General features: G+C 50.6%; 1 protein-coding gene across 1 annotated transcript; it reads right to left on the bottom strand.

Annotated features, from left to right (window-relative positions):
* Positions 1 to 5,119: 5,119 nt before the first annotated feature.
* LOC309535444 (maestro heat-like repeat family member 5) lies at positions 5,120 to 73,219 on the bottom strand. The gene is made up of 20 exons (XM_082228514.1): positions 73,145 to 73,219; positions 69,893 to 70,035; positions 66,559 to 66,675; positions 65,117 to 65,227; positions 62,609 to 62,749; positions 61,506 to 61,625; positions 60,796 to 60,869; positions 60,568 to 60,703; positions 59,740 to 59,835; positions 58,821 to 58,925; positions 46,335 to 46,470; positions 45,344 to 45,399; positions 44,126 to 44,275; positions 18,655 to 18,809; positions 18,295 to 18,442; positions 17,814 to 17,995; positions 16,864 to 17,001; positions 16,446 to 16,560; positions 6,090 to 6,160; positions 5,120 to 5,804 (listed from the first exon to the last, which is right to left on the bottom strand). Exons 2-19 carry the CDS (start codon positions 70,001 to 70,003, stop codon positions 6,122 to 6,124), a joined length of 2,130 nt encoding a protein of 709 aa, XP_082084640.1. The 5' UTR covers positions 70,004 to 70,035; positions 73,145 to 73,219; the 3' UTR covers positions 5,120 to 5,804; positions 6,090 to 6,121.
* Between the last annotated feature and the right edge of the window lie 53,418 nt (positions 73,220 to 126,637).

The following is a 126,637-nucleotide window of genomic DNA, read 5'->3' as shown; positions in this document are numbered from 1 at the left end:
CGGTCTCACGGGCCGGGCGGCGGCGGCAGCACGGGCAGTCTCACAGGCTGAGCTGTCTCACGGGCAGGGCGGCGGCAGGGCGGCCGGTTTCACGGGCAGGGTGGCGGCTGGGCAGGCGGTCTCAAGGGCTGAGCGGCGGCGGCAGTGCGGGTGGTCTCACGGGCCGAGCGGCGGTGGCAGCACGGGCGGTCTCACAGGCCGAGCGGTCTCACGGGCCGAGCGGCGGCAGGGCGGGCGGTCTCAAGGGCATGGCGGCGGCGGCAGGGCGGGCAGTTTCACGGGCCGAGCGGCGGCAGCAGCAGCACGGGCGGTCTCACGGGCCGGGCAGTGGCAGGGCAGGCGGTCTCACGGGCCGAGCGGCGGCGGCAGCACGGGCGGTCTCACAGGCCGACCGGTCTCACGGGCAGGGCGGCGGCAGGGCGGGCGATCTCAAGGGCAGGGCGGCGGCGGCAGGGCGGCCGGTCTCACAGGCCGAGCGGCGGCGGCAGGGCGGCCGGTCTCACGGGCCGAGAGGCGGCAGCGGCAGCACGGGCGGTCTCACAGGCCGGGCGGCGGCAGGGCAGGCGGTCTCACGGGCCGAGCGGCGGCGGCAGGGGGGCGGGCGGTCTCATGGGCCGAGCGGTCACACGGGCAGGGCAGTGGCGGCAGGGCGGTCGGTCTCACGGGCCGAGCTGCGGCGGCGGCAGCACGAGCGTTCTCACAGGCTGAGCGGTCTCACGGGGAGGGCGGTGGCGGCAGGGCGGGCGGTCTCACGGGCCGGGCAGCGGCGGCGGCAGCACGGGCGGTCTCACAGGCCGAGCGGTCTCACGGGCAGGGCGGCGGTGGCGGCAGGGCGGACGGTCTCAAGGGCAGGGCGGTGGCAGGGCAGGCGGTCTCACGGGCCAAGCGGCGGTGGCGGCAGGGCGGGCGGTCTCACGGGCTGAGCGGCGGCGGTGGCTGCTCAGACGGTCTCACGGTCCGAGTGGTGGCGGCGGCAGCACGGGCGGTCTCACGGGCCGAGCGGTCTCATGGGCAGGGCGTCGGTGGCGGCAGGGCGGCCGGTCTCAAGGGCAGGGCGGTGGCAGGGCAGGCGGTCTCACGGGCTGAGCGGCGGTGGCGGCAGGGCGGGCGGTCTCACGGGCCAAGCGGCGGCGGCGGCAGGGCAGGCGGTCTCATGGGCCGAGCGGCGGCGGCAGCTCGGACGGTCTCACTGTCCGAGCGGTGGCGGCGGCAGCACGGGCGGTCTCACGGGCCGAGCGGCGGCAGCGGCTGCTCGGGCGGTCTCACAGGCCGACCGGTCTCATGGGCAGGGCGGCGGCAGGGTGGCCGGTCTCAAGGGCAGGGCGGCGGCAGGGCGGCCGGTTTCACGGGCAGGGTGGCGGCTGGGCAGGCGGTCTCAAGGGCCGAGCGGCGGCGGCAGGGCGGGTTTTCTCACGGGCCGAGCGGCGGCGGCAGCACGGGCGGTCTCACAGGCCGAGCGGTCTCACGGGCCGAGCGGCGGCAGGGCGGGCGGTCTCAAGGGCATGGCGGCGGCATGGCGGGCGGTTTCACGGGCCGAGCGGCGGCGGCAGCAGCATGGGCGGTCTCACGGGCCGGGCGGTGGCAGGGCAGGTTTTCTCACGGGCCGAGCGGCGGTGGCAGCACGGGCGGTCTCACAGGCCGAGCGGTCTCACGGGCAGGGCGGCGGCAGGGCGGGCGATCTCAAGGGCAGGGCGGCGGCTGCAGGGCGGCCGGTCTCACAGGCCGAGCGGCGGCGGCAGGGCGGCCGGTCTCACGGGCCGAGAGGTGGCGGCGGAAGCACGAGCGTTCTCACGGGCCGAGCGGTCTCACGGGCACGCGGTGGCAGCAGGGCGGGCGGTCTCACGGTCCGAGCTGCGGCAGCGGCAGCACGGGCGCTCTCACAGGCCGAGCGGTCTCACGGGCCGAGCGGCGGCAGAGCGGGCGGTCTCAAGGGCATGGCGGCGGCGGCAGGGCGGGCGGTCTCAAGGGCAGGGCGGCAGCAGTGCAGGCGGTCTCACAGGCCGAGCGGCGGCGGCGGCAGGGCGGCCGGTCTCACGGGCCGAGCGGCGGCGGCAGCAGGGCGGGCAGTCTCACGGGCCGAGCGGCGGTGGCGGCAGCACGGGCGGTCTCACAGGCCAAGCAGTCTCACGGGCAGGGCGGTGGCGACAGGGCGGGTGGTCTCACGGGCCGGGCGGCCGCGGCGGCAGCGTGGGCAGTCTCACGGGCCGGGCGGCGGCAGGGCAGGCGGTCTCACGGGCTGAGCGGTCTCACGGGCACGGCGGTGGCGGCAGGGCGGGCGGTCTCACGGTCCGAGCTGCGGCAGCACGGGCGTTCTCACAGGCCAAGCGGTCTCACGGGCAGGGCGGTGGCGGCAGGGTGGGCGGTCTCACGGGCTGGGCGGCGGCAGCGGCAGGGCGGCCGGTCTCAAGGGCAGGGCGGCGGCAGGGCAGGTGGTCTCACAGGCCGAGCGGCGGCGGCGGCAGGGCGGCCGGTCTCACGGGCCGAGCGGCGGCGGCGGCAGGGCGGGCGGTCTCACGGGCCGAGCGGCGGGGGCGGCAGGGCGGGCGGTCTCACGGGCCGGGCGGCGGCGGCAGCACGGGCAGTCTCACAGGCTGAGCTGTCTCACGGGCAGGGCGGCGGCAGGGCGGCCGGTTTCACGAGCAGGGTGGCGGCTGGGCAGGCGGTCTCAAGGGCCGAGCGGCGGCGGCAGTGCGGGTGGTCTCACGGGCCGAGCGGCGGTGGCAGCACGGGCGGTCTCACAGGCCGAGCGGTCTCACGGGCCGAGCGGCGGCAGGGCGGGCGGTCTCAAGGGCATGGTGGCGGCGGCGGCAGTGCGGGCGGTTTCACGGGCCGAGCGGCGGCAGCAGCAGCACGGGCGGTCTCACGGGCCGGGCGGTGGCAGGGCAGGCGGTCTCACGGGCCGAGTGGCGGCGGCGGCAGCACGGGCGGTCTCACAGGCCGACCGGTCTCACGGGCAGGGCGGCGGCAGGGCGGGCGATCTCAACCGCAGGGCGGCGGCGGCAGGGCGGGCGGTTTCACGGGCCGAGCGGCGGCAGCAGCAGCACGGGCGGTCTCACGGGCCGGGCGGTGGCAGGGCAGGCGGTCTCACGGGCCGAGCGGCGGCGGCGGCAGCACGGGCGGTCTCACAGGCCGACCGGTCTCACGGGCAGGGCGGCGGCAGGGCGGGCGATCTCAAGGGCAGGGCGGCGGCGGCAGGGCGGCCGGTCTCACAGGCCGAGCGGCGGCGGCAGGGCGGCCGGTCTCACGGGCCGAGAGGCGGCGGCGGCAGCGCGGGCGGTCTCACGGGCCGGGCGGCGGCAGGGCAGGCGGTCTCACGGGCCGAGCGGCGGCGGCGGCCGGGCAGGCGGGCGGTCTCACGGGCCGAGCGGTCACACGGGCAGGGCAGTGGCGGCAGGGCAGTCGGTCTCACGGGCCGAGCTGCGGCGGCGGCAGCACGAGCGTTCTCACAGGCCGAGCGGTCTCACGGGGAGGGCGGTGGCGGCAGGGCGGGCGGTCTCACGGGCCGGGCAGCGGCGGCGGCAGCACGGGCGGTCTCACAGGCCGAGCGGTCTCACGGGCAGGGCGGCGGTGGCGGCAGGGCGGCCGGTCTCAAGGGCAGGGCGGTGGCAGGGCAGGCGGTCTCACGGGCTGAGCGGCGGTGGCGGCAGGGCGGGCGGTCTCACGGGCCGAGCGGCGGCGGCGGCAGGGCAGGCGGTCTCATGGGCCAAGCGGCGGCAGCAGCTCGGACGGTCTCACTGTCTGAGCGGCGGCGGTGGCAGCACGGGCGGTCTCACGGGCCGAGCGGCGGCAGCGGCAGCTCGGGCGGTCTCACGGGCCGAGCGGCGGCGGCGGCAGCTCGGGTGGTCTCACGGGCCGAGCGGCGGTGGCAGCACGGGCGGTCTCACAGGCCGAGCGGTCTCACGGGCCGAGCGGCGGCAGGGCGGGCTGTCTCAAGGGCATGGTGGCGGCGGCGGCAGGGCGGCCGGTCTCACAGGCCGAGAGGCGGCGGCGGCAGCGCGGGCGGTCTCACGGGCCGGGCGGCGGCAGGGCAGGCGGTCTCACGGGCCGAGCGGCAGCGGCGGCCGGGCGGGCGGGCGGTCTCACGGGCCGAGCGGTCACACGGGCAGGGCAGTGGCGGCAGGGCGGTCGGTCTCACGGGCCGAGCTGCGGCGGCGGCAGCACGAGCGTTCTCACAGGCCGAGCGGTCTCACGGGGAGGGCGGTGGCGGCAGGGCGGGCGGTCTCACGGGCCGGGCAGCGGCAGGGCAGGCGGTCTCACGGGCCGAGCGGCAGCGGCGGCCGGGCGGGCGGGCGGTCTCACGGGCCGAGCGGTCACACGGGCAGGGCAGTGGCGGCAGGGCGGTCGGTCTCACGGGCCGAGCTGCGGCGGCGGCAGCACGAGCGTTCTCACAGGCCGAGCGGTCTCACGGGGAAGGCGGTGGCAGCAGGGCGGGCGGTCTCACGGGCCGGGCAGCGGCGGCGGCAGCACGGGCGGTCTCACAGGCCGAGCGGTCTCACGGGCAGGGCGGCGGTGGCGGCAGGGCGGCCGGTCTCAAGGGCAGGGCGGCGGCAGGGCAGGCGGTCTCACGGGCCAAGCGGCGGTGGCGGCAGGGCGGGCGGTCTCACGGGCTGAGCGGCGGCGGTGGCTGCTCGGACGGTCTCATGGTCCGAGTGGTGGCGGCGGCAGCACGGGCGGTCTCACGGGCCGAGCGGCGGCGGCAGCACGGGCGGTCTCACGGGCCGAGCGGTCTCACGGGCAGGGCGGCGGTGGCGGCAGGGCGGCCGGTCTCAAGGGCAGGGCGGTGGCAGGGCAGGCGGTCTCACGGGCTGAGCGGCGGTGGCGGCAGGGCGGGCGGTCTCACGGGCCGAGCGGCGGCGGCGGCAGGGCAGGCGGTCTCATGGGCCGAGCGGCGGCGGCAGCTCGGACGGTCTCACTGTCTGAGCGGCGGCGGCGGCAGCACGGGCGGTCTCACGGGCCGAGCGGCGGCAGCGGCAGCTCGGGCGGTCTCACGGGCCGAGCGGCGGCGGCGGCAGCTCGGGCGGTCTCATGGGCCGAGCGGCGGCGGCGGCAGCTCGGGCGGTCTCACGGGCCGAGCGGCGGCGGCGGCAGCACGGGCGGTCTCACGGGCCGAATGGCGGCGGCAGCATGGGCGGTCTAACAGGCAGAGCCTAAGTGACACCAGATAAAGTCGAGCAACATTTATGGACTCAAGCCTGATATTTACCTGAGAAGGTGGTGCCTTGTTTTGAACCCCAGGCTTTTTGTGACCCATGGAAGTTATAGAGCTGCCTCCCCCCCTTATCAGACAACAAATATCACGTATTTCATAAGCATATAATGTCATGGTTTTACAGTTAGGCTGTGAGCTCAGTTTCTAAAAAGCACCTCTTGAACGGGTTATTTTGGGATTGATTCAGGTTGGCCCCCAAAGCAGCTCACTTCAATTCAATGATCTCCATCAAGAAGCACCCAGCCACGCATGACCCATCCTGCCCCTTCTCATCCCAATCTGGCCACAGCAGAAGCTAGGCTGGTGCTTCCATTTGGAACTATGGAGTTCTCCGCTGGTTTCTGGTGGGCCTGGACTCCGCATTCCAACCTCTAGGGCTGGGCATGGCCCTCCCAATCTAATTCGCCTCTGCTCTCACAGTCAGGTACATTTTGGTGGGAAAGGGAAGGAAGGAGAATGAGCTGGTTGGAATCATGCTGAACCAAACACATCCTAAACTGGGTCTGAACTGCAGGAGGGTTTGGACTTGGCTCATGAAGAGCATGAGATGAGGCTTGAAACTGGAGAAATCTCTTCCGTTCAAAGACTTAGTGGCCTCAATAAATAAATGAAAACAGCTTATTTGGATGAGCAAAGGATTATTATTATTATTATTATTATTATTAGTCTCCCCACCCCGATACATAGCGGAACAAAGAGAAAAGAAGATATATAATAAACCAGCAGACACACAAAAATCAATCTTTAAAGCGGGCAAAAATAAATACATATGAACTTATACCAGCTTTAAGGTGTTTCCAATAGTACATATAAAAATGTAATTTTAAGAAAAATCTTAGCCTTCCAAAGGTGAAGACTTGTCCATCCATTAACAGAATACCTGTATGATTGCTGCCTGCAGTAACTTGCGCACTAGGTCATGGAAGTGTCCGTATCGGAGTCAGACATCCCCTAAGTTGGAGCAAAGCCACTGTAAGTGCATCTTTTATTATGTATGCATTCATCTTCTATCAAAAAACATTGTCCATATATATTAGACATGATAGCAGTGAATGCAGCTGAAGTTGTACAATTAAATAAAAAATGTGTAAATGCTAAAGAACATTTGACAGTTAAATTGCGAGGAATAAAGAAACCATAAGAAACATTAGAAATAATTGCTTTTTATATCGGTCCTCGAGGTTTTGCTGAACACGATTAGAAGGGACCAGCTGGTTAAAGGGGTACAGGTCGGAGTTAAACATTACAAACTGAGAGCATTCGCAGATGACTTGGTACTTACATTACAAGAGCCAGACACTAGTACTAAAAGAGTCTTAGAATTAATTCAAGAGTTTGGTCAAGTCGCAGGATTTAAACTGAATAAATTAAAGACTAAGGTATTAGAGAAAGATTTAACAGTTACTGAAAGGGAGAGGTTCCAGAATGAAACGGGTTTAACTGTGGTTAAGAAAGTGAAATACTTGGGGATTAACATGACAGCTAAAAATGTGAATTTATTTAAAGACAATTATGAGAAATGCTGGACGGAAGTAAAAAAGGATCTAGAAATATGGTCAAATTTGAAGCTTTCACTGTTGGGCCATATTGCTGTGATCAAAATGAATGTATTGCCTAGAATGTTGTTTTTGTTTCAAACATTGCAAATTGTGGACAAGATGGATTGTTTCAAGAAGTGGCAGAAAGATATCTCGAAATTTGTCTGGCAGGGAAAGAAACCCAGAATAAAACTTAAGATTTTAACTGATGCAAAAGAAAGAGGGGGATTTGCCCTGCCGGACTTTAAACTTTACTATGAATCAGCAGCTTTCTGCTGGTTGAAAGACTGGCTGCTTCTTGAGAACACAGACATTTTGGATTTAGAAGGTTTTAACAATATTTTTGGGTGGCATGCATATTTATGGTATGACAAGGTTAAAGCTCACAAAGCTTTTAAAAATCATATTGTCAGGAAAGCATTATATAATGTCTGGATTAGATATAAAGACCTGTTGGAAAATAAAACCCCAAGGTGGTTGTCGCCAATGGAAGCTAAGGCTGTGAAAAAACTCAATATGGATGCCAAAAGGCCCGAAATATTGGAAAATTTTGGAACAAGAGGGGGATAAATTTAAATTGCAGAGTTTTGAGAAATTAAAAGACAAAGTGAGAGACTGGCTCCATTATTACCAAATAATGGAGGTTTTTAAGTTGGACAGGAAAATTGGCTTCCAGGTGGAAAAATCAAGATTAGAAACAGAACTGATAGAACCCAATACTAAGAACTTGTCAGGAATGTATAACTTGCTGTTGAAATGGAATACACAAGATGAAACAGTGAAATCAGCTATGATAAAGTGGGCACAGGATATTGGTCATAACATTATGTTTGCTGACTGGGAATAGTTGTGGAACACCGGTATGAAATTTATGGCATGTAATGCCTTAAAGGAAAATATTATGAAAATGATTTATAGGTGGTACATGACCCCAGTCAAGCTTGCAAAAAATTACCACTTGCCTGATAATAAATGTTGGAAATGTAAAGAAACTAAAGGTACTTTTTTCACCTTTGGTGGACGTGCCCAAGGATTAAGGCTTTCTGGGAAATGATATATAATGAAATGAAAAAGGTATTTAAATATACCTTCCTTAAGAAACCAGAGGCCTTTCTCCTGGGCATTGTTGGTGTTAACGGAAAAATCTGAGGGCTCCCTTGGACAAAAACAAAGACACCAACCAGGATAACTTGGAGCAAAACAGCAGCCTGTAGGCTTGGCCTTTATTGAACTGTTGCAACAGGGTGTTTCCCTCACTAGCGAGAGAGAGGAAAGACCCCGAACAATGGGCTGCAAGACCTTATAAAAACTATTGAAATTCCCCTCGGTTCTCCTGCAGAGGTGAGGAGGGAGATAGAGGGGATCAGGCGCCACTGGGCAACCTTAGCCCAGAGATCCTTCTTCCTCTCCCTGCCTCCTCTTTGTGGGCGGTAATCAATCGTCACCAAAAGCTCAACCAGGGGAGCAAAGGCGAGGTCAAGCCGGCTAAAAAGAAAAGGATCCTGAGATCTGCGGGGGGACATCTTCGAACGTGAGTATGGTTTGAAGTAAATACATTGGGAGGGGGGTGGAAAAGTAACGTCCCCACGACAGCCAGACTTTCCTTCTTTCATTTCTGACGTTACCCTTCGGAGTCGGCCGGGTACGTTCTCTCTCTCTCCTTTTCTCCCCCGATTCTCCCCCTCGGAGGGTGGCCAGGGAAATCGCGGAACTTTTCTGTCTGACGTTATCTCTCGGGGTCGTCTAGGAACGTCAAAACCTTTCCCTTTCTCTCCCCACAAATTCTTACGCGGTGCTGGGCCGGGGAAATTGTGGTACCTTTTGCTGTTTTCCGACGTTCCCCCCGGGGTTGTCCAGGAACGTCTTAATCTCTCTATCTCTTTTCTCCCCCGTTTTCCGTCTTGGAATTGAGTCCGGGAAAGCGTGGCTCTTTTACTGTTTCTCTGACATCCCTCTCTCGGAGTCGTCCAGAGGAGTCTTTCAAGTATTCTCTTACTCTCCACCTACCCTAACTCTGCAAATGAAGCTGCCCCTCCTGCCTGGTGACCTTTGTTAGGGATGACCCGGGTATGTGAGAACGCAAGGTCGTTTGCTCCCCTTTCAAAACTTTGTTTTCTCGGACCCCCAATCTGGCACTGCACAGCGCAGGCGTCCAGTAGGGAGCCCAAACTTAGTCTCAAAGGCTAGGCAGGAGGCTGTTGTGGAGGGTAGAAGGGGCGGTTCACGAAGTGGGGCCCCACACTAGGATTAGTCTTGTGAAGCAGCGCTGAGGAAAAGGAATTTTAGTTTTGTGGCTGAAGGTTTCTCGGGCAAGGAGTCCCGTGGCTGAAGTTTTCTCGGGCAAGGAGTCCCGTGGCTGAAGTTTTCTCGGGCAAGGAGTCCCGTGGCTGGAGTTTTCTCGGGCAAGGAGTCCCGTGGCTGAAGTTTTCTCGGGCAAGGAGTCCCGTGGCTGGAGTTTGAGTTCATGTATAAGATTTCTTGAAATGAGTTTGTAGCTTGTAGATATGTAGGAATTGTGTTAGTCAAGGGTACTTTGAGTACTGAAAGGATATTTTTTTTCTGTCCCCCCTTTCTTTCCCATTGCCTTTCCTCCCTTGTGTGTGTGTTTCCACTCTTTCTGTCTTTAGTGTACTTCATTAACGGAAAAAAAAGCCCAATAATAACATATGAGAGAATGGGAGCTCACTAAACACCCTAGCTGGACTCCTCCTGGCAACAAAGCTTCCATGAAGCCTTTTTGCCCCAGAGAGGATTCTAATATGCCCCTCCAGCTTGTCATCTCCAATTGGGAAAGATAAAATAAAATAAAGGGGCAAAATGGTCTTTCCAAGTACAAAGTACGAGACCGCTGTAACTTTTAGTGGGTGGCTTAGGCCCACCACCTAGAACCCAGGGCACAGTGGCCACCTCAGGGATCCTTCAACAAAATCAGGGTGTGAACTCTTAGGGAGAGCTGAACACATCAAATTTGTGTTGTTAAACTATAACCTAAAGCTAGAACATGAAACTGTAAACTTAATGGTGCTCAGAGGCAAAAAAAAAAAAAATGAATAAGAGATGTACTCAAAGATTTAGAAATATTTCAAGGGTTTGTATTTACATTGGCCTCGGCATCCACAGACTGTTCTTAAATGCACATAGTTTTAAATTGCAAGCTTGCTTCAAAAATCTCAAATCTAAGGAAGCCATGTTGCGCCTTATCAATCTTAAAACAAAACAAAATGGAGAATGGAGTGTGCAAATGTTTGTTATTTGAGAGAGGCTCTAAAAGAGAGTTTCCCTCCCAAGTGGTGAAATCCTGTATACGTGCTACTTGTGTTCTGAAAGGGGGATTACCCCACTCCTTCCTCTAGTTTAAGTGAGGAGGGCGATTTTAAGTGTAATGGTAAATGATGTTGTGTTGTAACTTTTGAGTTTGCTCCAGTCTATTTTGGAAGGAGAATCATAGAATCATAGAATCATAGAGTTGGAAGAGACCACAAGGGCCATCGAGTCCAACCCCCTGCCAAGCAGGAAACACCATCAGAGCACTCCTGACATATGGTTGTCAAGCCTCTGCTTAAAGACCTCCAAAGTAGGAGACTCCACCACACTCCTTGGCAGCAAATTCCACTGTCGAACAGCTTTTACTGTCAGGAAGTTCTTCCTAATGTTTAGGTGGAATCTTCTTTCTTGTAAGTTAACCTAATGTTTCTGCTACAAAAGCCTAGTTGAGCACAACTGCTCTCTCAAGCTAAAATGCAGTGTATGTATTTCATTAAGCATATGCCTATAAAAGTATGGTGTTCATTCTAAGAAAAAACATTTGAGTCCAGTTTTAACTTTGATTTGGTTGGACAGAAGAGTTATTGTAAGGCTCCTGATATCAGTCTCTATAAGACTTCATGGCCTCTTTTGTTAGAAAATGCCCCCCCTCCCCCTTGTTTCACTCTGCCTCTTTCAGTTGTTTTCTCCCTTCTTACTTCTGTGCCAGGTAAATTTACTCCCGAGTAAGCTTCCTTTAAAGGAAACTGCAAAGAGGGGAGGGGGCAACACTTGTGTATTCCCTAAAAAAAATCAAATCTAGGGCTGCTTTAACTGTGCTTTATAAGAGATCCTCTCAGGAGTATAGATGTTTCCTTTCCCAGCTGTAAATCTGTACTTAAATGTGTATGCCTCTTTGGTAGTACAAATCTTGCTGCGAAATCTTGCTGTGAACCCTATATTTTGGAGGGTTGGACTAGATGACCCCAGGGTCCCTTTCAACTCTCCCAATTTGTGGCTGTGTGGAAGACCATGTGTCTGCAAGCATTGGAGGGTAATTCTTAAATTCTGGTGTGGTAATGGAGTTGAAATTCAGCCTAGCTTTGCTCTTTAGTTTTAAAAGGTGAGAGGTGAAGCCCAACTGGTAATATCAAGCATTTGAGTGATTACAGTGTTTATCATTTTGTCTACTATTTAAAAATCAGACTTAAAAGTCTACTCAAAGTTTAAGCACATACAAATGAATAATCAAGTAGAATTAGCCTTGACCATTCCTGTAAATAAAGGGCAGGAAATAATAATATTAATAATAATAATAATATTTTTTTGTCTGCAAATGGTAAGGCTGAAATGGCTGAGAATGTTAAAAAAAAAAAATCCTATGAATTCTAACTCTGGCCATTTTTACTCATAAATAAGAGAGCGGTTGATTGTTCCGCGAATGGCCAGAGGGATATTAGCCCTTTCCTGTACATAAAGGAAGCAGTCTCAGTTTGCTTGGGCTGAAATTGCTAGCTTTGGTGAATACTTAAATTGCTGAGTTTCTCTTTTTTGTTTAAAATCAAACCCTGTTTTCAAAATCTACTCCTTACCCTTCCCTTCCCTTATTCAAATGGTAATTTAGCCAAAGGATGCAACATTTTCAATAGTATAAAAGGTTTGCTGAGACATGAACTCTTCAACTGTAAGGGGGGAGAGGAGGTTTCTTCCAAATGTAAAAGAAAACTTGGAACCATTGAGGAACCATTGAGGGAAATCACCCTTAATCTGTCTTTGCTCCAGGGGCTACTTAAGACAAAAGGCTAAAAAAACAAAAACAAAAAAAACCACAAAAACAAAAAACAAAAACAAAAACTAGCCCATCAAAAGTCAAGAGCTTTCCAGGTTCCAAATCTTAACATGCCAAATTCTTTTCACAGGTAAATATCAGAGCATTCCCCCCCTCAATGGGAATTTTAGGAACAGCATTTCCTGACAGGCTTCTCACATGAAATAATTTTCCCTTTTAACAGGATATGTGAACCCCGATAACAAAGTGTTTGTCCCTTTTTCCTCCCACAGCAACTTTCTTTCTGTTCTGTGAAACAAGTCTGAATCCCTGCTACAGTTTGACTTCCATCTCTTTGTGGCTTTGACACTTTTTTTTTAAAGTTACAAATAATCTGTTTTTCATTTATTTAATCTGTCTCTCCATGATGTCTATGAAGTTAATCGAAGCACAACCAAACATTGTTTGTGGAATGGTATTTGTTTACCTTTTTGCCTGAGCATTTCTTATTAATTCTGTCATCTTGGCTAGTGCAAGGTACTTGCACAACTTTAAATTGCCATTCATTTTTTTCCTTGGTATTAAGTCATTTTCCAGTATTGTCCTATAGCCGATGTTGTCACTTCAAGAAACACTCTTTTATTTTCATTGTTACTTCAGATTTCTTAAAATTGTGTGTCTTAGCATTTATTTATTTTTCGTTCCTCATAAGTCATTGTGTGTGTTTCATTATTATTTTAACCTTGTATTTTTTACAGTTCTCTTTCTCTCCAAAGTGAAGGAAAGCAAACGAACTTGGCAGATAATAACAGTAGTTATAGGAAAATGTGATAATAATATTGGAATGAATGAAACGCTTAATGTGCTAAGATTTTTTATTATTTGCAGCTTCCCATGAAAACTGGAGGACATCCTTCTTGTCTAACTGTGTTTTTAAGTCGCCCCAAAACCCTGCCCCTTACAGGATATCACTTCTACAGATGTGCAATGATGAAAAGCAGCAACAACCCCTTCGCCATCACAAGACCTGCAACGCCAGAGTTTTCAAAGTGCCCACAGCTATCTCTTTCAAAGGATATAGACTGATGGGGAGTGGGGCTGACAAAGGGGGGAGGAGTTGAATTGCAAGGACATTTTCCCACTTTTGAACCTTAAGACTGTGCTCCAGGATTCAAAAGATACATACGTAAAAGATCACAATTGTGTCAAGATATGCAACTGATATTTAATTAGTCTGTTTTGTATTAAGTGTTATTATGTAGGAATGTTGAAATGTGTCTGACAGTGTTATTTGTGGGGGGGGGGGCTATTTTGCGTGTAATTGTTTTTATGTTTAATGTCTTATTCCTTACACCCCAGTGGAAGATTCTCATACATTTTATGCTTTTAATAGGTCAGGCTATTATGTAGTCCAATGTTTAGAATTAGATAAATTTATAACCACATTTCGTTGTTCCACCTGGCACTCTGCCAACTTCCCTACCCATTTTAAAATGTGCTAAAACTCGCTTTACCAAAGAGAAGCTGATAAGATACATGAAGGTGCATATGCTTTGGTTTAGCAGGAATGATCCCTTATAGAGTTAAATTGTCTTATTTGGACAAAGTGCCCTTTTAAGAACGGTTTTCCTTTAACAGACTGGTTTGAAAGGTTGAGAACCATGGGCACATAAATTCAAATTGGACTCAGTTTGAATTGGGCAAGTGTATCCAGGCTGCAATTAGCTTTTTGGTCCTTAAAGTGCAAGTGAGCAACTTCCATGGGTGCGAGACCACAGCCTATAATAAAATCCCATAGCTAAAGGCCAAGGAGAAGACCTCTCCCTCACGAGATGCCCAAACCTGTGCCAGCTATGGTGAATGCCAGGCAACATGGTTAATTGAAAGCCCTGAGGGGATTCAACAGACAGGATGTGTTGCTGTAGCACTGTCGGTGTGAGACCACAAAACAGCTAGCTTGACACCTGAGAACACAAAAATGGCGGGGGGGGGGGAAGCAAACTGCACTTTTCAGTCATTAGTGGACCTTCCTGCCTAAATGTAAAGCATAGATCACTATTGAGAAAATATTTCTTCCAAGGTGCTAGAATACCACAAGTAACTGAACAGTGCACTGTTACACCATTATATTTCCATGCAAATATCCTTAAAGTAGCATGATATCCAAGTCCCTTTCAGGTTCACATGGACACACACATCTGGGACGGAGAATACCAGGTTATTATTTACCACCTTAAATTGTGCGGAGAAAAGGATTGCAAAGTAGCCACCTTTGCAATCTTACCTCCGAAGGGGGGAACTGTAGCAGGAACCCCCCCACCCCAATCATTCTGTTTGCACAAACTTCACACACACACACACTCACACACTACATACGCCACATTTCTGTTATAAATTCATAGAAAATCAACCATACATCGGATTTGCACTGTTCCATTTTTTACTCCATGTGACAAGGACTATCAAAGGGGGGTGCTTGGTTTCTGGTCAGCAATAATCCCTTCACCATCCCAGCACATCCACAGGAGCCCTGCCCAGTTGCTATGTCAACCCTGATAATCCCAGACAGAAGACAATCAAAATCACAAAGAACAGTGGATTCACCACAGGCTGAAACAAAGGACAATGATCAGATCTTCCCTCTGGGGGCAGGAAACTGCAAACTCCTCTTTGTCACCTGGAAAGTACTCATGGGGAGGGGGAAAGGAGGAACCAGCTGGGTGACAGGACACTCAGGTTACCACCACAACTCCTCCCTCAACCCCTCCTTTCTGTAATGTATGCATGATGTCAACCCTTTCTGTAACGTATGCATGATGTCAACCCCTCCTTTCTGAAATGTATGCATGATGTTTCTGGGGGTGGGCTTGGGCTAGAGGAGGGGAATTTCAATAGTTTTTATAAGGTCTTGCAGCCCATTGTTCGGGGTCTTTCTCTCGCTAGTGAGGGAAACACCCTGTTGCAACAGTTCAATAAAGGCCAAGCCTACAGGCTGCTGTTTTGCTCCAAGTTATCCTGGTTGGTGTCTTTGTTTTTGTCCAAGGGAGCCCTCAGATTTTTCCGTTAACAGTGGCCAATTGGTGCCAAAGAAAGATAGAACATTCTTTATGTATGCTACAACAGCAGCAAGAATACTCATCGCAAAGTATTGGAAGACCCAAGATCTACCCACCTTGGAAGAATGGCAGATGAAGGTGATTGACTATATGGGACTAGCAGAAATGACTGGCAGAATCCGGGACCAGGGGAAAGAGACGGCGGAAGAAGATTGGAAGAAATTTAAGAACTATCTTAAGAAACATTGTAAAATTAATGAGTGCTAGAATGATGTGGTTTTAGAAATTAAATGGAGTACAGCTGTAAAGATTAAGTTAAAAGAAAAGAAAGGTCGACAATTAGATAAAATTAAGGGTGAGGATTTGCTGAACTAAATATTTGAAATAGGAATGCAGAAAGGGGAGGTATGAGGAGGTCGGTGAAGTAAGTTTTAAGAAAATAAGGTTTTGAAATTATACTTGTAGTAAAGTTATAACTGTTAGAAAAATCATTCCTTGGTCAAGTAAAAGACTGTGGCCTTGTGGGTACTTTATCAGCCGCAAGGACCCTGGGAAAAGGAGCTGTGTATCTTTAAACCCCAGACTTTTTGGCTCCTTGCCATGAGAGGTTTATGGGAGGAAAGGGGTCCTTGATTAATGGAAGATTTGACACCTGGGCTGGTGGTAAGAATCTCTTCCTCCTTCCCGGAGGTTGTTTGTTTTCAAATTGCTGAGAATTGGGGATCTGGTTAATTTCCACAGGTGGGAGGAAGATTCTTTGATTAAGGGTTCAAACCTAAACTGACCCAGCTGCAAAAGAATGAGCTGATCAAACTAAGACTCTTGATTGGCCAAAAGTTACGATGCAAAGTCAGAATTGTAGATAAAAGATCAAGGGATGTTTTGTTCGATGCTCTATGCCATTGCTCTGCAACTTGCAAAGATGCCCGGCTGTAACTTCCATCGTTAGCAGTCGTTACGTCCTTTTGAAATGGAAATCCTCAAACAGCTCCATTACGCAACAGCTTGAAAGGACTCTCTCTACTCTAAGTGTGTTCCTTTGTGAGTATGCAAAAGCTAGTTATAATGTACAGCGTTGTTATTTTGATGTTTGTAAGACTCCTAAGATGTGCCTGTTGTTTTTCAACATGTTTTCGGTTATTCTTTTAAAATAAACTTTTATAGTAGAGCCTGTTGGTATTTGTGCCTTTTCCGGGGGAATAGCTAAATTCAAGCCTTCTGCTTAGTCACGCTCTACCGAGTGAACTTCTGCCTGCAAGCCTGTGGATGCAGCTTGTAAGGGGAGGGAATTGCCAGGTTAATTGGACACACTCTTCTCCCTGGATTGTGTCTCTGAGTTCCCCTGAACTAAAGGGAGTGGTGGCAGCCTTACCGGTGTAATTTCGGCCTGTGTTTGTGAAAAGTAACTCCCTCGCCAACCTGCTCAAGAAACCTGGACTGGCCGGAGAGCAAAGTCGGGTGATGGAGGGGTAGCGTGGGCGAGTGGAACGTTACTACAATACTTGTTCTTTTTTTGTGTTTGTGTGTATTGTTTTGTTTGATATAATTTGTAAAATCTTAATAGATATTTATATATATATATATATATAAAAGAGACATTAGGACAGGCATTCCCTGTTTCCAGTTCCTACCTCAAAGTAAAAGGCCATGCCGATGGCCCTCTTTTTATCGTTTGGACAGCACATATATTCACGTGCCAAATGGGAAATCCTCTTGTATTCTTTGGGCGAGGAGGTGAATAAGGTCCTGAAACAGAAGAGTAAGAGCAAAGGATTCACAAGCCTGAAGCTGGCAGGAAGAACCGCTCAGTGTTCCTGCACAACAACCACCACCACCAGGTTACTTGAACGCTGAGCAGAGCCTCCCACCTGCATTCGCTCCATAAGACGCACACACATTTCCCCTTACTTTTTAGGAGGGGAAAATTGCGTCTTATAGAGTGAACAATATGGTACATTTTCTGAAATAAATAAGAAGTTTATCCCCATTTCCCCAGAAAGCAGGCCTTGTTCTTCATGCCTCACCTGCCAGTTCTTTTCACCTTCTTACCTTGCCAGAAGACGAATGCCTTTGAAAAAGCTTTCTGGACTTGACAGCATATCCCAGCAGCTTTGCAACCCCAAAGCCTCAGAATCATCAAGGTATTCAAGATGCCCAATCAGTTGTTTCAGGGCCTGCACAGCGATCCTGAGTCAAGTGAAGGAATTAAGAAGATTATAGTTTTAAAATTTGTATACTGCCCTTCACCTGTAGATCTCCGAGCAGTTCACAACATAAAAATGCAAGTTAAAAAGCACAAAATACAGAATAAAAACAAGAACCAAAGCAAACCAATAACTCCTCTCCCTCCAACAAACACAGTAGAAAGGGCATAGGAGGTTAATCAGCCAATGGCCTGATTGAAGAGGACCATTTTTGCCTGGCATCTAAAGGCACCAGGCAAGCCCCTCTGGGGAGAGCAACCCACTAATGGGGAGCCACCACAGAAAAGGCCCCTTGTGTGGAGGAGGCACACGTGAAGAGGGGCTTCCGATGATGAGCACAAGGTCTGGGTATGTTCATCTGGGGAGTTTTAGGTCCTTGACATCTTGCAGTCCAACCCCAACCATCACCCCCTGCAGCCTCCCCCATGTTTCCAGCACAAGCGGCAACCTTTTGGCTGTGATGGAGACTTAAGGTTTCATGACACGTGAGTCCCACCACACCCAAATCAGCCCATCGTGCGGGAGAGCCTCCAGCATCCTCTCCCATCCTAGTGTCCTTCAGATGTTTTGGGCTACAACTCCCATCTTCAGCCCAGTTATGCTGGCTGGGGCTGGTGGCAGTTGTGGTCCAAAGCGACTGAAGAGCACAGGGGTTGGGGAAGCCTGGGTCTCCTAGCTATCTAACCTAAGCAGAACCTCCATGTCCAAATGAAGCCTATCTCTTGGGGGAGGGCTGAGCCTATGGGTCAGAGAGAGAAGGGAGGGCCCCCCCAAATACATTAGCAGGTCCCTCACGTCAGCGGATCGAGATGCGAAGAGGGCTCCGGGATTAGACTTGTCGCCCTCGAACCTCTTCTTCTCGCCTCATGGACAAAACAGATGTGAGTGCTAAGTGCAAACAGCAGGTGGTGGAACTTGCTCTTCAGGATACCTGCAGCCTCAGGGAACGACAGGATATGACACAGAGCGTTGGTAGCCTGGAGGGACAAGGAGAGGAGAACGGCATTCAGCAGAGGTCATTGTCAGATCAAGATCTCAGACTCAGACGCGACTCAGAGCCTCGGTCCATCTCACTCAGTGTTGTCTACACTGACTAGCAGTGGCTGTCCAGGGTTTCAGGCGAGGGACTCCCCGACATGGAGATGCTGGGGCCCTTCTGCATACAAAGCAGGTGCTCACAGGATGGACCACTTATGAAGATGCACCCCCCTCCCAGCAAGAAGCTCCCAGCCCCATCCAGCTCCCATTCAAAACAATCCAGGAGAGAGAAACTGACCGCCATTGGCATTTGAGAAGTGCTGCGTCGCCTGGAAGTGACTTCCGCTTTGGGGTCTTCATCCTGCAGCCTTTTCAGTAGGGGTCTCAGCAGCTTGCTGCTCGTATACAGATTGGCAACCAACGCCTTCCAGATCTCTGCGGCACTTCTGCAATTTTTCAAAACAGAATTTTTCATTTTTCCTTTTCTTAAAAAAAGTCAGGCCTTTGATATTTTATTTATATTGCACATACATTAGCAAAGAAAGAAACCACAACTTGGAGCACAATTTTTTGCAAGTACGAAATTCAATATAAATAAATATAAATTAAGAAACCCCTTAAATCTAGCCCTCCCCATTTTCACATCACAAAAACTTACTCATCACACTCCATCGAGCAGTCCAACAGGCTGTCTACGACCGGCTGCAGGCGCTTGGTGGCTAGGCTGACAATAGCCGAAAGCGTCTGATCCTTAGTGTGGGTGTCGAGGATCTGATGGAGATGGTTGTAAATCTCATTCACAACCATAGGCAGCTGGAAGAAGATAAAAGAAGACCAGGATGAGAAAGTGTGGTGAACCTGTTTCTATTTTGCTTAATGTATGTAGGGTTTGGTGTCAGCGTTACTCGTGCCGGTTCTCTGCTGTTCACTTGTGTTTTTTTATAATAATTTTTATTGATTTACAACACAGATATACAATTTTATCCAATTTTTAACAAATAAATTCTCTCTTTTTGGACTTCCTTCAGCTTCTCTGACAATCATCCATCATTACCTCTTAATTACGCATTCCTTCTCCTTAGTATTGTCTTTAGTCTTCCCTCCCACTTCTATTATTTTTTATAACAATACATCTCAAATTTCACAGTGCTTCTTGAAATACAGTGGTGCCTCGCAAGACGAAATTAATCCGTTCCGCGAGTCTCTTCGTCTTGCGGTTTTTTTGTCTTGCGAAGCACGGCTATTAGCGGCTGTCAAAGCTGCTTCCAGATCCTAGCTCACAGAGGATCACGCTAGCCAGCGATCATTAAGTAAAAGTCTTTATTGAGTTACAGTTTCCATTCTCAAGCTGCTGCGTGCAACTCTACGTCTAATGGCTAGATCGGCGAAGTCCCGTCTGAGTCTCCGCCCCTTGTGCACCAACTTAATATCCTAGCCCTGCTCCACCTTTTCCGCCTGACTGTTCTCCTCTGGGTCCCTCTGCCCCCCGGGGTCTCTTCCTTCCTGGATTCTTCTGACGCCGACCCCCCGGACTCTCCTGTCTCCTTGCGCCGGGCTTTAGGACCTGGCTCTCTTTCAGGGCTGCCTACTGCGTCACTTCCCTGTGCATTTGAACTTGGCGCGCGCGCCCAACCTTCCACTTTCCGTCTGACCGTTTCTTCGCTCCCCGATGGAGGTGTGGCCAATCCTGACTCATGCCCTCCCCCCTGTTGTGAGCTGCCAGCGCTTGATCCCTGGCTCTCTTCCTTTTCCCTGCTCTCTGGCGGTGACGCTGGTCCCGATTTCCAACTGCTCTCCTCTGAGTCCCCTCTGGCTCTATCTCCCTGGGGTGTCCCCCTAGGCTCCCCCCTTGCCCTGGCCACTGGTGCTCCTTTCTGTGAATCTTCTGATTCACTGGAAAGACTCGGAGATCTCGGGTCGTCGTCATCACTCATCTTTTCCTCTGCCTCCTCCCCCTCGCTCTCTGTTTCCTCCCTTGCCCTTGCCTCTGCTCCTGAACCCCTGACATCCATCCCCCCCTCGAAGCCCCCCGTTCCCCCCTCCCCTCCTTCCGGTGCGGGAGCTGGGTGCTGCTGCGGCAGAGGGACGAACGTCGGATACTGTTCGCTTCCCGTGGTGGGCCTCCATTTGAAGCCTCCCGGTTCTTCCTCCCTGCTCTCGTCGACGACGGTCACCTCCGCTTCCATCTCTGTGCCGCCGTGCTCGAAACCAAGGTCGTCCCCGAAAACGTCCATGTCCGTCTCTCCCTCACTGCCTCCTGGCGGCGTTGCTCGTCCGGGACCTTCCAGCCACCTCTTGCGCCACTGCTCCTCTGGTCTATCGTCCCACCAATACGAGGGTTCTGAGGCAGATCCCGAGGGTGACCCCTCCGGGGAACGGGCATTTCGTATCGGGTCCTCGTCCGAGTCGAACCCCCGGAACGTGCTTGCAGAAAGTGTGGGAGTGAAAAGCCAGTCGTCGAAAAGGTCTGCTGGCATTGGTCTATGGGGGAAGAGGGCATGAAACTCGTCCTTGAGCAGAGGTTCGTCCAAGGCGTAGCCCGGCACCCAGCTGTTCGCACTGGCCGGGGTGCCCTGCTTGGCGAGAAGGTATTCTACCCCCTCTTCCCCCCACCTGGAGTCCAAAATTTCCGTGACTTCGTTGATGCGCTCCTCCTGTGCCACCCCCGCGTGCCCGGGTCTTTCCCTGAGCGGACTCGGCGCCGTTCCGGGTTCCTGAAACCTGTGCGGTGCCTTGTAGGGAGTGAGCACCGATCTGTGGAACACCGGATGCATTCTGGAACCCTCCGGAAGCGCCAGCCTGAAAGCCACCGGGTTGACCTGCTCTTCGACTTGGTAGGGCCCCAGTTGCTTATGCCCTAGTTTCTTCTTGGCCAACGACCTGGCCGGCACTGCGTGGGCTGCTAACCAGACACAGTCTCCCACATGGATCTCTTCGCCAACCCTTCTGTGTTTGTCCGCCTGCACCTTGTATGCGTGTTTGGCCAGCTCCAGGTGCCGCTGCAGCTGATCGTGGACCTCCTGCAACTCCGACGCGAACGCATCTGCTGTCTGCGGCTCCCCCTCCACCATTCTTTCCAGTCCCGGGAAGGTTCTGGGGTGCCTCCCGTTGTTGGCGAAGAACGGCGTGACCCCCGTGGACACGTGCTTCGTGTTGTTGTAGGCGAACTCGGCGAGCGGCAGGTAATCCACCCACGTCGCAGGCTGTTGATTCGCATAGCATCTCAGGTACTGCTGCATGATGGCATTGACCCGCTCCGCTTGCCCGTTGGTCTGCGGGTGTCTCGCCGACGCCAGGTTGATCTTGACATTTAGGAAGCCCATCAGCTTCTGCCAGAAATTCGAGATGAACTGCCGCCCGCGGTCGGACAGAATGGACCGTGGCAGACCGTGAACCTTGAACACGTGGTCTATGAACAGTTTGGCGGTTTGTTCCGCCGTGGCCACCTTCGCACACGGGATGAAATGTGCCATCTTGGAGAACAAGTCCACCACCACCAGCACGGCCGTCTTGCCCCTCGAGCTGGGCAGATCCGTGACAAAGTCCAGGGCCACTCTCTCCCATGGTTCGACCGGAGTTTGCAGCGGTTCCAACAGTCCGGCCGGCGGTCTGTGCACTGGTTTGGCCCTCTGGCAGGTGTCGCACCTCGCCACGTAGTCCGCGACCTCCCCTCTCATTCCGGGCCACCAGAAATCCCTGGCGACTAATTCTACCGTCTTCTCCTTGCCAAAGTGCCTGGCAGTGGGCGCGTCATGCAGCTGATGCAGTACCTTGGCGCGAAGTTCGTCTCCCGGCACGTAGATGGCCCCTTTACGGATGAGCAATCCATCTCTCAGCTGGAACCCGTCGGTCGCTGCCGTGCCCCTTTGCACCTCTGCCATCTTTGCTTGCGCGAAGGAGTCATTCTGCAACGCTCGTCGCACCGCCTCCAGGTCCACTGTCGCCGCAGCGCATGCCCACACTGTTGGTGCGAAGATGTGCATGGCGGCCGCTGGCGTGGCGTCCTCCAGATACTGTGGCTTACGGGAGAGCGCGTCCGCCATGATGTTGGTGTCCCCCGGGACATACTCTATTCGGAAGTCGAAGTTCGCAAAGAACTCAGCCCAACGTATCTGCCTCTGATTCAGGAACTGTGCAGTGCGCCAGTGCTCCAGATTCTTGTGGTCCGTGCAGACCTGCACCGTGTGCTTGGCGCCGATCAGGAAGTGCCTCCACGCTTTGAATGCTGCATGAATGGCCAGCAACTCCCTGTCCCAGATGGTGTAGTTCTGTTCGGACTTGCTGAACTTCCTGGAGTAAAACGCCCCCGGCCGCCAAACCCCCTGCGGGTCTCTCTGCAGCAGGACTGCTCCCACGGCTCTGTCCGAGGCATCTGTCTCGACCCTCATCAGCCTGCTGGGGTCGACATGCAGCAGCTGCTCTTCCGACGCGAAGAGACGTTTGAGTGCCTGAAAGGACCGCTCCGCCTGCTCCGTCCAGATGAACTTCTTTTTCTTGGAGCTAAGCGTGTCCGTGATGGCCGCTGTCTGCATAGCGAAGCCTTTGATGAACTTGCGATAGAAATTCGCGAAGCCGACAAATCGTTGGACCTCCTTCCGGTTGCGCGGGCTTTTCCAATCCAACACCGCTCGAACCTTGGCGCTGTCCATGGTGAGCCCCTTGTCAGACAACTTGTAGCCCAGAAAATCCACCTCCGTCACGTCGAATTGGCACTTCTCCAGCTTGGCGTAGAGCCTATGCTGCTGCAGCCTGCTCAGCACTTCCTTGACGTGTCTGTCATGCTCCTGCTGCGATTCCGAAAAGATCAGGATGTCATCTAAGAAACAGACGCACGTCTTGTAGAGGAGCCCCGCCAACACGTGATGCATGAACGCTTGAAAAACGTGGGAGCCATTTTGCAATCCAAAAGGCATAACTCTATACTCGTAGGTGCCCAGTGGCGTGAACATGGCTGTCTTCCACTCATCTCCCTCCCGCATGCGAATGAGGTTGTACGCCCCCCGCAGGTCTAACTTGGTGAACACGCTGCCCTTCCGTACCTTTGCGAGGAGGTCGTCGATTCGGGGCATGGGGAAGTCCGATGGCTTGGTCACACTGTTTAGGATGTGATAGTCCACGACCAGCCTTTTTTGGGGCGTGTCCCGCTTCTTAACAAAGAATACAGGACTGCCCCCCGCTGCCTTGGACTCCCGGATGAAACCGCGCTCCAAATTATGATCTACGAACTCTTTGAGTTCCTGCAGTTCGTCCTCAGACATGGAATACAGCTTCCCTTTAGGCAGCGCTGCCCCCGGCAGCAGGTCAATTTTGCAGTCATATGGTCTGTGGGGGGGTAGCTTGTCTGCCTCCTCGCAGAAAACCTCCAAAAATTCTGCGTACTTGTGGGGAATCGCTTGCAGCGTGCCTAGCAGCAGCTGTGACTCCTCTTGCTCCCCTTCCTGCTGGGGCATGATGCAGTGTTCAGCACAAAAGGAAGAGCCGAAGGTCAGCTGCCTCTGGTACCAAGCCAGCGTCGGGCTGTGCTTGTCCAGCCAACTCATGCCCAATACAATAGGCGTGTCCGAGAGTTGAGTGACGTTGAAGCTGATGATTTCCCTGTGATTTCCAAGCCGCAGCACCATAGGTGGCGTCTGCTTCACCACTTGCCCCCCTAGCAGCTCCCTGCCATCCACCGTGACAACCTGCAGGGGCAGCGTGGCAGGCAGCAACTGTATAGCGTGCCGGTCGACAAAGTCCTGCCCTATGAAGTCTGCATTGCTTCCCGAGTCGACGGTGATTGGCACATCCATGGTGATTCCATTGGGTAGCTGGAGCGATGCGGTGAGCCTCACTACTGGTTTGGGCGGGAGGGGGTCCATGGGCGGTAAAATCCCTGGGGACTGCTTCACTGACACATCTGGCTGGGCCCCAGTGCCTCTTCCTCCAGCCAGACATCGTCGTTTCCCTGCTGCGGTTCTCCGTGCTGCGTTGCTGCAGTCACCATTGCTGAGGCTGCAGTGTGCTTGTGGAGCCTCCGGGGACACTCTTTCGCCATATGCCCTGGATCCTCGCAGATATAACACTTCCTGTTCCCTCTAGGAGGCTTCGCTTTCACTGTTGCCGGTGCTAGGGCTCTGGCTGCTGACTGAGCCCTTGCACTCCCAACCTCCATCGGTTCCACCCCTCCCCCTGTTGGAGGCGTGGATTGCGCACGCGCTGCTTCTCTGGGAAGGAAGGAGGAGCCCCTGGCTGGTTCGCGCCCGCTACGCCCTTCGTCCCTGCTCCACGGACGTTCTTCCAGCCGCACCCCCACCGCCAGCGCCCTCTGAACGATCTCCTGCGTGGTCCGGGGTCTCTCCCCCCTCGCAATTTCATCTTTAACCGAGCTGTGCAATCCCTCCCAAAACAGGTCTCTGACAGGAGCCGAATCTCTGTCCCATTCCAGGTCACTGACCAAGGCGAAAAAGCGTGCATGATACTGCCTTACGCTGGCCCTCCCTTGTTTCAATCCATGTATCTGCTGTCGAGCAAGATCCACGTCAATACTTGATAAGAAACATCCATCCATCGCTTTAATAAAGGCATCCGCATTTTGGAGCGCCGGATCCCCATCCCTCCACAAATTGCGCAGCCGTGCTTTAGCATCTCCATGCAAATGAGACATGATGAATCCCACTTTCTCTTGCTCATCTCTAAAGTCTCTTTTCAGCAGTTGCAGTGCACACATTACATCTGCTCTAAAGTTGGGGTACTGTTGCAGATTCCCATCGAAGTGAGAGACCAGACCGCCTGTTCGTCTCGCCAACCCAATTCCCTCCTGTTTGGGTGTCAGTTGCCCTTGCTTAGTAAGCACTTCCAACCTGATCTGGAGATCCCTGCAGGCGGCAGCTGCCTCCTCCTCTCTCTTCCTGGATGCGAGAGCCTCTGCATTCAGTTGTGACACTGCTTCTCTGAGTTCCGCTATCTGCTGCTCAGCCGTCATGTCGTCTGCCGTTCGTGAGCTCGCTAGTAGGCACCCGCTTTTCTCCTCTCCTCGAGGCCGTGGATGCCCACAATTAATGAGACGGGACTTACTGTCAGAGCTGCTTCCAGATCCTAGCTCACAGAGGATCACGCTAGCCAGCGATCGTTAAATAAAAGTCTTTATTGAGTTACAGTTTCCATTCTCAAGCTGCTGCGTGCAACTCTACGTCTAATGGCTAGATCGGCGAAGTCCCGTCTGAGTCTCCGCCCCTTGCGCACCAACTTAATATCCTAGCCCTGCTCCACCTTTTCCGCCTGACTGTTCTCCTCTGGGTCCCTCTGCCCCCCGGGGTCTCTTCCTTCCTGGATTCTTCTGACGCCAACCCCCCGGACTCTCCTGTCTCCTTGCGCCGGGCTTTAGGACCTGGCTCCCTTTCCGGGCTGCCTACTGCGCCACCTTCCTGTGCATTTGAACTTGGCGCGCGCGCCCAACCTTCCACTTTCCGTCTAACCGTCACTTCGCTCCCCGATGAAGGTGTGGCCACTCCTGACTCGTGCCCTCCCTCCTGTTGCGAGCTGCCAGCGCTTGCTCCCTGGCGCTCTTCCTCTTTCCTACTCTCTGGCGGTGACATTGGTCCCGATCTCCAACTGCTCCCCTCTGAGTCCCCTCTGGCTCTTTCTTCCTGGGGTGTCCCCCTAGTCTCCCCCCTTGCCCTGGCCACTGGTGCTCCTTTTTGTGAATCTTCTGATTCACTGGAAAGACTCGGAGATCTCGGGTCGTCGTCATCACTCATCCTTTCTTCTGCCTCCTCCCTCTCGCTCTCTGTTTCCTCCCTTGCCCTCGCCTCTGCTCCTGAACCCCTGACAACACCAAACTGGGAGGGGTGGCTAACACCCCAGAGGACAGGATCACACTTCAAAACGACCGTGACAGATTAGAGAACTGGGCCAAAACAAACAAGATGAATTTTAACAGGGAGAAATGTAAATTATTGCACTTGGGCAAAAAAAATGAGAGGCACAAATACAAGATGGGTGACACCTGGCTTGAGAGCAGTACATGTGAAAAGGATCTAGGAGTCTTGGTTGACCACAAACTTGACATGAGCCAACAGTGTGACGCGGCAGCTAAAACAGCCAATGCAATTCTGGGCTGCATCAATAGGAGTATAGCATCTAGATCAAGGGAAGTAATAGTGCCACTGTATTCTGCTCTGGTCAGACCTCACCTGGAGTACTGTGTCCAGTTCTGGGCACCACAGTTCAAGAAGGACACTGACAAACTGGAACGTGTCCAGAGGAGGGCAACCAAAATGGTCAAAGGCCTGGAAACGATGCCTTATGAGGAACGGCTAAGGGAGCTGGGCATGTTTAGCCTGGAGAAGAGGAGGTTAAGGGGTGATATGATAGCCATGTTCAAATATATAAAAGGATGTCACATAGAGGAGGGAGAAAGGTTGTTTTCTGCTGCTCCAGACAAGCGTACACAGAGCAATGGATCCAAACTACAAGAAAGAAGATTCCACCTAAACATTAGGAAGAACTTCCTGACAGTAAGAGCTGTTCGACAGTGGAATTTGCTGCCCAGGAGTGTGGTGGAGTCTCCTACTTTGGAGGTCTTTAAGCAGAGGCTTGACAACCATATGTCAGGAGTGCTCTGATGGTGTTTCCTGCTTGGCAGGGGGTTGGACCCGATGGCCCTTGTGGTCTCTTCCAACTCTATGATTCTATGATTCTATGATTCTCTGACTGTAAACTCTTCCAATATGCAGTTACAGCTGCAAGGATTTTACTGGCCCAGAAATGGAAACAAGAGGAAATGCTGACGATTGAAGACTGGAGACTGAAACTGACAGACCATGCAGAATTGGACAAGCTAACTGGGGAAATTAGATATCTTAAGGACCAAAAGTTCATCGAAGACTGGGGAAAATTTGTAGAATATCTGAAAAATACATGTGATGTGCAAACAACGTTAGTGATACAGTGGTGCCCCGCAAGACGAATGCCTCGCAAGACGAAAAACTCGCTAGATGAAAGATTTTTCCGTTTTTTGAGTCGTTCCGCAAGACGAATTTCCCTATAGGCTTGCTTTGCAAGACGAAACGTCTTGCGAGTTCTTGCGAGTTTGTTTCCTTTTTCTTAAAGCCGCTAAGCCGCTAATAGCCGCTGTCAGGGGTTCAGGAGCAGAGGCAAGGGCAAGGGAGGAAACAGAGAGCGAGGGGGAGGAGGCAGAGGAAAAGATGAGTGATGACGACGACCCGAGATCTCCGAGTCTTTCCAGTGAATCAGAAGATTCACAGAAAGGAGCACCAGTGGCCAGGGCAAGGGGGGAGCCTAGGGGGACACCCCAGGGAGATAGAGCCAGAGGGGACTCAGAGGGGAGCAGTTGGAGATCGGGACCAACGTCACCGCCAGAGAGTAGGAAAGAGGAAGAGCGCCAGGGAGCAAGCGCTGGCAGCTCGCAACAGGAGGGAGGGCACGAGTCAGGAGTGGCCACACCTTCATCGGGGAGCGAAGTGACGGTTAGACGGAAAGTGGAAGGTTGGGCGCGCGCGCCAAGTTCAAATGCACAGGAAGGTGGCGCAGTAGGCAGCCCGGAAAGGGAGCCAGGTCCTAAAGCCCGGCGCAAGGAGACAGGAGAGTCAGGGGGGTCAGCGTCAGAAGAATCCCGGAAGGAAGAGACCCAGGGGGGCAGAGGGACCCAGAGGAGAACTGTCAGGCGGAAAAGGTGGAGCAGGGCTAGGATATTAAGTTGGTGCGCAAGGGGCGGAGACTCAGACGGAGCTTCGCCGATCTAAGCATAAGACGTAGGGTTGCACGCAGCAGCTCGAGAATGGAGACTGTAACTCAATAAAGACTTTTATTTAACGATCGCTGGCTAGCGTGATCCTCTGTGAGCTAGGATCTGGAAGTAACCCTGACAGGTGTCATCTGCAAATTTGATCAGGATGCCCTTGAGTCCATCATCCAAGTCATTGATAAAGATGTTGAATAAGACCGGGCCCAAGACAGAACCCTGTGGCACCCCACTAGTCACTCTTCACCCGCGCTCTACGTGGGGCTACCTTTGAAGGTGACTCGGAAACTACAACTAATCCAGAATGCGGCAGCTAGACTGGTGACTGGGGGCGGCCGCCGAGACCACATAACACCGGTCTTGAAAGACCTACATTGGCTCCCAGTACGTTTCCGAGCACAATTCAAAGTGTTGGTGTTGACCTTTAAAGCCCTAAACGGCTTCGGCCCAGTATACCTGAAGGAGCGTCTCCACCCCCATCGTTCTGCCCGGACACTGAGGTCCAGCGCCGAGGGCCTTCTGGCGGTTCCCTCATTGCGAGAAGCGAAGCTACAGGGAACCAGGCAGAGGGCCTTTTCGGTGGTGGCGCCCGCCCTGTGGAATGCCCTCCCATCGGATGTCAAGGTGATGGAAAACTACCTGACATTCAGAAAACATCTTAAGGCGGCCCTATTCAGGGAAGCTTTTAATGTATGATATTTTAATGTTTTTTTGGTTTCTGTGGAAGCCGCCCAGAGTGGCTGGGGAAACCCAGCCAGATGGGCGGGGTACAAATAATAAATTATTATTATTATTATTATTCTCCAGGATGAAGAGGAACCATTGATGAGCACCCTTTGGGTTCGGTCAGTCAGCCAGTTACAAATCCACTGAGTGGTAGCATAGTCAAGACCGCATTTTACCAGCTTGTTTACAAGAATATCATGGGGCACCTTGTCAAATGCCTTGCTGAAATCAAGGTAGGCTACATCCACTGCGTTCCCTTCATCTACCAGGCTTGTAATTCTGTCAAAAAACGAGATCAGGTTAGTCTGACATGACTTATTTTTCAGAAATCCATGCTGACTATTGGTGATCACAGCATTCCTTTCTAGGTGCTCACAGACTGTTTGCTTAATGATCTGCTCCAGAATCTTCCCTGGTATTGATGTCAGACTGACTGGGCGGTAATTATTTGGGTCCTCTCTTTTCCTCTTTTTGAAAATAGGGACAACATTTGCCCTCCTCCAGTCTGCCGGGACTTCACCTGTTCTCCAGGAATTCTCAAAGATGACTGCCAGTGGTTCTGAGATCACATCTGCCAGTCCTTTTAATACTCTTGGATGCAGTTCATCTGGCCCTGGAGACTTGAATACATCTAAACTAGCCAAGTATTCTTGTACTATCTCCTTAGTTATTCTGGGCTGTGTTTCCTCTGCTGAATCATTTGCTCCAAATTCTTCAGGTCGGGCATTGTTTTCTTTATCGGAGAAGACTGAGGCAAAGAAGGCATTGAGGAGTTCAGCCCTTTCTGTGTCCCCTGTTTGCATTTCACCATCTTCTCCTCTGAGTGACCCCACTGTTTCTTTGTTCTTCCTTTTGCTACGAACATACCCATAAAAGCCTTTTTTGTTGCTTTTAACCTCTCTAGCAAGCCTGAGTTCATTCTGTGCTTTAGCTTTTCTGACTTTGTGTCTACACGTGCTGGCTATTTGTATGAATTCCTCTTTGGTGGTTTCCCCCCTTTTCCATTTTTTGTACACATCCTTTTTTAATCTTAACTCTGTTAAAAGTTCTTTAGATAGCCACCCTGGCTTCTTTAAGCACCTTCCATGTTTCCGTCTCACTGGTATTGCCTGACGTTGTGCTTTTACTATCTCCCTCTTAACAAACTCCCAGCCATCATGAACTCCCTTTCCTTTTAGTATTGCTGTCCATGGGATCTCACCCAGCACTTCCCTAAGTTTTAGGAAGTCGGCTTTCTTAAAGTCAAGAAATTGAGTCCTAGTATGCTTGGCTGCTCCTTTCTGCTGTATAGTAAACTTCAGAAGAGCATGATCACTCGTGCCTAATGATCCTTCCACTTCTACCCCACTAACCAGGTCATCAACATTGGTTAGGACCAGATCTAAAATGGCTGTTCCTCTTGTTGCTTCTCCCACTTTCTGGACAATGAAGTTGTCTGCAAGGCCAGTGAGGAATCTGTTTGACCTTATGCTCTTGGCTGAGTTTGACATCCAACAAATATCCGGGTAATTGAAGTCCCCCATTACTACTATCTCCCTTCCTTTTGCATGCTTGGCCATCTGTTCCAGGAAGGCATCATCTATGTCCTCCGTTTGGCTTGGGGATCTATAGTAAACTCCCACAATGAGGTCTCTGTTATTCTTCTCTCCCTTAATTTTGACCCAAATGCTCTCACTTTGGCTTTGAGGATCTAAATCTTGGATCTCTTCACAGGTATACACATCCCTGACATATAACGCCACTCCTCCTCCTTTCTTGTCTGGTCTGTTTCTCTGAAATAGATTGTATCCCCCCATTATTACATTCCAATCGTGGGACTTATCCCACCAGGTTTCAGTGATGCCTATTATGTCATATTTAGTTTGCTGTACCAAGAGCTCAAGCTCATCTTGTTTATTTCCCATGCTTTGCGCATTAGTGTACAGACAATGAAGTCCATTAATCATTCCCCCGTGTCTCTTATTTAAGGATTTTTTCCTCCCATCACTAGGTCTGCGTGCTGTTTGCTCCATTTGGTCTATGACATTTGGATGATCATCTTCATCAATTGATAGACTCCTACCTTCAGGAGCACTGTCTCCCTCCCCCACATTAGTCAGTTTAAAGCCCTCCTGATGAGGTTTCTGAGATTTTTGGCAAAAACATTTCTCCCAACCGTTGTGAGGTGCAGCCCATCGCTTGCCAGAAGTCCATCTTCAAGAAACTGCAGTCCGTGATCTAAGAATCCAAACTGTTCCTGTTTACACCATTTGCGAAGCCAGCTGTTCACTTCCACTATTTTCCCCTCTCTCCCTGGGCCACGTCGTTCAACTGGGAGGACAGATGAGATGACAATTTGTGCATTTAGTTGCTTCAATTTCCTGCCGAGAGCCTCGTAGCCTCTTTTGATCTTCTGGAGGCTATTGCTTGCAGTGTCATTGGTTCCCACATGAACCAAGAGGAAGGGGTATTTGTCAGTCTTTTCTTCTTATCTCGTTTCCTGTAATCCCTAAAAGAAAAGCCTCTGGTTTCTTTACAAAACGTATATTTTAACATCTTTTTCAATTCATTATATATACTCTCCCAGAAACTTTTCACTTTCTTACAATCCCAACACATATGATAAAACGTTCCTTCTTTTTCTTTACATTTCCAACACTTATTACACGTCTTAAACATTTTTGCCAATTTTACTGGTGTTATATACCATCTATAAAACATTTTAATCACATTTTCCTTTAACGCCGTGCATGCAGTAAATTTTAAGTTTTCTTTCCATAGTTTTTCCCAATCATCAAATTGTATATTATAACCGAAATCTCTGGCCCATTGTATCATTACCGATTTCACTTTTTCATCTTTCGTATGCCATTCCAAAAATATCTTATACATTTTTGACAGAATTTTACAATCATTGTTTATTATGTCGATTTGAAACTTAGAATCTTTTTCTGCATAACCACTTTCTTTAAAATCTTTTTTAAACATTTCATTCAACCTGAAAATAATGCAACCAATCATAATCATATTCTTTAACTTGTTCATATGGTTTTAATTTCCATTTTCCTCCTTCTTTAATTATCAGTTCACCATATGTAATCCATTTACCTCTCATATTAATTTTCTTTACACTCATAACTTCTAACGGAGATAACCAGTGTGGAACTCTTGGTTCTAATAGGTTTTTATACCTATCCCATATTTCTATTAACGCACTCCGGAAGATGTGGTTCCCAAAGCCTTTGTGAATTTTCTTCTTCCCACACCATAAGTACGCGTGCCATCCAAATCTGTTATCAAAGCCTTCTAAGTCCAGTAACTCTTTATTTTCTAATTTTATCCATTCTTTCAACCAGCAAAGACATGCTGCTTCATAATATAACTTCAGGTCTGGCAGGGCAAAGCCTCCTCTTTCCTTCGCATCTGTTAGTAGCTTAAATTTAATTCTCGGCTTTTTGCCCTGCCAGATATACCTTGAGATCACTCTTTGCCACTCTTTAAAAATCGTTACCCCCTTTATTATGGGGATAGTCTGAAACAAAAATAACATCTTTGGAAGGACGCTCATCTTTATCGCAGAAATTCTGCCCCCAAAAGATAGTTTCATTCTACCCCACACCTCCAGATCTTTCCTTATTCCGTTCCAAACCGGTATGTAATTGTTCTGATACAAATCAATGTTTTTAGGAGTTAACCAAATTCCTAAATAGAATCATAGAATCATAGAGTTGGAAGAGACCACAAGGGCCATCGAGTCCAACCCATCGAGTCCAATATTTTACCTTTTTCACACCTCTATCTCTGTTTGTTGTTGCATTATTTCTTTTTTTTTTTAAAAAAAATATTTATTACTTTTCCAACAATTTAAACACTACAAAAACAATACAATACAATACAAAAACACTACCTAACATTGACACATTAAACACATTGAACTAACAAAACAAAACAAAAACAGTAAAATAAATCAAACAATTTCATTATCCCATCTTTCATTCACTTTTTTCCACGACGTCCTCACACCTCCCTTTTTGTATTCCACTTCTGTTAATTGCAATTCCTTTCCATCTTCCTCGGTTTTCTATCCTATAATTATCTTAACACATTCTAACCTTATTTTTTCCTTTAATACTCTATTAATCTATTTATACTTAATTCCTTATATCATTTCTACTAAAGCCATATAACTTCATTCCAACATTTTTCTAACATTCATTAATTTTACAGTATTTCTGTAAATAGTCTTTAAACTTTTTCCAATCTTCTTCCACCAACTCTTCTCCCTGGTCTCGGATTCTGCCAGTCATTTCCGCCAATTCCATATACCGTATTTTTCGCTCTATAACACGCACCTGACCATAACACGCACATCGTTTTTAGAGGAGGAAAACAAGGGAAAAAATATTCTGAATGAAACAGTGGACGTATCATTTTTGTGCTTCATGCTGTGGCCACAGACATGTGATCTGATGGTGAATTTGGGGTGACCCAATGCAAAAATCCTGAGAATCCCTGTGGATCCATGCTTTGTAACCACGTTTTTGCACCATTGCAGCCCCAGGCAACAGTGGGTGCGTGATTTTTTTTTGGGGGGGGCAGGCTGTAGCCATGGACATGCTATGTGATCTGATGGTGAATTTTGGCTGACCCAATGCAAAGTTCCTGAGGATCCATGTGTACCCATACTTTTTAACCACGTTTTTGCACCATTGCAGCCCCAGGCAACAGTGGGTGCGTGATTTTTTTGGGGGGGGGGACAGGCTGTAGCCATGGACATGCTATGTGCTCTGATGGTGAATTTTGGCTGACCCAATGCAAAGATTCTGAGGATCCATGTGGATCCATGCTTTGTAACCACATTTTAAGTGGGGAGGGAAGGAAAAACACAGAAGGCTAAGAATGCAGGAGAGGGCTATAACGTGAGGAAAGGAAGGCAAAGTTTCCCCCCACCCACCCACACAAGCCAGCCACTGTTTAAGGATTTCATCCTTTTAAATGGAAGAAAGCATATTTGAATGCTGTGTGTCTCCAAAAACAAAAAGCAGGAAGTCAAATCAGAATTTTAAGCCGAACCTGTAATCTCTCTTCCCTTCACAAACATTGTTCCCTCCGGAGCAGGGACAGGATAGAGCGACGCTCTGCTTTCCTCTCTACTTGCCTGGAGGGGAGGGGCTTCCCCTGCTCTTTGTTCCGTTTGAGCAAACACAGCAACGAAACAGAGAGGGCGGGCAGTATGACCCTGAGGCAGAATGCAGGAAAGCAGCAACTTCCTGTCTCACGGAGCTCCCTTCTCCCTGAAGCGCGGTTTGATTTTTGCCTTATTTTTCGGCTCCAGAGACCACACATTCGCTGCATAACACGCACAGACATTTCCCCTTCCTTTTTAGGAGAAAAAATCTGCGTGTTATAGAGCGAAAAATACGGTAATCCATCAACTTCATCTGCCATTCTTCCCAGGTGGGTAAATCTTGTGTCTTCCAATACTTCGCGATTGTTGTTGCATTATTTCTATCATACTTTGCTCCATATTTTTTGCAATTATTTTAGTTTTCTTATTTAATTTGAACCCTGCCACTTTCCCAAATTGTTCAATCTCCTCTAATAGTTCTTTTACACTTTCTATTGGTTCTTCAATCGTTATTACCAGATCGTTATTACCAATCGTTATTACCAGTTAAAGCAAAGGCTTTAACTTTATATTCATTCTGGCCAACTGTTATCCCTTTTATTAATTTGTTTTGTCTAACTGCATTAAGAAAGACCTCCAGGACCATTATAAACAGCAATGGCAAAAGCAGACATCCTTGCCTAGTTCCTTTAGATATTTTAATATCTTCCGTAGTCACATTATTTACAATGAATTTAGCTCTCTGTTCTGTATATATTGCCTTTATCCCATTGAAAAACTCTTTTCCCACCTCCACATACTCCAGATTTTTCAACATAAAGTCCCATGCTATGTTGTCAAAGGCCTTTTCTGCATCCACAAACATAAGTATAGCTTGTTTCTCATTCCTGGCAGTCAGATATTCCAAAATATTAATTATGTTCCTTACATTATCCTTCATCTGTCTACCTGGAAGGAAACCTGCTTGATCCTTATGAATAGTTTCTAATAATATCTTTTTCATTCTTCTTGCTAAGATCCCTGCAAAAATTTTGTAGTCTGTATTCAGCAATGAAATAGGCCTATAGTTTTTAACTTGGGTTAAATCCGAGTCCTGTTTTGGGATAAGTGTAATGAATGCTTCTTTCCACGTTTCCAGGATGTCTCTTTCCTTTAAAATATTATTCATAACTTCTTTTAAAGGTATCATCAGAACATCTTTTAACTCTTTATAATAACCTGATGTAAATCCATCTGGCCCTGGGGCCTTTCCCCTCTATTAGGGCATTCAGTTGGTCTTTTTTATCTGCCGGGATCCTTTGCACCTTTTCCCCTTTTAAAAATCTCTCAATTTTCCTCATATTATTCCTTTCTTTATTTTTATATGATTGTCTGTAAAAGTCCAAGAATCCTTTTCTAATTTCTTTCGGATTATCTATCTCTTCGCCATTCACAATGATTCTGTTAATTGTGTTCTGCTCCTTTCTTTTTTTATTTGCCACGCAAGCCATTTGCCTGATTTGTTAGCGAATTCAAAGTTTCTCTGTCTTAACTTTTTAATATTCCATTCCACTTCTTTGTTTATTATCATTGCAAATTGTGATTGCAAGGTCTTAATTTCTTGTTTTATTTTGGAGTTATTCGGTTTTCTAATAAATTTTTGTTCATTGTCCATTATCTGCTTTAAAATTTCCTTCCCCCCCTTTTCTCTGTTTTTATTCTTCAATGAATTCTGCTGGATAAAAAAGCCTCGCATCACAGCCTTGCTTGCGTCCCATACTACGCTCATCTTTGTACCCTTGTTGCAATTCTCAACAAAGTATTCAGTTAGTTTCTTTTGTGCTTTTCCTACAATTTTCTGGTCATCCAAAAGATAACCCTTAATTTTCCATCTAAATGTTCTTTCTCCAAAGCCTTTTAGTTCCAATTTTATTGGATTATGATCTGAGATTACTTTAGATTGTATTTCAACTTGTAGTATTCTTGGAGTCAGTTCATTCGAAACCCATATTTGATCTATTCTTGACATTGACTGGTTCGATTCAGAAAACTATGTAAATTGTTTCTCCACTTGTGTTCCTTTGGTGGTGAGAGAGGTTGGGGTTGGCCTAGGGTGTAGTTGTTTGTTTGTGATTGGCTGTGGTGATCTTTGTTTTCGTGTGAGAGTGGGGTGGGTGGGTGTTTTGGATCAGGTTAGCCATATTGATTTGCATGCTGTTGGTGGATTATTGTCATTGTCTTGTTGGGCTGTGTATGTGATAAAGGGGAGCCATACCGGGGTGAAGGCGTCTTCTTCTGTTTGTCCCTGTGTCAGTTTCAGTTTATTGGTTAATTTTTCTAGTAGGGCTGTTTCCCATACTATTTGGTACCATTGGTCCAGGCTTACTTCTGTCAAGTCTCTCCAGTGTCTGGTTATGGTGTTTCTGGCTGCTGAAAGTAGGTGGGTGTCAGGGGTTCAGGGACAGAGGCACAGGTGAGGGGGGAGACGGAGAGCGATGGGGAAGAATCCCAGGACAGTGAGGAAGAGGATGACAATGACTTGAGGTCTTCCATGAGTCTCTCAAGTGAATCGGAGGATTCCCAGAAGGGGGCGCCCCTGGTCAGGCCAAGGGGGGTCACAGGGGGGACTTGCCAGGAGCAGGGAAGCAGCAGGGAAACCCCGAGTGGGAGTGGGAGAGCGGGGCCGGCTTCCCAGCAGGAACGGAGTGAAGAGGGTGGAGTTCCCAGTGTGACACACGGAGCAGAGCAGGAAGGAGACAGGGGAAGGAGATCGGGGCAGGACGTCCTGCCGGAAGGGGCGGAGAGTAGTACAGGGAGTAGTGTGAGTGTCAAGAGGAAGGTCAGGGGTAGCGAACGCGCGCCAAGTTCAAATGTGGAGGCGCGCGGAAATGCAGAGAGCCCGGAGGAGGAGCCTGGTCCCAAAGCACGAAGGAGGGAGGAGCAGGCATCTGAGGAATCCGCTTCAGGGGAAAGCAGGAGGGAAGGAACCCAGGGGGGCAGAAAGACCCTGTGGAAAAGGAAAGACAGGAAGAGGTGGACCAGCACAAGCCTCTTAAACTGGTGTAGGGGCAGGACCGATTCAGAGGGGACTTCAAATGTCTAAGGCTAAGAGACGCGGGGCTGCACGCCTCGGTTGTGGAACCAATAATGAACTGCAATAAACATCCTTGTATATAAGAAGATCTTGGCGTTGGTCTTTTGTGAGCTGAGACCTGAGGCAGCCCCTGACAGTAAGTCCCCTCCCTAAAGTACGCAAAAATTTTTTTTGCAAAGCTCACGAAGTTTGGCAGCCATGAGTATGGAGGAGCAGATAGCTGATCTACGCAACACAGTCTCCCAGCTTACCACTGCGGTAGTGGTCTCCCAGAAGAAGGGGGAAGAGGCGGAGAAGCGGTGCCAAGATCTGCAAGCCAGGTGGGATCATGCATGCCAAGTGGGGTTCCCGGGAACCAAATCTGCTGGAGTAGCCCTGGGCAGAAGGGGTGGCAGCTTGGTAGCCCACTTCGATGGGAACCTGAAGCAATACCCCAGTTTTCGATCAGACGTAGAATATGTGTTGCATTTGCTTCGCGACGACTTTAAAGATGAGGAGGAGAAAGTGGGTTTCATTGTGTCCCACTTGCATGGGGAAGCGAGGGCTTGGCTGCGCAATCTGTGGCGCGAGGATTGCCCTGCTAGAAGGGACTCCGATGAATTTATCAAATGCATGGACGCTTGTTTCCAATCTACCATGGATGTGGATGTAGCACGCCAAGAGATGCATGGTTTAAGGCAAGGCAAGGCTACAGTACGTCAGTACCATGCTCGCTTTTTCGCCTTGCTGAATGTGCTGAGATGGGAGAAAGACTCTCTGGAAGTCAGAGACTTGTTTTGGGAGGGGCTCTCTGGCCCTGTGAAAGACGAACTGGCAAGGGGGGACAGACCTAAAACCCTGGCAGAAGTGGTGCAGCGGGCGCTCGCCATTGGAGTACGCCACGAAGAACGCCCTTGGTGCAATGAGGGGGGTAGCCAGCTTCACGCACCGTCTAGAGTGCCTCCTTTCCTTCCCAGAGATCCAGGACGTACGCGTCCCTCACCTCAGCTGCTGGCAGGGGAGGAACCAATGGAACTGGGAAGTGCAAAGGCTCTGTCAGCTGCCGGAGCCCCAGCATCCGGAACAGTCAAGAAGAAGCCTCCTAGAGGGAACAGGAAGTGTTACATCTGTGACAGTGGGATGCACATGGCCAAAGAGTGTCCCCAGAGGCTCCACAAGCACACTGCAGCCTTAGCAACAGTAACTGCAGCAGCACAACAAGAAGAGCAGTTTCAGGGAAACGGCAATGCCTGGCTGGAAGCAGAGATGCTGGGGCACAGCCAGGCGAGTCAGTAGGGCAGTCCCCAGCGCTTTTGCAGCCCACAGACCCCCTGCCACCCAAGCCAGTGGTGCAGCTCACTGCAACTCTCCAGCTACCTAATGGACGCACCCTGGAAGTCCCCATTACCATTGACAGTGGGAGCAACGCAGACTTCGTGGGGGTGCAATTCGTCAAGCAGCATCGCATAGAGCTCCTACCAGCCACGCTGCCTTTGAACGTCGTCACGGTGGATGGCAGGAAGTTGCTGGGTGGGCAGGTGGTACAACAGACGCCACCCATGGTGATGCAGATTGGCAATCACCGAGAAGTCATCAGTTTCAACGTCACCCGCCTGTCAGACACGCCTATAGTGTTAGGCATGAGTTGGCTGGATAGGCACAGCCCAACCATGGCGTGGTACCAGCGGCAGCTCACCTTCGGCTCGTCCTACTGCGCGCAGCATTGCATCCAGACCGGTCAAGAGGAGGAGGGCCAAGAGGAAGGGCAGCAGCTGAGGCTCAGCATGGCGCAAGCAGTACCCCTCAAGTACAAGGGGTTTTTGGAGGTCTTCTGCGAGAAGGAGGCTGACCAGTTGCCACCCCACCGGCCCTACGACTGCGCAATTGACCTCTTGCCAGGGACAATGCTACCGACTGCGAAGCTGTATTCCATGTCCGAGGATGAGATGCAGGAGCTCAGGGAGTTCATAGATCACAACCTGCAGCGGGGATTCATCCGAGAATCAAAGGCAGTAGGGGGCAGTCCTGTGTTTTTCGTGAAGAAGAAGGACACGCCCCAAAAAAGGCTGATCGTAGACTATCGCTTCATAAACTCGAAGACAAAGCCTGCAGCCTTTCCCATGCCCAAGATTGACGACCTGCTCGGGACGGTGAGGAAAGGGAAGATCTTCACCAAGTTGGATCTCCGTGGCGCATACAATCTCATACGCGTGCGAGAGGGTGATGAGTGGAAGACGGCCATGTTCACGCCGTTGGGCACCTACGAATACAGAGTTATGCCGTTTGGTCTCCAAAATGGCTCCCACTTTTTCCAAGCTTTTATGCACCACGTGCTAGCGGGACTCCTCTACAAGAAGTGCGTATGTTTCCTCGACGACATTCTGATCTTCTCGGAATCGCCGGAGGCGCACGAGAGTGACGTTAAGGAGGTCCTGCAGAGGCTACGGGAGCACAGGCTCTACGCCAAGCTGGAGAAGTGCCAATTCGACGTGACGGAGGTGGATTTTCTGGGCTATAGGCTGTCCGACAGGGGACTAGCCATGGACAGCACCAAGGTCCACGCGGTGTTGGACTGGAAGAGCCCGCGAACTCAGAAGGAGGTCCAGAGGTTCGTCGGCTTCGCCAACTTTTACTGCAAGTTCATCAGGGGTTTCACCAGGGAGACGGCAGCTATCACGGACACTCTCAGCTCCAAGAAGAAGTTGTTCACCTGGACGGACCAGGCGGAGCAGTCCTTCAGGAGACTTAAGAGTCTCTTCGCGTCCGAAGAACAGCTGTTACACGTGAATCCCGGCAGGCCCATGCGGGTGGAAACTGATGCATCTGACAGAGCGGTGGGGGCCGTCCTCTTACAGGAAGACCCGCAGGGGAACTGGAGGCCCTGCGCTTTCTACTCCCGGAAGCTCAGCAAGTCGGAACAGAACTACACCATCTGGGACAGGGAGTTGCTGGCCATCCACGCAGCTTTCAAGGCATGGAGGCACTTCCTCATCGGAGCCAAGCACACCGTGCAGGTCCGCACGGACCACAAGAACCCAGAGTACTGGCGCACGGCGAAGCTACAGAGCCAGAGGCACATACGCTGGGCGGAGTTCTTTGCGGATTTTGATTTCAGGATAGAGTACATCCCAGGCGACAACAATGTCATAGCAGATGCGCTCTCCAGGAAACCGCAGTATCTCGAGGAGGCGGCACCGGTGGCAGCCAGGCACATTTTTGCACCGCAGGCGTGGGCGTGCGCTTCAGCCGCCGTGGACCTGGAGGCGGTGCGTCGCGCGTTGCAGGCGGATCCGTTCGCACAGTCCAAGATGGAAGAGGTGCGGAGAGGCACAGCGAAGGACGACGAGTTCCAAATACGCGACGGCCTGCTGACCCGTAAAGGCGCTCTCTATGTTCCGGGAGACGATCTCCGCGCGAAGGTTCTGCAGCAGTTGCACGACGCACCCAGCGCTGGCCACTTCGGCAAGGAAAAGACAACGGAATTAGTGGCCAGAGACTTTTGGTGGCCCCAGATGCGAGGGGAGGTCGCGGATTACATCGCCAGGTGTGACACGTGCCAAAGGTCCAAGCCAGTGCACCAGAAGCCAGCGGGACTGCTGGAACCGTTGGAGACGCCACTGCAACCGTGGGAGAGGGTGGCGCTGGACTTTGTCACTGATCTGCCCAGTTCGCGAGGCAAGACGGCGGTACTTGTGGTTGTAGACCTGTTCACCAAGATGGCGCATTTTATTCCTTGCGCGAAGGTGGCGACAGCGGAGCAGACAGCCAAACTATTCATCGACCACGTGTTCAAGGTGCATGGGTTGCCACGGTCCATTCTGTCCGACAGGGGGCGCCAGTTTGTTTCCAGTTTCTGGCAGAAGCTCCTAGGGATCCTGCACGTCAAAATCAACCTGTCGTCGGCGAGACATCCGCAGACCAACGGCCAAGCAGAGAGGGTCAACGCGATCATGCAGCAGTACCTGAGATGTTACGCCAATCAGCGACCCGCGGCTTGGGTGGATTACCTGCCGATGGCTGAGTTTGCCTACAACAACACGAAGCACGCGTCTACGGGGGTGACGCCGTTCTTCGCTAACAATGGAAGGCATCCCAGAACCTTCCCGGGGCTCGTAACAATGGGGGAGGGGGCACCACAGGAGGCCGACCATTTCGCAGCAGAATTGCAAGAGGTGCACGACGAGCTACGGAGACATTTGGAGCTAGCTAAACAAGCCTATAAGGTGCAGGCGGACAAACACAGGAGGGAGGGGGAAGACATCCAGGTGGGAGACTGGGTATGGTTAGCGGCCCAAGCAGTGCCGGCCAAGTCGTTAGCTAAAAAGAAGCTAGGACACAGGCAACTAGGGCCGTACCAAGTTGAGGCCAGGATCAATCCCGTAGCGTTTCGACTGGCCCTCCCCGAAGGTTCCAGAATGCACCCGGTCTTTCATAGGTCGTTGCTCACCCCCTACAGGGCCCCACACAGATTTCAGGAGTCAGGGACGGCACCAGAACCAAACGGAGAGTCGCCCAAGAGGGGGAGGTCACCTAGGGCCGAACCAATCAACGAGGTCACAGAGATTCTGGACTCGAGATGGGGGGAAGAGGGAGTAGAATATTTTCTCGCCAGAGAGGGCGCTCCGGCCAGCGCCAACAGTTGGGTGCCGGACTACGCTTTGGACGAATCCCTCCTCAAGGACGAGTTCCATGCCCTTTTCCCACACAGGCCCATGCCAGCACAGTTTTTCGACGATTGGCTTTTCACGCCCACACTTTCCGCCAGCACCTTCCGAGGGTTCTCCTCCGCAGAGGAGACGACGCCAGAGTCGAGCCCTCCAAGGGGATCGTGTTCGGGGGTGGACACTGACCCTTCTTACTGGTGGGACGACCTACCAGAAGAGGACTGGCGCACGAGGTGGCGGATGGGGCCTTGGCAAGCAGACCCCACCCAGGCAACAGGGGGAGAGGAGGACGTGAACATGTTGGGAGAGGACCATGGGTTCGAGCACACATACAATGAAATGGAAGCAGAGGAGATCGACGTCGACGACCTGTGTCCGGCAATGTGTCTCCGCAATGACGGAGCCCCCAGAACCTGCGCCCGAGCAGCGGGAGGGGGGAAGGGGGGACTTCGAGGGGGGGATGGATGCCAGGGGTTCAGGGACAGAGGCGCAGGTGAGGGGGGAGATGGAGAGCGATGGGGAAGAATCCCAGGACAGTGAGGAAGAGGATGACAATGACTTGAGGTCTTCCATGAGTCTCTCAAGTGAATCGGAGGATTCCCAGAAGGGGGCGCCCCTGGTCAGGCCAAGGGGGGTCACAGGGGGGACTTGCCAGGAGCAGGGAAGCAGCAGGGAAACCCCGAGTGGGAGTGGGAGATCAGGGCCGGCTTCCCAGCAGGAACGGAGTGAAGAGGGTGGAGTTCCCAGTGTGACACACGGAGCAGAGCAGGAAGGAGACAGGGGAAGGAGATCGGGGCAGGACATCCTGCCAGAAGGGGCGGAGAGTAGTACAGGGAGTAGTGTGAGTGTCAAGAGGAAGGTCAGGGGTAGCGAACGCGCGCCAAGTTCAAATGTGGAGGCGCGCGGAAATGCAGAGAGCCCGGAGGAGGAGCCTGGTCCCAAAGCACGAAGGAGGGGGGAGCAGGCATCTGAGGAATCCGCTTCAGGGGAAAGCAGGAGGGAAGGAACCCAGGGGGGCAGAAAGACCCTGCGGAAAAGGAAAGACAGGAAGAGGTGGACCAGCACAAGCCTCTTAAACTGGTGTAGGGGCGGGACCGATTCAGAGGGGACTTCAAACGTCTAAGGCTAAGAGACGCGGGGCTGCGCGCCTCGGTTGTGGAACCAATAATGAACTGCAATAAACATCCTTGTATATAAGAAGATCTTGGCGTTGGTCTTTTGTGAGTTGAGACCTGAGGCAGCCCCTGACAGTGGGTTATGAGTTCTTTGTCGTGTAAGTGGGCATTGTTGTCTTGGAAGATGTTTAGTAGGGCCAGTTCTGGGGTGATGTCTAATACTTGCTTACTTATTTTACATATTTCTCGTATGGCTGTTGTCCAGAATAGTTGGATTTGGGGGCACTCCCACCACATGTGGAGGTATGTGCCTGTGGAGGTGCACCCTCTCCAGCATTTTGGTGAGGTTCCTGGGCATATTAGCGCTAGTTTTCTTGGTCTTAGGTACCACCTGTAGGTGAGTTTCAGAGTGAGTTCTTTTCGTTGATGTGGATTTAAAGGGGGGGTTTAGACCACATTCTGATCCATTGAGTGGGGTTAATCTCATAGCCTATGTCATTCTCCCATTGTTTTTTTATTCCGTCTAGGGGGTTTGTGGGATTTTGGAGTAGTATTTTGTATATTGCGGATACCATCCCTTTACCGTTTCCCTTTGTTGCTAGGAGGAGGTTTTCAAAGGTTATCAGGGGCCTAGTTGCTGCTGATTTTATTGTTGGATTGTTTAAGAGGGCATGTAATTGGGGATGTGTTAACCAGGGCATTTGGGTGTCTTCTAGTTTGTCTTGTATTTCTTGTGTTGACAAAGGTTTGTTATTTTTACAGAAGTCTATTAGGCGATATAAGCCTTTGGTTTGCCAGGTTTTTATCTGGAGGTTTTGTGCTGCATGGTGGAATAATGGGTGGTAGGGCAGGGGGATTAGTGGGGATGGGGTTGGTATTTTCAATTATGTCCCTCTCTAGGTGTACCCATTGTTTTGTCTCATCTTCTAGTATATATGGGATTATATGGAGTATTTGGCTGGCAATGTAATATGCTTCTATGTTGGGGATTCCCCATCCTCCTTCTGAGGTGGGGAGGTCAGGTATTTGGGGCTTATTTTTGTTTTTTTATGTGAGAAGATAAAAGAGTGTAGTTTTCTCTGCCCTCTGCGGAGTTGTGTTGGGGGAATCCAGATTGGGAGGGTTTGGAATAGGTAGGTTAGTTTTGGGAGGGTATCATTTTGATCATAGCAAAGTTTTATTAATTGACCTCAGTGTTGCCCATATTGTGTTTCCTTTGCACTGAAATGAACAGGGTGGAATAATGTAATTAAAATACTGCCAAAGCAGACAGCGAGATGAAAAACAGGGTGTTTGATTTTTGGATGCCGAACTGCAGCAGGATGGAAACAGAGGCGCGAGCCACAGACACGGAAATTGAAGAAGAAGAAGAATTTGGATTTGATATCCCGCTTTATCACTACCCGAAGGAGTCTCAAAGTGGCTAACAATCTCCTTTCCCTTCCTCCCCCACAACAAACACTCTGTGAGGTGAGTGGGGCTGAGAGACTTCAGAGAAGTGTGACTGGCCCAAGGTCACCCAGCAGCTGCATGTGGAGGAGCGGGGAAGCGAACCCGGTTCCCCAGATTACGAGACTACCGCTCTTAACCACTACACCACACTGGCTCTTCTTACTTCCCACACAATGCCTTCTTACTTCCCAGAAAGAAGCTAATTCTAAGTCCGAAGAGAATGTTTAATTTAGAAGAAACCCGCTCCCCCTGCCTCCGTTTTGAGCCTTACGCTTTCCATTTCCATTCCACATTCCTCAAGGAAGGACCTTAGGAGCTTTCCTGCAGCCTGAGAGACGGCTCTGTCTTCCACTGTCAGGTTGTCAATCGCCTTCAACACGACTTCGTTGATCTGGCTGGGTGTGAGGTGCTCCCCAAAAGCCTGGCACAGAGAAGAAAGAAGAGGGAGTTTTCTTCTGCTCCACACTCTGACCACGTTTCAGTAGTCCAAGGGTGCCTTCACAAACCAAGTGAAAGACATCTCCACTCTGCCTTGAGAGGGTTGAACTAAGTGACCCCCGCGTCCCTTCCAACTCTACAATTCAGTGATTCTATTTATGTGTTTATTTAAGTAGCTGAAAGATTTTACAACAAACAAAACTAAAAGTCAGGTGACGCCTTGCTATTTTCGATCCACATCTTAAATTGGTTATGACATTGGAACATGAAGAGGTTCAATCTAAAATCAGACTAGAAAATTTAAAAAAAATTCTCGCAGGAACAGAGAGGGTGAATAATAGTGGCTATCCGTTATATAACCAATGCCAAACAGACTGGGTGGGAACCTGCCGGCTGTGTGCTTAGTTCTTAATATACAACAAAAACACCCACCACAAGGTTGGCATAGTTCACTGGCTTGGCCGTGCCTCGTGAAAGATGCACCGAATGAGTCAACTTTCCCTATTCTTTTTCCGCCCTGAGGAGCCCATGCATGGTTCTCTCTCCTCCCCGTTTTAGTCTCACGAGGCAGGTTAGACTGAGAGACTGTGACTGACTTGTGAGTTTCAGGGCTGAGTGGGGATCTGAACCCCAGGTCTCCCAGCACCTGGCAGAATGTCAAGAAGTAGAATTCTGCATGCAGTTCAGGCTACCGGGCACTTGTCTTTGAGCAATTGATTCTAATACAATGCATTTCTGAATGTTATTTACACTAATAGCTCGCGCATGTATTTTTTTACACACTGTTTGGCATTGCGAAATTCAAGGACATGTGAATTTCAAAGGCGGGTTGTGTTTCAGTTCTCCTATTGTTTCTGAAAGCCTTGATTTGATAGTTTGGCTTCCAGTGTGAACTGCTCTGAATCTCTCCCTCATCCCTAGAAGGTGTGGGCTGCCTGAGGGCAGGCTGAAGTTGGTGGGGCAGGGCCCCATTGGCCCGAATGAGCAAAATCTTTGCTAACTGGGAGTGGCTGTGGTCTTAGCAATAAAGAGTACAAAAAGCCACCCCTACCTTGGCCACTTTTGCGATGTTGTAGTGGAAGAGGGAGGGCCCAGGGATGAAGAAGTCTTCTCGGACCCATCTGACCATGTTGCCTTTCTTATTTTTATTCCCCCTCTTTGCCAGTTCTTTACCTAAGCAGGGTCGGGTTTTGGAATATGCATGCAAAAGAAACCAGCATTAGTGCTCCCTGCTCAAAACCTCCAGTTTTCCCACTGGGACCAACAAAAACAATTATTGATTTCACCTCAAAAATTATAATTCAGAACTGGGGAAAAGGTTCAGAAGGGGGCAACCAAAAGGACTGGGGTGCTTGTGGAGCTGGTTGCAGCATTTGGGGGGGGGGTTCCGTTTAGAAAAACGGCGAGGAAGAGGAGACACAATGTATGGCATGGAGAAAGTGGAGAGAGAAAGCTTTCTCTCTCACCGTCAGAACATGAGAACAACTGGACCTCCAATGAAACTGAAGTTTCAGGATGGTCCTTCTTCTTGCAGTGCACAGCTAAACTCTGGAACTCCCTGCCACAGGAGGCACTGATGGCCACGGACCAAGATGGCTTTCAAAGAAGATGAGGCAAATTCATGGAAGAGAAGGCTACCCATGGCTATTAGCCAGGATGGCTATGCTCTGCCTCCATGGTCAGAGGCAGCAAAGTACAGGAGTAGAAAGAGCTTGAATTCTGCTTGCTGGATTCCCACAGGCATCTGGTCAACCCCTGTGGGAACAGGATGCTGGACTGGGCTGGGCCAGAAGGCTTTTCTGATGTTCTTCAGCAGTGAATCCCTCCCCCAAGACTGCCCTCTCGTCTCTGGCCAACAGGGTGTTGGCGTTAGGCCAGTGCTGGCACGAATTCTGGCCCTCCTGAACTCCCTGATCAACCCCAGCAGCAGCCAGCATGGGCAACACTCAGGGATGATGGGAGTTGGAGCAGCCTCTGGAGGGCTACAGACCTCCCACCCTGCGGCTTACAAGAAACAAGCCATTTCCCAGCATCGCCCTCACCCATTTTGGCTATCATGATGTAATGGAGATGGTACAAGGCCTCCGCTGACTGCAGGCCAATCTCCTTCACGTTGTCTGTGAGGTGAAGGGACAAGAGCGCCACCAGCCGCCCAAGAAGGGGGAAATCCTGGGATACCTAGGAGGTGGAGAGAGAGAGATGCACAGTCAGCCCTCGTCCCACAGAGCCCAGCAAGAGAAAACCATCTGGCATGCTTTCAGTCGGCAAAGGTGGCAGAGGGGCGCAGGGCAAGAGAGCTGTGCTTAGGTGGCCCACCCTAGGCTTGCCCCAGGGCTTTTTCCCCAGCCAGAACTCACTGGAACTCAGTTCTGGCTGTTGAAGGGTTGAATGTTGAATGGCTGTGTCAGCATTTGGGTGTAGTATATAAGGAGCAGCACCTAGCTCTCCCATTACCCTGGGGGATGGGTTGGTGGTTGGGTCTGGTTTGTTGTTGATCTGTCCTGGAGTGTCAACACAAGGGGGCTTGTGAAGAAGGCGCAGCAGAGACGGTACTTTTTGAGAATTCTAAGGAAAAACCATCTTCCGCAGAAACTGCTGCTTGCCTTCTATCACTGTGCCATTGAGAGCGTGCTCACTTATGGCTTATGTGTGTGGTACGGAAGCTGTACTACCCAGGACAGGTTGGGGTTGTGCAGAGTTGTTAAGGCAGCAGAGAGCATTGTTGGCTGCCCACTCTCCACCTTAGAGCAGATTTATGCCACAAGGTGCCATAGGAAGGCACTGGACATAGTAAAAGATCCATCGCATCCTGGTCACTGTCTCTTCAAGCTCCTGCCGTCGGGATGGAGATACAGGACGATGAAGACAAGAACGAGCCGTCTTAAGAACAGCTTCTTCTCCAGAGCGATCTCGGCCCTGAATGGGAAGCCTGGACTTTGAAAGTCATCTAATCTTCCTTGCTGTATTATACTGTATTGTTTTAATTAGTGTTTTTATAGTTGTTTTGATTTTGTGTGGAGTGCCCTACCTGGGTGGATGGAGCAGCCAAGTAATTTCGTTGTCCCCGAGAGGGGGCAATGACAATAAAGATGTTGTTGTTGTTGTTGTTGTTGTTGTTGTTGTTGTTGTTGTTGTGTGATGATGATGATGTATTTAGTGTATAAGGAGTTTTTGTTTTTGTTATTAAAACCTTGTTTAAGTTATTTTTGAGTCCCTTTTTAATGCATGGTCTCCCCAGCAAGCTCTCTGCAGTGCTACTATACTGCAAATAGCTAACATCTTTGGTTATGGGCCCAGCTGCTGAGTGGATGACTGCATATTTTTGGACTCTGAGAAAGGTTTGAAAACTCCTTCTCCTGTTAGTGTAGTTTCTGTGGGTCTGGAAGAGTTCCAGAATGGTTGACCAGGTTCCAGAAGCCGAGAAGGCTCTGGTGTTCCCACAGCTAACAGATGAGAACTATAGTTTATGGTCTTTTCGGGTGGAGGCGCTTTTGACCTCTAGAGAAGTATGGACCTATGGACTTCCGGGTTAGCGCAATCGGCTAATGGCGGATTCCCTCCGAGCTCCGGAGGGAATCTGCTCGACAGGGGCTGGGTCTTGCCGCGCCGGCGACGCGGGGACCCTTAAAAACCACGGGCGCGGATGCCCGTGGACATGGTGACTCGGCGGGCACCGTTAGCGCCCTCCCAACCCGCGAAGGAGCCTTTTTAAAGGCTACGGAACGGGGGACGGGGAGTGGCGCGGTGCTGTGAGTCTACTGCTTCCCCTGCCGAGCGAAGCCGCATGCCATTTGTCGGAGAGCGCTGACATCTTCCTTTAAAAAAATTTGGACTCAAAATCAAGAACAACAACCCGTGAGTAATTTGGAAATTGGACTAAAATTATTCTTTTTTTGTGGATCTGGCACGAGCGGGGGAGGTGCAAAGAGGAAGTCCGTCTCCCCCCCCCCATTGTAAACAGTTTAAAGCAAGGATTTGCCAACTAAGGTTGAGAGAAGAGCTGTTTTTTCCCCTGATTGGATAAAAGTTATTAATTTCCACGGATTTAAAAGTCTAAGTTACTGTGCTGGAGGACAAGAGTTTATTTGCTTTGATTAAGTGCCACTTTTCCCGAGACCGGGAGTAACCCGTGAAAGGAGCCTGCTGAGGGTTTACAGAAGATTTTGACAGCTGTCAAATTAGCTGTCAAAGTCGAAAAAAACTGAAAGTTTTGGTTTAGCCGGTCATATCATTACAAGGTATTGAAAGTAAAGAACGATTGATACAAATAAATTTGACTCTTGGATTGGAAGTGAAAGGAATACTAAGTAACCAGAATCCCTCTAGAGGGGATTCACGGACATTACAAGAATGGAAATAGGTCGGAAAATTCTGGCAGATCTGGATGAGGTCGTCTTTCTCATGGGAAAGCTGCGAAAGATGTATGAGCAAGGCCATGTTTTGTCTACAAGTCCTACAAAACCGAAGTCAACAGTAAATATACCTTCTGAGCTGGAAAAAGACTTGATGTTCAAAACACAGGCAGCTGGACAAGAAAAGAAACCAAAGACTGAAGGGGAGGAAAAGATACTTGCTGAACAGGAGGAGCAGAAAGGAGGGGCGGCCGAAACGTCACAGAAGGTAAACGATAGCCGGAGGCCTGTCAAGATGGTTTCAAGCTCGACCAAGGTGGAAGCTGGAGTCTTTGGGACACATGGATTTAAGAAACAGAGCTTGAGCTCCACCTTTAAACAAGTAGGCTTGGCTGGAAGGATCATGGACATTATAGAGAGTGCCCCTTCGAGTTTGGGTGTCAATCATAAGGGACTTTCAAAGAAGCCGGGTGAAAGGGACTGAGAGAGATTTGAGAGCCTCGGACGTAAGGTCACCAGGCTAAATAGATGGACTAAATGGACTACGGTTTGGGATTGAAACCGGGGAGAGAAGGGTGGGGTTTGGAAATCCAAAGGGGGCCTGATCTTTTTTATGCTGTGTCAAATTTCATGTTGTTTATCATTATAAGAATGGGGAATTCGTGGAAGGGAAATAGGGTCAACCTTAGAAAAAGTTTTTTACATATTGTCAGAGCTGCTTGAAGATCCTAGCTCACAGAGGATCACGCTAGCCAGCGATCATTAAGTAAAAGTCTTTATTGAATTACAGTTTCCATTCTCACGCTGCTGCGCGCAACTCTACGTCTAGTAGCTAGATCGACGAAGCTCCGTCTGAGTCTCCGCCCCGTGCGCACCAACTTAATATCCTAGCCCTGCTCCACCTTTTCCGCCTGACTGTCCTCCTCTGGGTCCCTCTACCCCCCGGGGCTTCTTCCTTCCGGGATTCTTCTGACGCTGACCCGGACCCTCCTGCCTCCTTGCGCCGGGCTTTAGGACCTGGCTCCCTTTCCGGGCTGCTTACTGCGCCGCCTTCCTCTGCATTTGAACTTGGCGCGCGCGCCCAACCTTCCACTTTCCTCTTAACCGTTTCTTCGCTCCCCGATGGAGGTGTGGCCACTCCTGACTCATGCCCTCCCTCCTGTGGTGAGCTGCCAGCGCTTGCCCCCTGGCTCCCTTCCTCTTCCCTGCTCTCTGGCGGTGACGCTGGTCCCGATTTCCAACTGCTCTCCTCTGAGTCCCCTCTGGCTCTATCTTCCTGGGGTGCCCCCCTAGACTCCCCCCTTGCCCTGGCCACTGGTGCTCCTTTCTGTGAATCCTCTGATTCACTGGAAAGACTCGGAGATCTCGGGTCGTCGTCATCACTCATCTTTTCTTCTGCCTCCTCCCCTTCGCTCTCTGTTTCCTCCCTTGCCCTTGCCTCTGCTCCTAAACCCCTGACATCCATCCCCCCCTCGAAGCCCCCCATTCCCCCCTCCCCTCCTTCCGGTGCTGGAGCTGGGGTCTGCTGTTGCAAAGGGACGAACGTCGGATATCGGTCGCTTCCCGTGGCGGGCCTCCATCTGAAGTCTCGCGGGTCTCCCTCCCTGCTCTCGTCGACGACGGTCACCTCCGCTTCCATCTCTGTGCCGCCGTGCTCGAAACCAGGGTCGTCCCCGAAAACGTCCATGTCCGTCTCTCCCTCACTTCCTCCTGGCGGCGTTGCTCGTCCTGGGCCTTCCAGCCACCTTCTGCGGAACTGCTCCTCTGGTCTATCGTCCCACCAATACGAGGGTTCTGATGCAGATCCCGAGGGTGACCCCTCCGGGGAACGGACGTCTTGTGTCGGGTCCTCGTCCGAGTCGAACCCCCGGAAAGTGCTGGCCGAAAGCGTGGGCGTGAAAAGCCAGTCGTCGAAAAAGTCTGCTGGCATAGGTCTATGTGGGAAGAGGGCATGAAACTCGTCTTTGAGTAGAGGTTCGTCCAAGGCGTAGCCCGGCACCCAGCTGTTCGCACTGGCCGGGGTGCCCTCCTTGGCGAGAAAGTATTCTACCCCCTCTTCCCCCCATCTGGAGTCCAAAATCTCCGTGACGTCATTGATGCGCTCCTTCTGTGCCACTCCCGCGTGCCCCGTTCTGTCTCTGACCGGACTCGGCGCCGTTCCGGGTTCCTGGAACCTGTGCGGTGCCTTGTAGGGAGTGAGCACCGATCTGTGGAACACCGGATGCATTCTGGAACCCTCCGGAAGTGCCAGTCTGAAAGCTACCGGGTTGACCTGCTCTTCGACTTGGTAGGGCCCCAGTTGTTTATGCCCTAGTTTCTTCTTGGCCAACGACCTGGCCGGCACTGCGTGGGCTGCTAACCAGACCCAGTCTCCCACGTGGAGCTCTTCGCCAACCCTTCTGTGCCTGTCCGCTTGTACCTTGTATGCGTGTTTGGCCAGCTCCAGGTGGCGCCTCAGCTGATCATGGACTTCCTGCAGCTCCGACGCGAACGCATCTGCTGACTGCGGCTCCCCCTCCCCCATTCTTTCCAGTCCCGGGAAGGTTCTGGGGTGCCTCCCGTTGTTGGCGAAGAACGGCGTGACCCCCGTGGACACGTGCTTCGTGTTGTTGTAGGCGAACTCGGCAAGCGGCAGGTAATCCACCCACGTCGCAGGCTGTTGATTCGCATAGCATCTCAGGTACTGCTGCATGATGGCATTGACCCGCTCCGCTTGCCCGTTGGTCTGCGGGTGTCTCGCCGACGCCAGGTTGATCTTGACGTTTAGGAAGCCCATCAGCTTCTGCCAGAAATTCGAGATGAACTGCCGCCCGCGGTCGGACAGAATAGACCGCGGCAGACCGTGAACCTTGAACACGTGGTCTATGAACAGTTTGGCGGTTTGCTCCGCCGTGGCCACCTTCGCACACGGAATGAAATGTGCCATCTTGGAAAACAGGTCCACCACCACCAGCACTGCTGTCTTGCCCCTCGAGCTGGCAGATCTGTGACAAAGTCCAGAGCCACCCTTTCCCAAGGTTCGACCGGAGTTTGCAGCGGTTCCAACAGTCCTGCCGGCGGTCTGTGCACTGGTTTGGCCCTCTGGCAGGTGTCACACCTCGCCACGTAGTCTGCGACCTCCCCTCTCATTCCAGGCCACCAGAAGTCTCTGGCGACTAATTCCACCGTCTTCTCCTTGCCAAAGTGCCCGGCCGTGGGCGCGTCGTGCAGCTGCTGCAGCACCTTGGCGCGAAGGTCGTCTCCCGGTACGTAGATGGCCCCTTTACGGATGAGCAATCCATCTCGTAGCTGGAAACCGTCGGCCTCAGCCTTGCCCCTTTGCACCTCTGCCATCTTTGCTTGCGCGAAGGAGTCATCCTGCAACGCTCGCCGCACCGCCTCCAGGTCCACGGTGGCCGCGGCGCACGCCCATACTGTTGGTGCGAAGATGTGCATGGCGGCCGCTGGCGTTGCGTCCTCCAGATACTGTGGCTTACGGGAGAGGGCGTCCGCCATGATGTTAGTGTCCCCCGGGACATACTCTATGCGGAAGTCGAAGTTCGCAAAAAACTCAGCCCAACGTATCTGCCTCTGGTTTAGGAACTGTGCCGTGCGCCAGTGCTCCAGATTCTTGTGGTCCGTGCAAACCTGCACCGTGTGCTTGGCGCCGATCAGGAAGTGCCTCCACGCTTTGAACGCTGCATGAATGGCCAGCAACTCCCTGTCCCAGATGGTGTAGTTCTGCTCGGACTTGCTGAGCTTCCTGGAGTAAAACGCTCCCGGCCGCCACACCCCCTGCTGGTCCTTTTGCAGCAGGACCGCCCCCACGGCTCTGTCCGAGGCGTCTGTCTCCACCCTCATCGGCCTGCTGGGGTTGACGTGAAGCAGCTGCTCTTCCGACGCGAAGAGACGCTTGAGTGCCTGAAAGGACTGCTCCGCCTCCTCTGTCCAAACGAACTTCTTTTTCTTGGAGCTAAGCGTGTCTGTGATGGCCGCTGTCTGCATAGCGAAGCCCTTGATAAACTTGCGATAGAAGTTCGCAAAGCCGACAAACCTTTGGACCTCTTTCCGGTTGCGTGGACTCTTCCAATCCAATACCGCTCGAACCTTGGCGCTGTCCATGGCGAGCCCCTTGTCAGACAACTTGTAGCCCAGAAAATCCACCTCCGTCACGTCAAATTGGCACTTCTCCAGCTTGGCGTAGAGCCTATGTTGCTTTAGTCTGGTCAGCACTTCCTTGACGTGTCTGTCATGCTCCTGCTGCGATTCCGAAAAGATCAGGATGTCATCTAAGAAACAGACGCACGTCTTGTAGAGAAGTCCCGCCAACACGTGATGCATGAAAGCTTGAAAAACGTGGGAGCCATTTTGCAATCCAAAAGGCATAACTCTATATTCGTAGGTACCCAGGGGCGTGAACATGGCCGTCTTCCACTCATCTCCCTCCCGCATGCGAATGAGGTTGTACGCCCCTCGCAGGTCTAACTTGGTGAACACTTTTCCCTTCCGCACCTTCGCCAGGAGGTCGTCTATTCGGGGCATGGGGAAGTCCGACGGCTTGGTCCCATTGTTTAAAATGCGATAGTCCACGACCAGTCTTTTTTGGGGCGTGTCTCGCTTTTTAACAAAGAATACAGGACTGCCCCCCGCTGCCTTGGACTCTCGGATGAAACCGCGCTCCAAATTATGATCTAGGAACTCTTTGAGTTCCTGCAGCTCGTCCTCTGACATGGAATACAGTTTCCCTTTAGGCAGCGCTGCCCCCGGAAGCAGGTCAATTTTGCAGTCATATGGTCTGTGAGGGGGTAGCCTGTCCGCCTCCTTCTCGCAGAAAACTTCCAAAAATTCTGCATACTTGTGGGGAATCGCTTGCAGCGTGCCTAGCAGCAGCTGTGACTCCTCTTCCTCTCCTTCCTGCCGGGGCGCGATGCAGTGTTCAGCACAAAAGGAAGAACCGAAGGTCAGCTGCCTCTGGTACCAAGCCAGCGTTGGGCTGTGCTTGTCCAGCCAACTCATTCCCAATACAATGGGCGTATCTGATAGTTGAGTGACATTGAAGCTGATGATTTCTTTGTGATTCCCAAGTCGCATCGCCATTGGCGGCGTCTGCTTCACCACTTGCCCCCCTAGCAACTCCCTGCCATCCACCGTGACAACCTGCAGGGGCAGTGTGGCCGGCAGCAACTGTATAGCGTGCTTGTCGACAAACTCCTGCCCTATAAAGTCCGCGTTGCTGCCCGAGTCGATAGTAATTGGCACGTCCATGGTGATTCCATTGGGCAGCTGGAGAGATGCGGTGAGCCTCACCACTGGTTTGGGCGGGAGGGGGTTCACGGGCTGTAAAATCTCTGGGGACTGCGTCACTAACACGTCTGGCTGGGCCCCAGGGCCTCTTCCTCCAGCCAGACTGCTTCGTTTCCCTGCTGTGGTCCTCCTTGCTGCGTTGCTGCAGTCACCATTGCTGAGGCTGCAGTGAGCTTGTGGAGCCTCTGGGGACACTCTTTCGCCATATGCCCTGGCTCCTCACAGACGTAACACTTCCTGTTCCCTCTAGGAGGCTTCGCTTTCACTGCTGCCGGTGCTAGGGCTCTGGTTGCTGACTGAGCCCTTGCACCTCCAACCTCCATAGGTTCGGCTCCTCCTCCTGGCGGAGGCGTGGATTGCGCCCGCGCTGCTTCTCTGGGAAGGAAGGAGGGGCCCCTGGCTGGTTCGCGCCCTCCACGCCCTTCGTCCCTGCTCCACGGACGTTCTTCCAGCCTCACCCCCACTGCCAGTGCCCTCTGAACGACCTCCTGGGTGGTTCGGGGTCTCTCCCCCCTCGCGATCTCATCTTTAATCGAGCTGTGCAGCCCCTCCCAAAAGAGGTCTCTTACCGGGGCCGAATCTCTGTCCCATTCCAGGGCACTGACCAAGGCGAAAAAGCGGGCATGGTACTGTCTGACGCTGGCCCTCCCTTGTCTTAGTCCATGCACCTCCTTCCGGGCAAGATCCACGTCAATACTTGATAAAAAACACCCATCCATCGCTTTAATAAAGGCATCTGCATTCTGGAGCGCCGGATCCTTATCTCTCCATAAATTGCGTAGCCATGCTTTAGCATCCCCATGCAAATGGGACATGATGAATCCCACTCTCTCTTGCTCATCTCTAAAGTCTTTATGCAGCAGTTGCAGTGCGCACAGTACGTCTGCTCTAAAGTTGGGATACTGTTGCAGGTTCCCATCGAAGTGAGAGACCAGCCCGCCTGTTCGTCTCGCCAACCCAATTCCCTCCTGCCGGGGTGTCTGCTTCGTCAGCACGTCTAACCTGACCTGGAGATCCCTGCAGGCGGCAGCTGCCTCCTCCTCTCTCTTCCTGGATGCGAGAGCCTCGGCATTCAGTTGTGCCACTGCTTTTCTGAGTTCCTCTATCTGCTGCTCAGCCGTCATGTCGTCTGCTGTTCGTGAGCTCACTAGTAGGCACCTGTTTCTCTCCCCTCCTCGGGGCTGTAGATGCCCACAATTTGGAGACGGAGCTTACTGTCAGAGCTGCTTGAAGATCCTAGCTCACAGAGGATCACGCTAGCCAGCGATCATTAAGTAAAAGTCTTTATTGAATTACAGTTTCCATTCTCACGCTGCTGCGCGCAACTCTACGTCTAGTAGCTAGATCGACGAAGCTCCGTCTGAGTCTCCGCCCCGTGCGCACCAACTTAATATCCTAGCCCTGCTCCACCTTTTCCGCCTGACTGTCCTCCTCTGGGTCCCTCTACCCCCCGGGGCTTCTTCCTTCCGGGATTCTTCTGACGCTGACCCGGACCCTCCTGCCTCCTTGCGCCGGGCTTTAGGACCTGGCTCCCTTTCCGGGCTGCTTACTGCGCCGCCTTCCTCTGCATTTGAACTTGGCGCGCGCGCCCAACCTTCCACTTTCCTCTTAACCGTTTCTTCGCTCCCCGATGGAGGTGTGGCCACTCCTGACTCATGCCCTCCCTCCTGTGGTGAGCTGCCAGCGCTTGCCCCCTGGCTCCCTTCCTCTTCCCTGCTCTCTGGCGGTGACGCTGGTCCCGATTTCCAACTGCTCTCCTCTGAGTCCCCTCTGGCTCTATCTTCCTGGGGTGCCCCCCTAGACTCCCCCCTTGCCCTGGCCACTGGTGCTCCTTTCTGTGAATCCTCTGATTCACTGGAAAGACTCGGAGATCTCGGGTCGTCGTCATCACTCATCTTTTCTTCTGCCTCCTCCCCTTCGCTCTCTGTTTCCTCCCTTGCCCTTGCCTCTGCTCCTAAACCCCTGACACATATGATTAAGGTATATAAATTAAAAGTTGATTTATAAACTGAACTAAATATAATAATGAATTAAGGGTTAAAATCTAATACAAATAAACACACTAACAAATTAAGGTTAAGACATTAGGGATAAAAACTTATTGAACAAATAATTGGATCTGGAATACAAGAAGGGGAGGTGAGGGGAAGTTGTGAAAAGAAGTTATTGAAAATGAGATTTTAAAGGTGGAATTTTCTGTGTTTTTCTTTGTCTTTTTGTTTTGTTTTTTGTACCTTTTGAAACTTTAATAAATATTACTTTTTTAAAAAAAGAGAAGTATGGACCTATGTAACTGATGGCCCTCCTGACCCTGTAACTAATGCTTGGTTGAAAGGAGATGCAAAAGCCAGGGCAATAATTAATTTGGCAGTTAGCAACCAGCAAGTAGTCTATATAAGAAATAAGAAAACTGCCAAAGAAATGTGGGACAGTCTTGCAGCAGTGCATATTAGAAAAGAGTCAGCGTCTGCATTGATGTTTTTCAAGCAGCTGTACCAGACCAAGTTGCAGCCTGGTGGTGATTTGGCAGCACACCTGAGATGTCTGGAGGCAATACGCTGCAAATTAATTCAAAGGGACATGGAGATACCTGATATTCAGTATGTTTTTATCATTCTTTGTTCCCTTAATGAGGACTTTGATGGTGTAGCTAGCCAGATATCTGCCGTTCCACCAGCACAATTAACTGTGGAAGGGGTAACGGCAAGATTAATGGGCGAGTTGGATAGAAGGGAGGCTTGTGCCATAAGCACTCCTGTTTCCAGAAACAATGAGAAACGCCATATGCAAACTTGTGGTGATACGGCTGCATTTAAAGCTGCAAAGTGTTATTGGTTCTGCAATAAGCAGGGACATTTTGCAAAAGGACTGCACATCCATTGCAGATGAACATTTAAATACTGTGTATGCCAATAAGGCGGTTTTTGAGCCAAAAAGCTACAATGATGTTCAGAATTTACCTAAGCACCAAGTTGTAAATTGGTATAAAGCTATCAACTCTGAGATAGCTTCTTTAAAAGAGCATAACACCTGGTCTCTTGTACCACAAACCCCAGATATGAGACTTATTGATTCAAAATGGGTTTAAGAAAATGCAAATGGGAAGGATACGCCTATGGTGTGTGGTTTCACCTTTACAGGTGAAGATAAGCCATTTCCTAACAAAACTTTGTATCGTTCTGCTATAGGCAAGCTAAATTTCATTCAAAGAATCTCAAGGCCAGATATAACTTATGCCTTTCACTTTCTGGCAAAATTTGTGGAAAAGCCCACTACGCAATGTTTCTCTGCTCTTAAGAGAGTGGTAATGTACCTTAAACATACCAAACATTATAGGTTGCAGTTTACATCATGTATTGACAAAGGTTTTGAAATTTTCTGCGATGCATCTCATGCAGTGGAACAAAATAATTGCAGGGGTGTGTCTGGTATGGTGTTTTGTTATAATGGTTGTCCATTTGAATGGAAGTCCCAGACACAAACCATTATTTGTCTCTCCACAACAGAGAGTGAATTATGTGCATGCGTTCAGGCCACTCGTGATGTAGAATGGTATCTGCAAGTATTCGCAGACCTACAGATGCAAGTAACACTACCAGTAAAAGTTTACCTTGATTCCCAGAGTGGACTCGCTATCCTATGTTCAGAGACCAATACGCAGCGCACTAGAGTCTTAAGATTACTGTCAGGGGTTCAGGAGCAGAGGAGAACAGTCAGGCGGAAAAGGTGGAGCAGGGCTAGGATATTAAGTTGGTGCACAAGGGGCGGAGACTCAGACGGAGCTTCGCCGATCTAGACATAAGACGTAGAGTTGCACGCAGCAGCTTGAGAATGGAAACTGTAACTCAATAAAGACTTTACTTAATGATCGCTGGCTAGCGTGATCCTCTGTGAGCTAGGATCGGGGAGCAACTCTGACAATTACGTTTAGAATTTGTAAAGAAACTAATTGTTGATGAAATGGTTGTATTTCAATATGTTCCAGGTGACAATCAAATTGCAGACATTTTTACTAAAGCACTTCCAAAGGTTACTCATGAAAGACATGTACAAAATATGCTTTACGATTTTGTTCCACAATGATGAACCGCAGGGGAAATGTTGAATGGTTTCTTTAAATGTAAAGTAGTAGATAGGTAGCCGTGTTGGTCTGCCATAGTCAAAATAAAAAAATTCCTTCCAGTAGCACCTTAAAGACCAACTAAGTTAGTTCTTGGTATGAGCTTTCGTGTGCATGCACACTTCTTCAGAAGTGTGCATGCACACGAAAGCTCATACCAAGAACTAACTTAGTTGGTCTTTAAGGTGCTACTGGAAGGAATTTTTTTATTTTAAATGTAAAGGTTCATCATTGTTCCACCAGTTGTGTATGTCTTTAAGGGGCCAGAGCAAGGGCCAGAGCAAAATAACGAGACCCAGCTTTACAGCTGTGAAACATAGCAGGTGCTGAGTTGTATTGATTAAGCTGTGTCAGCATTTGGGTGTCGTATATAAGGAGCAGCACCTAGCTCTTCCGTTACCCTGGGGGATGGGTTGGTGGTTGGGTCTGGTTTGTTGTTGGTGTATTTAGGAGTTTTTGTTTTTGTTATTAAAACCTTGTTTAAGTTATTTGTGAGTCCCTCTTTAATGCATGGTCTCCCCAGCAAGCTCTCTGCCGTGCTACTAGACTGCAAATAGCTAACACTGCCACCTCTCAGGTGGGCACTCTTGCCATTATAAGAGAAGGAGGGAGGTGAGTTCATGGTGAGTCCTGGCACCTCTTTTTCTAGAAAAATAGCACTGGCTGGCACCTTTCCCTGGGATGGCCATGCCATACAGCTTTCATCTAGTTCACACCTGAACTTTCCAACGCAATATGATTTGAAATTGCAGCATTAAGCCTTGGTCACTCACATCAAAGTCCAAATGCTCGGAGGCATATTTTATGAGTACGTTGGTGGTCTTGACTGCTCTTTGCCTCTCACTGATTTTTGTGGAGTCAATCCAGCCATTTGTGTGCTGTGAGAGAGAAATCATCGTCATCACATGGAAGGACAACCCTTAATCCAGGTTTGCAAATTCACAAAGCTTCATAGAGGGGACAAATTGCAAAAAGGGGTTGTTTTGTAAAGGAGAAAGTTTGCTGCAATTTGTTTATTATTATTATTATTAATAATAATAATACCCCACCTCTTTCCCAGACAGGGACTCGAGGCAGCTTACAAACAAAACAAGAACAACTAAAGACACAGAAAAAAGAAGCCGTTTAAAAAAAAGCATTAGTAGAATTAGATATTAATTGGCTCTTGGGTTGCTTTTGTTTTATTATGCATTTTCTGTTCTGATTTTGTATTTTTATGTTGTGAACCGCCCTGCAATCTGTCATTTGTGTGTTTGTGTGTGTGATAATTGCAACAATACAACATACACCTCACCACAGCCATAGCAATGGAATGCAGGAAGCATCCTTAGACTAAGCCCAGCCATTGATCCACAGGTAATGAGGACTGGCAGTTGGCCCTTTGGGCTTTCAGGCAGAGAGCCTTTTCCCAGCCCCACCTGGAGATGCTGAGGACTGAACCGGGGACCTTGGGCATGCAAGACAGATGCTCTGTCCCGAGCCACGGCCCTTCCCCATACGCCATCAGCAGAGGACATATCTTGTGTGCCTTGCACAAGCATTGCTAGCAGAACAGAGGCCCACTTGACCATCAGCACCCACAACCAGCGAGTTGGCCACAGATGCCCCCCGTGCAATCATTTCAAGAGGGTCTGTCCTCCGGCATGGGAGCTGCTGCTTCCCCCTGCTCTGACACCTTGGGGGCTCCCTTACCACTAATATCTCCTGCAGCGTCTTCAGAGAGGGGGCCTCTGACAGCAAGCTGGTGAGCATGTTGAGCCAGATGTACACAGTTTGTTGATAACAGTCCTGGAAGGAGAGAAGCAAAAGCACTTAGAAGCTGAAGACCCCCATGGAAATCCCATATGCTCTGGAGCCTTCTAGCCCAAATTTGTAACAAAGCTTATGCAGGGGTTCAAGCACGGCACACAGAGAGTCATAAACATCAAACGTTTCTTGATGTATGTAAGGTTACAGGTCATGCGATATAAAGATACAGGACTCCACACTGGGCTCAACTTCCTTGGGGTGTTCCAAGGCAGAGGGCCGCCTTGGTGGTGGGGCCCACCCCGTGGAACACCCTCCTATCAGATGTCAGAGAGATACATCATTATACTTCCGTCTGAAGACATCTGAAGGCAGCCCTGCATAGGGAAGTTTTAAATATTTGACATCTGGCTGTGTTTTAATTTGTTGGAAGCCGCCCAGAGTGGCTAGAGTAACCCAGTCAGATGGGCAGCATATAAACAAACAAGCAAACAAATTAAATTAAATGCAGCGTAGGAGGGAGGCATGAGAGTCACAAAATGCAGGCATGCAGGAATCATACGTGGATGCATTCTAGCAAAGGTGAAATGCAATAAATATGGAAACATGATTAAAATAAAAAATATACACCCCAAGTCTCTGGCTGTTACATCATTGTGATGGGTCAAGTGTCTCAGGCAGCATTCTTTGCGGCTTACACGGCTCAGACTCTTTGCCCTCAAATCCTTTAACCTGGCAACCCCATTTTCCTCCAGAAGCAGAAGGTCCAGTCACCTGGCTCTGCGTTGGTGGCACAGAGCTCCCAGCTTTGATCTTCGTAACCTGAAAGGATGGCAATTTGAAGACCTTCCGGATGGTGTTTTTGATCAGCTGAGCCCGGAGCAGGGGGCCCATGCATGGTCTCAAGGCACTGAGAAGAGAAAGAAGGGGAGAGGAAAGGATCAGCACCCAGCAGTCCATAAACCTGGTGAAGAAATATGTACTGTGCCTGGCCGTACTTACGTCAGGCGAGTGATGTTTTCCATTGCCTGGTGCAGGATGGTGAGTGATGCCACTGGCTCCTCTTTGATAACCTCCTGTGGTGGGGAAGCACACAGCATGTCAGGGACCTGGAGGCGCCATCCCTGCCGCCACCACCACACCAAGCCCTGAGGTGTGCTCTCTATCCAGCCCACTTGACAACTTCTTTGCAATTGGCAAGTGGGTCCTCCTAGAGGAGAAGAGTGGGCTTCCTGGATCTGGGAATAAGACCCCTTTTTCTCCTGGGCAGAGCTCTACCCCATAAGAAGAGCAGAAGACCAGCCTTCGGGACCAGGCCAAGGGCCCATCTAGTCCAGGGAGCAGACCATGAGCCCAAGAGCCCTCTCCCCGCCTGCGGCTTCCAGCAACTATATGCAGAAACATGGCTTCCTTCCTCTGTGGAGGTCGAACATAGCAATCATGGCTGGGAGCCCTCGACAGCCCTCTCCTCCGGGGAGAACCTAGCCTCTTTTCCTTAGGCGCTGCTGAGGTTGCCACAATGGAGGGCTGCCTTTCAAGAGGGTTTGGAAACTTCAGCTGGAGCAGAAGGTGACCACCCAGAAATGGTTTGGGGCCAGATGGTCAGAACATGCAACCCAGAGCTAGACCTACACAGCTATTTCTAAGAAAAAATGCTCTGAAAAGAAACCCCAGGAGATTCCCCCTCTTTTTTTCTTTTTCTTTCTACTCACTATGATGCAGAAGGTGAGCTCCTCTTTGTGGGGGAAGGTGACATGTCCCACAGTCGATTGCACAAGCGCCTGGGTTATTAGAGTTGCTGCCTTCATAAAGCTCTTCTTCAAATCCTCGTTCTGAAAGGAGAAGGGATTTTATAAAATTGAGTTTGAATCAAAATCACAAGGAAACATAAAGCCACACTGACCCTAACCCTAATTCTAATCCTTACCCTAACCCTAACCCAGAAATGGTCTTGTTAGATAGTTAAATTCATGTTGAATTGCTGTTTTAGGGTTTCTTTTAAAAAAGTCTGGAAAGAATTAATCCATTTTGCATTACTTTCTATGGGAAAGCGTGCCTTGGTTTGGAACACTTTGGTTTCAGAATGGATCAAGTTTGAGAACCAAGGTACCACTGTAATGCCCCATCTGGTCCTAAGGGTGGAGCCAGTATACACCCCAGTCTACCAGCCTTCGGTGGATGAAGCCAAAGACCCTGCCCTAGGGCACAGTCTGAAGGCAATGTGGTGCAAGGTCTGCTCAGTGCCTGGATGGTGACCACGGGGGAAATGGTTGCACACCTCCTGGAGTAATATGACAGGAGAAAGGCAGGATGTACCGTATTTTTTCATGTATAAGACACCCCCTATTAGGGGGGACTCCCAATTAAGAAAATGGGGGGGGGATTGCCCAGAGTTGCTGAGCTTTTGGAAGGGAGGATTACCCACAGTTGTTCAGCTATTTGGGTGGAGGGGATTCCAAAAATTGCTCACCCGCTGGACCTATGCTGCCACTTACACACGTCACAAAACCCACCTATTGTCTGTCCCTCGCCGGCAGAAACTGCCAATCGCCTTCCCAATTTCCGCAGCGACAGCCAGTCAATACCACCCCTTGCCGCAGCCACCAATAACACGCACAATAGCCACTGACTATCTCCGGCTTGCAGCGGCAACCAAACCCATGTCCCCCCTATGCACTATCTGTGTATAAGATGACCCTCATTTTTAAACATCATTTTTTAATAATAATAAAAAACACCTTGTCTTATACACGGAAAAGTATGGTATAGCTGAGAGAACAAACAACAGGAGTCCGTGTGATAATCAGAGCCATACCTTCCTGCTGTTCTGGAATTGGAAGAGGAGCTCCTGTGTTATTAGGTCTATGAAAAGGGGGAGCTCATCCTGCCGTGCCCCAAATGCCATTTGCCCGCAGCAAAGGATGGCGGTGATACTGGCATTGGTCTCGCTAGTATTCTGGAGGGAAAGAATGGGGAAAGTGAGTTTGGGAACCTTAAGTGCAATTGGAGACAAATCACCATTTAGTTGGGACCTTTTAGCAGCTGGGAAAATATTAGTAGTCAGTAAGTTGTTGTGCGAAAGGTGGAGGGCACAAGGAGAAGGGGACGGCAGAGGACGAGATGGCTGGACAGTGTTCTCGAAGCTACCAGCATGAGGGAGGCAGTGGAAGACAGGAGTGCCTGGCGTGCTCTGGTCCAGGGGGTCACGAAGAGTCGGACACGACTAAACGACTAAGCAACAACAACAAGTTGTTGTGCAGACTTACAAATTTTGTATTTTTTTTTCCTCCAGGAAACTCAAACTGCTGGCAAGCCAGGGCTCCCCCATCCTATATATGTGCATCGGGTTCTTCCTGCCTAAATGTAGAGCCTGACATTTGACCCTACTGAATTTCATTTTGTTAGTTTGGGCCCAGTTCTCCAATCTGTTAAGGTTATCTTGAATCCCGATTCTGTCTTCTGTGGCATTGGCTACCCTTCCCAGTTTGGTGTCATCTGCAAATTTGATGAGCATCCCCTCAATTCCTTCATCCAAGTCATTTATTTTAAAAAAAAACGTGGAACAACAACGGGCCCAGGACAGAACCCTGTGACACCCCACTGGTCAATTTTTCCCAGGATGACGAGGAACCATGAAGGTGTTCTCTTTGGGTTTGGTCAGTCAACCAGGGAGAAAGTACAGGACAGTGTAGGGTAGACTGACCACTGGTGCTCTTTTCCATGGGAGCTGCTTTTTTAAAATTAAAATGAACTGGGTGGATCTGCTCATCTTCTCCATAGTGAGGGTTGGGAAATTTCCTTGGTCATTTCCCAACTCACAGCAAAAATCCAGGGGTACCACACTCCTGGGTTTCATTTCTCTTGGATGGCAGAGCACAAGAGAGTTCAGAGGGCATCAACATAGGTTGGCCTCTAGCTCCCATCAGCCTCAGCCAGCATGGCCAGTGGTCAGGAGGGATGGGAGTTGCAGTCTGTAGCATCTGAAGGGCACCATTTTGGTTACCTCTGTGATAAACTATGGTTTATTATTGTGTGAATGAGCCTTGGACTCATCGGCTCCTGCTCCCTTCTCCTCTAGCACAGTTGCAAAAAGGAGACCGGAAGCTTGAGGGAAGTTAACTGAAAGTGGAAGGAAAAGGTTCTGATCCCCTTCCAGCTGGGTTGGAGAATTGGAGAGTCGGGGGCACATGACCCCAAGGCCCCCTCAGGTTATGGAACTGTTAGATCCGCACGCAGTTACTATGCCTTTGTAATAATTTGCTTAATTGACAAATATATGGAGGTGAACACAGAGAGTGACACTCAACTATGCTTTGCTTCAAGTAGACCTGTTGAAATGAATGGGCCTAACTTAGTCATCTTCATTAAATTCAATGGGTCTACTCTAGAACATAGTTGAATGGGGCCAGCAGGCACTCCCGTAAGCAGAAGAACCCTTGCACGAGAGCAAATTTGGCAGCTGCCCTGCCCCGGGATGCAGCTGAAACCTCTCCCCTCTTTCTCTCTGCCTCTCCCAGCCTGCCGACTGCCTTCTCTCTTGGTTTCTGCTCCCTCCCCTCAGTTGGAGTGGTGTCCCCTCTTCCAAACTCTAAGAGGTTCTTCATTCAAAGCTTTCTGACAGCACAACACTCTCCCTTGGGAGGTTGTGGACTCTCCGTTGGAGGTTGGATGGCCATCTCTCAGGGATGCTTGAGCTGAGATTCCTGCATTGGAGGGGTTTGGACTAGATGACCCTTGGGGTCCCCCATTAGCTTCCACTATTGAGGAAATGCCAACCAACCATCTGACAACCAACCTAAAAACATGGGCCAGTGTACTTTTGTATTGCATGTACTCTGGGGATGACCAATGGTTTCTAACGATTCCGTTTGACTGACTGACTGAGCCAAGGGATCAGATCAGATCTAGGATCTGGAGCCACAGAGACAGGACTGCTGGAGCCCACTTCAGAAGGATGACTGAGACATACCCACAGAGGAAGTTGTCTGGCTTCCATACTGAGAGGATGAGCAGATCTAATTGCCTTTTTGGAATGGTAAGGATCCCATCCCTTGAAAAAGAGCATATTTGGAAATGGGGCAGGATTTGTTCTTCTCCAACACAGCTCTGTTTTCCTAGATCAGAGGAACCCAGAGGCTGCTTCACATGCTTTGGTGTGGATGTAAATAGCTGCTAAGGATCCAATTTGCCAGGACCTTCGTCTAACCATTGGCCATGCTGTCAGGGGCTGATGGGAGTTCCAATTCAAAACAGACGGATGGGGAAGGGGCACCAGGCTGGGGATGGCTGACCTACACTCTTGCTATGCTCCTTCCTCACTTACCTCAGACGTCTCAGTCTTCCTTGCAATGGCCGCGCGGCCAAAATCCCGCACTGCCCTCAGCACCTGGGAAATATGGGTGCTTGAAGCCACACCAATAGCCTCAGAAATTCCCTAGAGAGAATGAGGCACGTCAAACATGTCGTTTTCTTGATTGCAATTAGTGATAATAATAATAAATTTTATTTATATCCCACCCTCCCCAGCCAAAGCCGGGCTCAGGGCGGCTAACAACAATAAAATAGTACAACATTCTAAAAACATTTCATTATAAAAATTAATTAAAATCAATTAAAATGAAATTGATGGCAACCATTAAGCTAAGCTGATCATGAGGGATGGAGGATCAATGTGATTCTGTAAGCAGATTGCTGCAAAATGTGGGGAACCAAATTTGAGAGTGGGGAAATGAGACACTTAGAGAACCAATTTGAACAGATTCTTTCATCCTGGATAATAATAGGGGTGGTTTGAAGAACGATATTTCTGTGGATTCTGATGTGAACTGACCAGACCACACCTCCCAGACTCATGTGCAGCTTGCAATGCAAGGATGCCTTGCATTCTGACATTTTCGAATCTTGTGATACAGTTCTTGGCTTCATTAAACACCCAACTACATTAAAATGCATCATTTATACACTGGAAGTATTTGTAATCCACCCCTCACCCAAAGGCGCCAGAGCAGGAATATGCACCATCTAAACCAGGGTGCTCCAATTTCTCATACCAAGTGGGCCACAAGAGTAGTTCAGCACAGAACCTGTGGGGTGCACACTGACTTGTCATGTGGGAGAGGGGAGCAAGGCCAACATTTGACACACACGCCCCGGCCTGCATGCTGCCTTCCCAAAGGTAGGCAGGTGAGGCGCTGGGTTTTGGGAAGGAGGCATGAGGTTCTGGTGGGACCTAGCGCCTTCCCACCTTCTTGCCAAAGGTGGGAAAGAGCTAACTGAGGACTCTAGGACCCTGACAGATCACACCTGCCTCCTTCCCCAAGCCCAGCACCTCCTTACCCAGCTTTGGGAAGGCGGTGCAAGGCCTACAGGTGTGTAGGGGTGCCTCCAAGGTTGCTGAGGGCTGCCAAGAAAGGCATTGAGGGCCACTTGTTGGCTGCTCTGATCGAACCCAAAACTAAACAAATCTGCCCCAGATATGTTGAATGCTGAAAAACTGTTCCTCCTTTGAGGGGGTGACCGGGTGGGCACGAGCAGAGACCAATCCGGAAATCAGGACAGAGGGCTGGTGGGGTCTGTGGGGTAATGTCAGGGACTGGCTGGATGAGTAAGAGTGGGGGACCCTGGATTGTGGTGGTGGGACACTGGGGAGCAGCCTGGGGAGGCGCTTGAAGCAGGAGGGTTCAGAAGGAGGAGGCTCTTCCAGGACACTGCTGGAGGTGGAGAGTCTCCGTGTGAGCGCAGTCCCAGTCCCACACATTCACTCACCTCTCTGTCTGCTTCCTCTTCGAGAGCCAACCTCAGGAGTAAGTGCAGGTACTGGTGGACTGTCTCTGCGCTCCTGGATTCCCGCAGCTTGAGTCCATAATATCTATAGAGGGCATTCTAAGGGTCGGGGAAGGTTTGGGTGAGTCACAGGGAGGAGACCCCACCAGCTACATCAACTGCTTTTGGAAAACCAAAGAATTTCAATTTTAGCGTCTGAAAATGTCGGGTAATACTAAATAATAATAATAGATTGCAAGTACTAGGCAATTGTTTTAATGATTTGTATGCAATTTTACACATCTTCTGAATTCCCAAGTCATGTTACAACTCTTTAAAGGTAAAGGTAAAGGGACCCCTGACAATTAAGTCCAGTCGCAAATGACTCTGGGCTTAAAGCTCATCTCGCTTTTGTAGCAGGAACCCCCCACCCCAATCATTCTGTTTGCACAAACTTCACACACACTCACACTCACACACTACATACGCCATATTTCTGTTATAAATTCATAGAAAATCAACCATACATCGGATTTGCACTGTTCCATTTTTTTTACTCCATGTGACAAGGACTATCAAAGGGGGGTGGCTTGGTTTCTGGTCAGCCATAATCCCTTCACCATCCCAGCACATCCACAGGAGCCCTGCCCAGTTGCTATGTCAACCCTGATAATCCCAGACAGAAGAGAATCAAAATCACAAAGAACAGTGGATTCACCACAGACTGAAACAAAGGACAATGATCAGATCTTCCCTCTGGGGGCAGGAAACTGCAAACTCCCCATTGTCACCTGGAAAGTACTCATGGGGAGGGGGAAAGGAGGAACCAGCCGGGTGACAGGACACTCAGGTTACCACCACAACTCCTCCCTCAGCCCCTCCTTTCTGTAATGTATGCATGATGTCAACCCCTTCTGTAATGTATGCATGATGTCAACCCCTCCTTTCTGTAATGTATGCATGATGTTTCTGGGGGTGGGCTTGAGCTAGAGGAGGGGAATTTCAAAAGTTTTTATAAGGTCTTGCAGCCCATTGTTCTGGGTCTTTCCTCTCTCTTGCAAGTGAAGGGAATACCCTGTTGCAACAGTTCAATAAAGGCCAAGCCTACAGGCTGCTGTTTTGCTCCAAGTTATCCTGGTTGGTGTCTTTGTTTTGTCCAAGGGAGCCCGCGGATTTTTCCGTTAACACTTTAAGGCCGAGGGAGCCGGCATTTGTCCGCTTCTGCAGACAGTTTTTCCAGGTCATGTGGCCAGCATGACTAAGTCGCTTCTGGTGAAACCAGAGCAGCACACGGAAATGCCGTTTACCTTCCAGCCGGAGCAGTACTGGCTTCGGCTGGGGAGGGATTGCATATAAATATATTATTATTATTATTATTATTATTATTATTTATTTATTTATTTATTTATTTATTTATTTACTTGCACTATGTGCTTTTGAACTGCTAGGTGGGCAGGAGCTTGGACCGAACAACGGGAGCTCACCCCATCGCAGGGATTCGAACCGCCAACCTTCCGATCGGCAAGCCCAAGCAGCACAGTGGTTTAACCCACAGCGCCATCCGCGTCCCTATTACAACTCTTTAGTATTCCTCATTTGGGGAATTTGAAAGTTGACAAGTTCAGCATGTCCTAATTGCTCTTCCTCCACTGTTGGAGGCAGGAATGCTTCTGAATAAAGAAAAAAACATGCAACATTTCCTGGGGTCCAAGTCACCCCACCAAATCAAGTTCATGGATTGGTTCTTCTTCCGGTCTACAGATCCTGCACTGATCGTCTTCTCTGCTTCCCCAAGTTTGCCTGGTCCTCTTTTCAAGCCCCCCCAGACTGGCGGTTACCACTCCTTCTCACCAGCGGAAAGTCGTCTCCTGCATGTGCAAATAGGACCTTCCTCCAAGCTGGGCTCCCAATAGTTCAGGCCTAGGCAAACACAGCCCTCCAGCTGTTTGGGGACTCCAATGCCCATCACCCCTGACCTGCTGGTCCTGTTAGCTAGGGATGATGGGAGCTGTAGTCCCAAAGCAGCTGGAGGGCCAAGTTTGCCTTTGTCTGTGATAGTTAATGGCAGTTCCCCTCAACCTGAACCCTTCTACATGCTCCCACCAGCCCCAGGCAGCATATGGTCCAGAACATTTAGAGGGCACCAGGTTGGGAAATCCTGGTTCACGCTGCGCAACATCAGACCAGGGTGGATAAAAATCAATGACCCATTATTTTTTTTAATGGATTTCTTTGATTTAAATCACATTTTTTTAAAAAAATAAATTGGATTTCTAAAATAAAATGCTTTTAGAGGAAAAATCTTTCGGAATATATTTTTCTATTTAAGTTGCATTATAGTCCAGAGGCTATTCACTGGGAAGTAAGGATTTATTTTAAGTTTTTCATATATGCTAAAATTTAGTCTAAGAATATTTTTAAAAAATGTTTAACTACATCATGGATATATAAGCTATAATGTTATTGTTTTAGTTAAATAAATTGTTTAAATTCTTATTAAGGAAATGATTATTTTTCTCCTTCCAATAAGGTACAGCAGAAAAGTTGTCCAAATATACAATGGTACCTCAGGTTAAGAACTTAATTCGTCCCGGAGATCTGCTCTTAACCTGAAACTGTTCTTAACCTGAAGCACCACTGTTAGAGGTATCGGTTGGTTGCTTGAGAGCAATCAGGCAAGATGGCTCAAGAGTCTGTTTTCAAGCTTTCTTCTTAGTGATCAAAACTTTTAGAATGCAGAGCGCCTCTATTCCGTGTCTTGCTCATTCACGGGCAGAATCTGAGAGTGGGCGGCCCTTCAACCTTCCCCAGCAATTTCTTGGCGCCCAGTCTGCGCCTCCCCTCTCTGCGCGGAAGCCTACTGCACAAGGAAGGCTTGGGTAATGGGGGACCCCCCTCCTCCCCGCTTTGCTCAGGCAAGGTGTCCAGGCACCGCCTTGCCTCCTCCGACCCCTGCATCTCCTCTCCTTCCTCCGCTGAGGAACTGCTGCTTCCCACCATCTTTGGGGGCTCTCTGTAATCCACCCGGCTTTTCCCCTCTCGCCCCTGAGCCGATGGCAGTTCTTAACCCGAGGTACTATTTCTGGGTTAGCGGAGTCGGTAACCTGAAGCGTCTGTACACAGTTAACTTATTATACCCCACAATAATTTCATAATTATCTGTCTATGCATTTCTAACAGTATAACCAAATCAGTAGTAAAAACTACTCTGGAAATTTATTATTCCCAAAATGAAACCTTCATCTGGTTGTAAATATTAAGATTATACAAGCAAGAATGTAAAAATATGTTTTAAATTGATTTGATTTCAATCAAATCCACCCTGCATCACACACACCTGGGGAGATGTCTGGAGGTGTTGGAGGATGGTGTCCAAAATCTCCTTTTCATCCATCCTCTCCATAGCTTCTGGGATTGTTCTTCCTCCCCCCAGCATTTTCTTACCCATCCACAGGAACTTGAAGTTTTCATCAGAGAGTTCTTCAGAAAGAAAGAGAGAGAGGGGTGAGTAAATGAGGCGGATGAGAGGGAAAGGTACCGTATTTTTCCATGTATAACACGCCCCCATAGATAAGATGCTCCATATTTTTGGGCACTCAAAATTTGGAAATGGGGGCAGATTGCCAAGACTTGTTAAACTTTTTTGGGGAGGGGTTGCCCAGAGTGGTTGAGTTTTATTTGGGGGGAGGGAGCCATTAATCAAATTGCACAGTTGCAGGCATCAACCACCAAGTCACCTATCGTCTGCCAGTCGACAACAGCCCTTTCCACAGCAAAGAAATCACGGCTGGGAATCTGCTCCTGGCAGCTACAACCAAGCGCCCGTCCCCCCTCAGCACTCCCCCTGTAGAAGAGGAGCCCCAATTTGACACTTGATTTGGGGGGTAAAAAACCTCGTCTTATACGCGAGAAAAGACGGCAAGTTCTTTCTCAGGGGGCTTCTCGCCTGTTGCAATGAGCGGGTGCATGCCATATCTGAACAGGGATCATAGAACTGTAGCGTCTGAAGGGACCTGCGGGGTCACCTAGTCCAACCCCCAGCAATGCAGAACAGGGGCAGCCACCCGGAAGTCCCTGCTCCATGTTACACGCCTCATAACAAGGAGGGGTGGGGTGGGGGGGACTTGCACCCAGACATCAAGGAAACCAAGAGAGACCCCAGCCTTGTATCATAATAATAATAATTTATTATTATTATTATTTATACCCCGCCCATCTGGCTGAATTTCCCCAGCCACTCTGGGCGGCTCCCAATCAAGTATTAAAAACAATACAGCGTTAAATGTTAAAAACTTCCCTAAACAGGGCTGCCTTCAGATGTCTTTTAAAGATAGGATAGCTACTTATTTCCTGCACATCTGAAGGGAGGGTATTCCACAGGGTGGGCACCACTACCGAGAAGGCCCTCTGTCTGGTTCCCTGTAACCTTACTTCTCGCAATGAGGGAACCGCCAGAAGGCCCTCGGAGCTGGACCTCAGTGTCTGGGCTGAACGATGGGAGTGGAGACGCTCCTTCAGGTATACAGGACCGAGGCTGTTTGGGGCTTTAACACTTTGAATCATGCTCGGAAACATACTGGGAGCCAATGCAGATCTCTCAGAACCAGTGTTATGTGGTCCCGGCGGCCGCTCCCAGTCACCAGCCTAGCTGCCACATTCTGGATTAATTGCAGTTTCTGGGTCACCGTCAAACGTAGCCCCACGTAGAGCACGTTGCAGTAGTCCAAGCGGGAGATGACTAGAGCATGCACCACTCTGGTGAGACAGTCCGCAGGCAGGTAGGGTCTCAGCCTGCGTACCAGGTGGAGCTGGTAGACAGCTGCCCAGGATACAGAATTAACCTGCACCTCCATGGACAGCTGTGAGTCCAAAGTGACTCCCAGGCTGTGCACCTGGACCTTCAGGGGCACAGCTACCCCGTTCAGGACCAGGGAATCCCCTACACCCACCCGCTCCCTGTCCCCAAAAAACAGTACTTCTGTCTTGTCAGGATTCAACCTCAATCTGTTAGCCGCCATCCATCCTCCAACCGCCTCCAGGCACTCACACAGGACCTTCACCGCCTTCACTGGTTCTGATTTAAAGGAGAGGTAGAGCTGGGTGTCATCTGCATACTGATGAACACCCAGCCCAAACCCCCTGATGATCTCTCCCAGCGGCTTCATATAGATATTAAAAAGCATGGGGGAGAGGACAGAACCCTGAGGCACCCCATAAGTGAGAGCCCAGGGGTCTGAACACTCATCCCCCCCCCACTTTCTGAACACGGCCCAGGAGGAAGGAGCAGAACCACTGTATGACAGTGCCCCCAGCTCCCAGCCCCTCTAGACGGTGCAGAAGGATGTTATGGTCGATGGTGTCAAAGGCCGCTGAGAGATCCAGCAGAACTAGGAAACAGCTCTCACCTTTGTCCCTAGCCCGCCGGAGATCATCAACCAGCGCAACCAAGGCAGTTTCAGTCCCATGGTGAGGCCTGAATCCCGATTGGAAGGGATCCAAATGGTCTGCATCCTCCAGGCATGCTTGGAGTTGTCTGGCAACCACCCGCTCAATCACCTTGCCCAAGAATGGCAGATTTGAGACTGGGCGATAGTTGGCCAAATTGGCCGGGTCTAAAGATTTTTTTTTTAAGAAGCGGTTTAATGACCGCCTCTTTCAGTGGGTCTGGGAAGGCTCCCTCACAGAGAGAAGCATTCACCACCCCATGAAGCCCATCGCCCAGCCCTTCCCAGCTCGCTTTTATTAGCCAGGATGGGCAAGGATCCAGGAGACAGGTGGTTGGTTTCACTCATCCAAGCAGCCTGTCCACATCCTCGGAGGTAACAGATTGGAATTGATCCCATGTAACAGGACTAGACAGAACTCTAGCACTCTCCCGCCCTGGCCCTGCTCCCACGGTGGAGTCTACCTCCTTCTGAATCTGAGCGATATTATCTGCAAAAAACTTTGCAAAAGCATTGCAGGAGATCTTGGGGTCCCTACCAGGCCCCGGTGGTACAGGTGGTTCCGATAGATTGCGAACCACCTGAAAAAGTCTCCTGCTGCTGTTTTGTGCAGATGCAATGGAGGCAGCGAAGAAGGCCCTCTTTGCTGTCGCCATTGCCACTTGGTAGGCTCGACGTTGAGCTCTAGCCCGTGTCCAGTCTGATTCAGAGTGAGTTTTCCGCCACCGGCGCTCTAGCCGTCTCAACGATTGTTTCATCACCCTCAGCTCCGGGAAAAACCACAGGGCTGTCCGGGCTCCATGCAATCGGAGAGGGCGCTTCGGAGCCAGACAGTCAATAGCCCTGGTTAACTCCGCATTCCAAGGGGCCACCAGGGAATCAGCCGAGAGGCCATCAACTTGGGATAAAACATCCCCTACCACTCTCTGGAAACCAGTTGGATGCATTAAGTAGCGGGGTCGGACCATCCGAATCGGTCCCACCTCCCTGCAGAGGGGAAGGGTCGCGGAGAAGTCCAGTTGTGCCAGGAAGTGATCTGACCATGGCACTTCTTTTGTTAGTGTCAGATCACCAACATCCGTAGAGGTAAACACCAAGTCTAAGGCCAAGGGGAACCCAAAAGGGATCTGGTTCTGCCTACTCACCTGGGAACGCTGGCCCAGAGTCCGCAAGGCTCTTCTTTTTTGAGGGCCGCTGCTGGCTTGGGTCTTGCTTGCTGGGCAGGGACAAGGGCCGCTGCTGTCTTGAGTCTTCCCTGCTTGGGTCTTGCCTGCTGTCTTGCCTGCTTGCCTGCTGAAAAGTGCTGGTCTGGGGCTGCCCCAGCCCTGGCAAGACTAGGGGTCTGGCCTCTGCCGCCCTGGCCTCTGCCGCTGATGGTGTAGGCTTCGCCAATGGCGGCAGTAGGGCATCGGCCTCTTCCTCAAGTGAGGGGTAGATCTTGTTTTTGGGTGCAACTTGATTTTTCCTCCTGCCCTCTGCCGCTGATGTTGAAGGCTTCGCCAATGGCGGCAGTAGGGCATCGGCCTCTTCCTCAAGTGAGGGGTAGATCTTGTTTTTGGGTGCAACTTGATTTTTCCTCCTGCCCTCTGTGGCTGATGTTGAAGGCTTCGCCAATGGCGGCAGTAGGGCATCGGCCTCTTCCTCAAGTGAGGGGTAGATCTTGTTTTTGGGTGCAACTTGATTTTTCCTCCTGCCCTCTGTGGCTGATGTTGAAGGCTTCGCCAATGGCGGCAGTAGGGCATCGGCCTCTTCCTCAAGTGAGGGATAGATCTTGTTTTTTTTTTTTCTTTTTAGAAAAAAAGGCATCCTGCAAGATGCAAAAAGATTAGGAATTATTGGGAAATGATATATATATAATGAATTGAAAAAACTGTGTAAAAAGACTTTTGTTAAGAAACCAGAAGCATTCCTTCTAGGAATTTTAGACCAAGATGTAAAAAAAGAAAACTGGGAATTATTTATGTATGCAACAACAGCGGCAAGAATTTTATTAGCACAAACTTGGAAGACAGAAGAAATACCCACGAAAGAACAATGGCAAGGGAAACTTATGGAATATGCAGAACTGGCAAAACTAACAGAAAAATTACATGAAAAGGACAACAAAGACTTTAAAAGAGAATGGGAACCATTTACAACATATATGAAGAGGCAACATAAAGAAATGGACTCATTGGCAGGGTTTGAGTGAACAATCACAACTGTCTACAACAAAAAATAAGACTATATGTATTGAGGAAATTTTGGGGAAACATCAAATACGCAAGGTGAACAATAGGGAAATAAAACAAATGTGAGTATGAGGGAAGTCCAGGGGAGGAGGGTCGAAATATGAAAAATTGTTAAAGATATAGTGTTAGAAGTAGAATCCATGGAAAAATCAATAAAAAATTATTTTAAAAAAATAAATAGAATCTCTGGATAAGAAATTGTCATTTTTAGGTAATCTGTTAAGACTGGAATATGATATTCCAGTTTTGATTGCTGGAAATTTAGCAATTGGGAAATATTACCCTGGATATTGATTCTGGGAATGATTCAAAGTATTTGGTATGGTATTTTTATTTGTAAACATTGAAATGAGGAAGTCTTTTTACTCAGAGTGAGAAGGATGACCAAATATTTGGCAGACCTGGAAATAGCAAGCTCATGTAGATCCAAGGGGGGAGGAAGTGCCGTGGAAGAATATTGTAAAATTTGTGGAGGAAAATGATCTGACATGATCTACTATTGCAGCCTGGTTATCTCTTCCTAATTCTGGGTGCTGTGTTTTATTATCTTCAATATCTCTTGTGAAAAGGTCTTTTAATGTACGGTCAGTAAAAGCCTGGATGTAAGGCCTGCCTTTTGTGTGAATAGTTTTGTTTTAGTTTTCTCATTATGGGTGGATCCCAGGACAGACTAGGTCTGGCTGAAGGTCTGCCCTGAAACCTTGCTGGAAGGATCTCCCCTTGCTGGGCCACTTTGCAGGAGTCGACTCCTGCAGGCGGCTTGTCTTGTGTGCGGGTGGAGGTGCGCTGCCTGCAGAAGTGGACCCTGGGACTAGCTACCTGGGAAACCTCTGTGCCTGAGGACGCCACAACTCCTGCAGCCTTTTCAGGCTTTGCCCTCGGGTGGGAAGAGCACTGCACCCGAGAGAGGGAAAGGGGAGCCAAACAGGCACTCAAGGGATAATGTCAGAGAAAAAGCTTTATTTCTACCATCCGGGATTGGTAGAAGGAGCTAGAGTGATAACTTCACAAACAAGCACGAGTTCACAGCCATTTGCACAGAGCATATATTCCCCCCCCTCAGTTCCCTCCCCCTTCTCCCCCTCCTCAGGAGTCTTGCCTCACGAGTTTCCCTGAGCATGAACAGAAAGCTCTTTTTTAAAAAAAATAATAATAATATTTATTGCTTTTCCAACAATTTAAACACTACAAAAAAGGAAAAAAAATGGACAATACAATACAACACAAAAACGCGACATAACACTAATACATAACTAATACATAACATTAACACATTAAACTAACAAAACAAAACAAAAACAGTTTAAAACACATCACATTTCAATATCTTATCTTTCATTCACTTATTTCCACGACGTCCTCACACCTCCCTTTTTGTATTCCACTTCTATTAATTGTTTCAGCAATTCCTTTCCATCTTCCTCTGTTTTCTATCCTATAATTATCTTAACACATTCTAACCTTATTTTTTCCTTTAACACTCTATTATCTATTTATACTTAATTCCTTATAACATTTCTACTAAAGCCATATAACTTCATTCCAACATTTTTCTAACATTCATTAGAAAAATGGAGTGTGCCAAGGAGTGTGGTGGAGTCTCCTTCTTTGGAGGTCTTTAAGCAGAGGCTTGACAACCATATGTCAGGAGTGCTCTGATGGTGTTTCCTGCTTGGCAGGGGGTTGGACTCGATGGCCCTTGTGGTCTCTTCCAACTCTAGGATTTTAGGATTCTATGATTAATTTTACAGTATTTCTGTAAATAGTCTTTAAACTTTTTCCAGTCTTCTTCCACCGACTCTTCTCTCTGGTCTCGGATTCTGCCAGTCATTTCCGCCAGTTCCATCAACTTCATCTGCCATTCTTCCCGGGTGGGTAAATCTTGTGTCTTCCAATACTTCGCGATGAGTATCCTTGCTGCTGTTGTAGCATACATAAAAAAAGTTCTATCCTTCTTTGGCACCAATTGGCCGACCATGCCCAGGAGAAAGGCCTCTGGTTTCTTAAGGAAGGTATATTTAAATACCTTTTTCATTTCATTATAGATCATCTCCCAGAATGTCTTAATCCTTGGGCATGTCCACCAAAGGTGAAAGAATGTACCTTCAGTCTCATTACATTTCCAACATTTATTATCGGGCAAATGGTAAATTTTTGCAAGCTTGACTGCTGTCATGTACCACCTATAAATCATTTTCATTAAATTTTCTCTTAGGGCATTACATGCTGTGAATTTCATACCTGTGGTCCATAACTGTTCCCAGTCAGCCATCATTATGTTATGTCCAACATCTTGTGCCCATTTAATCATAGCTGATTTCACCGTTTCATCCTGAGTGTTCCATTTCAACAGCAAGTTATACATTCTTGACAGATTCTTGATTTTTGGCTCTAACATTTCTGTTTCCAATTTTGATTCTTCCACCTGGAAGCCAATTTTTTTGTCCAAGTTATATGCCTCCATTATCTGGTAATAATGAAGCCAATCTCACACTTTATTTTTCTATTTTTCAAAGCTCTGCAATTTTATACTGTCTCCATCTTGTTCCAGAATTTCCCAATATTTCGGCCATTTGCCCTCCATATTGAGTTTTTCCTGTGCCTTCGCTTCCATTGGTGACAACCATCTTGGGGTTTTCTTTTCTAACAAATCCTTATATCTTATCCAAACATTAAACAATGCTTTTCTGTCAGGGAACTGCCATCAGAGGCACGGGAGAAGGAGAGGGTCTCTGATTCTGCAGGAGAAGGTCCCAGCGCTAGGGGGACTCAGCTGGGAAAAAGGGGAAGAGAATGAGTGTAACACCAGGGATCCAGGAGAGCAACGGGACAGGGAGGTGCAGGGGCTCCAGGACTCTTCGTTGGAAGTTAGTGAGGAGAGCCCAAGCACCCCGCTGCCCACGCCCACCCTGCGCAGGAGACTCCCGCGCAGTGAGAGGCGGAGACGATTGGGCGTCAAACAACTCTTATGTTGGCAACGCTTTAAGAAACGCCCACAGACAGATTCTACGAGTGACTAAGGGCAGCCACGCTACTATGGGCTGCGTAGTCCGGAGGGTTTAACCAGGCAATCTAATGCTCAAACGGAGCAGGATTACGCACGAGTAACTCCCAACCATTATATTTTCTAACAATATGATTTTTAAACGCTTTATGTGCTTTGACCTTATCGTACCACAAATATGCATGCCAGCCAAATGCATTATTAAAACAACTTCTTGAAACAATCCATCTTATCCAAAATTTGCAATGTTTGAAATAAAAACAACATCCTTGGCAATACATTCAATTTTATCACAGCAATTCGGCCTAACAATGATAACTTCAAATTTGTCCATATTTCTAAATCCTTTTTCACTTCAATCCAACATTTATTTATAAATTCACATTTTTGGCAGTCATGTTAACCCCTGAGTATTTCACTTTCTTAACCAATGTTAGTCCTGTCTCCTCCTGAAACTTTTCTCTCTCGTTCACAGTTAAATTTTTCTCTAAAACCTTAGTTTTCATCTTGTTCAACTTAAAACCTGCTACCTGTCCAAATTCTTGGATCAGTTCCAATACCCTTTTAGTACTAGATTCTGGCTTCTGTAAAGTCAATACTAAGTCATTGTAAAGTCAATACTAAGACATCAGCAAATGCTTTCAGTTTGTACTGTTTAGCTCCCACTTGTATACCTTTAACCTTTTTGTCCTTTCTAATCATATTTAACAACACCTCAAGGACCGATATAAAAAGCAATGGAGAAATTGGGCAACCTTGTCATGTCCCTTTCTCAATCTTAAACTCTTCTGTCACTACATTGTTCACAATTAATTTTGCCTTTTGTTCTGAATAAATTGCATCTATACCGTTTTCAAAACCTTGACCTACCCCCATCCCCTGTAGATTCTTCTTCATAAAACTCCAAGAGATGTTGTCAAAGGCTTTCTCTGCATCCACAAATATCAAAACTGCCTTAGTATTGATATTCACTTGTAGTTTTTCTAGAATATTAATCATATTCCTCATATTGTCAGACAAGTGTCTGCCCGGGAGAAAGCCCGCTTGGTCTTTATGAATTTCTTCTACTAACACCTTTTTTAATCTTTTAGCCAAAATATCTGCAAAAATTTTGTAATCCACATTAAGCAACGATATGGGGCGGTAGTTCTTGAGCTGTGTCTTTTCAGTCTCTGTTTTTGGTATAAGTGTTATGTAAGCTTCCTTCCACGACTCTGGTGCCTTTCTCCCTTCCAATATTTCATTGCAGACTTCCTTCAATGGTTGTATTAACCATTCTTTCAAAGATCTGTAATATCTTGAAGTCAAACCATCTGGTCCTGGAGATTTACCTAATTGCATGTTCTGAATGGCCCCTTCCACCTCCTGATCCGTTATTTTGTAGTTCAACATTAGCTGTTTTTCCTGAGAGATTTTATGTAGTCCATTTATTTTCAAAAATCGATCAATGTCCGTTTCTTTCTGCTTCTCCTGTGTATAAAGTTGTTTAAAATACCTCTGAAAACACTTCCTGATCTCCACTGGGTTCTGTATATTCTTTCCTTCCACTTCCAAGTTCGTAATAGTATTGAGTTTTTGTCTTTTTTTCATTTGCCAGGCCAACAATTTTCCACACTTATTTGCCGATTCAAATGTCTTTTGCCTCATTTGTTTAATCTTCCATTCTATTTCCTGATTCATCAGCTTCTTATATTGTACCTGGTATAACTTTATCTCTTTCAAGATCTCCTGTGACTTTGGTTTTGCTCTCAGTTTCTTCTCTCCTTCCTTTATTTTCCTCAGGATTTTATCCTTTTTTTCATTCTGAGTTCTCTTCTTAATTGCATTCTATTGTATTAAGAATCCTCTCATAACCACTTTGCTTGCGTCCCAAATCACTCTTTTTTCCACTGTAGTATTCATAGAATCATAGAATCATAGAATCATAGAGTTGGAAGAGACCACAAGGGCCATCGAGTCCAACCCCCTGCCAAGCAGGAAACACCATCAGAGCACTCCTGACATATGGTTGTCAAGCCTCTGCTTAAAGACCTCCAAAGCAGGAGACTCCACCACACTCCTGGGCAGCAAATTCCACTGTCAAACAGCTCTTACTGTCAGGAAGTACTTCCTAATGTTTAGGTGGAATCTTCTTTCTTGTAGTTTGGATCGTGTCCGCTTCTCTGGAGCAGCAGAAAACAACCTTTCTCCCTCCTCTATGTGACATCCTTTTATATATTTGAACATGGCTATCATATCACCCCTTAACCTCCTCTTCTCCAGGCTAAACATGCCCAGCTCCCTTAGCCGTTCCTCATAAGGCATCGTTTCCAGGCCTTGGACCATATTGGTTGCCCTCCTCTGGACACGTTCCAGTTTGTCAGTGTCCTTCTTGAATTGTGGTGCCAAGAACTGGACACAGTACTCCAGGTGAGGTCTGACCAGAGCAGAATACAGTGGCACTATTACTTCCCTTGATCTAGATGCTATACTCCTATTGATGCAGCCCAGAATTGCATTGGCTTTTTTAGCTGCCGCGTCACACTGTTGGCTCATGTCAAGTTTATGGTCAACCAAGACTCCTAGATCCTTTTCACATGTACTGCTCTCAAGCCAGGTGTCACCCATCTTGTATTTGTGCCTCTCATTTTTTTTGCCCAAGTGCAATACTTTACATTTCTCCCTGTTAAAATTCATCTTGTTTGTTTTGGCCCAGTTCTCTAATCTGTCACGGTCGTTTTGAAGTGTGATCCTGTCCTCTGGGGTGTTAGCCACCCCTCCCAGTTTGGTGTTGTCAGGGTTGCTTCCAGATCCTAGCTCACAGAGGATCACGCCAGCCAGCGATCATTAAATAAAAGTCTTTATTGAGTTACAGTCTCCATTCTCAAGCTGCTGCGCGCAACTCTACGTCTTATGCTTAGATCGGCGAAGCTCCGTCTGAGTCTCCGCCCCTTGTGCACCAACTTAATATCCTAGCCCTGCTCCACCTTTTCCGCCTGACAGTTCTCCTCTGGGTCCCTCTGCCCCCCGGGGTCTCTTCCTTCCGGGATTCTTCTGACGCTGACCCCCCGGACCCTTCTGTCTCCTTGCGCCGGGCTTTAGGACCTGGCTCCCTTTCCGGGCTGCCTACTGCGCCACCTTCCTGTGCATTTGAACTTGGCGCGCGCGCCCAACCTTCCACCTTCCGTCTAACCATCTCTTCGCTCCCCGATGGAGGTGTGGCCACTCCTGACTCGTGCCCTCCCTCCTGTTGTGAGCTGCCAGCGCTTGATCCCTGGCGCCCTTCCTCATCCCTGCTCTCTGGCGGTGACGCTGGTCCCGATTTCCAACTGCTCCCCTCTGAGTCCCCTCTGGCTCTATCTTCCTGGGGTGTCCCCCTAGTCTCCCCCCTTGCCCTGGCCACTGGTGCTTCTTTTTGTGAATCTTCTGATTCACTGGAAAGACTCGGAGATCTCGGGTCGTCGTCATCACTCATCTTTTCTTCTGCCTCCTCCCCCTCGCTCACTGTTTCCTCCCTTTCCCTCGCCTCTGCTCCTGAACCCCTGACATCCATCCCCCCCTCGAAGCCCCCTCTTCCCCCCTCCCCGCCTTCCGGTGCTGGAGCTGGGTGCTTCCGTGTCAAGGGAACGAATGTCGGGTACAGTTCGCTTCCCGTGGCGGGTCTCCATCTGAAGTCTTCCGGTTCTTCCTCCCTGCTCTCGTCGACGACGGTCACCTCTGCTTCCATCTCTGTGCCGCCGTGCTCGAAACCCTGGTCGTCCCCGAAAACGTCCATGTCCGTCTCTCCCTTGCTTCCTTCTGGAGGCGTTGCTCGTCCTGGACCCTCCAGCCACTTCCTGCGCCACTGCTCCTCTGGTCGATCATCCCACCAATACGAGGGTTCTGAAGCAGATCCCGAGGGCGACCCCTCTGGGGAACTGGCGTCTCGTGTCGGTTCCTCATCCGAGTCGAACCCCCGGAACGTGCTGGCTGAAAGCGTGGGCGTGAAAAGCCAGTCGTCGAAAAAGTCCACTGGCATTGGCCTATGCGGGAAGAGGGCATGAAACTCTTCCTTGAGCAGAGGTTCGTCTAAAGCGTAGCCCGGCACCCAGCTGTTGGCACTGGCCGGGGTGCCCTCCTTAGCGAGAAGGTATTCTACCCCCTCTTCCCCCCATCTGGAGTCCAAAATCTCCGTGACTTCATTGATGCGCACCTCCTGTGCCACTCCCCGTTGCCCGGTTCCCTCTCGGAGCGGACTCGGCGCCGTTCCTGGTTCCTGAAATCTGTGAGGTGCCTTGTAGGGAGTGAGCACCGATCTGTGGAACACCGGATGCATCCTGGAACCCTCCGGAAGCGCCAGCCTGAAAGCCACCGGGTTGACCTGCTCTTCGACTTGGTAGGGCCCCAGTTGCTTATGCCCTAGTTTCTTCTTGGCCAACGACCTGGCCGGCACTGCGTGGGCTGCTAACCAGACCCAGTCTCCCACATGGATCTCTTCGCCAACCCTTCTGTGTTTGTCTGCCTGCACCTTGTATGCGTGTTTGGCCAGCTCCAGGTGCCGCCGCAGCTGATCGTGAACCTCCTGCAACTCCGACGCGAACGCATCTGCTGTCTGCGGCTCCCCCTCCACCAGTCTTTCCAGTCCCGGGAAGGTTCTGGGGTGCCTCCCATTGTTGGCGAAGAACGGCGTGACCCCCGTGGACACGTGCTTCGTGTTGTTGTAGGCGAACTCGGCGAGCGGCAGGTAATCCACCCACGTCGCAGGCTGTTGATTCGCATAGCATCTCAGGTACTGCTGCATGATGGCATTGACCCGCTCCGCTTGCCCGTTGGTCTGCGGGTGTCTCGCCGACGCCAAGTTGATCTTGACGTTTAGGAAGCCCATCAGCTTCTGCCAGAAATTCGAGATGAACTGCCGCCCGCGGTCGGACAGAATAGACCGTGGCAGACCGTGAACCTTGAACACGTGGTCTATGAACAGTTTGGCGGTTTGTTCCGCCGTGGCCACCTTTGCACACGGGACGAAATGTGCCATCTTGGAGAACAGGTCCACCACCACCAGCACAGCCGTCTTGCCCCTCGAGCTGGGCAGATCCGTGACGAAATCCAGGGCGACTCTCTCCCATGGTTCGACCGGAGTTTGCAGCGGTTCCAACAGTCCGGCCGGCGGTCTGTGCACTGGTTTGGCCCTCTGGCAGGTGTCGCACCTCGCCACGTAGTCCGCGACCTCCCCTCTCATTCCGGGCCACCAGAAATCCCTGGCGACTAATTCCACCGTCTTCTCCTTGCCAAAGTGCCCGGCAGTGGGCGCGTCGTGCAGCTGATGCAGTACCTTGGCACGAAGTTCGTCTCCCGGCACGTAGATGGCCCCTTTACGGATGAGCAATCCATCTCTCAGCTGGAACCCATCGGTCGCCGCCGTGCCCCTTTGCATCTCTGCCATCTTAGCTTGCGCGAAGGAGTCATTCTGCAACGCTCGTCGCACCGCCTCCAGGTCCACTATCGCCGCAGCGCACGCCCACACTGTTGGTGTGAAGATGTGCATGGCGGCCGCTGGCGTGGCGTCCTCCAGATACTGTGGCTTACGGGAGAGCGCGTCCGCCATGATGTTGGTGTCCCCCGGGACATACTCTATTCGGAAGTCGAAGTTCGCAAAGAACTCAGCCCAACGTATCTGCCTCTGGTTCAGGAACTGTGCCGTGCGCCAGTGCTCCAGATTCTTGTGGTCCGTGCATACCTGCACCGTGTGCTTGGCGCCGATCAGGAAGTGCCTCCACGCTTTGAATGCTGCATGAATGGCCAGCAACTCCCTGTCCCAGATGGTGTAGTTCTGTTCGGACTTGCTGAGCTTCCTGGAGTAAAACGCTCCCGGCCTCCAAACCCCCTGCGGGTCCTTCTGCAGCAGGACGGCTCCGACGGCCCTATCTGAGGCGTCGGTTTCAACCCTCATCGGCCTGCTGGGGTTGACATGAAGCAGCTGTTCTTCCGACGCGAAGAGACGCTTGAGTGCCTGAAAGGACTGCTCCGCCTGCGCTGTCCAGATGAACTTCTTTTTCTTGGAGCTGAGCGTGTCCGTGATGGCCGCTGTCTGCATAGCAAAGCCTTTGATAAACTTGCGATAGAAGTTCGCGAAGCCGACAAACCGTTGGACCTCCTTCCGGTTGCGTGGGCTTTTCCAATCCAACACCGCTCGAACCTTGGTGCTGTCCATGGCGAGCCCCTTGTCAGACAACTTGTAGCCCAGGAAATCCACCTCCGTTACGTCGAATTGGCACTTCTCCAGCTTGGCGTACAGCCTATGTTGCTGCAGCCTGCTCAGCACTTCCCTGACGTGTCTGTCATGCTCCTGCTGCGATTCCGAAAAGATCAGGATGTCATCCAAGAAACAGACGCACGTCTTGTAGAGGAGCCCCGCCAACACGTGATGCATGAAAGCTTGAAAAACGTGGGAGCCATTTTGTAATCCAAAAGGCATAACTCTATATTCGTAGGTGCCCAGGGGCGTGAACATGGCTGTCTTCCACTCATCTCCTTCCCGCATGCGAATGAGGTTGTACGCCCCTCGCAGGTCCAACTTGGTGAACACGCTGCCCTTGCGTACTTTTGCGAGGAGGTCGTCGATTCGGGGCATGGGGAAGTCCGATGGCTTGGTGACACTGTTCAAAATGCGGTAGTCCACCACGAGTCTTTTTTGGGGCGTGTCTCGCTTCTTAACAAAGAATACCGGACTGCCCCCCGCTGCCCTGGACTCTCGGATGAAACCGCGCTCCAAATTATGATCTATGAACTCTTTGAGTTCCTGCAGTTCGTCCTCAGACATGGAATACAGCTTCCCTTTGGGCAGCGCCGCCCCCGGCAGCAGGTCAATCTTGCAGTCATATGGTCTGTGGGGGGGCAGCCTGTCTGCCTCCTTCTCGCAGAAAACCTCCAAAATTTCTGCGTACTTGTGGGGAATCGCTTGCAGCGTGCCTAGCAGCAGCTGTGACTCCTCTTGCTCCCCTTCCTGCCGGGGCATGATGCAGTGTTCAGCACAAAAGGAAGAGCCGAAGGTCAGCTGCCTCTGGTACCAAGCCAGCGCCGGGCTGTGCTTGTCCAGCCAACTCATGCCCAATACAATAGGCGTGTCCGACAGTTGAGTGACGTTGAAGCTGATGATTTCCTTGTGATTTCCAAGCCGCAGCACCATAGGTGGCGTCTGCTTCACCACTTGCCCCCCTAGCAGCTCCCTGCCATCCACCGTGACAACCTGCAGGGGCAGCGTGGCAGGCAGCAACTGTATAGCGTGCCGGTCGACAAAGTCCTGCCCTATGAAGTCTGCATTGCTTCCCGAGTCGACGGTGATTGGCACGTCCATGGTGATTCCATTGGGTAGCTGGAGCGATGCGGTGAGCCTCACTACTGGCTTGGGCGGGAGGGGGTCCATGGGCGGTAAATTCCCTGGGGACTGCTTCACTGACACGTCTGGCTGGGCCCCAGTGCCTCTTCCTCCAGCCAGACATCGTCGTTTCCCTGCTGCGGTTCTCCTTGCTGCGTTGCTGCAGTCACCATTGCCGAAGCTGCAGTGTGCTTGTGGAGCCTCCGGGGACACTCTTTCGCCATATGCCCTGGATCCTCGCAGATATAACACTTCCTGTTCCCTCTAGGAGGCTTCGCTTTCACTACTGCCGGTGCTAGGGCTCTGGCTGCTGACTGAGCCCTTGCACTCCCAACCTCCATCGGTTCCACCCCTCCCCCTGTTGGAGGCGTGGATTGCGCACGCGCTGCTTCTCTGGGAAGGAAGGAGGAGCCCCTGGCTGGTTCGCGCCCGCTACGCCCTTCTTCCCTGCTCCACGGACGTTCTTCCAGCCGCACCCCCACCGCCAGCGCCCTCTGAACGACCTCCTGCGTGGTCCGGGGTCTCTCCCCCCTCGCAATCTCATCTTTAACCGAGCTGTGCAAGCCCTCCCAAAAAAGGTCTCTGACAGGAGCCGAATCTCTGTCCCATTCCAGGGCACTGACCAAAGCGAAAAAGCGGGCATGGTACTGCCTTACGCTGGCTCTCCCGTGCCTTAGTCCATGCACCTCCTTCCGGGCAAGATCCACGTCAATGCTTGATAAAAAACACCCATCCATCGCTTTAATAAAGGCGTCCGCATTTTGGAGCGCAGGATCCTTATCTCTCCACAAATTGCGCAGCCATGCTTTTGCGTCCCCATGCAAATGGGACATGATGAACCCCACTTTCTCTTGTTCATTTCTAAAGTCTTTGTGCAGTAGTTGCAGTGCACACATTACGTCTGCTCTAAAGTTGGGGTACTGTTGCAAATTCCCATCGAAGTGAGAGACCAGACCGCCTGTGCGTCTCCCCAACCCAATCCCCTCTGATTTGGGTGTCTGTTGCCCTTGCTTCGTAAGCACGTCCAACCTGACCTGGAGATCCCTGTAGGCGGCAGCTGCGTCCTCCTCTCTCTTCCTGGATGCCAGCGCCTCGGCATTCAGTCGTGACACTGCTTCTCTCAGTTCCGCTATTTGCTGTTCGGCCGTCATAGCGTCTGCCATTCGTGAGCTCTCTAGTAGGCACCCGCTTTCTCTCCTCTCCGCGAGGCCGTGGATGCCCACAATTTGAAGAGACGGAGCTTACTGTCAGGGTTGCTTCCAGATCCTAGCTCACAGAGGATCACGCCAGCCAGCGATCATTAAATAAAAGTCTTTATTGAGTTACAGTCTCCATTCTCAAGCTGCTGCGCGCAACTCTACGTCTTATGCTTAGATCGGCGAAGCTCCGTCTGAGTCTCCGCCCCTTGTGCACCAACTTAATATCCTAGCCCTGCTCCACCTTTTCCGCCTGACAGTTCTCTTCTGGGTCCCTCTGCCCCCCGGGGTCTCTTCCTTCCGGGATTCCCTGGCGCCCTTCCTCATCCCTGCTCTCTGGCGGTGACGCTGGTCCCGATTTCCAACTGCTCCCCTCTGAGTCCCCTCTGGCTCTATCTTCCTGGGGTGTCCCCCTAGTCTCCCCCCTTGCCCTGGCCACTGGTGCTCCTTTTTGTGAATCTTCTGATTCACTGGAAAGACTCGGAGATCTCGGGTCGTCGTCATCACTCATCTTTTCTTCTGCCTCCTCCCCCTCGCTCTCTGTTTCCTCCCTTTCCCTCGCCTCTGCTCCTGAATCCCTGACAGGTGTCATCTGAAAATTTGATCAGGATGAAGAGGAACCATTGATGAGCACCCTTTGGGTTTTTTAGCTCTGTTGGCTCATGTCAAGTTTGTGGTCAACCAAGACTCCTAGATCCTTTTCACATGTACTGCTCTCAAGCCAGGTGTCACCCATCTTGTATTTGTGCCTCTCATTTTTTTTGCCCAAGTGCAATACTTTACAATCCCCTGGTTACCCAGATTTGGTCAATTCTTGTCCATGTCATTTTAGCCTCAGAGAAGAAAGTTCCCTCTCTTCCCAGAGGGTTCTTCATTCTCCAAATGTCAACTAAATCCATATTTTCAGTCATGTCGAAAAAGGTTTTTGGTACTCTGCCATCTTTGGGGACTACCTGTCTCTGTGCCTTGTCCATATTTGTAGACACCACTCCATTCATGTCTCCCATCAAAATCATATTGTAGTCCATGTAGTCCATCAGAGTCTCGTGTAGCTTCTTATAGAACTCCGATTTTCCTTCATTTGGTGCATAAATACCTACGATCAGAAATTTCTCTCCTTGTGATTGAATTTCAATTGCAACAAATCTTCCTTGGTCATCTTTGAATATGAATTTCGGTGATAGGCTCTCCTTTGCATAAAGGACCACTCCTCTTTTTTTAACTTTGATGAGATATATTCTTGGCCCAGTCTTTTATTACTTAATATTTTCCTGTGTAGCCTTATCACATGTGTTTCTTGTAAACAAATCAAGTCCAAATGTTCTTTTTTCAATAAATGACATTGTCAGGGGTTCAGGAGCAGAGGCGAGGGCAAGGGAGGAAACAGAGAGCGAGGGGGAGGAGGCAGAAGAAAGGATGAGTGATGACGACGACCCGAGATCTCCGAGTCTTTCCAGTGAATCAGAAGATTCACAAAAAGGAGCACCAGTGGCCAGGGCAAGGGGGGAGACTAGGGGGACACCCCAGGAAGAAAGAGCCAGAGGGGACTCAGAGGGGAGCAGTTGGAGATCGGGACCAACGTCACCGCCAGAGAGTAGGAAAGAGGAAGAGTGCCAGGGAGCAAGCGCTGGCAGCTCGCAACAGGAGGGAGGGCACGAGTCAGGAGTGGCCACACCTTCATCGGGGAGCGAAGTGACGGTTAGACGGAAAGTCGAAGGTTGGGCGCGCGCGCCAAGTTCAAATGCACAGGAAGGTGGCGCAGTAGGCAGCCCGGAAAGGGAGCCAGGTCCTAAAGCCCGGCGCAAGGAGACAGGAGAGTCAGGGGGGTCAGCGTCAGAAGAATCCCGGAAGGAAGAGACCCAGGGGGGCAGAGGGACCCAGAGGAGAACTGTCAGGCGGAAAAGGTGGAGCAGGGCTAGGATATTAAGTTGGTGCGCAAGGGGCGGAGACTCAGACGGAGCTTCGCCGATCTAAGCATAAGACGTAGGGTTGCACGCAGCAGCTTGAGAATGGAGACTGTAACTCAATAAAGACTTTTATTTAACGATCGCTGGCTAGCGTGATCCTCTGTGAGCTAGGATCTGGAAGTAACCCTGACAGTAAGCTCTGTCTGAGTCAAATTGTGGGCATCCACGGCCTCGCGGAGAGGAGGGAAAGCGGGTGCCTACAAGAGAGCTCACGAACGGCAGACAATATGACGGCCGAACAGCAAATAACGGAACTCAGAGAAGCAGTTTCACGACTGAATGCCGAGGCGCTGGCGTCCTGGAAGAGAGAGGAGGAAGCAGCTGCCGCCTACAGGGATCTCCAGGTCAGGTTGGACGTGCTTACGAAGCAAGGGCAACAGACACCCAAATCAGAGGGGATTGGGTTGGGGAGACGCACAGGCGGTCTGGTCTCGCACTTCGATGGGAATTTGCAACAGTACCCCAACTTTAGAGCAGACGTAATGTGTGCACTGCAACTACTGCACAAAGACTTTAGAGATGAACAAGAGAAAGTGGGGTTCATCATGTCCCATTTGCATGGAGACGCAAAAGCATGGCTGCGCAATTTGTGGAGAGATAAGGATCCTGCGCTCCAAAATGCGGACGCCTTTATTAAAGCGATGGATGGCTGTTTTTTATCAAGCATTGACGTGGATCTTGCCCGAAAGGAGGTGCATGGACTAAGGCAAGGGAGGGCCAGCGTAAGGCAGTATCATGCCCGCTTTTTCGCTTTGGTCAGTGCCCTGGAATGGGACAGAGATTCGGCTCCTGTCAGAGACCTTTTTTGGGAGGGCTTGCACAACTCGGTTAAAGATGAGATTGCGAGGGGGGAGAGACCCCGGACCACGCAGGAGATCGTTCAGAGGGCGCTGGCGGTGGGGGTGCGGCTGGAAGAACGTCCGTGGAGCAGGGACGAAGGGCGCAGCGGGCGCGAACCAGCCAGGGGCTCCTCCTTCCTTCCCAGAGAAGCAGCGCGTGCGCAATCCACGCCTCCAACAGGGGGAGGGGTGGAACCGATGGAGGTTGGGAGTGCAAGGGCTCAGTCAGCAGCCAGAGCCCTAGCACCGGCAGCAGTGAAAGCGAAGCCTCCTAGAGGGAACAGGAAGTGTTATATCTGCGAGGATCCAGGGCATATGGCGAAAGAGTGTCCCCGGAGGCTCCACAAGCACACTGCAGCCTCAGCAATGGTGACTGCAGCAACGCAGCACGGAGAACCACAGCAGGGAAACGACGATGTCTGGCTGGAGGAAGAGGCACTGGGGCCCAGCCAGACGAGTCAGTGAAGCAGTCCCCAGAGATTTTACCGCCCATGGACCCCCTCCCGCCCAAGCCAGTAGTGAGGCTCACCGCATCGCTCCAGCTACCCAATGGAATCACCATGGACGTGCCAATCACCGTCGACTCGGGAAGCAATGCAGACTTCATAGGGCAGGACTTTGTCGACCGGCACGCTATACAGTTGCTGCCTGCCACGCTGCCCCTGCAGGTTGTCACGGTGGATGGCAGGGAGCTGCTAGGGGGGCAAGTGGTGAAGCAGACGCCACCTATGGTGCTGCGGCTTGGAAATCACAGGGAAATCATCAGCTTCAACGTCACTCAACTCTCGGACACGCCTATTGTATTGGGCATGAGTTGGCTGGACAAGCACAGCCCGATGCTGGCTTGGTACCAGAGGCAGCTGACCTTCGGCTCTTCCTTTTGTGCTGAACACTGCATCATGCCCCAGCAGGAAGGGGAGCAAGAGGAGTCACAGCTGCTGCTAGGCACGCTGCAAGCGATTCCCCACAAGTACGCAGAATTTTTGGAGGTTTTCTGCGAGAAGGAGGCAGACAAGCTACCCCCCCCACAGACCATATGACTGCAAAATTGACCTGCTGCCGGGGGCGGCGCTGCCCAAAGGGAAGCTGTATTCCATGTCTGAAGACGAACTGCAGGAACTCAAAGAGTTCATAGATCATAATTTGAAGCGCGGTTTCATCCGAGAGTCCCAGGCAGCGGGGGGCAGTCCTGTATTCTTTGTGAAGAAGCGAGACACGCCCCAAAAAAGACTCGTGGTGGACTACCGCATTTTGAACAGTGTCACCAAGCCATCGGACTTCCTCATGCCCCGAATCGACGACCTCCTCGCAAAAGTACGCAAGGGCAGCGTGTTCACCAAGTTGGACCTGCGAGGGGCGTACAACCTCATTCGCATGCGGGAAGGAGATGAGTGGAAGACAGCCATGTTCACGCCCCTGGGCACCTACGAATATAGAGTTATGCCTTTTGGATTGCAAAATGGCTCCCACGTTTTTCAAGCTTTCATGCATCACGTGTTGGCGGGGCTCCTCTACAAGACGTGCGTCTGTTTCTTGGATGACATCCTGATCTTTTCGGAATCGCAGCAGGAGCATGACACACACGTCAGGGAAGTGCTGAGCAGGCTCCAGCAACATAGGCTTTACGCCAAGCTGGAGAAGTGCCAATTCGACGTGACGGAGGTGGATTTCCTGGGCTACAAGTTGTCTGACAAGGGGCTCGCCATGGACAGCGCCAAGGTTCGAGCGGTGTTGGATTGGAAAAGCCCACGCAACCGGAAGGAGGTCCAACGGTTTGTCGGCTTCGCGAACTTCTATCGCAAGTTCATCAAAGGCTTCGCTATGCAGACAGCGGCCATCACGGACACGCTCAGTTCCAAGAAAAAGAAGTTCATCTGGACAGCGCAGGCGGAGCAGTCCTTTCAGGCACTCAAGCGTCTTTTCGCGTCGGAGGAACAGCTGCTTCATGTCGACCCCAGCAGGCCGATGAGAGTTGAAACAGACGCCTCGGACAGGGCCGTCGGAGCAGTCCTGCTGCAGAAGGACCCGCAGGGGGTTTGGAGGCCCGGAGCGTTTTACTCCAGGAAGCTCAGCAAGTCCGAACAGAACTACACCATCTGGGACAGGGAGTTGCTGGCTATTCATGCAGCGTTCAAAGCATGGAGGCACTTCCTGATTGGAGCCAAGCACACGGTGCAGGTCTGCACGGACCACAAGAATCTGGAGCACTGGCGCACGGCACAGTTCCTGAACCAGAGGCAGATACGTTGGGCTGAGTTCTTTGCGAACTTCGACTTCCGAATAGAGTATGTCCCGGGGGACACCAACATCATGGCGGACGCGCTCTCCCGTAAGCCACAGTATCTGGAGGACGCCACGCCAGCGGCCGCCATGCACATCTTCGCGCCAACAGTGTGGGCGTGCGCGGCGGCGACAGTGGACCTGGAGGCGGTGCGACGAGCGTTGCAGAATGACTCCTTCGCGCAAGCAAAGATGGCAGAGATGCAAAGGGGCACGGCAGCGACCGACGGGTTCCAGCTGAGAGATGGATTGCTCATCCGCAAAGGGGCCATCTACGTGCCGGGAGACGAACTTCGCGCCAAGGTACTGCATCAGCTGCACGACGCGCCCACTGCCGGGCACTTTGGCAAGGAGAAGACGGTGGAATTAGTCGCCAGGGATTTCTGGTGGCCCGGAATGAGAGGGGAGGTCGCGGACTACGTGGCGAGGTGCGACACCTGCCAGAGGGCCAAACCAGTGCACAGACCGCCGGCCGGACTGTTGGAACCGCTGCAAACTCCGGTCGAGCCATGGGAGAGAGTCGCCCTGGACTTCGTCACGGATCTGCCCAGCTCGAGGGGCAAGACGGCCGTGCTGGTGGTGGTGGACTTGTTCTCCAAGATGGCACATTTCATCCCGTGTGCGAAGGTGGCCACGGCGGAACAAACCGCCAAACTGTTCATAGACCACGTGTTCAAGGTTCACGGTCTGCCACGGTCTATTCTGTCCGACCGAGGGCGGCAGTTCATCTCGAATTTCTGGCAGAAGCTGATGGGCTTCCTAAACGTCAAGATCAACCTGGCGTCGGCGAGACACCCGCAGACCAACGGGCAAGCGGAGCGGGTCAATGCCATCATGCAGCAGTACCTGAGATGCTATGCGAATCAACAGCCTGCGACGTGGGTGGATTACCTGCCGCTCGCCGAGTTCGCCTACTACAACAGTCGCCCGGGACTGGAAAGACTGGTGGAGGGGGAGCCGCAGACAGCAGATGCGTTCGCGTCGGAGTTGCAGGAGGTCCACGATCAGCTGCGGCGGCACCTGGAGCTGGCCAAACACGCATACAAGGTGCAGGCAGACAAACACAGAAGGGTTGGCGAAGAGATCCATGTGGGAGACTGGGTCTGGTTAGCAGCCCACGCAGTGCCGGCCAGGTCGTTGGCCAAGAAGAAACTAGGGCATAAGCAACTGGGGCCCTACCAAGTCGAAGAGCAGGTCAAGAGCGCTTCCGGAGGGTTCCAGAATGCATCCGGTGTTCCACAGATCGGTGCTCACTCCCTACAAGGCACCGCACAGGTTTCAGGAACCCGGAACGGCGCCGAGTCCGCTCCGAGAGGGAACCAGGCAACGGGCAGTGGCACAGGAGGTGCGCCTCAATGAAGTCACGGAGATTTTGGACTCCAGATGGGGAGAAGAGGGGGTAGAATACCTTCTCGCTAAGGAGGGCACCCCGGCCAGTGCCAGCAGCTGGGTGCCGGGCTACGCTTTAGATGAACCTCTGCTCAAGGAAGAGTTTCATGCCCTCTTCCCCCATAGGCCAATGCCAGCAGACTTTTTCGACGACTGGCTTTTCACGCCCACGCTTTCAGCCAGCACGTTCCGGGGGTTCGACTCGGATGAGGAACCGACACGAGACGCCCGTTCCCCGGAGGGGTCGCCCTCGGGATCTGCTTCAGAACCCTCGTATTGGTGGGATGATCGACCAGAGGAGCAGTGGCGCAGGAAGTGGCTGGAGGGTCCAGGACGAGCAACGCCTCCAGAAGGAAGCGAGGGAGAGACGGACATGGACGTTTTCGGGGACGACCAGGGTCTCGAGCACGGCGGCACAGAGATGGAAGCAGAGGTGACCGTCGTCGGCGAGAGCAGGGAGGAAGAACCGGAAGACTTCGGATGGAGGCCCGCCATGGGAAGCGAACTGTACCCGACATTCGTCCCCTTGACACTGCAGCACCCAGTTCCCGCACCGGAAGGTGGGGAGGGGGAAGAGGGGGCTTCGAGGGGGGGATGGATGTCAGGGGTTCAGGAGCAGAGGCGAGGGCAAGGGAGGAAACAGAGAGCGAGGGGGAGGAGGCAGAAGAAAGGATGAGTGATGACGACGACCCGAGATCTCCGAGTCTTTCCAGTGAATCAGAAGATTCACAAAAAGGAGCACCAGTGGCCAGGGCAAGGGGGGAGACTAGGGGGACACCCCAGGAAGAAAGAGCCAGAGGGGACTCAGAGGGGAGCAGTTGGAGATCGGGACCAACGTCACCGCCAGAGAGTAGGAAAGAGGAAGAGCGCCAGGGAGCAAGCGCTGGCAGCTCGCAACAGGAGGGAGGGCACGAGTCAGGAGTGGCCACACCTTCATCGGGGAGCGAAGTGACGGTTAGACGGAAAGTGGAAGGTTGGGCGCGCGCGCCAAGTTCAAATGCACAGGAAGGTGGCGCAGTAGGCAGCCCGGAAAGGGAGCCAGGTCCTAAAGCCCGGCGCAAGGAGACAGGAGAGTCAGGGGGGTCGGCGTCAGAAGAATCCCGGAAGGAAGAGACCCAGGGGGGCAGAGGGACCCAGAGGAGAACTGTCAGGCGGAAAAGGTGGAGCAGGGCTAGGATATTAAGTTGGTGCGCAAGGGGCGGAGACTCAGACGGAGCTTCGCCGATCTAAGCATAAGACGTAGGGTTGCACGCAGCAGCTTGAGAATGGAGACTGTAACTCAATAAAGACTTTTATTTAATGATCGCTGGCTAGCGTGATCCTCTGTGAGCTAGGATCTGGAAGTAACCCTGACAGACATACTCTCCGCCTTTTTTCTGGAGAGTTCAGTCCATTCACATTCCAGCTCGGAACCTGCAACGCCATCGTGTAATTACTTTGATATTCCTCCAACAGCACCCAATGCTTGCTCTTCTTTTGTTGGTGGTGGTGGTGACACGTTCACTGGGAGATCCAGTCCAAAGGATAATGCTGATATATCCAATATTCCCCTGTTTGGTGATCTTCTATCTGATGCTCCTTGCTCTAGTCCTCTATCTGGTGATCTTCTATCCAATGCTCTTGGCTCTTTTCCAAGTTCCTTCTGCAGATCTTCTTCGTATTTATACAAAAACTTTACTTTCTCTTCTACTGATCTTATTTTTATTTTCCTTCCTTTGAAATCGAACGATAGACCTTGGGGAAACTCCCACCTAAAGATGATTTTATTCCTTCTCAGCAGGGCAACAATATCTCCGTAGTTAGGCCTAAGATCCAAAAGATGTTTGGAGACGTCTTAAAAAATTTCCACTCTTGACTGTTGTACTTCTAAGTTCTTCTGGTAGTGCCAGCTCAAGATTCTATCTCTCTCTTCTTTAGTTCGAAGGGTGATCAAGCAGTCTCTTATTCTATTCTTCTCTTTTTTCCCTCCTGTCAGGGGTTCAGGAGCAGAGGCAAGGGCAAGGGAGGAAACAGAGAGCGAGGGGGAGGAGGCAGAAGAAAGGATGAGTGATGACGACGACCCGAGATCTCCGAGTCTTTCCAGTGAATCGGAAGATTCACAGAAAGGAGCACCAGTGGCCAGGGCAAGGGGGGAGCCTAGGGGGACACCCCTGGAGGAAAGGGCCAGAGGGAGCTCAGAGGGGAGCAGTTGGAAATCGGGACCAGCGTCACCAACAGAGAGCAGGGGAGAGGAAGGGAGTCAGGTATCAAGCGCTGGCAGCTCACAACAGGAGGGAGGGCACGAGTCAGGAGTGGCCACACCTCCATCAGGGAGCGAAGAAACGGTCAGACGGAAAGTGGAAGGTTGGGCACGCGCGCCAAGTTCAAATGCACAGGAAGGTGGCGCAGTAAGCAGCCCGGAAAGGGAGCCAGGTCCTAAAGCCCGGCGCAAGGAGACAGAAGGGTCCGGGGGGTCAGCGTCAGAAGAGTCCCGGAAGGAAGAGACCCCGGGGGGCAGAGGGACCCAGAGAAGAACAGTCAGGCGGAAAAGGTGGAGTAAGGCTAGGATATTAAGTTGGTGTACAGGAGGCGGGGACCCAGACAGAGCTTCGCCGATCTAACCATAAGACGTAGAGTTGCACGCAGCAGCTTGAGAATGGGAACTGTAACTCAATAAAGACTTTTACTAAATGATCGCTGGCTAGCGTGATCCTCTGTGAGCTAGGATCGGGGAGCAACTCTGACACCTCCTCTTCCAAGTCTGAAGGCCCTCACAATTCTAAACTCTTCTTGACCCAAGTCCAAGTCCCAAAGGTCAGCAAATTCCTGTGTGAGAAAGTCTGTCAAACTTTCCTTCTCCAATTCGGGTAGGGCTCTAATCCTCAGATTCATCTGTTTTTCTTTAAGTTCAATCATAGCAAGCGTCAACTTATGTTCATCAAGTTGCCTCTGTGGGGCTGGGACCCTCTCTCTCTCCAGTTGTGTTACTTTACATTCAGCAGCAATGGCTTTCTCGCTAGCTTCCTCCGCAGTCTGCCGTATCAAAGTAGATTCCTGTATCAGTTTCTGGATGGTTTCTATATTGGTGTTCACCTTTTGTCCCAAGTTATTTATACTTTCTGTATTTAAGTCGATTTTAATAGTTGCAGCATCCACTTTCACATTTGTCGCATCCGCTTTCTTATTAAGCTGTTCCAATGAATCATTTATCTTATTTCATGCAACCACTAAGGCCTCTTCTGTCGACATTCCTCTTGGTTTTGATTGTACTGGTGCAGAAGCAGCAGCAGAAGAAGAAGCAGGGAGGCTTGGTGTTGAGCCTCTCCTGGGTTGCTGCCAAGTTCTCCCAGACCTTAATGTTTTTTTCAGCAGTTAACTGGTCTGTTTTTTCCTTTCCATTTGCCATAACACTTAAAAGATTCAAGGTCAGTCCCAGAGTCTCAGAGTTTTTATCTTGCAGCTGGAAATTCCCCTAGCCCAGCTCTTGTAAAGTCACCAGTTCAAAGGCTTCCACTAGGGGGAAACAGTTTCTATTTATATTAGTCAGTAATGTCCTCTTTTAAACACAGTTCAAACAATCCAAAGTTAGTTTCAGTTTTCAGTTACTTTTACTCCTTTTTTAAAAGCAGCCGGAGACAGTATTTCTCTTGTTTAGCTAGCTGTCAATGAATGTTCTAAACACTGTCAATGAACATTCCAAAAGACGTCAGTCCTGCTAGCAGCCCGTTCCCAGGGTCAGAGCGGCGGTATTTTAGCTCTCTTCACTCTCTCCTGCAGGCATACTCAGTCCACAACTCCCCCCCCTTCTCCTGCCTCCAAGGGGGGGCTTAATGTTCTTTACCGATGGAAATTTAGTCCTTTACAAAAGGCTTTCCAAGACTTCAGCTTGCAGCCTCATTGCTTCAGTCTATTTACAAAAGGGGAAGATGGACTTCCTGTATTGAACCTCCCCATTACAATACCAAATTAAACGTTTAAAAATCCAATTCTCCCGCTTCAGCTTTACTCATGGGTAATTACTTTGAAGTCAAATTGTCCACAGGAAAAAGTCAGCGCTCTCTGGCAACAGCTATGCGGCTTCGCTCCGTGGAAGGAGCAGACGATTCGAAGCACCTCGCCACTCACCCCACGTTGCTCCGGACCCCCGAAACCGGGTTTCCCCATGAGTAGGGGAGGCGCAAAGGGTGCCCGCCGAATCCCACATTCACAGGCTTCTCCCACCTGTGATTTTTTGCGGGTCTCCGCCTTCGCCGTGGCGGCCAGACCCAGATTCCCACGGGGCAAATTCCTCCCGATCAGAGGAATTCCGCCATTACCGGAGGCACCAACCCGGAAGTCTCATGAACAGAAAGCTCCTGTCCTGGGACTCTTGGGTCTCTTGGCGCCCTTCCCAGGAAAGGGGGATGAGAAGCCAAGGGGGTTGAGAAGCCTTGCGTTCAGCGTGTCCAAGATGTGTTGCAACTGGATGAGATAAGACTCAGTTCCCAGACCTGCTTATTCCTGGCATTGACAGAGCCTATTCATTAGCTTTTTGAAGCCTTCTTGTACTGATAAAAAATAACCTTTTGCTTATGCAGCAGCATCTTGTGAGAAAGCAGAGAAGAGCAGAGAAAAGCTGTTGTAGACGAGAGAAAGGGGAAATTTGGTTTTGAGGCCTGGGGTGACTTCGGGCCTAGGGGGGGTCACCTGTCCTCACCTCCTTCACTCCCTGGCTTCTCCCCCCCCCCCGGAGAAAGGGGAAGGCATGTACCACAGACAGTCGCTTCAGGACACCGATCCGCTCTAAAGAAGCCTGCGCATGGGAAGAGCCACACCCCATCAGCTGCAAGCAGTACCTGTTCTGCCTCCAAATAATCATTTGGGCTTCTGTGTATATTCCCAGGTTGTACTTTCAGTTAGTTGGAAAAGGGGAGGGCGGTTCTCTAGGAGATGCAGGAGTGAAACACCATCCCTTTTGTTGTGTTGAAAACAACAACTCATCTGTGGGAGCCTCAGCTTCTGATCCTAAGGATGAGGCTAATGCTTCTGGTCCTATCACTGAAGTTCTTTTATAGGTACTGAAGATTGACTGGATATTCTGTTTATTGGTTTGGTAATGCTGTGTGTCATTTAGAATGTGGTTGAACAACTCACACCGCTCATATGATGGCTCTCTGGGAAGTCAGCCCAAATCACGGCCTGCACCGCATCCCAGAGAAAAAGGGTATGTGAGCCTTAAAAGCCCTTTTGGATCTCTATCCCAACAGAACAGCTGCATTATTTCTATGGGAAGGTTTTAGTTTAGGTTTTAGGATCCCAGTTGCTTTCCCCCCAAATCAGGTGACCCACCAAATCAGAAATCAGTTAGAGAGATGCCCGAAGTGGCGCGCAAGAAAATACTTAAAGAAATTAAGGCAGGGAGGGTAGCCGGCCCCTTTTCTGTCCCTCCCATAGAGGGTTTGCATATATCCCCATGAGGCATCGTCACCAAAAAGGCACCTGGTGAGTTTTGCATGATTCACAACCTATTCTACCCAAAGGGAGGGTCCATCAATGATGCGATACCTCAGGAACTTTGCTCTGTGAGGTATGCCTCCTTTGACCAAGCAGTTAAACTTATTCGCAAATTTGGAAAAGGCGCGTTGCTGGCGAAATGTGATATAGAGTCTGCTTTCTGACTCCTGCCAGTCCACCCGGAAGATTTCCAGTGGCTGGGTTTTAAATTTGACAGGGCATACTTTGTAGACATGGGACGCGGGTGGCGCTGTGGGTAAAACCTCAGCGCCTAGGCCTGCCGATCGTATGGTCAGCAGTTCGAATCCCCGCGGCGGGGTGAGCTCCCGCCGTTCGGTCCCAGCTCCTGCCCACCTAGCAGTTCGAAAGCACTCTTAAGTGCAAGTAAGTAAATAGGTACCGCTTTATAGCGGGAAGGTAAACGGCGTTTCCGTGTGCTGCGCTGGTGCTGGCTCACCAGAGCAGCTTCGTCACGCTGGCCACATGACCCGGACAGCGCTGGCCCCCAGCCTCTTTAGCGAGATGGGCGCGCAACCCCAGAGTCAGACACGACTGGCCCGTACGGGCAGGGGTACCTTTACCTTTACTTACTTTGTAGATAAAGCAATGCCTATGGGTTGCTCAGTGGCCTGTGCAGCCTTTGAGGCATTTAGTACCTTTTTGGACTGGGCGCTTCGTTTTAGAACAGGGTCTGAGGGTATGTTGCGCTACTTGGACGGCTTTATTCTCGTAGCTGATAGTAGGCATAAGTGCTCGGCCCTTCTGGAAGCCTTCACATCTTTAGCAGGAGAGCTGGGAGTACCTTTGGCTGCAGATAAAATGGAGGGCCCAGCTACAACTATGGTTTACCTAGGCATTGAGCTGGACACAGTCGCCCAAACCTCAAAACTTCCTAGTGAAAAAATGGTTGCGCTTAGGGACCTCATTCAGCAACTTCTCCCTCTAAGAAAAGTTACGCTCAGGCAGATTCAGTCATTGTTAGGCCATTTGAACTTTGCTTGCTGAGTGGTTTCCCCAGGCCGCCCATTTTGCAGCCGCCTCGCGAGGTTGTCAGCAGGCTTGCGGTCACCCCATCACAGGGTTCGCCTATCTAAAGAGGTAAAATCCGATCTGGAAGTCTGGCTGAAGTTCTTGGAAAGGTATAATGGTGAAGAAGCAACCGTTGGAACGCAAAGGCAAAGCGGCCAGTACCAAATGCAAAGGGGTAGCGACAAAGACGTGTCCTTTTAAGCCTCCCTCCTTTTGCTCCACCAAGCCCCCCACAAACGTTAAAGGTGCCCCACCACCCTGCAAATGCGGCTAGAAATAAGAACCCCCAATCTAACCTGATCCGTCAGGCGAGCTGTGCGCTTCCGAGTAAAAGGACTAAACAGCGATGGGCTGGCGCTGAACGTGCCACCCGCGTTCCGCAAAGCTCCGCTGCAGAGAAGCCACCCAGAGAGAAGGGAACACTCGGTCGATGGGGTTTTCCAGCGCGGTTTCAGCCCTGCTGTTCCGGAGCTAAATGGCTCTGGCTGCCGAAGCGGCTGCCTGGAACACGGGTGGGCAATCCAATGGGAGGCACAACACCGATGCGCGGGTAAATCCAAGTGAAAATTGATCACCGAAGGAATTGAGATACACAGCCTAAAGAAAAGGTAAGAGACAAAACAACCTTAATACAAACCAAAGCGGGATGGCTGGCGAGGCGAAAAGAGGGCGAGCCCCGGCCACGCCGGCCCTAAATAGGGCAGGCTACGCCCCCCAGCCACCCAACTGGCTGGCTGGGTTGACGACGCGGCCGGGATTCCCTCGGTCTCACGGGGGCTGGAAGCAGCCCCCGAGCACATGGAGTGGGCGTGAAGCCCGCAACCCCAACCTCTCGCCAGGTTCGGAAGTGGCTTTGTTGTGTTGAAAACAACAACTCTCACCTGTGGGAGCCTTAGCTTCTGATCCTAAGACTGAGGCTAATGCTTCTGGTCCTATCCCTGAAGTTCTTTTATAGGGACAGTGGTACCCCACAAGACGAATGCCTCGCAAGACGGAAAACCCGCAAGACGAAAGGGTTTTCTGTTTTGGAGGCGCTTCACAAGACGAATTTCCCTATGGGCTTGCATCGCAAGACGAAAGCCCATAGGGAAATGCTGGCGGTCGGGAGCAAAGACTTTCGCCCACAGCCGGCCTTCAGAAGAGGACCTCTTCTGAAGGCCGGTGGGGGGCAAAAGTCTTTGCTCCCCCCCCGCCTGCCTTCCCCCCGCCTGCCCTGGGCGATCTTAAAATGCTGGCGGGCGGGAGCGAAGCGTTCGCTGCCGACCCCCAGCATTTTAAAATCTCAAAGGGACAGCAGAGAAGTCTCTGTCCCGGGGAGATTTTAAAATGCTGGGGGTCGGGAGCGAAGCGCTGCCGACCCCCAGCATTTTAAAATCTCCCCGTGTCCCGGGGAGGTTTTAAAATGCTGGGGATTGGCAGCGCTTCGCTCCTGACCCCCAGCATTTTAGAACGCTGTTCCGAAGGGGGGGCGGGGACACCTGCCCCAGCCGCCCCACTTCGGAAAGCTGTTCCGAAGGGGGGAGGGTGGCGGGGTCACCTGCCCCAGCCGCCCCAATTCGGAAAGCTGTTCCGAAGTGGGGAGGGGGGGCGGGGACACCTGCCCCAGCCGCCCCACTTCGGAAAGCTGTTCCGAAGTGGGGAGGGGGGCGGGGACACCTGCCCCAGCCGCCCCACTTCGGAAAGCTGTTCCGAAGTGGGGAGGGGTCACTTGCCCCAGCCGCCCCACTTCGGAAAGCTGTTCCGAAGTGGGGCGGGGGGCGGGGACACCTGCCCCAGCCGCCCCACTTCGGAAAGCTGTTCCGAAGTGGGGAGGGGGGGCGGGGACACCTGCCCCAGCCGCCCCACTTCGGAAAGCTGTTCCGAAGTGGGGAGGGGGGGCGGGGACACCTGCCCCAGCCGCCCCACTTCGGAAAGCTGTTCCGAAGTGGGGAGGGGTCACTTGCCCCAGCCGCCCCACTTCGGAAAGCTGTTCCGAAGTGGGGCGGGGGGCGGGGACACCTGCCCCAGCCGCCCCACTTCAGAAAGCTGTTCCCAAGTGGGGAGGGGGGCGGGGACACCTTCTGAAGGCAGGCAGGGGGCGAAAGTCTTTGTCCCCCCTGCCTGCCTTCCCAGGGGCTTTTAAATCGCCCCGGACAGCGGAGAAGTCCTCCGCTGTCCGGGGCCATTTTAAAATGCCGCCCGCCAGCATTTTAAGATCGCCCCGGACAGCGGAGAAGTCCTCCGCTGTCCCAGGGTTTTTTAAAATGCTGGGGGTGGGAAGAAAAGCCCTTGTCCCCCCCCCAGCCTTCAGAAGAGGTCCGGGGACAGACTGTCCCCGGACCTGGTCTGAAGGCGGTTTCCCTAGGAACGCATTAATTGATTTTCAATGCATTCCTATGGGAAACCGTGCATCGCAAGACGAAAAAACCTCAAGACGAAGAGACTTGCGGAACGAATTAATTTCGTCTTGCGAGGCACCACTGTACTGAAGATTGACTGGATATTCTGTTTATTGGTTTGGTAATGCTGTATGTCATTTAGAATGCGGTTGAAAAACTCACACCGCTCATGTGATGGTGTGATAGGCGCACGTACATAGATCAGCACAGGAAGACCGACCCGAAGCCATTTTGATTCCTAAACTGAGCAAATGTTTTCTCTGCAAGGTCAAACTGGAAAAGCCTCCCCATTGTCTTTTCCTTCACAAATCCTGTCTTAAGGGTATGTCTGTGTTTGAATAGGGTGTGAGCCTGTGACCTGGCCCAGGAACTACCGAATTTATCATTACAAAAGACTGGCCAGGCTCCCCAGGCAATCCAATCAAGTAACCTGCCAGACAGGAGATAAACAAGGACAAAAACAACATTAAATTTCTGTTTAGACCGCCTTGTCTGTGATGTAGGTGTGATGTATCTGCTTCTCAATATTCTCTGGTTGGCCTCTGTTATCTTCTCCTACCAATAGGGAACCTATGTAAGGACTCTATATGGGCTCTTGGATACCCCATAAGGGAAAAGGGCAATTTTTATTTACAACAGAGGCTCTCTGGGAAGTCAGCCCAAATCACGGCCTGCACCGCATCCCAGAGAAAAAGGGAACGTGAGCCTAAAACGTACAGGGGAGGGAACCAAGCAAGCTGTTAGGGGCCAATTCTCATTCACTGCACCCTCATGGTAAGACCTTGGGGAAATGCCACCTTTTCCCAGACATGGGCTATATAGAGCATGGATATTCCTCTTGTGAAATCAGGGAGACATTTAATTAGTAAGGAATTCCATGGGTTGTAATGACACCACCACAAATAGCTCTGAACAGGCCTCTGTCTCCAATTTCTCCATTTTACCCTGGCCAGCTCCTGAAAGAGCTGAATGGTTCTGGCTTTGGAACAAAATTCTGCCTAAAAGGTCCTTCCTGGGGTTTTTTTATGATGTTAGCCGCTCTGAGCCCGGCCTCAGCCGGGGAGGGCAGGATACAAATAAAAAATTCTTATTCTTATTCTTATTCTTATTCTTATTCTTATTCTTATTAAAAGGGAACACAAATGCCAAATTAAAACTAAATATACCACACTGACTTTGGGGAGAAAAAGAAAACACACTCACTCTTTCAAACGGTTGCTGTGTACCAGCGTTGCTAACGGCCGCCAAGCCCCTGGAGACATGAGGTCACAGCATTATGACAACATGATGGAATGATGATGTCAGTGGAAAGGAGACCTCTTAGATACATAGAATCATAGAATCCTAGAGTTGGAAGAGACCCCAAGGGCCATCGAGTCCAACCCCCTGCCAAGCAGGAAACACCATCAGAGCACTCCTGACATATGGTTGTCAAGCCTCTGCTTAAAGACCTCCAAAGGAGGAGACTCCACCACACTCCTGGGCAGCAAATTCCACTGTCAAACAGCTCTTACTGTCAGGAAGTTCTTCCTAATGTTTAGGTGGAATCTTCTTTCTTGTAGTTTGGATCCATTGCTCCGTGTCCGCTTCTCTGGAGCAGCAGAAAACAACCTTTCTCCCTCCTCTATGTGACATCCTTTTATATATTTGAACATGGCTATCATATCACCCCTTAACCTCCTCTTCTCCAGGCTAAACATGCCCAGCTCCCTTAGCCGTTCCTCATAAGGCATCGTTTCCAGGCCTTTGACCATTTTGGTTGCCCTCCTCTGGACACGTTCCAGTTTGTCAGTGTCCTTCTTGAATTGTGGTGCCCAGAACTGGACACAGTACTCCAGGTGAGGTCTGACCAGAGCAGAATACAGTGGCACTATTACTTCCCTTGATCTAGATGCTATACTCCTATTGATGCAGCCCAGAATTGCATTGGCTTTTTTAGCTGCCGCGTCACACTGTTGGCTCATGTCAAGTTTGTGGTCAACCAAGACTCCTAGATCCTTTTCACATGTACTGCTCTCAAGCCAGGTGTCACCCATCTTGTATTTGTGCCTCTCATTTTTTTTGCCCAAGTGCAATACTTTACATTTCTTCCTGTTAAAATTCATCTTGTTTGTTTTGGCCCAGTTCTCTAATCTGTCAAGGTCGTTTTGAAGTGTGATCCTGTCCTCTGGGGTGTTAGCCACCCCTCCCAGTTTGGTGTCATCTGCAAATTTGATCAGGATGCCCTTGAGTCCATCATCCAAGCCATTGATAAAGATGTTGAATAAGACTGGGACCAAGACAGAACCCTGTGGCACCCCACTAGTCACTCTTCTCCAGGATGAAGAGGAACCATTGATGAGCACCCTTTGGGTTCGGTCAGTCAGCCAGTTACAAATCCACTGAGTGATAGCATAGTCAAGACCGCATTTTACCAGCTTCTTTACAAGAATATCATGGGGCACCTTGTCAAATGCCTTGCTGAAATCAAGGTAGGCTACATCCACTGCGTTCACTTCATCTACCAGGCTTGTAATTCTGTCAAAAAACGAGATCAGGTTAGTCTGACATGACTTATTTTTCAGAAATCCATGCTGACTATTGGTGATCACAGCATTCCTTTCTAGGTGCTCACAGACTGTTTGCTTAATGATCTGTTCCAGAATCTTCCCTGCTATTGATGTCAGACTGACTGGGCGATAATTATTCGGGTCCTCTCTTTTCCCCTTTTTGAAAATAGGGACAACATTTGCCCTCCTCCAGTCTGCCGGGACTTCGCCTGTTCTCCAGGAATTCTCAAAGATGACTGCCAGTGGTTCTGAGATCACATCTGCCAGTTCTTTTAATACTCTTGGATGCAGTTCATCTGGCCCTGGAGACTTGAATGTTTATCTCGAAACAGTCTCTTAGAGTTTTTTTGGGCCTTTTTGGTCACCTCTTCATTCCTGAACAAACTATCGTTCATCCTCCATCTAAAGGAACCAATTGGCATCAATTTCATTTCCATCTTCACGGCATTATGGTCAGAACAAGTTTTGGGACAAATCTCCACTTTGCTGATCTTCGGAGCCAATCCCCTGGTTACCCAGATTTGGTCAATTCTTGTCCATGTCATTTTAGCCTCAGAGAAGAAAGTTCCCTCTCTTCCCAGAGGGTTCTTCATTCTCCAAATGTCAACTAAATCCATATTTTCAGTCATGTCGAAAAAGGTTTTTGGTAGTCTGCCATCTTTGGGAACTACCTGTCTCTGTGCCTTGTCCATATTTGTAGACACCACTCCATTCATGTCTCCCATCAAAATCATATTGTAGTCCATGTAGTCCATCAGAGTCTCGTGTAGCTTCTTATAGAACTCCGATTTTCCTTCATTTGGTGCATAAATACCTACGATCAGAAATTTCTCTCCTTGTGATTGAATTTCAATTGCAACAAATCTTCCTTGGTCATCTTTGAATATGAATTTCGGTGATAGGCTCTCCTTTGCATAAAGGACCACTCCTCTTTTTTTAACTTTGATGAGATAAATTCTTGGCCCAGTCTTTTATTACTTAATATTTTCCTGTGTAGCCTTATCACATGTGTTTCTTGTAAACAAATCAAGTCCAAATGTTCTTTTTTCAATAAATGACATACTCTCCGCCTTTTTTCTGGAGAGTTCAGTCCATTCACATTCCAGCTCGGAACCTGCAACGCCATCGTGTAATTACTTTGATATTCCTCCAACAGCACCCAATGCTTGCTCTTCTTTTGTTGGTGGTGGTGGTGACACGTTCACTGGGAGATCCAGTCCAAAGGATAATGCTGATATATCCAATATTCCCCTGTTTGGTGATCTTCTATCTGATGCTCCTTGCTCTAGTCCTCTATCTGGTGATCTTCTATCCAATGCTCTTGGCTCTTTTCCAAGTTCCTTCTGCAGATCTTCTTCGTATTTATACAAAAACTTTACTTTCTCTTCTACTGATCTTATTTTTATTTTCCTTCCTTTGAAATCGAACGATAGACCTTGGGGAAACTCCCACCTAAAGATGATTTTATTCCTTCTCAGCAGGGCAACAATATCTCCGTAGTTAGGCCTAAGATCCAAAAGATGTTTGGAGACGTCTTAAAAAATTTCCACTCTTGACTGTTGTACTTCTAAGTTCTTCTGGTAGTGCCAGCTCAAGATTCTATCTCTCTCTTCTTTAGTTCGAAGGGTGATCAAGCAGTCTCTTATTCTATTCTTCTCTTTTTTCCCTCCTCTTCCAAGTCTGAAGGCCCTCACAATTCTAAACTCTTCTTGACCCAAGTCCAAGTCCCAAAGGTCAGCAAATTCCTGTGTGAGAAAGTCTGTCAAACTTTCCTTCTCCAATTCGGGTAGGGCTCTAATCCTCAGATTCATCTGTTTTTCTTTAAGTTCAATCATAGCAAGCGTCAACTTATGTTCATCAAGTTGCCTCTGTGGGGCTGGGACTCTCTCTCTCTCCAGTTGTGTTACTTTACATTCAGCAGCAATGGCTTTCTCGCTAGCTTCCTCCGCAGTCTGCCGTATCAAAGTAGATTCCTGTATCAGTTTCTGGATGGTTTCTATATTGGTGTTCACCTTTTGTCCCAAGTTATTTATACTTTCTGTATTTAAGTCGATTTTAATAGTTGCAGCATCCACTTTCACATTTGTCGCATCCGCTTTCTTATTAAGCTGTTCCAATGAATCATTTATCTTATTTCATGCAACCGCTAAGGCCTCTTCTGTCGACATTCCTCTTGGTTTTGATTGTACTGGTGCAGAAGCAGCAGCAGAAGAAGAAGCAGGGAGGCCTGGTGTTGAGCCTCTCCTGGGTTGCTGCCAAGTTCTCCCAGACCTTAATGTTTTTTTCAGCAGTTAACTGGTCTGTTTTTTCCTTTCCATTTGCCATAACACTTAAAAGATTCAAGGTCAGTCCCAGAGTCTCAGAGTTTTTATCTTGCAGCTGGAAATTCCCCTAGCCCAGCTCTTGTAAAGTCACCAGTTCAAAGGCTTCCACTAGGGGGAAACAGTTTCTATTTATATTAGTCAGTAATGTCCTCTTTTAAACACAGTTCAAACAATCCAAAGTTAGTTTCAGTTTTCAGTTACTTTTACTCCTTTTTTAAAAGCAGCCGGAGACAGTATTTCTCTTGTTTAGCTAGCTGTCAATGAACGTTCTAAACACTGTCAATGAACATTCCAAAAGACGTCAGTCCTGCTAGCAGCCTGTTCCCAGGGTCAGAGCGGCGGTATTTTAGCTCTCTTCACTCTCTCCTGCAGGCATACTCAGTCCACAACTCCCCCCCCTTCTCCTGCCTCCAAGGGGGGGCTTAATGTTCTTTACCGATGGAAATTTAGTCCTTTACAAAAGGCTTTCCAAGACTTCAGCTTGCAGCCTCATTGCTTCAGTCTATTTACAAAAGGGGAAGATGGACTTCCTGTATTGAACCTCCCCATTACAATACCAAATTAAACGTTTAAAAATCCAATTCTCCCGCTTCAGCTTTACTCATGGGTAATTACTTTGAAGTCAAATTGTCCACAGGAAAAAGTCAGCGCTCTCTGGCAACAGCTATGCGGCTTCGCTCCGTGGAAGGAGCAGACGATTCGAAGCACCTCGCCACTCACCCCACGTTGCTCCGGACCCCCGAAACCGGGTTTCCCCATGAGTAGGGGAGGCGCAAAGGGTGCCCGCCGAATCCCACATTCACAGGCTTCTCCCGCCTGTGATTTTTTGCGGGTCTCCGCCTTCGCCGTGGCGGCCAGACCCAGATTCCCACGGGGCAAATTCCTCCCGATCAGAGGAATTCCGCCATTACCGGAGGCACCAACCCGGAAGTCTCATGAACAGAAAGCTCCTGTCCTGGGACTCTTGGGTCTCTTGGCGCCCTTCCCAGGAAAGGGGGATGAGAAGCCAAGGGGGTTGAGAAGCCTTGCGTTCAGCGTGTCCAAGATGTGTTGCAACTGGATGAGATAAGACTCAGTTCCCAGACCTGCTTATTCCTGGCATTGACAGAGCCTATTCATTAGCTTTTTGAAGCCTTCTTGTACTGATAAAAAATAACCTTTTGCTTATGCAGCAGCATCTTGTGAGAAAGCAGAGAAGAGCAGAGAAAAGCTGTTGTAGACGAGAGAAAGGGGAAATTTGGTTTTGAGGCCTGGGGTGACTTCGGGCCTAGGGGGGGTCACCTGTCCTCACCTCCTTCACTCCCTGGCTTCTCCCCCCCCCCCCGGAGAAAGGGGAAGGCATGTACCACAGACAGTCGCTTCAGGACACCGATCCGCTCTAAAGAAGCCTGCGCATGGGAAGAGCCACACCCCATCAGCTGCAAGCAGTACCTGTTCTGCCTCCAAATAATCATTTGGGCTTCTGTGTATATTCCCAGGTTGTACTTTCAGTTAGTTGGAAAAGGGGAGGGCGGTTCTCTAGCAGATGCAGGAGTGAAACACCATCCCTTTTGTTGTGTTGAAAACAACAACTCATCTGTGGGAGCCTCAGCTTCTGATCCTAAGGATGAGGCTAATGCTTCTGGTCCTATCACTGAAGTTCTTTTATAGGTACTGAAGATTGACTGGTGTCAGGGGTTCAGAAGCAGAGACGCAGAGAAGGGTGGAAACAGAGAGCGAGGGGGAGGAAGCCGAAGGGAGAATGAGTGATGATGACGACCCGAGATCTCCAAGCCTAAGCAGTGAGTCAGAGGACTCCCAAAAGGGAGCCCCAGTGAGCAGAGCAAGGGGGGGATCCGGGGGGACACCCCAGGAGGAAGGGAACAGAGGAGATTCAGAGAGCAGCAGCTGGAAGTCGGGACCCACGCTCATAACTGAGGGCGGCAGCAGCTGGAAGTCGGGACCCACGCTCAAGACTGAGAGCAGCAGGGAGGAAGGTAGCCAGGCATCGGGTTCCGGAGGCTGTCAGCAGGAGGGAGGGCACGAGTCAGGGGTGGTCACGCCCTCCTCAGAGAGCGAGGCAACGGTTAAGAGGAAAGTAGAGAGTTGGGCGCGCGCGCCAAGTTCAAATGCAGCGGAAGCTGGAGCAGTAAGCAGCCCGGAGAGTGAGCCAGGTCCTAAAGCCCGCCGCAAGGAGGCAGAAGGATCAGGGGGGTCAGCGTCAGAGGAGAGTAGAAGGGAGGAGGCCCAGGGGGGCAGAAGGACCCAGAGACGTAGGGAGAGGCGAAGGAGGTGGAGCAAGGCTAGGGTATTAAGCTGGTGTGCAAGAGGCGGGGACTCAGACGGGTCTTCGCCGACCTAGAGCAGAAGGTGTAGAGCTGCACGCTGCAGTTCGGAAATGAAACCTGTAACTCAATAAAGACTCTTTTAAAGTGGACGCTGTGTGGCGTGGTCCTATGTGAGCTGGGACCTGGTAGCAGCTCTGACAGTAAGACCCGTCTCCACAAAGCTTCAGAAACCTGAAACCTCGCAGCGGGAGCAGAAGCCGCTAGGGGAGGAAGAGGGGTGTCTGTAAGCGAGCTCACAAAGGTTAGCAAGATGACGGAAGAACAGAGGATCTCCGCGCTGCAAGAGGCAGTGACCCAGTTGTCCTCAGAGGTATTGGCTTCCAAGAAACGGGAGGAGGAGACTACAGCCGCCTACAGAGACCTACACGCCAGGTTTGAAATGCTTGTTAAGCAAGGGCAACCGGGACCCAGACCGGAGGGCGTGGGATTGGCACGGAGAGCAGGAGGGCTTGTGGCTCACTTCGATGGGACTTTGCAACAGTACCCTAATTTTAGAGCAGACGTAATGTGCGCACTGCAACTGCTGGCAAAAGACTTTAGAGATGAGGAAGAGAAGGTGGGGTTCATATTGTCCCATTTGCATGGGGATGCCAAAGCCTGGCTGCGCAATTTGTGGAGGGATAAAGATCCGGCGCTTCAGAATGCAGATGCCTTTATCAAAGCGATGGATGCGTGTTTTTTGTCTACTATTGATGTGGATCTTGCCAGACGGGAGATTCAGGGACTAAAACAAGGGAGGGCGAGCGTCCGGCAGTATCACGCCCGATTTTTTGCGCTGGTCAGTGCTTTAGAATGGGATCGAGATTCGCCCCCTGTCAGAGACCTCTTCTGGGAGGGTCTAAGTTCAGCGGTTAAGGATGAAATTGCAAGGGGGGAGAGGCCCCGAAGCACGCAGGAGGTGGTCCAAAGGGCGCTGACTGTGGGGGTGAGGCTGGAAGAACGTCCATGGTGCAGAGATGAAGGACGTGGAGGGCGCGAAGCAGCGAGAAGTTTCTCTTTCGTTCCGAGGGAAGCAGCGCGTGCGCAATCCACACCTCCGCCAGGAGGGGGAGGGGAACCGATGGAGGTTGGAGGTGCAAGGGCTCAGTCAGCAGCCAGAGCCCTAGCACCGGCAGCAGGGAAAGCGAAGCCTCCTAGAGGGAACAGGAAGTGTTACATCTGCGAGGATCCAGGCCATTTGGCGAAGGAGTGTCCCCGGAGGCTCCACAAGCACACTGCAGCCTCAGCAATGGTGACTGCAGCAACGCAGCAAGGAGAACCACAGCAGGGAAACGACGATGTCTGGCTGGAGACGGAGGCACTGGGGCCCAGCCAGACGCATCTGTGAAGCAGTCCCCAGCAATCTTGCAACCCACGGATCCCCTCCCACCCAAACCAGTAGTGCAGCTCACAGCATCTCTCCAGCTACCCGACGGCGTCACTATCGAAGTGCCGCTTTCTGTGGATTCTGGAAGCAACGCAGACTTTATAGCGCAGAGCTTTGTGGAGCAGCACGCTATACAGCTATTGCCTGCCACTCTGCCCCTACAAGTCGTCACAGTGGATGGCAGAGAGTTGCTAGGGGGGCAGGTGGTGAAGCAGACGCCACCGATGGTGATGCGCCTTGGCAACCACAGGGAAGTCATCAGTTTTAATGTCACCCAACTGTCGGACACGCCCATTGTGTTGGGCATGAGTTGGCTGGACAGGCACAGTCCGACACTGGCTTGGTACCAGAGACAACTGATCTTCGGCTCCTCTTATTGCGCAGAACACTGCATCCTGCCCCGACGGGAGGGAGAGGAGGAGGAATCACAACTGCAGTTGGGAACGTTGCAAGCGGTCCCCCACAAATACGCGAGCTTTTTGGAGGTCTTCTGCGAGAAGGAGGCGGACAAGCTACCCCCTCACCGGCCATATGACTGCAAGATTGACCTCCTACCGGGGGCGACGCTGCCGAAGGGGCGGCTATACTCCATGTCTGAAGATGAAATGCAGGAACTCAAACAGTTCATCGAGCATAATCTGGAGCGTGGCTTCATCAGAGAGTCCAAGGCAGTGGGGGGCAGTCCCGTTTTCTTCGTGAAAAAGAAAGACACGCCCCAAAAAAGACTAGTTGTGGACTACCGCCTTTTGAACCAGATGACCAAACCGTCTGATTACCCCATGCCCAGGATTGACGACCTCCTCGCGACGGTGCGCAAGGGACGCGTGTTCACCAAGTTGGACCTGCGAGGGGCGTACAATCTCATCCGCATGCGGGAGGGCGATGAGTGGAAGACGGCCATGTTCACACCGCTGGGCACCTACGAATACAGAGTTATGCCCTTTGGATTACAAAATGGCTCTCACTGTTTTCAAGCTTTTATGCATCACGTGTTGGAGGGACTCCTCTACAAGACATGCGTCTGCTTCCTGGATGACATCCTGATTTTCTCTGACTCGCAGCAAGCTCACGACCGAGACGTGCGGGAGGTGCTCAGCAGGTTGCAACAACATAGACTGTACGCCAAGCTGGAGAAGTGCCAGTTCGACACGACGGAGGTGGATTTCCTGGGATACAAGTTGTCGGACAAGGGGATAGCCATGGACAGCACCAAGGTTCGTGCGGTATTGGATTGGAAAAGCCCGCGCAACCGGAAGGAGGTCCAGCGGTTTGTCGGTTTCGCCAACTTCTATCGCAAGTTTATCAAGGGGTTCGCGATGCAGACGGCAGCAATTACGGACACGCTCAGCTCCAAAAAAAAGAAATTCATCTGGACGGAGCAGGCGGAACGGTCCTTTCAAGCGCTCAAGCATCTCTTCGCATCGGAGAAGCAACTGCTGCATATCGACCCCAGTAAACCGTTGAGGGTAGAGACAGACGCGTCAGACAGAGCCGTGGGAGCTGTCCTGCTGCAGCGAGACCCGCAGGGGGTGTGGCGGCCGGGAGCGTTCTACTCCAGAAAGCTCAGCAAGTCGGAGCAGAACTACACCATCTGGGACAGGGAGTTGCTGGCCATTCATGCAGCTTTCAAGGCGTGGAGGCACTTCCTAATCGGCGCCAAGCACACGGTGCAGGTATGCACGGACCACAAGAATCTGGAGCACTGGCGCACGGCTCAGTTCCTGAACCAGAGGCAGATACGTTGGGCGGAGTTCTTTGCTGACTTCAATTTCCGAATAGAGTACGTCCCAGGCGACACCAACATCATGGCGGATGCACTGTCCCGAAAACCGCAATACCTAGAAGAGGTGACGCCAGCGGCGGCCATGCACATCTTCGCACCGACGGCGTGGGCGTGTGCCTCAGCTACAGTAGACCTGGATGCGGTGCGCCGTGCATTGCGGGACGACTCATTCGCGCAAGACAAGATGGCGGAACTGCTCAGAGGCACGGCTACCACGGACGAGTTCCAGGTGCGGGACGGCTTGCTCCTACGCAAAGGGGCTGTCTATGTACCAGGAGACGACCTTCGCGCCAAGGTACTGCAACAGTTGCACGACGCACCCACGGCCGGTCACTTTGGCACAGAGAAAACGATGGAATTAGTCGCGAGAGACTTCTGGTGGCCCAGGCTGAGAGGAGAGGTCGCGGACTACGTCGCGAGGTGCGACACCTGCCAGAGGGCCAAGCCGGTACACAGACCACCGGCGGGACTGTTAGAACCGCTGCAAACACCGTTTGAACCGTGGGAGAGGGTGGCCCTGGACTTTGTGACGGATTTACCCAGCTCGAGAGGCAAGACAGCTGTGCTAGTGGTGGTGGACTTGTTCACCAAGATGGCACATTTCATTCCGTGTGCGAAGGTGGCCACGGCGGAACAAACCGCCAAACTGTTCATAGATCACGTGTTCAAAGTGCATGGCCTGCCACGGTCTATCCTGTCCGACCGCGGACGCCAGTTCATCTCGTCTTTCTGGCAGAAGCTGATGGGTTTTCTAAATGTCAAGGTCAATCTGGCATCAGCAAGACACCCGCAGACCAACGGGCAAGCAGAGAGGGTCAATGCCATCATGCAGCAGTACCTGAGATGCTATGCCAATCAACAGCCTGCGACGTGGGTGGATTACCTGCCGCTAGCCGAGTTCGCTTACAACAACACGAAGCACGTGTCCACAGGAGTGACGCCGTTCTTTGCCAACAATGGGAGGAATCCCAGAACCTTCCCGGGACTGGAGAGAGTGGGGGAAGGAGAACCACAGACGGCGGACGCGTTCGCGTCAGAGCTGCAGGCGGTCCACGATCAACTCAGAAGGCAGCTGGAGCTAGCTAAGCACGCCTACAAGGTGCAAGCTGACAAGCACAGGCGGGTTGGCGAAGTGATCCAAGTGGGAGACTGGGTCTGGTTGGCAGCCCACGCAGTGCCGACCAGGTCGCTTGCCAAGAAGAAGTTGGGGCACAAGCAGATCGGTCCGTACCAAGTCGAAGCGCAGATCAACCCGGTAGCTTTCCGACTGGCGCTGCCGGAGGGTTCCAGAATGCATCCGGTGTTCCACAGGTCGGTGCTCACTCCCTACAAGGCACCTCACAGGTTCCAGGAGCCAGGGACGGCGCCAAGTCCGCTCCGGGAACGGACGGAGACGCGGGAGGTGAAGCACCAGGACCACATCAACGAGGTCACGGAGATTTTGGACTCCAGATGGGGGGAGGAGGGAGTCGAATACCTCTTAGCCAGAGAGGGCACCCGGGCCAGCGCCAATAGCTGGGTACCAGACTACGCTTTGGAGGAACCCCTGCTCAAGGACGAGTTTCATGCCCTCTTCCCACACAAACCCATGCCAGCGAGCTTCTTCGACGACTGGTTGTTCACACCCACACTTTCTTCCAGCACGTTCCATGGATTCGACTCAGAAGGGGAACCCGCACGGAGCACCCGTTCCCCAGAAGGTTCACCGGCAGGTTCGGCATCAAGCAACTCGTATTGGTGGGACGATCGACCAGAGGAGCGATGGCGCAGGAAGTGGCTGGAGATGCCAGGTCGAGCGACCGACGCAGAGACTGACATGGACGTGTTCGGGGAGGACCTCGGGTTCGAGCACGGCGGTACAGAGATGGAAGAGCAACAAGTCCACGTCGACGACCGCGAGGGGGAAGACTCGGAGGTTTTCAGTTGGCGGCCACCCCCGGGGAGCGACCTGTATCCAGCATTCCCTCCCATGATGATGGAGCGCCCAGCACCCACACCTGACAGCGGGGAGGGGGGAAGGGGGGGCTTCGAGGGGGGGATGGATGTCAGGGGTTCAGAAGCAGAGACGCAGAGAAGGGTGGAAACAGAGAGCGAGGGGGAGGAAGCCGAAGGGAGAATGAGTGATGATGACGACCCGAGATCTCCAAGCCTAAGCAGTGAGTCAGAGGACTCCCAAAAGGGAGCCCCAGTGAGCAGAGCAAGGGGGGGATCCGGGGGGACACCCCAGGAGGAAGGGAACAGAGGAGATTCAGAGAGCAGCAGCTGGAAGTCGGGACCCACGCTCATAACTGAGGGCGGCAGCAGCTGGAAGTCGGGACCCACGCTCAAGACTGAGAGCAGCAGGGAGGAAGGTAGCCAGGCATCGGGTTCCGGAGGCTGTCAGCAGGAGGGAGGGCACGAGTCAGGGGTGGTCACGCCCTCCTCAGAGAGCGAGGCAACGGTTAAGAGGAAAGTAGAGAGTTGGGCGCGCGCGCCAAGTTCAAATGCAGCGGAAGCTGGAGCAGTAAGCAGCCCGGAGAGTGAGCCAGGTCCTAAAGCCCGCCGCAAGGAGGCAGAAGGATCAGGGGGGTCAGCGTCAGAGGAGAGTAGAAGGGAGGAGGCCCAGGGGGGCAGAAGGACCCAGAGACGTAGGGAGAGGCGAAGGAGGTGGAGCAAGGCTAGGGTATTAAGCTGGTGTGCAAGAGGCGGGGACTCAGACGGGTCTTCGCCGACCTAGAGCAGAAGGTGTAGAGCTGCACGCTGCAGTTCGGAAATGAAACCTGTAACTCAATAAAGACTCTTTTAAAGTGGACGCTGTGTGGCGTGGTCCTATGTGAGCTGGGACCTGGTAGCAGCTCTGACAACTGGATATTCTGTTTATTGGTTTGGTAATGCTGTGTGTCATTTAGAATGTGGTTGAACAACTCACACCGCTCATATGATGGCTCTCTGGGAAGTCAGCCCAAATCACGGCCTGCACCGCATCCCAGAGAAAAAGGGTACGTGAGCCTTAAAAGCCCTTTTGGATCTCTATCCCAACAGAACAGCTGCATTATTTCTATGGGAAGGTTTTAGTTTAGGTTTTAGGATCCCAGTTGCTTTCCCCCCAAATCAGGTGACCCACCAAATCAGAAATCAGTTAGAGAGATGCCCGAAGTGGCGCGCAAGAAAATACTTAAAGAAATTAAGGCAGGGAGGGTAGCCGGCCACTTTTCTGTCCCTCCCATAGAGGGTTTGCATATATCCCCATGAGGCATCATCACCAAAAAGGCACCTGGTGAGTTTTGCATGATTCACAACCTATCCTACCCAAAGGGAGGGTCCATCAATGATGCGATACCTCAGGAACTTTGCTCTGTGAGGTATGCCTCCTTTGACCAAGCAGTTAAACTTATTCGCAAATTTGGAAAAGGCGCGTTGCTGGCGAAATGTGATATAGAGTCTGCTTTCTGACTCCTGCCAGTCCACCCGGAAGATTTCCAGTGGCTGGGTTTTAAATTTGACAGGGCATACTTTGTAGACATGGGACGTGGGTGGCGCTGTGGGTAAAACCTCAGCGCCTAGGCCTGCCGATCGTATGGTCAGCAGTTCGAATCCCCGCGGCGGGGTGAGCTCCCGTCGTTCAGTCCCAGCTCCTGCCCACCTAGCAGTTCGAAAGCACTCTTAAGTGCAAGTAAGTAAATAGGTACCGCTTTATAGCGGGAAGGTAAACGGCGTTTCCGTGTGCTGCGCTGGTGCTGGCTCACCAGAGCAGCTTCGTCACACTGGCCACATGACCCGGACAGCGCTGGCCCCCAGCCTCTTTAGCGAGATGGGCGCGCAACCCCAGAGTCAGACACGACTGGCCCGTACGGGCAGGGGTACCTTTACCTTTACTTACTTTGTAGACAAAGCAATGCCTATGGGTTGCTCAGTGGCCTGTGCAGCCTTTGAGGCATTTAGTACCTTTTTGGACTGGGCGCTTCGTTTTAGAACAGGGTCTGAGGGTATGTTGCGCTACTTGGACGGCTTTATTCTCGTAGCTGATAGTAGGCATAGGTGCTCGGCCCTTCTGGAAGCCTTCACATCTTTAGCAGGAGAGCTGGGAGTACCTTTGGCTGCAGATAAAATGGAGGGCCCAGCTACAACTATGGTTTACCTAGGCATTGAGCTGGACACAGTCACCCAAACCTCAAAACTTCCTAGTGAAAAAATGGTTGCGCTTAGGGACCTCATTCAGCAACTTCTCCCTCTAAGAAAAGTTACGCTCAGGCAGATTCAGTCGTTGTTAGGCCATTTGAACTTTGCTTGCTGAGTGGTTTCCCCAGGCCGCCCATTTTGCAGCCGCCTCGCGAGGTTGTCAGCAGGCTTGCGGTCACCCCATCACAGGGTTCGCCTATCTAAAGAGGTAAAATCCGATCTGGAAGTCTGGCTGAAGTTCTTGGAAAGGTATAATGGTGAAGAAGCAACCGTTGGAACGCAAAGGCAAAGCGGCCAGTACCAAATGCAAAGGGGTAGCGACAAAGACGTGTCCTTTTAAGCCTCCCTCCTTTTGCTCCACCAAGCCCCCCACAAACGTTAAAGGTGCCCCACCACCCTGCAAATGCGGCTAGAAATAAGAACCCCCAGTCTAACCTGATCCGTCAGGCGAGCTGTGCGCTTCCGAGTAAAAGGACTAAACAGCGATGGGCTGGCGCTGAACGTGCAAACCGCGTTCCGCAAAGCTCCGCTGCAGAGAAGCCACCCAGAGAGAAGGGAACACTCGGTCGATGGGGTTTTCCAGCGCGGTTTCAGCCCTGCTGTTCCGGAGCTAAATGGCTCTGGCTGCCGAAGCGGCTGCCTGGAACACGGGTGGGCAATCCAATGGGAGGCACAACACCGATGCGCGGGTAAATCCAAGTGAAAATTGATCACCGAAGGAATTGAGATACACAGCCTAAAGAAAAGGTAAGAGACAAAACAACCTTAATACAAACCAAAGCGGGATGGCTGGCGAGGCGAAAAGAGGGCGAGCCCCGGCCACGCCGGCCCTAAATAGGGCAGGCTACGCCCCCCAGCCACCCAACTGGCTGGCTGGGTTGACAACGCGGCCGGGATTCCCTCGGTCTCACGGGGGCTGGAAGCAGCCCCCGAGCACATGGAATGGGCGTGAAGCCCGCAACCCCAACCTCTCGCCAGGTTCGGAAGTGGCTTTGTTGTGTTGAAAACAACAACTCTCACCTGTGGGAGCCTTAGCTTCTGATCCTAAGACTGAGGCTAATGCTTCTGGTCCTATCCCTGAAGTTCTTTTATAGGGACAGTGGTACCCCGCAAGACGAATGCCTCGCAAGACGGAAAACCCGCAAGGCGAAAGGGTTTTCTGTTTTGGAGGCGCTTCGCAAGACGAATTTCCCTATGGGCTTGCATCGCAAGACGAAAGCCCATAGGGAAATGCTGGCGGTCGGGAGCAAAGACTTTCGCCCACAGCCGGCCTTCAGAAGAGGACCTCTTCTGAAGGCCGGTGGGGGGCAAAAGTCTTTGCTCCCCCCCCGCCTGCCTTCCCCCCCGCCTGCCCCGGGCGATCTTAAAATGCTGGCGGGCGGGAGCGAAGCGTTCGCTGCCGACCCCCAGCATTTTAAAATCTCCCCGTGTCCCGGGGAGGTTTTAAAATGCTGGGGATTGGCAGCGCTTCGCTCCTGACCCCCAGCATTTTAAAACGCTGTTCCGAAGGGGGGGCGGGGACACCTGCCCCAGCCGCCCCACTTCGGAAAGCTGTTCCGAAGTGGGGAGGGGGGCGGGGTCACCTGCCCCAGCCGCCCCACTTCGGAAAGCTGTTCCGAAGTGGGGAGGGGGGGCGGGGACACCTGCCCCAGCCGCCCCACTTCGGAAAGCTGTTCCGAAGTGGGGAGGGGGGGCGGGGACACCTGCCCCAGCCGCCCCACTTCGGAAAGCTGTTCCGAAGTGGGGAGGGGGGAGGGGTCACTTGCCCCAGCCGCCCCACTTCGGAAAGCTGTTCCGAAGTGGGGCGGGGGGGCGGGGACACCTGCCCCAGCCGCCCCACTTCGGAAAGCTGTTCCGAAGTGGGGAGGGGGGCGGGGACACCTTCTGAAGGCGGGCAGGGGGCGAAAGTCTTTGTCCCCCCTGTCTGCCTTCCCAGGGGCTTTTAAATCGCCCCGGACAGCGGAGGACTTAAAATGCCCGCCAGCATTTTAAGATCGCCCCGGACAGCGGAGAAGTCCTCCGCTGTCCCAGGGTTTTTTAAAATGCTGGGGGTGGGAAGAAAAGCCCTTGTCCCCCCCCCAGCCTTCAGAAGAGGTCCGGGGACAGACTGTCCCCGGACCTGGTCTGAAGGTGGTTTCCCTAGGAACGCATTAATTGATTTTCAATGCATTCCTATGGGAAACCGTGCATCGCAAGACGAAAAAACCGCAAGACGAAGAGACTTGCGGAACGAATTAATTTCGTCTTGTGAGGCACCACTGTACTGAAGATTGACTGGATATTCTGTTTATTGTTTTGGTAATGCTGTATGTCATTTAGAATGCGGTTGAAAAACTCACACCGCTCATGTGATGGTGTGATAGGCGCACGTACATAGATCAGCACAGGAAGACCGACCCGAAGCCATTTTGATTCCTAAACTGAGCAAATGTTTTCTCTGCAAGGTCAAACTGGAAAAGCCTCCCCATTGTCTTTTCCTTCACAAATCCTGTCTTAAGGGTATGTCTGTGTTTGAATAGGGTGTGAGCCTGTGACCTGGCCCAGGAACTACCGTATTTATCATTACAAAAGACTGGCCAGGCTCCCCAGGCAATCCAATCAAGTAACCTGCCAGACAGGAGATAAACAAGGACAAAAACAACATTAAATTTCTGTTTAGACCGCCTTGTCTGTGATGTAGGTGTGATGTATCTGAGGGGTGGTCTTAGGTTACACCCCTTCTGTGATGTATGTATGATACAGGGTGGCAATTTCAAGAGTCCATCAATAAAGATCAAGCTTACTAGCTGCCTTGCTTCTCAATATTCTCTGGTTGGCCTCTGTTATCTTCTCCTACCAATAGGGAACCTATGTAAGGACTCTATATGGGTCTTGGATACCCCATAAGGGAAAAGGGCAATTTTTATTTACAACAGAGGCTCTCTGGGAAGTCAGCCCAAATCACGGCCTGCACCGCATCCCAGAGAAAAAGGGAACGTGAGCCTAAAACGTACAGGGGAGGGAACCAAGCAAGCTGTTAGGGGCCAATTCTCATTCACTGCACCCTCATGGTAAGACCTTGGGGAAATGCCACCTTTTCCCAGACATGGGCTATATAGAGCATGGTTATTCCTCTTGTGAAATCAGGGAGACATTTAATTAGTAAGGAATTCCATGGGTTGTAATGACACCACCACAAATAGCTCTGAACAGGCCTCTGTCTCCATTTTCTCCATTTTACCCTGGCCAGCTCCTGAAAGAGCTGAATGGTTCTGGCTTTGGAACAAAATTCTGCCTAAAAGGTCCTTCCTGGGGTTTTTTTATGATGTTAGCCGCTCTGAGCCCGGCCTCAGCCGGGGAGGGCAGGATACAAATAAAAAATTCTTATTCTTATTCTTATTCTTATTCTTATTCTTATTCTTATTAAAAGGGAACACAAATGCCAAATTAAAACTAAATATACCACACTGACTTTGGGGAGAAAAAGAAAACACACTCACTCTTTCAAACGGTTGCTGTGTACCAGCGTTGCTAACGGCCGCCAAGCCCCTGGAGACATGAGGTCACAGCATTATGACAACATGATGGAATGATGATGTCAGTGGAAAGGAGACCTCTTAGATACATAGAATCATAGAATCATAGAATCCTAGAGTTGGAAGAGACCCCAAGGGCCATCGAGTCCAACCCCCTGCCAAGCAGGAAACACCATCAGAGCACTCCTGACATATGGTTGTCAAGCCTCTGCTTAAAGACCTCCAAAGTAGGAGACTCCACCACACTCCTTGGCAGCAAATTCCACTGTCAAACAGCTCTTACTGTCAGGAAGTTCTTCCTAATGTTTAGGTGGAATCTTCTTTCTTGTAGTTTGGATCCATTGCTCCGTGTCCGCTTCTCTGGAGCAGCAGAAAACAACCTTTCTCCCTCCTCTATGTGACATCCTTTTATATCTTTGAACATGGCTATCATATCACCCCTTAACCTCCTCTTCTCCAGGCTAAACATGCCCAGCTCCCTTAGCCGTTCCTCATAAGGCATCGTTTCCAGGCCTTGGACCATTTTGGTTGCTCATCTCTTTTTCTATTTACATTCTATTTGCTGATTTATGATCCGGCAAACCTTCACTGAAGATGAACTAAGAACTTCTTAATGGATTGAATATTTTTAAAATTAATTCTCCATTAGTAACATTCTAATGATAACAAATCAAATCAAATCTTGCCACATCATAATACAAACAATAAAGCCAATTATACATTCCAAACTAAAAATTTTGGAGAGGCCTTTCCATGTTCTGGCTGCCTTCTTCTCTCTTGTTTCCCCCTACCTCTAAGGGGCTACTGTACAATTTTTTAATTTTTTGGAAAGGATTCTTTTAAATACTTTTTAAGGACTTTTTTTTTTAAAAGGCTTGATTCTTTTAAAGGGATTTTTGGAAGAGTTTTTTAAATATATTTTCCCCAAGTTTCCCCCCCCCCATTTCATAATTTAATTTTCCGGTCTTTTTAAAATATCCTTCTTTCCAGAACGCTCTTGTTTCTTTTCTTTTTTTAATAGATATTTATTAAAGATTTTCCATTTTAGTAGATTAAAAAGCCAAAAAGAAAAAACAAAAAGAAAAATTAAAAACATATAGTTTACAATCCTTATTTTTCAATAACATATTTCCCTGACTTCCCCACACCCCCCCTTCTTATATTCCAGCTCAAATTGTTAGTTCAACAAGTTCTTATCCCCAATTTTTTAACCTTTTTATGTTTAATTCATTATAAAAAACCGATTTTACCTTATAAACATCAAAATTTATACATCAGTACTCATTCTTAAATCCTTTTTCTAAAGTCGACCCAAATTCCCTTCCACGAATTCCTCATTTTTCATACAAATAACAAAACAGAATAAAAATAAAAAGACAAATTATAATTATACACCCTTTGGATCCCCAAACCCCACCCCATCCCCTTTCCCAGTTTCAATCCCCAACAAATGTCCATCAGTCTTAATCTACTATAAGCCTGGGGATCTCAGGTCCGAGGCTCTTAATTGTCTCTCAGTTCCTCTCTGCCAGTTTTTTTGATAGTCCTTAATATTGAACACCAGATCTCGGAGAAGCTCTGGCCCAACAGGATCCATGTTTCTTCCAGCCAGACCTCCATGCTTAAAAGTGGAGCCCAAATCTTGTTTCTTACTCCTTTCAAATCCAAATGTCCCCAAAGCTCCAACTTTCACCTTAATCAAATTTGTAATCCTTGGGTCTTCAGATCTCCACAGAGAGAGATCTCTCCATTCTTCAATCACCAATTCAGACCAGATTTTCATCATCAAGTTCTTATTTTCCTTTATAACCATCATGTCAGGCCTCTGGCTCTCCTTTGCCATCTGCAACATTATATCTCCTCCTTCCTTTTCCTCAAAAACAACATGTGTCTCTTTCTCCACACTCTCAAAGTTCTCAAATTTCTCCTCTTATCCAGCTGCTTGGGCTTCCTGGATCAAATCCTTATCAGATTCAATGAACTTATTTACTGTTAAGTCCAGAGTTGCAACGTTGGTAGCCAAAACATCAATTTGGCCTTGTAACTTTCCCAAGAGAAAGAAAACTCTGTCCAATTTTGCTTGAGTTTTGCCTCCTTCAGCCATTCTTGTAATGTCCCTAAACCCCCTCTAGAGGGATTTTGGTTACTTAGTATTCATTCCAGTTCAAATCCAACAATCAAGTTAGTTTGTGTCAGTTCTTCCTTGCAGAACGCTCCTGTTTCTTAGTCCAAATTCTAATAATTTTTGAAGAGCTGAGTCCAGGGGGTCGTACATTGTCCTGGGCAAAGGTGGTTGGCATTGCAGGGTAAATATTAGGCTCAAGTGGCATCGCAGATTTTGCACACAGTGATCTCTAGGATAAGCCAGGCATGCGTTGCACTGGGATCTATAGCACTGTGTTTAGAGGTCAACTACAGTTCCCATGATTCTTGGGGGGAAGGAGTCATGTGCTGTAATGTTATGGCCTGTCCACAGCCACTAACAACAACCAAAGTGAATAGTTTCTGATGAATTTTCCTTAAATTGTCTTGTCTCAATTATATTTTTAGAGTTTATCATTGCAATGGTGGGCTAGAGATACTGCAGTTTTTGGTTGTGGTGACCTGCTATTCGTTATAATTAGTTAAAGTTGTTTCTATATGTAACAGCAGCAGCTAGGATTCTATATGCACAGAAATGGAAGGAAAAAGAATCATAGAATCATAGAGTAGGAAGAGACCCCAAGGGCCATCGAGTCCAACCCCCTGCCAAGCAGGAAACACCATCAGAGCACTCCTGACATATGGTTGTCAAGCCTCTGCTTAAAGACCTCCAAAGGAGGAGACTCCACCACACTCCTGGGCAGCAAATTCCACTGTCAAACAGCTCTTACTGTCAGGAAGTTCTTCCTAATGTTTAGGTGGAATCTTCTTTCTTGTAGTTTGGATCCATTGCTCCGTGTCCGCTTCTCCGGAGCAGCAGAAAACAACCTTTCTCCCTCCTCTATGTGACATCCTTTTATATATTTGAACATGGCTATCATATCACCCCTTAACCTCCTCTTCTCCAGGCTAAACATGCCCAGCTCCCTTAGCCGTTCCTCATAAGGCATCGTTTCCAGGCCTTTGACCATTTTGGTTGCCCTCCTCTGGACACGTTCCAGTTTGTCAGTGTCCTTCTTGAATTGTGGTGCCCAGAACTGGACACAGTACTCCAGGTGAGGTCTGACCAGAGCAGAATACAGTGGCACTATTACTTCCCTTGATCTAGATGCTATACTCCTATTGATGCAGCCCAGAATTGCATTGGCTTTTTTAGCTGCCGCGTCACACTGTTGGCTCATGTCAAGTTTGTGGTCAACCAAGACTCCTAGATCCTTTTCACATGTACTGCTCTCAAGCCAGGTGTCACCCATCTTGTATTTGTGCCTCTCATTTTTTTTGCCCAAGTGCAATACTTTACATTTCTTCCTGTTAAAATTCATCTTGTTTGTTTTGGCCCAGTTCTCTAATCTGTCAAGGTCGTTTTGAAGTGTGATCCTGTCCTCTGGGGTGTTAGCCACCCCTCCCAGTTTGGTGTCATCTGCAAATTTGATCAGGATGCCCTTGAGTCCATCATCCAAGCCGTTGATAAAGATGTTGAATAAGACTGGGACCAAGACAGAACCCTGTGGCACCCCACTAGTCACTCTTCTCCAGGATGAAGAGGAACCATTGATGAGCACCCTTTGGGTTCGGTCAGTCAGCCAGTTACAAATCCACTGAGTGATAGCATAGTCAAGACCGCATTTTACCAGCTTCTTTACAAGAATATCATGGGGCACCTTGTCAAATGCCTTGCTGAAATCAAGGTAGGCTACATCCACTGCGTTCACTTCATCTACCAGGCTTGTAATTCTGTCAAAAAACGAGATCAGGTTAGTCTGACATGACTTATTTTTCAGAAATCCATGCTGACTATTGGTGATCACAGCATTCCTTTCTAGGTGCTCACAGACTGTTTGCTTAATGATCTGTTCCAGAATCTTCCCTGCTATTGATGTCAGACTGACTGGGCGATAATTATTCGGGTCCTCTCTTTTCCCCTTTTTGAAAATAGGGACAACATTTGCCCTCCTCCAGTCTGCCGGGACTTCGCCTGTTCTCCAGGAATTCTCAAAGATGACTGCCAGTGGTTCTGAGATCACATCTGCCAGTTCTTTTAATACTCTTGGATGCAGTTCATCTGGCCCTGGAGACTTGAATGTTTATCTCGAAACAGTCTCTTAGAGTTTTTTTGGGCCTTTTTGGTCACCTCTTCATTCCTGAACAAACTATCGTTCATCCTCCATCTAAAGGAACCAATTGGCATCAATTTCATTTCCATCTTCACGGCATTATGGTCAGAACAAGTTTTGGGACAAATCTCCACTTTGCTGATCTTCGGAGCCAATCCCCTGGTTACCCAGATTTGGTCAATTCTTGTCCATGTCATTTTAGCCTCAGAGAAGAAAGTTCCCTCTCTTCCCAGAGGGTTCTTCATTCTCCAAATGTCAACTAAATCCATATTTTCAGTCATGTCGAAAAAGGTTTTTGGTAGTCTGCCATCTTTGGGGACTACCTGTCTCTGTGCCTTGTCCATATTTGTAGACACCACTCCATTCATGTCTCCCATCAAAATCATATTGTAGTCCATGTAGTCCATCAGAGTCTCGTGTAGCTTCTTATAGAACTCCGATTTTCCTTCATTTGGTGCATAAATACCTACGATCAGAAATTTCTCTCCTTGTGATTGAATTTCAATTGCAACAAATCTTCCTTGGTCATCTTTGAATATGAATTTCGGTGATAGGCTCTCCTTTGCATAAAGGACCACTCCTCTTTTTTTAACTTTGATGAGATAAATTCTTGGCCCAGTCTTTTATTACTTAATATTTTCCTGTGTAGCCTTATCACATGTGTTTCTTGTAAACAAATCAAGTCCAAATGTTCTTTTTTCAATAAATGAAATACTCTCCGCCTTTTTTCTGGAGAGTTCAGTCCATTCACATTCCAGCTCGGAACCTGCAACGCCATCGTGTAATTACTTTGATATTCCTCCAACAGCACCCAATGCTTGCTCTTCTTTTGTTGGTGGTGGTGGTGACACGTTCACTGGGAGATCCAGTCCAAAGGATAATGCTGATATATCCAATATTCCCCTGTTTGGTGATCTTCTATCTGATGCTCCTTGCTCTAGTCCTCTATCTGGTGATCTTCTATCCAATGCTCTTGGCTCTTTTCCAAGTTCCTTCTGCAGATCTTCTTCGTATTTATACAAAAACTTTACTTTCTCTTCTACTGATCTTATTTTTATTTTCCTTCCTTTGAAATCGAACGATAGACCTTGGGGAAACTCCCACCTAAAGATGATTTTATTCCTTCTCAGCAGGGCAACAATATCTCCGTAGTTAGGCCTAAGATCCAAAAGATGTTTGGAGACGTCTTAAAAAATTTCCACTCTTGACTGTTGTACTTCTAAGTTCTTCTGGTAGTGCCAGCTCAAGATTCTATCTCTCTCTTCTTTAGTTCGAAGGGTGATCAAGCAGTCTCTTATTCTATTCTTCTCTTTTTTCCCTCCTCTTCCAAGTCTGAAGGCCCTCACAATTCTAAACTCTTCTTGACCCAAGTCCAAGTCCCAAAGGTCAGCAAATTCCTGTGTGAGAAAGTCTGTCAAACTTTCCTTCTCCAATTCGGGTAGGGCTCTAATCCTCAGATTCATCTGTTTTTCTTTAAGTTCAATCATAGCAAGCGTCAACTTATGTTCATCAAGTTGCCTCTGTGGGGCTGGGACTCTCTCTCTCTCCAGTTGTGTTACTTTACATTCAGCAGCAATGGCTTTCTCGCTAGCTTCCTCCGCAGTCTGCCGTATCAAAGTAGATTCCTGTATCAGTTTCTGGATGGTTTCTATATTGGTGTTCACCTTTTGTCCCAAGTTATTTATACTTTCTGTATTTAAGTCGATTTTAATAGTTGCAGCATCCACTTTCACATTTGTCGCATCCGCTTTCTTATTAAGCTGTTCCAATGAATCATTTATCTTATTTCATGCAACCGCTAAGGCCTCTTCTGTCGACATTCCTCTTGGTTTTGATTGTACTGGTGCAGAAGCAGCAGCAGAAGAAGAAGCAGGGAGGCCTGGTGTTGAGCCTCTCCTGGGTTGCTGCCAAGTTCTCCCAGACCTTAATGTTTTTTTCAGCAGTTAACTGGTCTGTTTTTTCCTTTCCATTTGCCATAACACTTAAAAGATTCAAGGTCAGTCCCAGAGTCTCAGAGTTTTTATCTTGCAGCTGGAAATTCCCCTAGCCCAGCTCTTGTAAAGTCACCAGTTCAAAGGCTTCCACTAGGGGGAAACAGTTTCTATTTATATTAGTCAGTAATGTCCTCTTTTAAACAGAGTTCAAACAATCCAAAGTTAGTTTCAGTTTTCAGTTACTTTTACTCCTTTTTTAAAAGCAGCCGGAGACAGTATTTCTCTTGTTTAGCTAGCTGTCAATGAACGTTCTAAACACTGTCAATGAACATTCCAAAAGACGTCAGTCCTGCTAGCAGCCTGTTCCCAGGGTCAGAGCGGCGGTATTTTAGCTCTCTTCACTCTCTCCTGCAGGCATACTCAGTCCACAACTCCCCCCCCCTTCTCCTGCCTCCAAGGGGGGGCTTAATGTTCTTTACCGATGGAAATTTAGTCCTTTACAAAAGGCTTTCCAAGACTTCAGCTTGCAGCCTCATTGCTTCAGTCTATTTACAAAAGGGGAAGATGGACTTCCTGTATTGAACCTCCCCATTACAATACCAAATTAAACGTTTAAAAATCCAATTCTCCCGCTTCAGCTTTACTCATGGGTAATTACTTTGAAGTCAAATTGTCCACAGGAAAAAGTCAGCGCTCTCTGGCAACAGCTATGCGGCTTCGCTCCGTGGAAGGAGCAGACGATTCGAAGCACCTCGCCACTCACCCCACGTTGCTCCGGACCCCCGAAACCGGGTTTCCCCATGAGTAGGGGAGGCGCAAAGGGTGCCCGCCGAATCCCACATTCACAGGCTTCTCCCGCCTGTGATTTTTTGCGGGTCTCCGCCTTCGCCGTGGCGGCCAGACCCAGATTCCCACGGGGCAAATTCCTCCCGATCAGAGGAATTCCGCCATTACCGGAGGCACCAACCCGGAAGTCTCATGAACAGAAAGCTCCTGTCCTGGGACTCTTGGGTCTCTTGGCGCCCTTCCCAGGAAAGGGGGATGAGAAGCCAAGGGGGTTGAGAAGCCTTGCGTTCAGCGTGTCCAAGATGTGTTGCAACTGGATGAGATAAGACTCAGTTCCCAGACCTGCTTATTCCTGGCATTGACAGAGCCTATTCATTAGCTTTTTGAAGCCTTCTTGTACTGATAAAAAATAACCTTTTGCTTATGCAGCAGCATCTTGTGAGAAAGCAGAGAAGAGCAGAGAAAAGCTGTTGTAGACGAGAGAAAGGGGAAATTTGGTTTTGAGGCCTGGGGTGACTTCGG

Source organism: Podarcis vaucheri (assembly GCF_965113315.1).
Source record: "Podarcis vaucheri genome assembly, chromosome: 6".
In the NCBI taxonomy this organism is placed as follows: domain Eukaryota; kingdom Metazoa; phylum Chordata; class Lepidosauria; order Squamata; family Lacertidae; genus Podarcis; species Podarcis vaucheri.
Note: the sequence above shows the minus strand (reverse complement) of the source record. Positions and strands in the feature narration are given on the sequence as shown.

Bases quoted from the DNA above. Each gene is read 5' to 3' on its own strand.
- LOC309535444 (XM_082228514.1), bottom strand. From the start codon at position 70,003: ATGGGTAAGAAAATGCTGGGGGGAGGAAGAACAATCCCAGAAGCTATG. The intron at 59,836-60,567 runs GTGACTGGACCT...CTCTCCTTCCAG, and splicing joins TGCCACCAACGCAGAGCCAG to GACTGTTATCAACAAACTGT. The intron at 16,561-16,863 runs GTAAGAAGGTGA...CTTCTGTTTCAG, and splicing joins GGCATTCGTCTTCTGGCAAG to GACCTTATTCACCTCCTCGC.